The 144,179-nt window shown below is 42.1% G+C and overlaps 7 protein-coding genes and 1 pseudogene across 16 annotated transcripts; 5 read left to right on the forward strand and 3 right to left on the reverse strand.

Annotated features, from left to right (window-relative positions):
- Positions 1–1,114, reverse strand: part of LOC111979997 (melatonin receptor type 1C-like) — a 2,260-nt pseudogene extending 1,146 nt beyond the window's left edge.
- An 11,944-nt stretch (positions 1,115–13,058) lies between these two features.
- On the forward strand, positions 13,059–17,016 carry zgc:113208 (uncharacterized). Its single transcript, XM_070449456.1, has 6 exons — positions 13,059–13,455; positions 13,720–13,875; positions 13,960–14,058; positions 14,171–14,241; positions 16,184–16,314; positions 16,431–17,016. Exons 1-6 carry the CDS (start codon positions 13,326–13,328, stop codon positions 16,663–16,665), a joined length of 822 nt encoding a protein of 273 aa, XP_070305557.1. The 5' UTR covers positions 13,059–13,325; the 3' UTR covers positions 16,666–17,016.
- Positions 17,017–21,885: 4,869 nt separating this feature from the next.
- On the forward strand, positions 21,886–28,220 carry nono (non-POU domain containing, octamer-binding). 2 transcript variants are annotated; one of them, XM_024012198.1, is made up of 10 exons: positions 21,886–21,995; positions 22,675–22,801; positions 22,894–23,087; positions 25,779–26,080; positions 26,191–26,286; positions 26,444–26,640; positions 26,869–27,056; positions 27,319–27,340; positions 27,451–27,551; positions 27,723–28,220. In XM_024012198.1, exons 2-10 carry the CDS (start codon positions 22,675–22,677, stop codon positions 27,825–27,827), a joined length of 1,332 nt encoding a protein of 443 aa, XP_023867966.1. In that variant the 5' UTR covers positions 21,886–21,995; the 3' UTR covers positions 27,828–28,220. The 2 variants fall into 2 exon arrangements, with proteins under 2 accessions (XP_023867966.1, XP_023867967.1); XM_024012199.2 differs by having other exon boundaries at positions 21,908–21,989.
- A 1,976-nt stretch (positions 28,221–30,196) lies between these two features.
- On the forward strand, positions 30,197–49,963 carry aifm1 (apoptosis inducing factor mitochondrion associated 1). Of its 5 annotated transcripts, XM_024010949.2 has the most exons (21): positions 30,197–30,454; positions 31,522–31,652; positions 32,608–32,716; positions 32,827–32,853; positions 38,960–39,022; positions 39,142–39,207; positions 39,311–39,385; positions 39,655–39,720; positions 39,830–39,895; positions 40,365–40,513; positions 40,707–40,837; positions 40,924–41,014; positions 41,376–41,460; positions 41,578–41,654; positions 43,775–43,883; positions 47,387–47,494; positions 47,669–47,898; positions 48,132–48,274; positions 48,367–48,491; positions 49,100–49,293; positions 49,415–49,963. In XM_024010949.2, exons 1-21 carry the CDS (start codon positions 30,367–30,369, stop codon positions 49,484–49,486), a joined length of 2,205 nt encoding a protein of 734 aa, XP_023866717.1. In that variant the 5' UTR covers positions 30,197–30,366; the 3' UTR covers positions 49,487–49,963. The 5 variants fall into 5 exon arrangements, with proteins under 5 accessions (XP_023866717.1, XP_023866718.1, XP_023866719.1 ...); XM_024010950.2 differs by lacking the exon at positions 38,960–39,022; XM_024010951.2 differs by lacking the exons at positions 38,960–39,022; positions 39,142–39,207.
- Positions 49,964–53,430: 3,467 nt separating this feature from the next.
- On the forward strand, positions 53,431–63,402 carry glra4b (glycine receptor, alpha 4b). Its single transcript, XM_070449457.1, is given in 10 exon segments — positions 53,431–53,544; positions 59,694–59,761; positions 59,855–59,928; positions 59,930–60,076; positions 60,259–60,341; positions 60,542–60,679; positions 60,769–60,983; positions 61,189–61,292; positions 61,294–61,349; positions 62,503–63,402. Coding segments are annotated over 10 exon segments (1,236 nt in total). The 5' UTR covers positions 53,431–53,435; the 3' UTR covers positions 62,745–63,402.
- Positions 63,403–65,201: 1,799 nt separating this feature from the next.
- rpl36a (ribosomal protein L36A) lies at positions 65,202–66,601 on the reverse strand. Its single transcript, XM_024147712.2, has 5 exons — positions 66,495–66,601; positions 66,090–66,195; positions 65,792–65,859; positions 65,486–65,608; positions 65,202–65,277 (listed from the first exon to the last, which is right to left on the reverse strand). The coding sequence occupies exons 1-5, from the start codon at positions 66,495–66,497 to the stop codon at positions 65,257–65,259; spliced, it is 321 nt and encodes a 106-aa protein (XP_024003480.2). The 5' UTR covers positions 66,498–66,601; the 3' UTR covers positions 65,202–65,256.
- Positions 66,602–66,969: 368 nt separating this feature from the next.
- On the reverse strand, positions 66,970–95,760 carry LOC111981943 (dystrophin-related protein 2-like). Of its 3 annotated transcripts, none has more exons than XM_024013442.2 (24): positions 95,458–95,760; positions 95,117–95,252; positions 80,670–80,850; positions 78,833–78,989; positions 76,795–76,903; positions 76,368–76,630; positions 75,907–76,053; positions 75,619–75,697; positions 75,417–75,477; positions 74,974–75,035; positions 74,805–74,879; positions 74,477–74,696; positions 73,322–73,407; positions 73,037–73,194; positions 71,675–71,841; positions 71,474–71,579; positions 71,241–71,377; positions 71,061–71,126; positions 68,674–68,721; positions 68,419–68,550; positions 67,983–68,217; positions 67,740–67,863; positions 67,530–67,628; positions 66,970–67,324 (listed from the first exon to the last, which is right to left on the reverse strand). In XM_024013442.2, exons 1-24 carry the CDS (start codon positions 95,458–95,460, stop codon positions 67,305–67,307), a joined length of 2,871 nt encoding a protein of 956 aa, XP_023869210.1. In that variant the 5' UTR covers positions 95,461–95,760; the 3' UTR covers positions 66,970–67,304. The 3 variants fall into 3 exon arrangements, with proteins under 3 accessions (XP_023869210.1, XP_023869209.1, XP_023869211.1); XM_024013441.2 differs by having other exon boundaries at positions 71,474–71,585; positions 95,458–95,758; XM_024013443.2 differs by lacking the exons at positions 95,117–95,252; positions 95,458–95,760 and adding an exon at positions 81,850–82,164 and having other exon boundaries at positions 71,474–71,585.
- A 4,685-nt stretch (positions 95,761–100,445) lies between these two features.
- On the forward strand, positions 100,446–111,090 carry LOC111980474 (nuclear FMR1 interacting protein 2). Of its 3 annotated transcripts, none has more exons than XM_024011212.2 (4): positions 100,446–100,697; positions 102,252–103,916; positions 105,348–105,380; positions 105,537–111,090. In XM_024011212.2, exons 1-4 carry the CDS (start codon positions 100,538–100,540, stop codon positions 105,587–105,589), a joined length of 1,911 nt encoding a protein of 636 aa, XP_023866980.1. In that variant the 5' UTR covers positions 100,446–100,537; the 3' UTR covers positions 105,590–111,090. The 3 variants fall into 3 exon arrangements, with proteins under 3 accessions (XP_023866980.1, XP_070305559.1, XP_023866981.1); XM_070449458.1 differs by having other exon boundaries at positions 100,446–100,679; XM_024011213.2 differs by lacking the exon at positions 100,446–100,697 and adding an exon at positions 100,698–100,806.
- The last annotated feature ends 33,089 nt before the right edge of the window (positions 111,091–144,179 follow it).

The following is a 144,179-nucleotide window of genomic DNA, read 5'->3' on the forward strand; positions in this document are numbered from 1 at the left end:
ACAAGTCAGTTCGTCAAATTTCTGCCCTCCTAAAGCTGCCCCGGTCAACTGTAAGTCCTGTTATTGTGAAGGGGAAATGTCTATGAGCAACAACGGCTCAGCCGCGAAATGGTAGGCCACAAAATCTCACAGAACGGGACCTCCAAGTGCTGAAGCGTGTAGCTCGTAAAAATCGTCTGTCCTCGGTTGCAACACTCACTACAGAGTTCCAAACTGCCTCTGGAAGCAACTTCAGCACAATAACTGTTCGTCGGGGGCATCAGGAAATAGGTTTCCATGGCCGAGCAGCCACACACAAGCCTCAGATCACCATGTGCAATGCCAAGCATCGGCTGAAGTGATGTAAAGCTCGCTGCCATTGGACTCTGGCGTGATAAATCATGCTTCACCATCTGGTAGTCCGATGGACGAATCTGGGTTTGGCGGATGGCAGGAGAATGCTACCTGCCCCAAATCATAGTGCCAACTGTAAAGTTTGGTGGAGGAGGAATAATGGTCTGGGGTTGTTTTTCAAAGGGTCGGGCTAGGCCCCTTAGTTCCAGTGAAGGGACATCTTAACGCTACAGCATACAATGACATTCTAGACAATTCTGTGCTTCCAACTTTGTGGCAACAGTTTGAGGAAGGCCCTTTCCTGTTTCAGCATTACAATTCCCCCGTGCACAAAGTGAGGTCCATACAGAAATGGTTTGTTGAGATCGGTGGGGAAGAACTTGACTGACCTACACAGAGCCCTGACTACAACCCTAACGGACACCTTTGGGATGAATTGGATCGCCGACTGCGAGCCAGGTCTAATCACCCAACATCAGTGCCCGACCACACTAATGCTTGTGGCTGAATGGAAGCAAGTCCCCGCAGCAATGTTTCAACCTCTAGTGGAAAGCCTTCCCAGAAGAAGGCAGCAAAGGGGGGACCAACTACATATTAATGCCCATGATTTTGGAATGAGATGTTTGATAAGCAAGTGTCCACATACTTTTGATCATGTAGTGTATGTCTGAGTGTTTCAGTGCATACTAATCTCACGGCCAGACAGTTACTGCATACTATTCAGCGACGCACGGTCCAGAGTCTGTGAGCAGAGTTGAGGGGTGGAGCTGCTCACATCCATGTCCTTTCTTCTCCGCTAAAAACCGCTCCACGCTCACAGAATAACTACTGCTCCAAATTCACTCCATTCATTAAAATCACAATTAAACCAACACCCATCTATTTTTGTGACTACCTGGACCTACCATTTGGGTTTGAAGTATTGACACTTAACCATATGCTTTGAATGAAAAGTATTTTAATAAACATGAAAATATTAATGTAAGAAGCGCTCATCAGGCTACATGTCATATTAAACAGCATATAAACACTTTAAAATAGGTCAGGAACCAGACAGGGAGCCTGAGAAGGAACATAAATGAACTATTTAGGCTATATTATTTCAAGGGTATAACCTACAAAGAAATACAATGTGAAGCATTTGCGAATGCGACACACTAGGCTGGCAGTCAGGGACATTACGCCCTCAGCATTTAAACATTTAGTTGAATTAAATCATTATTCTATAAATTGCGTATATAGGCTGTGACTTACTTAGAAATAAATACAAAATAAATGAAAAATGCCTTATTAGGCTCAGTGCCTTTGAATACATTTTTTTGAAACACCAGTTTGGCCAGAGTCTGTGGCTTCAGGCTCATGCGATGGTACCTTGAGAGAGAATATCCTCTCCATGCTTGCAGAGCCACTGGGGATACTAAACACCTTTTTGGCCACTCTTGCCAGGCTGGGCAGGGATTCAGAGTATTTTTTTCCTCTATAGGTAGGCCTAAATGTTTTTAAATAACCCAATCAAAACGAAAAGCTCCTTGAAAGTTGAAATATGCCAGGTCTATTGGGCCAAAAGCAAGTTTGGGCTGTTGTATAAACAATAGAACAAAAATGTAGGAAACTTTTAAGAGATCAGATTTTTTGTTTACAAATACTTTGCTACAATGACACTTAATTAGCTACCCACCTCATTCCTTACTTTTAGCATATGCATGTATGAAGTACACCATCATGCATTCCAGATATGTGTCTTTTCAGATTCCACAATGATTCTTTCATTGTGGACATCACCACACTCCCTCTCTTGCTCTACATCTTTGTAAGTCACCTTGATTTTGCACCTGTGTTATTTATCAGTTTCTTTATAAAAATACTTAGTGACCTCCATGACAGTAGCTAAAGCAAGAGGCTATGAAGTGAGTGCTATGGAAGAGAAATTGGAGCGGGCAAGAAAGCTGATGCTCCAGCCTTTGGGAATTTTTAGCAACAAATACAATAAAATACCTTTTTTTGGAGGGGCCTTGCCTGTTTTGCATTTTATTTTGCCATTAATATGTGTCACATATCAGTTTGCAATGAGTAAGGCAGCTCCAAAATGCAGGTGTTTCAGCCTAGCTCAGTGCTTTCTGTGGTGGTGGGACAAGCCAGTAGAATATACAGAACATTGCGCCATGATTGGCTCAGTGTTCTGTCACTCATGGGGACACTACGTCACCACCAAGTCTAAGGGTAGAGCTCGAAAATTCAAGCCCCTTGGGTGCTGCAATTAGAAGTGCCCATCCAAGGCTCAAGGTCATTGGCCACAGATAAAATGACATCAAATCACGTTATATCTACAGTAGCTTTGATTGGACTGATCATGTCAACATCATACTTTCAAAATCTTAGCTAATATTCATCATGAATCAAGTCGACAATCTATTGGGAAACCCTTTATAATCCTTGTCAAATGAAAATAAATAATGAAGAGTAATTATAGATAAAGCGTATTGGTGCTCGTCGGCTATTGGACATAAACATTACCAAACAAGTTGGAAATCGCAAATTCAACAATGAGTGGTTTGGAAGGAATCAGTGGCTAACTTCAAGCAATGCAAAGCAATCACTAGCCTGCTATTCAGTGGAGTGTCTGTGTGGTCCCAAGTCTAAGATTAAAGACCTGTTTTCCTAGTTTATATTATAAACATTCAACATTGGCCATGCTGTCAATGAAGCATGATTTGTGCCGTGCTCAAAACAACTGTTAACTCGAAATTGCAAAATCTGACTAGTGAGTTCAAGAAAACTGGGAACTCTGAGCTACGACTGGGAAATTACGTTTTGAACTTTCATCCAATTGTAAATCGGGAACTCGGGCCTCTTTCTAGAGCTACGACCTGAAGATGACTGACGTCATTATGATTGAAATATATATATTTTTTAGTTCCCAGTTGTCTTGAAAGCACCATAAATCCAGAGATTGGACTTTAATGACAAAATTTGCCCACAAAGGACTGCTGCTCCACCTTTCTGTTCAAATGAGCACAGCACAGCAAGGTGAGTCCAACAATGCTGCTGCACAAATTATGTAATATTTCCCGGGGAGATATGTATACTGTAGCTAAGAAAGTAATACTAAGTGTATGTTGTGTAGTCAGCTGTTAGTAGCCCATGTGCCTCACCCTCATAACTTAGCCTACTGCTCTGACTTAGTGGTGCACATGTAGCCTATAGCTTGTTTTAGAGAAATGTCATTGAATATTGTAAGAGCTTTAATTGTTTGCTTATATGCCCCCATTTTATCCTACGGTTCTGACTTGGTGTACAGGGAGAACACTGTAAGAACGGCCCATGTTCTGAATTCTGTTGCTGTACATTTCAAAAGTGCTGTCACGCCCTGACCATAGTTTGCTTTGTATGTTTATATGTTTTGTTTGGTCAGGGTGTGATCTGAGTGGGCATTCTATGTTGTATGTCTAGTTTGTCTGTTTCTGTGTTTGGCCTGATATGGTTCTCAATCAGAGGCAGGTGTTAGTCGTTGTCTCTGATTGGGAACCATATTTAGGTAGCCTGTTTTGTCATTGTGGGGTGTGGGTGTGGGTGATTGTCTATGTGTTAGTTGCCTGTGTCTGCACATATATATATATAGCGTCACGTTCGTTTTGTATTAGTTTGGTTAGTGTTTCTTCTTAAATAAATAGAAGAATGTATTCACTTCACGCTGCGCCTTGGTCCTCCTCTCTTCCACATTACGACGAACATGACAAGTGCTGAACAAATAGTTATATTGACTACATCTGTCCTAGGTCGCTCATTAATTTATTAACCAAATTCCGGATTGCCTCTTATCCGCTTGTTGTCCCCTTATGCCATAGTTTGTACATCTCAATTGTCAGTAGAAACCACATTGGTTTAAGCAAGACAGGCACATTTTTTTTAATGCAGTAAATGAGGCTGAATGAACTGTTTCACTGCTAAACAAAGTTCCGCTGATAGCCAGGTGTAACAGTGGTATAGTGCAATTAATGTATTGTTTAGTGTTGTGTCTATGCTGGCATGCATCACACATTTCTTTTTTGCCCCACCAAGATTTAAATGCTAAAATCGCCACTTCAAGTGTCTGAGAAGCATCAGCAAAATAATTTTCTGCTCTGGACTCAATATGTCACCGTTTGATTTATGGAGCTTGATTTATGGAGCTAGACAATCTGGACCCTTTCTTTCTAAAATTATCTGCCAAAATTGTTGCAACCCCTATTACTAGCCTGTTCAACCTCTCTTTCGTGTCATCTGAGATTCCCAAAGACTGGAAAGCAGCTGCAGTCATCCCCCTCTTCAAAGGGGGGGGGACACTCTTGACCCAAACTGCTACAGACCAATATCTATCCTACCCTGCCTTTCTAAGGTCTTCAAAAGCCAAGTCAACAAACAGATTACCGACCATTTCGAATCCCACCATACCTTCTCCACTATGCAATCTGGTTTCAGAGCTGGTCATGGGTACACCTCAGCCACGCTCAAGGTCCTAAACGATATCCTAACTGCCATCGATAAGAAACAATACTGTGCAGCCGTATTCATTGACCTGGCCAAGGCTTTCGACTCTGTCAATCACCACATCCTCATCGGCAGACTCAATAGCCTTGGTTTCTCAAATGATTGCCTCGCCTGGTTCACCAACTACTTCTCTGATAGAGTTCAGTGTGTCAAATCGGAGGGCCTGGTGGTCCGGGCTCTGGCAGTCTCTATGGGGTGCCACAGGGTTAATTCTTGGACCGACTCTCTTCTCGTATACATCAATGATGTCGCTCTTGCTGCTGGTGAGTCTCTGATCCACCTCTCACGCAGACGACACCATTCTGTTATACTTCGGCCCTTCTTTAGACACTGTGTTAACAACCCTCCAGACGAGCTTCAATGCCATACAACTCTCCTTCCGTGGCCTCCAATTGCTCTTAAATGCAAGTAAAACTAAATGCATGCTCTTCAACCGATCGCTGCCTGCACCTGCCCGCCCGTCCAACATCACTACTCTGGACGGTTCTGACTTAGAATATGGGACAACTACAAATACCTAGGTGTCTGGTTAGACTGTAAACTCTCCCTCCAGACTCACATCAAACATCTCCAATCCAAAGTAAATCTAGAATTGGCTTCCTATTTCGCAACAAAGCATCCTTCACTCATGCTGCCAAACATACCCTTGTAAAACTGACCATCCTACCAATCCTCGACTTCGGCGATGTCATTTACAAAATAGCCTCCAATACCCTACTCAATAAATTGGATGCAGTCTATCACAGTGCCATCCGTTTTGTCACCAAAGCCCCATATACTACCCACCACTGCGACCTGTACGCTCTTGTTGGCTGGCCCTCGCTTCATACTCGTCGCCAAACCCACTGGCTCCAGGTCATCTACAAGACCCTGCTAGGTAAAGTCCCCCCTTATCTCAGTTCGCTGGTCACCATAGCAGCACCCACCTGTAGCACGCGCTCCAGCAGGTATATCTCTCTGGTCACCCCCAAAACCAATTCTTCCTTTGGCCGCCTCTCCTTCCAGTTCTCTGCTGCCAATGACTGGAATGAACTACAAAAATCTCTGAAACTGGAAACACTTATCTCCCTCACTAGCTTTAAGCACCAGCTGTCAGAGCAGCTCACAGATTACTGCACCTGTACATAGCCCACTATAATTTAGCCCAAACAACTACCTCTCCCCCTACTGTATTTATTTATTTATTTTGCTCCTTTGCACCCCATTATTTCTATCTCTACTTTGCACATTCTTCCACTGCAAATCTACCATTCCAGTGTTTTACTTGCTATATTGTATTTACTTCGCCACCATGGCCTTTTTTTGCCTTTACCTCCCTTATCTCACCTCATTTGCTCACATTGTATATACTTCTTTTTTTCTACTGTATTATTGACTGTATGTTTGTTTTACTCCATGTGTAACTCTGTGTTGTTGTATGTGTTAGGGTTGCTTTGCTTTATCTTGGCCAGGTCGCAATTGTAAATGAGAACTTGTTCTCAACTTGCCTACCTGGTTAAATAAAGGTTAAATTAATTAAAAATTAAAAACTCCTGAAAGGAGTAGAGTCTGTGTACAGTATCTGTCCCTCTGATGACCAATACCAAGCCAGAGAAACACACACCTCAATTATGGAATTGTCTGGACTCTGAGGAAACGATCATCCTAAAGTTAAACCAAAGGCAAAATCCTGGTATTTATTCACATGAAGTGTGAAACACTAGCTTGTGCATTCATTATGAATGATTTCACATGCAAAAATGCACCTTACTTTTGATTTATTTTTAAATTTCAAACTGACTTGTTTAGGTTCTGCACAGAGATTCAGTAGCTTGTTCATAGAATAATAGACAGATGGATTACTACAGCCTTGAACTCACATAATGTCTATATATTTGTCATTGAAGCTATATCCCACAGTCACAGGGAAACAAACAGAACATGTCATGTTCATAAATCTAACTTCTCATCGACAAGCTTGGAGTGATACTGGGTCCAAATATTCTTATCTAATCTTCACTCGAGGGTATCTTATGATAAAATGTATGGGCAAATACAGTCTTCCATCCTCATGCAATACAATTATCTTATTGATGCTAAGTTGCAGCATGTACATCTGTTTTAATTGCATACGAACATTAGTAGTGGCAACATCTATCACATCCATCTTGAAAATGTGAGATACTAAGCAAACAAACAATGAGTTCTCTATCCAGGCTGCAGATAGTGATGACATGATATACAATATGAAATAGATTGACAATGAACATTCTCCAAGGCAGGAATCCATTGAGATGTTAAGTGATCATGGAGACTAGTTCTGAAGGGGCCAACCGAAGTACAGCTTGGTCCGCTGCTGTGTTCTGGAACTTGTTTGCTGGGGCCACGGAATACATTGCACTGGGAGTGGGAACATGATGGGAGGTAGTGCAGGTACAGTATAGGGGCCACCAAGCTGGAGAAACTGGCCAAATCTGGAAAAGGCAGATTTAGCTTTTGATAGGATTCCCTGGTCCAGGGCAAGGTTTGCCCTGTGGATTTAACTGCTTGCTTGTACTTGTTTTCACTTTGTGGTTTGAACTATGAACTGCAGTACGAAAGACACTTACAGTTTAAATCTGTCAGCTGATGGCAGACCTAACCATAACCATACTGGGGGTTTCATCCCAATCACTTATCAGATAGCTGTCCCTGATATTCTCTTGCTATTCTCCACATTTACAAACTCCCTCATAGCCTTAAAAATAAATATTCTTACCACTCAGTTCCTGACATTAGGAGACTTTGAAATATAAAATATATTTGTTAAGAGCATCATAAACACTAATGAATGAGCCTCAGCTGTGCAAAGCAATAATCAATTAAATTTTTTACTTTTTATTGCAGCATGTAATACATCCAATGAATAATAAAACATGGGTTGTTCCATACTTGTATCAACAATCTCATTGCAGCTCTACCACAAAAATGGAAGTGGCAATTACTCAAAAGAGAAAGGAATGAATTGGTTTGTCTGCCTTCAATGAAAAACAATTGGCATAGTATGAATTGTAAAATGTATCAGTTTCACTTAAGGTCTAGAGGTTTGACAAGTATGCCACATAAAATTCAAGATGCACTACATAACCAAAAGTATATGGACATCTGAGCGTCGAACATCATGGGTATTAATATGGAGTTGGTCCCCCCTTTGATGCTATAACAGCCTCCACTCTTCTGTGAAGGCTTTCCACTATATGATGGAACATTGCTGTAGGGACTTGCTTCCATTCAGCCACAAGAGCATTAGTGAGGTCGGGCACTGATGTTGGGCGATTAAGACTGGCTCGCAGTCGCCGTTCCAATTCATCCCAAAGATGTTCGATGGGTTGAGGTCCGTACAGACAAACCATTTCTGTAGGGACCTCGCTTTGTGCATGGGGGTATTGTCATGCTTAAACAGGAAAGGGCCTTCCCCAAACTGTTGCTACAAAGTTGGAAGTACAGAATCATGAAAAACAGCCCCAGACTGTTTCTTCTCAACCAAACTTTACAGTTGGCAATATGCATTCGGGCAGGTAGCGTTCTCCTGGCATCCGCTAAACCCAGATTCGTCCATCGGACTGCCAGATGGTGAAGCGTGTTTCATCCAGTGGCGGTCAGTGACGTTTAAGATGGAGGACATTTTTTTTCTATTACAGCATATTGGATGATATTGGATGACTCATTCATATTCCATTCACCCAGTTCAATGTAACAGCGAGAGGTTTAGGGTACTACATGATACAAAAATGTTCCATATACCCATCATGAGGTTGCTACAACCTAGCCTATGAATTAAAGTTTACAAAGTAGGTGCACACAGGTCGGGAGAAACATTTGAGGTGAAAGACAGTGACACACGGACAGACAGTGACACATTAAATAGTTGCAAACAAGAGTTTCTATTGAACAAATTCAGGTATGTTTATTCCTGTTTTGTTCCGTTCGCTTCCGTTTAAGAAACGCTTTTCAACAGAATCGGCGGGATGAATACACCCTGACCACGCGTAAACAAAGTTAACTTTTATTGCAGAGACATTGTATTCCTTCTCTCCTCCTTTCACCTTGTCCCTTTACTCGTGGACTTCAATGCACAACACATCAGCTGTATGTGACCTGGCAAAAAAAACTTTACAAGCCAAACCATATCATAACCACTACACACAGCCTTTGTCACCATATTTGCTAAAGTACCGTCATAGTCAACATACATATAACTAACTTGTTAGTAAACTCACTAGAATCATGTAGTAACGTTACAGTGTGCAGTCATTAAGCAGTTTAGCTCTAACACCGGCAGGCTCAGGTGGCAATAAATGAGTAAAACCAAAAGCTTACCTGTTGTGTTGGATAGTCATAGCCAGCTAGCTAACATAGCATCCCTCTATTTGAGCAGGGTGTTTGAGTAGGCTAAACTAGCTAGCTGCATTTGCTAGCTAAGTAAGTGAAACTGAAAGTTTTTTAAAAATAGAAAAATAAATGCATTAAAATAAAAACTTTCTTCTCCTTCATTTTGGAAGAAATGAATTTGTTCAAAATTGTTCAACTACTGCCCTGACATACATGGCTTTGAGGTGGGCCTCCATACCCATAAGTTATCACTCTTTGTGGACTACCTTATCTTATTTCTAACAAACCCAGAACATTCCCTCTCTCACTTGCAGATCCTACTACAGTGTTATAGTTCTTTCTCTTGATATAAGATACATTTTAATCAAATCTAAATCTTATCGTTGTCTGTCTTTGACCACCATACCATCAAGCATAAGTTTCCTTTTAGATGGTCGCCTATGGGCTTCACATATTTGGGCATAATGGTGGATGGTAACCTGAACCTCTATAAACTCAATCTGGCCAGCTTGTTGCAAAAGGTGGAGGGTGACCTTTGTAAATGGATGGACTTGCCTCTCACTCTACTGGGTAGAATCAATGTAATTAAAATGAATGTCCTGCCCAGATTTCTATATTTGTTTCAATCTCTCCCTATCCCTGTGCCCGCAGCATTCTTTTCCTCTCTCGACAAGCAGACCAGACGGTTTATCTGGCACGGCAAAACCRCTAGGGTTGGCCTGGATAAATTGACCCTTGATTACGGTCAAGGGGGCTTAAACCTCCCCCATTTTAGAATGTACTACTGGGCTGCACAGTCTAGGTTCCTGGCTCAGAGGTTTGACAATGGTCCCTCTCCCTCATGGTTGAACATCGAAAAGTTTTGAGGTAAATGATGACACTGGGGCAGAATTGTTTTATAAATGGGACATAAAATCTATAAAAACCATCACAGACAACCCTTTAATCATACATTCTGTCCTGGCATGGTGCAAGCTGCATGAGCTGTACAGACGAGAGGGATTTCTTTCCCCTAAAACCCCTTTATGGAACAATAGACTGATCCCTATGTTTTTCCAGAATAGTAACTTTAGACCATGGTCTGATAAGGGTACCACTCTTCTGGAACATTGTTATGAGGAGGGAGTTCTTATGTCTTTTGATCAGCTGAAACAGAAATACCACTTGCCTAACAGGGACTTCTTTAGCTACCTACAACTACGAAACTTTATTAGGGTGACTCTCAAGGGACAATGGAACCTACCTAAGATGTCACCTATTGAACAACTCTGCCACGCAGACCAACCACTGTTCAAGACTATTTCCCGTGTTTACGATGCTCTTATGTCAGGACTAACCCTGCCTGAGCTAGATAAATCCTGACTTAGATGGGGGAAAAGATCTGGGTATTGATCTTGATGAGGGTCTATGGAGTGACCTATGCAGGAATGGTGTTACATCCACATTGAACTCCAGATACAGACTGATCCAGTTTAATTTCCTCCATCAGCTCTATATCACCCCATCTAGACTGCACAAGTTCAACCCTGATATCTCCTCCCTATGTTTTAGATGTGGCTCAGATGAAGGAACATTCCTCCATTCCACTTGGCAGTGTTCAAAACGACACAGTTTCTGGCAGGGGGTATGCGATACCATATCCTCAATTTACAGGGTTGCATTCCCTTTAGACCCGGAGGTCTGTCTACTGGGTAATTTTACTAACTCAAATCTTAGGCAATCCCATACTATAAAGCTAACAGAAATATTGCTAGCGATTTGCCAAGAAATGTATTGCCTTGAAATGGAAATTGGATTCCCCCCTGCCAGTTGCAATGTGGCTATCCCACTGGAGAAAATCACTTACTGCTTGAGGAATAAGTTAGAGACATTTTACAGAATTTGGCAACCTTTTGACTATATGGAGAATCTCCCCTCACATCACATTGATTGAATCTCTATATAATCCTCACATAATGTTTCACACGTAATGTATAATATGTAGCTTATGGCAGGTGACCATATGATCCAATGTCTCATTACTATTATTTTATTCTTTATTATGACTTATTTACTGTATGTTTGTATATATAATTATTATTTATTTCTTTGTTGTTACGCTCATCTGTTACTGTCACTTTGTCTAATATCTTTTCACTTTTGTTATGAATGTTCTTAAATCGGGAAATGCAAAAATAAAATATTCAAAATAAAAATTGTTCAACTATTGCCTTTCTGTCTCTTTGAGTCAACTACTTACCACCTTTTATGCACTGTAGTGCTAGCTAGCTGTAGCATATACTTTCAATACTAGATTAATTCTCTGATCCTTTGATTGGGTGGACAGTTCATTTCTCAGAACAAGAATAGACTGACGAGTTTCAGAAGAAAGTTCTTTGTTTCTGGCCATTTTGAGCCTGTAATCGAACCCACAAATGCTGATGCTCCAGATACTCAACTAGTCTAAAGAAGGCCAGTTTTATTGCTTCTTTAATCAGACAACAGTTTTCAGCTGTGCTAACATAATTGCAAAAGGGTTTTCTAATGATCAATTAACCTTTTAAAATGATAAACTTGGATTAGCTAACACAGGAGTGATGGTTGCTGATAATGGGCCTCTGTAAGCTTTTGTAGATATTCCATTAAAAATCTGCAATTTCCAGCTACAATAATCATTTACAACATAAACAATGTCTACACTGCATTTCTGATCAATTTTATGTTATTTTAATGGACAAAATGTGCTTTTCTTTCAAAAACAAGGACATTTCTAAGTGACCCCAAACTTTTGAACGGCAGTGTTTATATTATGACTGTCTTTTTCTCTGAAAATCATTGTAACGTGATTAACCTTAAAAATCTAAATGAAAATTATTCAAATCTAACAGTTAAAATTCAATCAGAGAGCACCCTTAGATCAGGGGAAAAGGCTGCACCTGACCGTTGCACTTGAATCATTCCCATGGTGAATGGCTATGCCCGCTATAATATGAAATCACACACTATTCCAGAGACTTTGATATGACTGGCCCAATTTATATGGTGAAAACAATGTGTGGGGAGGTAGAGGCACAGAAACTCACATCAATACCTTTGTCAGATAACACTGTGAAATTAAGAATTTATGATATAGCTAGCAATCAAGAGGAAAGTCTGACTGAACGACTCAAACACTCCCCACCTTATGCTCTCCAAATGGACGTATTTCTGTCTGTAATATAAAGCCCTTTTGTGGGGGAAAACAAATTTTGATTGGCTGGGCCTGACTCCCCAGTGGGTGGGCCTATGCCCTCCAAGGCCCACCCATGGATGCACCCCTGCCCAGTCATGTGAAATCCATAGATTTGGACCTAATTTATTTATTTTAATTAACTGATTTCCTTCTATGAACTGTAACTTAGTAAAAATCTTTGAAATTGTTGTATGTTGCATTTATATTTTTGTTCAGTATATTTAAGTATGCATTAAGGTGTCTTTAATAAAATACACATGGCAAAAACCAATGTAGACATTAATAAATGCATTTCTATAGATTCCAAAATATTTTTTACAATGATGGGGGTGCAAAGATGGAGGCATGGTGGTTTCAAAACAGCACCCACTGTCAGTTTTCTAAGGTATATATAAATCATTGGTTGGAACCAAAAAAAGATATAAAAACATTTTCCTTAAAGCATAATTTTGGAAACTTCTAATGTTACTGTCCCCACTACAACAACAAAAATATGTAAATAAACATAATTTTTGTCCTTGAAACATTCTAGAATTTCATTCATTCCTATGGAAGAATGCTTTTCTGAGGAGGCGCCTTCAAAGCCTCTCCGTGGCCAAAACATATCATCAGCAATCCAGGGTTAATATGTCATTGATTGGAACGCGTCTTCTGACTACGGCGCCTTGTTCGGGGCGCGCTGGCTTGTAAAGCAGGCGCACCCGTAGCATTACATAAACAGTGAGATGCGCAGTTACTTAACACGATTTCCCCCCTTCATATTGAGGATACAATTGAGTCACTTCTTTTTCACAACAAAACCATTGTAGCTAGGTTTGTGCAACTCCGATGCTTGGTCGTTTTCGATGTATTTCATTTGAACGTTGTCTAGGGCCTTACAGGAAGGAACATAACGAGACGAAACATGGAGAAAAGCAGCGGGACAACTTCTACAAAAAGAAAAGCTTCCTCATCTGAGACAAGTCTTCCAGACTGCAAAAAGCTGAAATCGAAGGATAGTGGCAAGACTTGCGCAAATAAAGCTCTGAACAAGGGTAAGTGAGTGAGTCACGGTTTTGAGTAGGTACAACGTGGCCCAAGGTCTGCCTAGTATGCTGCATAGAAAATGGCCGTGCTCCAGAGCATCAAAACGACTATCAACAAATCAATTTTCATCATAAATAACGTCTCATTATTAGTCAGTCAGTCACAATTTAACCAGGATACATTGCGGGTTTGATCCTCTTGAACACGGCCAATGGTAAAAAACAAACCCAAAAAATACGTTAGCCACCTAAAAATAACTTTACTTTCCACAGAAAAGACTAAAATAGAGAAGGACTCAAGCAAGAAAAAACACAAATTCTTGGGTAGCTCAGAAGTTTCTCTAAGTTCTAAAGATGCAAGCCAGAAGATGATTCGGGATGGATGCCTAGAGGTTTCAAAGAATGGCAAAGGACAACTTGTTTTTAAAGGTATGCCTACATATGCAACTGTTTTAACACATGGACATTCATTCCACAGAAGGCTCGGTGACAAGTAACGTCAATTTTTCTTAGACTTCCCACAGTTCCAACCTAACATGTCACCAAAAGACATACTTCAGGCTGGCAGCTTTGGTGGTACCTACTTCAGACCAATATACTCAAGTGTCACAAGTGAGTAGCCTATCCCACACATCTAAAATCATTACATTGGATGTTATGAGTTAATTACTAATGTAGGTTAACCACTTTACTAATCACACTTTTTTTGTTTCTTTCGTCATAGAACAAAATTGCAAAGATGAATGGAAGGAGCTCCCTGAGGATTGGCTGAAAGGTTTGAACATTCCCACACAGGTGATTATACGAAACCAAACCTACTCTACACACTGACTGTGGCCTCACACTGGCCTACCAAACTAAATTAACGATAAAACACCTATGAACACATTCATTGTAATAGAGACACCCAAACAAGACTGAACAATTAAAGCTGATTGGTATAATGCGAAAATAAAACATTATAAGACTTGTCATAAGCATGCCCACCAATGTTGCTATGATCTCATAATGATCCTGACGAAGTTAGACATTTTGAGTCATTTGGAAATTTAATGAAATATATGCACCGATATTTTCCTTGCCAAAAAAAACAGATACCGATATCCGATATTTAACATTTTAGCTGCCTTTTTAAACATTCTACTACAATTAAATAGTTAACACACACACATGGACGCAGCGCTCTAAGGCACTGTATCTCAGTGCAGGAGGCTTCACTACAGTCCCTGGTTTGAATCCAGGCTGTATCACATCCGGCCATGATTGGGAGTCCCATAGGGCGGCGCACAATTGGCCCAGCGTCGTCCGGGGTAGGTCGTCATTGTAAATAAGAATTCTTAACTGACTTGCCTAGTTAAATAAGGGTTACACGCACCACACTGACCAAAAAGTTATTTTGTTGGCATTTACCAGTAAAACATAATCAAAACCTATTTCTTTCACTTACTTGCTGTGCTGTTTCGTTGCTCATTTATTCAGTCGTTTCATTCTCAACCAGGATTTCTATGGAACGCCGTTTGGGTCTTTGTGTGTCAAAAAGATACAGGTCAAATAACACTATTTGACCAATCAGGACCTGAATATGACTGCACGTCACATAATTTAACGTGTTCATACATTTTTGACGTAGTTATTACACATTGATTACACTATCACCCGTATTTCATATGTCACAACGATTCATCGATACGTATGCTATGATGCTGGTGAAGTTGTCTTGCGCACCTACAGTGCTGGTCATATAAAAAAAGCTAGCTAGCTCATGGATGCAAGCAATGTTCTTCCCCAAAAACATAGCAAAACGACAATCTGTTAACTATATAGTTGGCTGTCATCATCTAAAATAATCCTAATTTATAAGACAGTTCTTATTTGGTTAATGGTGGTTGGACCCATCAATGTGAACCTAGCCACAATAAGGATTAGCCACAATAGTGGACTTTGCAGTTAGCCTTCAAAATAAAAGTATGTCATTGACAGATGCAAATTAATACAAATAGTAGAATTATGCCATAATTGAATAGAGCATGCTAAACGAGGTTGGAATGTTATATAAAATCAAAAATCGGTTGAAATCACACTGGATGTATTATACTTTAGAATTGTATTAAGGGCATACTTATTTCACTGTACAGCCTTACCTATGGATTGTGAATGAATGACATGGGGTATCAGTCTACTCAGTGACACCCAGAAAACATTAGCGTATTACTGTGTAACTCCGGTAGGTCAAAATCTGAAAAATAGTGCACTTGGTAGTGTGTACCGGTGCTCGACCAGTCGCGAAAAATCCAACATCACCCACGACAGAGAACGGTTGATTGTCAAGGGCAATGAATTCCATTATCTTGGCGTTAATGGATTTCGCCTTTGAGTTGTCTCGCTGAAATGTTCTTACTCTTTCAAATGACTGCTCGACTTGTTGACTGCTCGATCCACACAGCTGACATTGTGGGCTAGGTTAGAAATGCTGTGTTGCACATGTAGCGCAAAATTTTATGTGGCATCATTACGTCATGTACCTACGTTATATAGGCATGCACGTCAGCTTTGACATCGGTTTTCCACATCGGCATTACACTAGACATTGGGCCGATACCGATGTTGGCATTTTTAGCTAATATCGTCCGATTCTGATATTTTCACCGATATATCGTGAATCCCTACTAATAAGACGTTACAAAGCCAGGCTCACACTGTTTATAATAAATAATGCATTATGTGTTTCCCCATACAGGTGGCCTCATCAACATACACAGACAGTGTAAACACATACAAAGTGAAGTGTGGAGGCAGTCTAGAAATGTGGGAAAGCAGTGGATGGATTGTAACCCAGGATCCCTATGGGTGGTTTCAGTGGTACTGCAGGTATTTGCAGAATATATACAGTACATTCAGACTGGGTATAATAAGGCTCCTTTCTATTCTCCTACATTAGTGTCTTCTTCCTCAGAATCTTACTCTGAAATGTAAATTCCCTACAGGTTTTACCATGGTCGGCGTACTAAGGATGATGAGCGTCAGATCGGGCGATGGGCAAAGTGTGCTGGGGTTAAAGGCCGGTGGAGAAATAATCTTATCACCAAAATTGTCCGGTCAGGCTGTGGCTTTGACAACCCAACAATCTCTCCTGTGGTCAGACAGACATTACAGCACTGGGGGTACCGACTGACCAAGGAGGACTACAAGGAGGGTGCCAAGAGGGTTAAGCCAAAATAACCATGCACCCTGCTTGTATTCATTATACGTGTACAGTAGGGAGGCTGGTAGGTAGACGGGCTCATTGTAATGGCTGTAATGGCTGGAAGGAATTTAAATGGAACGTTAACAAACAGATCAAACATATGGAAACAACATTTGATTCCATTTCATTTATTTAATTCCAGCCATAACAATGATCCCATCCTCCTATAGCTCCTCTCACCAGCCTCCACTGGGGTACAGAAATAAGTGCATGAGTTTGACTGTTTTATTTGCAAACATGTGTTTGTGGTATTTTTGATACTGTAAATGCAATGTTTAACTTTAATGTGACTTTTAAAAATATATATAGATATCGAACTCCCTTTCTTGGAGCTTCTGTCTTGTTATTCTCATGCGTCTTTCACCTTATGAGGTGGGTATTGTGCGCTGCAAAAAGAATGAGCTACAGAGCTCACCAGCTTGTAGTCCTAAAACCCGGAAATTAGTTACCTCTGGTTTGTTCAGCCATCTCTAAGGGAAGAAAGTATAGGGTTTTGGAATAAAACCTAAAAATAAGGTCTGAGGATAACTGACTTGGGTGATGTTATATGTTTTGTTCTGTGATATAATAGCAGTTATGTAAAAAGGGCTTTATAAGTACATTTGAGTTAACATACAAATCCTTTATGAATTATGCAGAGATTTTAGTATGAAAATCTTGGTGGGGCAAACAATAAAAAATAAAAAAATGTTTTAATGCATGCCAGCAAAGCCACTACACAACATTAAACAATAGATTCATTGCACTATAATGGTGACAAACAGTCCCCACAAACTGGTAGGGCCTACTTTAAGCTGTCTCAACAACAGTCCCAACACCTTATCACTGCTACACCTGGGCCCTGTTTCAGACAGCAGGTTTAACATACTGAGTTTAAACCTGAACTCTGGGTTGACTAATTCTGAGCTTTCAAACTCTGTGTTTTTGGTTTCATTACAGGTGATAACAATTAGTTAAATCAACTCTGAGTTAAGTTAACCCAGAGTAAAGCATGTGCATGAGGAGATTAAAAGCCCTCATCAATGGAACGCAGATAACATGATTCATCATGGCAACAGGAGAAAAAAGGGCTTGAACCTCCTACTTCTCCCCAGTGGAGGTAGAAATATTAATGAATGCGTATGCAGAATATGAGTATACACTACCGTTAAAAGTTTGGGATCACTTAGAAATGTCCTTGTTTTTGAAAGATAAGCAAAAAAAAATGTCCATTAAAATAACATAAAATTGATCAGAAATAGTGTAGACATTGTTAATGTTGTAAATGACTATTGTAGCTGGAAACGGCTGATTTTTAATGGAATATCTACATAGGCGTACAGAGGCCCATTATCAGCAACCATCACTCCTGTGTTCCAATGGCATGTTGTGTTAGCTAATCCAAGTTTATCATTTTAAAGGCTAATTGATCATTAGAAAACCCTTTTGCAATTACGTTAAATGTTGTCCTGATTAAAGAAGCAATAAAACTGGCCTTCTATAGACTAGTTGAGTATCTGGAGCTTCAGCATTTGTGGGTTTGATTACAGGCTCAAAATGGCCAGAAACAAAGAACTTTCTTCTGAAACTCGTCAGTCTATTCTTGTTCCTTGAAATAAAGGCTATTCCATGTGAGAAATTGCCAAGAAACTAAAGATCTCGTACAACGCTGTGTACTACTCCCTTCACAGAACAGTGCAAATGGGCCCTAACCAGAATATAAAGAGGAGTGGGAGGGTCCGGTCCACAACTGAGCAAGAGGACAAGTACATTAGAGTGTCTAGTTTGAGAAACAGACACCTCACAAGTCCTCAACTGGCAACTTCATTTAATAGTACCCGCAAAACACCAGTCTCAGCGTCAACAGTGAAGAGGCGACTCCGGGATGCTGGCCTTCTAGGCAGAGTTGCAAAGAAAAAGCCATATCTCTGACTGGCCAATAAAAATAAAGGATTAAGATGGGCAAACACAGACATTGGACAGAGGAAATCTGCCTAGAAGGCCAGCCAGTAGCTGTGATAGGAATATGAGTGCCATCTATGCAGCTAATCACACCTGGAAACCCTAAAATATTTCAAATTAACTGATTAGTGCTTCAAGTCTCAAAGCTTCATAATAAATAAATAAATAATTGCTGAGACTGATACCTGCAATTCTGTGGAATTCTTCTTTGATTAGTCTTGTGGGTCTGTGACTTGGGAAACCACAAAAGTGCACAGTAAACTTTTCAGTGCAAGAGTCACATTTCTGGCAGCCCGACAGACGGTTGCCTTGGAAAAATGCTATATATATATATAGCATATATTGGCAAAAAAACGAAGTGCAACACAAAGAATTTGTTTCCCGAACTGAGAGCATGTCCACGATGTGTCACATGAACGATATAAGGGCTGAAAATATTGTGAAGATGAATGATCTATCTGCATTGTGTCCCACCCACCACCCCCCTCTTTTACGCTACTGCTACTCTCTGTTCATCATATATGCATAGTCACTTTAACCATATCTACATGTACATACTACCTCAATCAGCCTACTAACCGGTGTCTGTATGTAGCCTCGCTACTGTATATAGCCTGTCTTTTTACTGTTCTTTTATTTCTTTACATACCTATTGTTCACCTAATACCTTTTTTGCACTATTGGTTAGAGCCTGTAAGTAAGCATTTCACTGTAAGGTCTACTACACCTGTTGTATTCGGCGCACGTGACAAATAAACTTTGATTTGATCGATTGTGCAGAAAAACGGAAACCCTCAAACAGATAATCATCAGGGAATGATAAAACATCCAAGCGGGGTCTGATTATCCTCTCCCAACGGAGATTTCTGCTGAGTATTTGTGCTTCAATATCAACTGGCTCTTCAAGAAAAGGACACGCCATGTCTGACACCTTCAGTCTGCAGGCTTTAGCTAAAGAGGAGGAGAAACTCAGGGTTAGTTGAAGATAACCTGCCAGCGAGCAGGTTAGCTTCACGGAGTATGTTGCGATAGTAACTGACTCAGAGTTAAGCTGAACTGGCTTTGTCAAACCGAAAACCCAGAGTTTCCTTCAACTCTGGGTCAACTAACTCTGAGTCACTAAACTCGCTTTCTGAAACTGGGCCCTGGCTACCAGCAGAGCCTTGTTCGGCAGCGAAACAGTTCATTCAGCATAATTTACTGCCTTTAAAAAAAACATAGCTGATATGGCTGACTTGCTTAAACAAATTTGGTTTCTACTGACAATTGAGCTGTACAAACTATGGCATAAGGGGACAACGAGTGGATAAGAGGCAATCTGTTATTTTGATTAAGACAATAATGAGTGAGCTAGGACGGACGTAGTCAATGTAACTATTTGTTCAGCACTTTTGAAATGTACAGCGACAGAATTGAACATGGGCCGTTATTACCATATTCTCCCTGTACACCAAGTCAGAACCATATGAAAAATAAAGGGGGTATATAAGCAGACAATGAAAGCTCTTACAATATTTGATGGTGACATTTCTCTAAACAGGCTATAGGCTACATGTGCACCGCCAAGTGAGAACAGTAGGCGAAATTAAGAGGGGAAAATTTACCAAATTTTAGGGTGAGGTACAACAGCTTACTACACAACATACACTTAATATTACTTTCTTAGCTACAGTATACATATCTCCCTGGCATATTACATCATTTATGCAGCAGCATAAAGACATTTTTAGACTTGCCTTGTTGTGCTGTGCTGTGCTCACTTGAACAGGGAGGTGGTGCGGCGGTCCTTCGTGGGCAAATTTTGTCAAACTTTGTCATCAAAGTCTGGCATTCTCTTGATTTATGGTGCTTTCAAGACAACGGAAACAAGGTTGAATCATGATGATGTCAGTGATCTTCAGGTCGGAGCTCTTGAAAGAGGCCAGAATTCCCGACTTGGATGACCGTTCAAAACGTATTATCCCAGCCGGAGCTCGTTTTTTTCAGAGTTCCCAGTTGTCTTGAACTCACAGATTTCCCAGTTCCCGAGTTTCCAGTTGTTTTGAGCGTGGCAGATGTCATGCTGGATTGACAGCACGGCCAATGTTGAATGTTTATCCTTTTAAGCTTGGAAAAGAGACCTTAAACTCAGACTTGGGACCACACACCCTGAATAGCAGATCAAGTTTGTATGCGGCTTTATTAACTAAATTATTTCATTTTTCACATTGTTTGCAAACTGATATGTGGCATGTATTAAAGCCAAAATAACATGCAAAACAGGTGTGAGAGCAAAATTGCAAGATGATGTTATAATGTTGTAATTGCATCAAATGGTTGTTTTGAATAAGGGGTTGTTAGAACGCTCATCTGTGTGTGTTCTACTGAGGATGGGACTCTGGAAAATTTACGATGTCTTTGGGTGATACTGCATTCCAGAGCATGAGTTAATGTTTCTGTTCTATAAGAGACCAGGGAGAGATGACTCCAGGGCCATACCTTGGTCTCTACACAATGATAACTGTGAATTATAAGTATCTTTCATACACATCTTAACCTTGTGACCCATTCCATACATCTGTTGTTTGTCATGTAGACAGAAGGAGGATGGACTTCGCTATAAAATGCTGTGGCTCAAACCAGCTCGTTGAGTTCTCAGTGATCACCTCCAGCGGTGATTACCGACCAGCTCCATTAGTGCAGTAATGAAATAATAAAGTTTGATTGTTTTGAAGAAATCTAAAAGTCTCTCCTTTTGATTACAATTATTCCACCAGACAGGCAATCAAAAAAATATATTTTTTAAAAGGTAGGCCTCAAAACCTTCCCTGAATGACAGGTCACCACTGGAATTATGAAGCCTTTGTGTGCTTTTTCTATAACATAAATTTGTCAAAATTCACAAAAAGTGACTTTAGCTGATGAAGATGATCTCATAGGACAAAACGTATAAAATCTGCTAAGCCTGTGTTTACCACATTCCTTAAATTGGGCGTTTATCACAAAACGCCATTCATTTCCCTCAGGCTTTGTCCAACAAACCATGGCGGAGTTATTGGTGCCACCAAAAAGACACAGTTACTATTTGTCTTACCCTTTAGCGTCGTACAAACTATAAACGTCATTTCCCGACAAAAATCAAAGAACGTTCAAATAGAATATGCACCAATCAGATTGTTAGATATGTTCTTCTCTATATAATTGACAGCAATTGTTCCAATCACTGCATGTCTTCACGACATCCGCCTCCTCTCCGTCAGCAAATCTACTTTCTCATGCGTTATCAAGGTTGTTTGTGAAATCCATTCTCAGTTCTTTGTATAGAGCGATTTTCCCTGCTACGTGCGTTGGAATCGTATTGACCCAAACATTTATTTTGGTAAAGGTATGAAGTAATGGTTGGATATAAAAAAAATGGTGCTTTCATCTGAAAAGTATTTTATATTAGTTAGCAATATGTTGGATTCATTTGCTAGAAAAAAAACGAGTGTGCTAGCTAGCTATTGTTAGCTAGGAGTGGGGGTGATTAGCTTAGCTTGCTAGAGTTGTTGCTAGCCAGCTTCCCAAATGTATAAGGTAGCTAACTGCTAGCTATCGTTAGTTATCGAACGTGTGCTAATACGTTTTAGTTCGTTAACTGATTGTTTCAACATCGATGTTTGTTTGCTAGCTGCCAATCCACGCCTTGAACTAGTTAGCTAGCTAATTAGGTGGCTTTCAAATTCGGCTAGTTAGCGTTAACGCGTTAGGTAGTCGCTTTACTCTATCTTGACAATTAACTAACTAGCCAGCGATGTCGCATTTCATTACTTAGCCGATAGTAACGTTATCTCTCAAAACGCCACTCTTTACCATCTACTATTTGCTTGTTAACCAAAAATATTTTAGACTTTGTGAAATGATCAGTTAACGTTATATAACTAACTGAACACTTACAGTAGCTAACTAACGTTATATCGTTCATCTGGCTTTGGAATCTTTTTATTTTGTTTCATAACTAGCTAACCCGATTATGTTCTTTATAATTAATGTAGTGACTGTGTTAATGACTCCTTTTTTATTAGATGCAAGGAAACTGGGGCCACCGTGGTGAACAGCAGAATCATGGCCCATCTAGACACCAGATGGAAAGTCAGAAAAAACCTGGCGATAACAGCAATGGACAGCATGCAGATGAGCAGGAGAGCCCAAGTAAGATGGGATTCATCGCCTCCTGAGCCCTGTATTGGAAGGAAATGAAATCCTCCTGTATTAGATTATTATAATATTTTGCTTCTCTGTAGATGCTGGGATAACCATAGATCTACAGAACTTCAGGAAACCAGGAGAGAAGACTTACACTCAGCGTAGCCGTCTCTTTGTGGGAAATTTACCAACTGGTGTTACAGAGGCGGAGGTGGAGAAGTTGTTTTCCAAGTATGGCAAGGCAGCTGAGATTTTCATCAACAAGGACAGGGGGTTTGGATTCATTAGACTGGTAAGTTGCTAGTGTAGTGGATGACCAAGTGGATATCTACTGCCTTACTGAGATCTATAAATGCTGTCGCCCCGGATTCAGAATTGCCTTGGCATTTCCAGGTCAGTAGTATTGACAGTGCCTCGAGTGAGTTGTTATGTTGAGAAGGGTTGAAAGTTCGCACCCCGGTCAGGTGGAATTTCCACTCTGTCGCAGCAGCATATTCAAGTGATGGAAGTTATATTCCTCAATCCTAAATCATATGGAAAACAGACTGGCTGACCTCACACATGATTTGCACAACAAGGTGGCTGGAAGGTGTACGTTATGAATCTGAATGGTCAGATAGCTAGCAACAATGGGGAATCTTGGCTTCGTTTCAGCACATATCTTACTGATACAATGGCATGTTTTGACTGTCATGTCCATGCTCAAATTCGCTAGCCAACTAACAACTCTAACTAATGATGTATGTGAGACAAGCGCTCATTGTGCAAATGTTTTTGTTTTCAATTAACATTTGGAGACAAAATAGTTTACATGTTGTCAATAGTCTAAAGGCCGTCCGTGTGCTTCCCAGCCGAAACAGTTAGGAAGAGTTTGTGCATATTTTATGACAACATTTTGTGACGTTTTGGACTTCGGTGAGGGTTTTTTCAGCTGTTCGGGAGCGCACACTTTTTTTTCTGGTGGCAAGCTGAAGTCTACACCCCTTTGTTGGTGATTGGTCAGTGGTAGAGATGCTTCAATAGTCTTTGTCATTCAACCAGAGACAACTCATTTTCATGCACATTTTTTAATTGAGAAATACTGCAAACATATTAGATGTGAAATTGCGTGACTAAAATCTCATCTTAGATGCAGCGGTCTAAGGCACTGCTGTGCTAGAAGTGTCACTACAGACCCTGGTTCGATCCCGGGCTGTACAATTGGCCCAGCGTCGTCTGGGTTAGGGGAGGGTTTGTCCGGGGTAGGCCGTCATTGTAAATAAGAATTCGTTCTTAACTGACTTGCCTAGTTAAATGAAATATCTGACTTTTGAGGAAGTGTATGCTGGCTATGTCATCTCAAAATAGACAAACGGTGCTAATGTTGCTTTTTTTCTTATTTTTCAAGCCACGGTCTTTTAAGGCAGTATGCAAGCTGAGTTCGGTTGGGTGCCAGCCGAACTAATGCATACTGATGCCTTAATTCTTATGGCTGCAATCCCGTTAACGGGATGATATGACAACAGCCAGTGAAAGTGCAGGGRGCCAAATTCAATCAACAGAAATCTCATAATTAAAATTCCTCAAACATACATGTATCTTATACCATTTTAAAGGTAATCTTGTTGTTAATCCCACAAGTGTCCGATTTCAAATAGGCTTTACAGCGAAAGCACCACAAACGATTATGTTAGGTCACCGCAAAATCACAGAAAAACAGCCAATTTTCCAGCCAAAGACAGGAGTCACAAAATGCAGAAATAGAGAAAATTAATCACTAACCTTTGATCTTCATCAGATGACACACATAGGACTTCATGTTAAACAATACATATGTTTTGTTCGATAAAGTTAATATTTATATCCAAAAATCTCAGTTTACATTGGCGCCATGTTCAGAAATGCCTCAAATATCCGGAGAAATTGCAGAGAGCCACGTCAAATAACATAAATACTCATCATAAACTTTGATGAAAGGTACATGTTTTACATAGAATTAAAGATACACTTGTTCTTAATGCAACCGCTGTGTCAGATTTCAAAAGCTTTACGGCAAAAGCACAATATTCAATAATCTGAGAACAGCGTTCAGCCACAAAAGGAAGCCATACAGTTACCCGCCAAATTGTGCAGTCAACAAAACTCATAAAAAGCATTATAAATCTTCACTTACCATTGCTGATCTTTGTCGGAATGCACTCCCAGGACTCCCACTTCCACAAGAAATGTTCGTTAATGTCCATCATTTATGTCAAAATAGCTATTTTTGTTAGTGTGTTTGGTAAACAAATCAAAAGTCAGAAAGCGCGTTCACTAAAAGCAGACAATGTCAAAAAGTTCCGTGACAGTCAGTAGAAACATGTCTAACGATGTGTTGAATCAATCTTTAGAATGTTTTTAACATAAATCTTCAATAACGTTCCAACCGGAGAATTACATTAACTTCAGATATGCGATGGAACAGAACTCCCTCATGTGAACACGCATGTTCAGGTCATGGTAGACCTGACTATTTCCTGTCTCCTTCGGCCCCACTTCACAGTAGAGGCATCAGACAAGGTTCTACAGACTGTTGACATCTAGTGGAAGCCGTAGGGAGTGCAAACTCATAGATATCCCATGGTTTGTTCAATTGGAGCTGTGTTGAAAATCTACCAAGCTCAGAATTCCCACTTCCTGTTTGGATTTTTTCTCAGGTTTTTGCCTGCCATATGAGTTCTCTTATACTCAGACATCATTCAAACAGTTTTAGAAACTTCAGAGTGTTTTCTATCCAATACGAATAATAATATGCATATATTAGCGACTGAGGAGCAGGCAGTTTACTATGGGCACCTCTATGCACCTTTCATCCAAGCTACTCAATACTGCCCCTGCAGCCATAAGAAGTTAAGCCAACCCTGTCTGTTTTGCCCTAAGTGTTGGATTTGTTGCTCAATAGCCAACCTTTCTATTTATGTGATCAATTTGGAAATGTTCTAATTTTATAATTTTCTACCAACAGGAGACAAAAACAGTGGCTGAGATTGCTAAAGCTGAACTTGATGAAACCTCATTCAGAGGCAGACAGTTGCGTGTGCGGTTTGCGACACATGGTGCTGCTCTAGCTGTGAGGAATTTGCCACAGTTCATTTCCAATGAGCTCCTGGAAGAGGCTTTCTCCTTCTTTGGCCAGATTGAAAGAGCCATAGTTATAGTGGATGATAGAGGGAGACCCACAGGAAAGGGGATTGTGGAATACACAGCCAAGCCTGCAGCAAGGAAGGCTCTGGATAGGTGTGCAGATGGAGCCTTTCTATTGACTGCGTAAGTTGTTATGCTGGAAATGTATTAAAACATGTTGACGTTTCAAATGCATTTGTTGTGAGGTTTTCAAAATGGCAGAAGTCGTCATGCTGATTGTTTTCTGCTTTCAGATTCCCCAGGCCAGTAACAGTCGAACCAATGGAGCAGTTTGATGAGGATGAGGGACTGCCGGAGAGGATTGTAAACAAAAACCAAGTTTTTCACAAGTGAGTAATCATACAGAGTTGGCATACTTTCTCAGAATGCATTGGTCAGAACTGTGCGTACAACAATCTCACACTTTGCTGCTGAAAAGAGGTACAATCCATAACTTGAAAATGTTGCGTACTGAGCTGTTTCTCTTATGTAAAATCTCTCCGCCAGGGAGCGGGAGCATCCACCAAGGTTTGCTCAGCCAGGGACATTTGAGTATGAGTATGCCATGCGCTGGAAGGCCCTTTTGGAGATGGAGAAGCAGCAGTATGAGCAGGTCGACAGGAACATAAAGGAGGCTCAGGAGAAGCTGGAACAGGAGATGGAGGCAGCCAGACATGAGCACCAGGTTGTCCTGATGAGACAAGGTATGCATGTATGGTCTCGGTCCACTCTAAAGACGCATATCAATACAAAGTTTAGGATACTGATGAACACAACGTGGTGTCTTATGGGAAAAGTGTCCTACCACCATATTTAGCCCAGAGGTCAATCGCATACCACACCGCTTGAATGTAGTCCTGTTAGCAATTGATTCATATGTTTTAGGTCTTTTGACTGGGTGACTAACAAATGGGGTATTCATCTCATTATAGACCTGCTGAGGCGTCAGGAGGAGCTGAGGAGAATGGAGGAGCTCCATAACCAGGAGATGCAGAAGAGGAAGCAGATGGAATTGCGTCAGGAAGAGGAGCATCGCAGGAGGGAGGAGGAGATGAGGATGCACACTGAGGAGAGGATGAGGAGGCAGCAGGAGGGCTTCAAGGGGAACTTCCCTGGAAATGTGAGTCTTTGCTTCTTGACACTGCTTAAATGCACAGATTTATTCCTCAATACACAGAAATTAAAGTTTCCTAAAATGTTTCTAAGCATCTTTACAATTGTTTTGTTTGTGGTTACTGGTATTCAGCAATCGGAAAAAGGACAAGTATTCGCTAAAAAAAACAATTTTGGTTGGGTATTCTGAAAGCTGTATATTGTTTAATGTATCTGATTTAAGAAATACCTTTCATGTGTTTTTTATCTCTTTTTTTTTGTGGAAGCAGGAGATGCGGATGCACATGCAAGGTAAGTTTTCCATTAGCGGTCAGATCTTCACTGAGCTATCAAGGGCACCATGTTATTTAGTATATATTGCATTGGTTTGCAGATGTGCTGTCTGTCTTGGTTTGGTGTAGGTCAAGGAATGAACAGAAACACAATGGGTGGTGTTGAAGGAAAGCCCAGCGGGCCCAACCCTGGAGCTGCCAACATGCCTGCTGAGAACCCCCCTTTAATGGTAATATAAGAGACCACTTAGAATAACAAACAATATATTTACATACCAAGATTAACTAATTTATTGTGCCAAAGAGAACATAAACAAGAATGTATTTGATCATTTCACCTCTGGTGTTCTAATGGTGTCATGTAAATGTCACTCATGTTATTTATTTTCTGTTTTCTCCAGCAGGGGGCAGGAAACGACACCATGCCCGTAGGAGGCCAACCTGGCTTCGCAAGAGGCCCTGGCCAAGGCCCTGCTGACTTTGCCAACAAGCGTCGCAGATTCTAAAATGATCAATTCAACTTTTTTACTTTTCAAACTGTACTATATTTTAAGTCATACATGGATTATTACATTTTATGTACTGTGAAAAATTGTATGGGGATTTTTTTTTTAAGTGTCAACTTGGCATTTACGTATTTCAGATGAATACTGCTTCTGTATAGACTTTCTTTTTATTCCTCAAAACCAGTGGTGTAGTGGAGGGTAAACGCAAATGCATTGCAAATGTGTGGAGTGTTGCTTTTTTCACCCTGACCGGCGATCAGTTTACCCACCTATTTTTATACCACTACACCACTCCTCAAAACAATGTACTTTTATATAGCAATAGTACATTTGTCACGCTCATTCTCTCTAAGCCTTTCTGAACAGCTTTAAATAAAATCTTAATTCCATGTAGGTTTTTTTGGTACTTTGTCATGTTTTAATGTTCATGTTAACTGTGTTAGAATGTAATCCTTTCCTTCAAAAGGCTGGTTTAGCGACGGTATAGAAGACATGCATAAGAGAATAATGTAGTTACAAGTATGATTTGGTCTTTTAAAGCATTTAGATTTTTACTAAAGCACTGCTATACATATCAGAGAAAATTATATGATATAGTATAAAGGTATTTGAGTGAAGCATACCATTGTTCCTATGGTCTAATGTACAAGTTGGTGTACTGTAAAATAGGGTGTTACTCTCTTTGCCATTTAACTCAAGTGTTTGTCTAGCAGTTCAACTTTTTGCCAGTCTACAACTCACCACATTGACAAACTGCGCTTGACATTTATTTACAGATCAAAACAAAAGGGTAATTCCCTATTGATTTGACATTCTTCGGGTCTGTCAGTAATATCTTTATTTTATAGTTGCCGTTAAATGGGGGGGAAAGCAAGCTACGATGTATTCCATGTTTTTAAAGGCAGCAGGAATATGTGGCAGGACATCAGGCTTGAACCCACAGCATGCTGTTTAGTGCAGACCTTAATTTAGCCATGAGACAGTCTCTCGTTAGCTTGACGTGTAGACTTAGCCTGCACGTTAACTACAAGCAACCATCCAAGATCTCAGAAAGTAGGGATGTATCCTAATTCAAGCTTGGACCACATTGGTCTATCTGTAGAGAAATTAATAGAACACTAATATTCTGTATATTTGAGGGAACTTTAGTTAAGTGTTTCTAACCATCGATGCAATACAAGGTGGTCAATTTTGAAATGAGGTAATGCATCAGCAGTTTCTCTTGTCATTGCAGAACTTGTCAGAAATGTACAGATCAACTAACCCACGTCAGCTAATGTTTTTAGCCTGTTGATTTTGCTGTAATGTTTGAGTCATGCATTAAACATCGGCCAACAAGAGGGGACAGTGCTTGTGGCCATAGGACTGTGCCACATCTATTTCATGAGTGAAAAAGTTTGGGAAGCTCCGCAGTAAGCCACTTAAAGGACAACACTAGCTCACTGTCAAGTGTCACTTCAAAAGCACCAGTGGATAATACTAGGATGTGTAACCTTGAACTAGGCAAGAACAAATTCTTATTTTACAATGACAGACAAACCCGGACGACGCAGGGCCAATTGTGCGCCGCCCTATGGGACTCCCAATCACGGCCGGATGTGAAACAGCCTGTATTCAAACCAGGGACTGTAGTGACGCCTCTTGCACTGAGATGCGGTGCCTTAGACCGCTGCGCCACTCGGGAGCCCATCTCTAAGATGTTGCTGAATGAAAATGTCAGTATTCAGGAAAATATCAGATGTATAATTGTAAACACAAATAATCACATTTAGCCCAAAACCAATAGTCTACTTTTCATTGTTGAAGATGGAGCAAAAAGCTACCGTATTCTGTTGGCTCCATGACCATATTCCGGGAGTGTCCATTCCAAGTGCAGGGAATAGGTTTTGACCATTACCAATCGGTGATGGACATCATTTTGAAGTACAGTGACTTGTGAAAGTGTTCACCCCCTTGGCATTTCTTATTTTGTTGCCTTCCAACCTGGAATTAAAATGGATTTTGGGGGGGTTTGTATCATTTGATTTACACAACATGCCTACCACTTTGAAGATGCAAAATATTTGTGAAACAGGAAATTAGACAGAAAAACAACTTGAGCGTGTGTTTTAAACCATATTTTCTGTAATCATTATTTTGTACAATCTATTTATTAGAGCAAGCCTACTTTCTCAGTCTTGCGCACACCAACTCTCCTGAACAAGCACGACTGCATCTGCGTAAAATTGAAACCAGAGAAACTGTTGATATGCTCGAACACATGCGTGTGAGCCAATATGCATCGAAAGAACATGCACACATAAAGTCAACCACCAATGAAATGGTGAGATGGGCGGGCATTGCGTGATGACAAAAAAACGCTTTTGAAGCAGATGACCTAAAAAAAAAATCTGTCTGGCCTTGTAGCTAGTACTAGCCGTTCTAATTATACTTCAGAGGTACTAGCCATTTGAGCTAGAAGTCTCTGGCAAAAGCGTGCTAACGACATTGTTGTACAGATCTAGCTTGTAGCTAGCCGTTTCTCTATCGTGAACTCGAAATGTGGACGTGTAAAAACCTGTGGAAGAAGTTAGCCCCACTCGCCAGATCCTCTTCAACTTTGTGCCGGCAAAATGCAAGGGGAGTAGGTAAGTAACGTTAGCAGCTTGGTGAGCCCTGGATAGCCAGTGAAACTTTGAAACTGTGCAGTTGTTAGCCGGTTTCACTACACTACACCCCAAGTCAAACATGAACTACTTCAGTCTGATAACTTTGCTAGGGTAGCTAGTCAGTAACGTTAATGTGCAGTAAAATTCACTAACTACAGATTCGGCTAGTTAGCTAGCTAACGTTAGTTAAGTGTCATAGGTAGCTAGCTAACTAGACAGACAGCTAACGTTAGCTAGCTAGTTACTAACGTTAGATTAGTTAGCAGTAGTCAGCTGGCTCACTTCGCTTGGTGGGTAATAAAACACACAGGTATGTCTGCTAACTAGGATTAAATATTCTCACATTTAAACCGACGTGGCCCTGTTTTATAACTGTTGTGGCGCAACCTCCCCATGGCCATGTATTCTGCCAAGGTCGTTGCTAGAAAGCATGTCCACCGTGGTGGGCACCGTCATCTCAACTTCATTGGACCATCGTGACATATTTTCTGTAGGAAATAAGTTCAGTAAGCCAGCTGAGCTAGATGTGAACTTGAAACTTCAGTAATTTGTTTATCTCACATTTTGGGCGATATTCGAATGTTTGCAGAAATTCTATAACTTGGGGGGCTTGTAACACGGCCTCGGGTGCATATACACAACGTTTATTTCAGACTGTTTATAATGTCAAACTGTATCATCCATCAGGTGTATATGTATTTTAGGAAGTATTAGTATGATTGAGCCATGCATCATTATCAGCCAGTCAGGTTTTCTTTGCAGATAAGTTCTTATTGAGATGGTGAGACAAAGAACAGATTCAACTGATATGTTAAACGACCTTTATGAAATCACCAGAATAATTGACTAGTGTCATCACTTGTCACATGCAGGCTATTTCTGTTTACTTTATAACCATTAATCCAACGAAAAGTAATGTACTATTTGAGTTAGGCTAATGGAAAACACTACAGCAGGAGTCCTCAACTCTAGTACTGGACAGCTACTATATGTTCAGGCTTTTGCTCCAGCCCAGCTTACTTAACACACACCTTGATTCATTTCAGTGTTGAACAATGAGAGAAGACTGCCACTGGTTCCACAGGCCCACATGTCCTCAGGAACTCCAGGGAGTGGAGGGGACAACAACTTGTACTACCTCCTAGTGGGAGCAACCTGTGTAGGGGGAGGATTTTATGTAAGTAATAAGTGTCCTGCCCATTTCTTTCAGTTATGCACACTAGTTTCAGTGCATTATACTTTTGTCTAATCACAATGTGAATGCAAAGGATTTTGATTGTAATACTGTGAATCATGCTTTGTTGTGAAAGTGTACTGTCACGTGCACCTGCTTAGTGCTATAGGCTAGCTTTAAAAAATAAAAAACAGGTAGGGCAAATATATTGGACACCATAGGTCATTGACCTTTGTAGCTGATGACCGTTTTAGTTCAGTCAAAATGTCATCAGGGCTTCAAACTGGTAAGGTGCTATTTCAAGTCTGGTCAGCATTTGATGTCTTCTGGGGTTTGGCCAGAACTGTGTGGGTCACCCTATTAATGATTATGTATGGACTTTATTCAATGGAATTGAACAGTTGTTGTCATTGCCCTCTTGCCTCATTCACCCATTCATTACATGTCTTTTAACAGAGGCCTTTAAATACTGTGTTGGACCTTCTGGTTTTAAACCTGGCAAATGTAGTTATTTAAGATTCAAGTGAGTTGGGGCGTCAAAAAGGGGCCAAGGTAGTCGGGCCTGTCAGCACGGCTGAATTTTAGATAACATTTTAGAGGCCCCCATTTTGGCGACGTAGAGAATTTTTTTTAATTTGCTAGTTTCCCTGCAATTCTATGCATTTTGCTATGGCTAATGCTGTTATTTTGCCCAAACATAATAACAAAATCAATACTGCTAAATGTATGGTTTTTGGAATTTTCACTTCTCCCTGACTGTCTAGCTTTTATTTTGGTGATTTGTTAGTTCTCAATGATTATATTTAAAGAAAAAATACTGTGTGTTTTTCCATCCTGAAAGCAAATGTATTTTTACACTGTTTGGGAAAAAAACGCGAAGGCGGCCTGCCCAAGGATTTCAATGGCAGAACAATCCTTGAAAAGAGGTTTAAAGATGTAATGTTTTGTATTTTCACAGGCTTACCGCACCATCAAAGGAGACAAAGAGCGATATCAGGAACGAATTAATGAAATTGCTTCCAGACCAAATAAGGTAGTGCCAGAACAACCAATCATAGAGACCCCAGGTGAGAAGGTTCGATTCATAACACACATTGGCAGTCTGAAGTCACATCTGCATTTTTTGGTCTTTACATTTAAACAAAATTACCCTTGTGGTGTACATCTTGTCTTTCAGGCGAACAAGCTGCTGAAACTCCACAAGGTGAGAATTTTAGTTGCATGCCGATAACAATCCTGTCCCCAACCCTTATGTCATACATTAACATGTAGTCTCTCTGTTTTATGTAACAATGTGCATGATGGTTTTACATTAGTGGTCAGGTGAGAATCATAAAAGGCTAAATTATGTTGCGCAGTTCAGATTAAAACAAAATTGTTCTTCAATTTGACCCGGTGCGTTCTAGCTAGGCATTGAGTCTATTTTTGAGAAATTTTATAAACCAGTGTTCAAAACCTGGAATAAAGGATTATTTGATGACTTTTCTTAAGAGGAAAAACATGTAAGCCTAGTTATACAGTGCATTCGGAAAGTATTCAGACCCCTTCACTTTTTCCACATTTTGATACCATACAATACAGCCTTATTCTAAAATGGATTAAATAGTTCCCCCCCCCACAAGCTACACATAATACCCCATAATGACAAAGCAAAAACGGCATTTTAGAAATGTTTGCAAATGTGTGTGTATATACAGTGGGGAGAACAAGTATTTGATACACTGCCGATTTTGCAGGTTTTCCTACTTACAAAGCATGTAGAGGTCTGTAATTTTTATCATAGGTACACTTCAACTGTGAGAGACGGAATCTAAAACAAAAATCCAGAAAATCACATTGTATGATTTTTAAATAATTAATTTGCATTTTATTGCATGACATAAGTATTTGATACATCAGAAAAGCAGTACTTAATATTTGGTTACAGAAACCTTTGTTTGCAATTACAGAGATCATAGTTTCCTGTAGTTCTTGACTAGGTTGCACACACTGCAGCAGAGGATTTTGGCCCACTCCCTACAGATCTTCTCCAGATCCTTCAGGTTTCGGGGCTGTCGCTGGCAATACGGACTTTCAGCTCCCTCCAAAGATTTCTATTGGGTTCAGGTCTTGGAGACTGGCTAGGCCCTCCAGGACCTTGAGATGCTTCTTACGGAGCCACTCCTTAGTTGCCATGCTGTGTGCTTCGTGTCGTTGTCATGCTGGAAGACCCAGCCACGACCCATCTTCAATGCTCTTACTGAGGGAAGGAGGTTGTTGGCCAAGATCTCGCGATACATGGCCCCATCCATCCTCCCCTCAATACGGTGCAGTCGTCCTGTCCCCTTTGCGAAAAGCATCCCAAAGAATGATGTTTCCACTCCATGCTTCACGGTTGGGATGGTGTTCTTGGTTGTACTCATACTTCTTTTCTCCCAAACACGGCGAGTGGAGTAGACCAAAAAGCTCTATTTTGTCTCATCAGACCACATGACCTTCTCCATTCCTCTCTGGATCATCCAGATGGTCATTGGCAAACTTCAGACAGGCCTGGACATGCACTGGCTAAGCAGGGGGACCTTGCGTGCGCTGCAGGATTTTAATCCATGACGGCGTAGTGTGTTACTAATGGTTTTCTTTGAGACTGTGGTCCCAGCTCTCTTCAGGTCATTGACAGGTCCTGCCGTGTAGTTCTGGGCTGATCCTCACCTCCTCATGATCATTGATCGCTCCCGCGAGTGAATATTTCTTGCTATGGAGCCCCAGACCGAGGGTGATTGACCGTCATCTTGAACTTCTTCCATTTTCTAATAATTGCGCCAACAGTTGTTTCCTTCTCACCAAGCTGCTTGCCTATTGTCCTGTAGCCCATCCCAGCCTTGTGCAGGTCTACAATTTTATCCCTGATGTCCTTACACAGCTCTCTGGTCTTGGCCATTGTGGAGAGGTTGGAATCTGTTTGATTGAGTGTGTGGACAGGTGACTTCCATACAGGTAACGAGTTCAAACAGGTGCAGTTAATACAGGTAATGAGTGGAGAACAGGAGGGCTTCTTAAAGAAAAACTAACAGGTCTGTGAGAGCCGGAATTCTTACTGGTTGGTAGGTGATCAAATACTTATGTCATGCAATAAAATGCAAATTAATTATTTAAAAATCATACAATGTGATTTTCTGGATTTTTGTTTTAGATTCCGTCTCTCACAGTTGAAGTGTACCTATGATAAAAATTACAGACCTCTACATGCTTTGTAAGTAGGAAAACCTGCAAAATCAGCAGTGTATCAAATACTTGTTCTCCCCACTGTATATATATATATATATTTTATTTTTTACTGAATTTACATAAGTATTCAGACCCTTAATTCAGTACCTTTTGGCAGCGATTACAGCCTCAAGTCTTTGGTATAAAGCTACAAGCTTGGTACACCTGTATTTGGGGAGTTTCTCCCATTCTTCTCTGCAGATCCTCTCAAGCTCTGTCAGGTTGGATGGGGAGCGTTGCTGCACAGCTATTTTCAGGTCTCTCTAGACATGTTCGATCGCGTTCGGGCTCTGGCTGGGCCACTCAAGGACATTCAGAGACTTGTCCCAAAGCCACTCCTGAGTTGTCTTGGCTGTGTACTAAGTGTCGTTGTCCTGTTTGAAGGTGAACCTTTGCACCAGTCTGAGGTCCTTAGCGCTCTGAAGCAGGTTTTCATCAAGGATCTCTCTGTACTTTGCTCCGTTCATCTTTCCCTCGATCCTGAATATTCTCCCAGTCCCAGCCGCTGAAAAACATCCCCACATCATGATTCACCGTAGGGATGGTGCCAGGTTTCCTCCAGATGTGACGCTTGGCATTCAGGCCAAAGGGTTAAATCTTGGTTGCATCAGACCAGAGAATCTTGTTTCTCATGGTCTGAGTGTCCTTTAGGTACATTTTGGCAAACTCCGAAGTGGGCTGTCATGTGCCTTTTACTGAGGAGTGTCTTCCGTCTGGCCACTCTACCCTAAAGGCCTGATTGGTGGAGTGCTGCAGAGATTGTCATCCTTCTGGAAGGTTTTCAACTGAGGAACTCTGGAGCTCTGTCAGTGACCATCAGGTTCTTGGTCACCTCCCTGACCAAGGTCCTTCTCCCCTGATTGCTCGGTTTGGCCGGGCGGCCAGCTCTAGGAAGAGTCTTGGTGGTTCCAAACTTCTTCCATTTAAGAATGCTGGAGGACACTTTGTTCTTGGGGATCTTCAATGCTGCAGAAATGTTTTGGTACTGTCCCCAGATCTGTGCCTCGACACAATCCTGTCTCTGTCTACTGTCATTTCCTTGAACCTCATGGCTTGGTTTTCGCTCTGAGATGCACTGTCAACTGTGGGACCGTATATAGACAGGTGTGTGCCTTTTTTCCAAATCATGTTCAATCAATTGAATTTACCACACCACAGGTGGACTCCAAGTTGTAGAAACATCTTAAGGATGACACAACAGTGGCAAGCCTGATCACCGTCAACGATGAGATAGCCTATAGGGAGGAGGTCAAAGACCTATCAGTGTGGTGCCAGGCCAACAACCTCTCCCTCAATGTGAGCAAGACAAAGGAGATGATCGTGGACTACAGGAAAAGGAGTGCCAAACAGGCCCACATTTACATCGATGGGGCTGTAGTGGAGCGGGTCGAGAGTTTCAAGTTCCTTGGTGTCCACATCACCAACAAACTATCATGTTCCAAACACACCAAGACAGTTGTGAAGAGGGCACGACAACACCTTTTCCCCTCAGGAGACTGAAAAGATTTTGCATGGGTCCCCAGATCCTCAGATAGTTCTACAGCTGCACCATCGAGAGCATCCTGACCGGTTGCATCACCACCTGGTATGGCAACTGCTCGGTATCTGACCGTAAGGCGCTACAGAGGGTAGTGCGAACGGCCCAGTACAACACTGGGGTCAAGCTTCCTGCCATCCAGGACCTATATACCAGGTGGTGTCAGAGGAAGGCCCCAAAAATTGTCAGACTCCAGTCACCCAAGTCATAGACTGTTCTCTCTGCTACCGCACGGCAAGCGGTACCGGAGTGCCAAGTCTAGGTCCAAAAGGCCCCTTAACAGCTTCTACCCTCAAGCTATAAGTCTGCTGAACAGCTAATCAAATGGCCACCCGGACTATTTACATACATTGACTCCCACTCCCCTCTTTGTTTTTACACTGCTGTTACTCGCTGTTTACCATCTATGCATAGTCACTTTACCCCCACCTACATTTACAAATTACCTCGACTAACCTGTGCCCCTGCACATTTACTCGGTACCGGGCTCCCTGTATATAGCCTCGTTATTGTTACGTAGTTCTACTGTTACTTTTTATTTTATTTATTCAATATTTTCTTAACTATTTCTTGAACTTCACTGTTGGTTAAGGGCTTGTAAGTAAGCATTTCACCTGTTGTATTTGGCGCATGTGACAAATAACATTTGATTTGAGGATCAATGGCAACAGGATGCACCTGAGCTCAATTTAGAGTCTCATAGCAAAGGGTCTGAATACTTTTGTAAATAAGGAATTTCTGTTTCTTATTTTGAATACATTAGCAAACATTTCTAAAAACCTGTTATCACTTTGTCTTTATGGGTATTGTGTGTAGATTGATGAGAAAAAAATGTATTTAATCAATTTTAGATTAAGACTGTAACGTAACAAAATGTGTAAAAGTCAAGGGGACTGAATACTTTCCGAATGTACTGTATATTTCATATTTAGATGTTTATTGTCAAACTCTGGAAAAGCACCACTAGGGGGCATGGATGCTTATGTTGAATATTTTTTTTATTTACATGGTTCGGTTTTTATTTGTGACTTTTCAGATTTTAAAGTTTGGTGGGCATAGCAAGATTTCACTGAAAACATGAATACTCTATAAAGCAGTTATCCCTGGCATCACACCAATGTCACTTCTGTTTGCAACACTAATTTGGCTGTTATTAATAGTTTGTAAATTGTGTGTTCAAAGTAAAGCTAACACATGAAAACTATAGTTTTGTCTACCAACCTACCATGCTTCTGCTTTCCATTTGTACAACCTAGTCATTGTCTATCATCTTGCACTTACCAGGCTGCCTTTAGCTTTGCTGAGCTTGATCCTTTAAGTTTGGTCAATCATATGGCCCTTAGCTACTAATATGTGTTGAGTTTGCATGTGATCTCTCACCATGAAGAGACCTCTGTGCAGGGTTCGGTCTCTGAGCCTATAGCGGCTGAGAGCGAGGAGAGCTCTGAGCCTATAGCGGCTGAGAGCGAGGAGAGCTCTGAGCCTATAGCGGCTGAGAGTGAGGCGTCGCTTTCAGCTGTGTAGGAGAGCTCCCCACCTCCAGAGGAACCCGCCCCCTGTGAAACAACGGAACTATCTACAAGTTCTATAGAATATATATATAGCTATTTATATGTATATTCCTCCGTCACGTCTGGAACTTCCAAACTCATTCACACCCCATTATGTGTATAGAGATGCTTAAGTTTAGAGACTGAGAACTAGCTTATCTAGTTGCCTGTACTGGGTGTTGCATGGGGCCGGTTTCTGGTCAAACCTCCTCTTCTATCTGTGGCATGTGACTATTTCTGGTTTAACGCCCTCTTCAAGTTGCTCACCTCCCTTCAGCACATTTCCCTGTTGTCTACTTTGTTCCTATTCTGCAATTGTTTTTGTCTTCTCAAACTTGGATCAACTGTCTGGGTGCAATGTGTACTCATCCGATCTTGTTTTGTGACAGCACATGTGTTCTGGAACTCCACTCACATGCCCCACCATACCATGTCCTTGAATGTAATGTGTACTATTTCAAACGTATAGCTATGATGGGGTAATTGGATGGGACAGGTTCGTGGGGGCATAGTCATTGGAGTTTGTTGGCTATCTATGGGATGTCTGTTGGTTGACACAATACCTAGCACACAGGTCCATGATTGTGAATGGTTCTCCTCCTGTCTCACATTTTCTGTATCAATTAAACTTTTAATAAGTTTGATTTTAATAGTTTAAAATCTTGACTAACACCACAGCCTTTCCAATCTCTGCTTCTTTTCCCGTTATAACTACTAGATGTTATGGGAATGTTCTGTTTTATTACATATTGTTGAAAATGAAATTTGTGTGTGTTTTATTGCGTTATGTTTTGCCTTAATGTTCTGGTTGTGTTAATTGAGGGAGGCAGATCCCACCTTTACAGTTAACTCCTCTATGAAGTCCGTTAAGCTGCCTACGTCATATCAAATGGAGAAGAGCTAAAACCAGTGCAGCACATTTTCAAGCGTTCCATTTATGTACCACTCCCCTTAACCTTTACGGTCATGCCTACTAACAGAGATTGCACATGTTACGGAAGATGCTCCTGCGGAAACTCCGGAAGTAACCCCTATTGTCGAAGGTGAGGGGATGGCTTAAAGTTGCTAGAAGAAAACTCCCCATTTTAGTCAAATCAATGCTTGGCCTGTTAGTATCATAGACCCCCATAACTTTTTTAAAGAATGTTGGTCAAATACACAGAAGTGTCCCCTGAAGTTGCTGCAGTGGAACAAGAGGATCCACCCACCACACCAGAGCCTGAGATTGGTAAGGCATGGTTGCATGGATGAAGAAAGCAGGCCCTCCACTCCCATAGGTTTTTGATGTGGAGTTCACCCTATAATCATGGACTATGGATTACCCCCAACAGCACCTGAACCGGTGGTAGAACCAGCTCCTGAAGAATCAGTAGGGACGCCTGATGCTGGTCCAGTAGTTGAGAGTGGTAAGATCTGACTTCATGGAATAAATAATTGTTCATTTTTATTTTAGTGGAAATAGAGAGAGTTAATAATAATAATTTAGGACCCATGCTTAACAGAAGCAGCACTTGTAGCTAGATCTGTCTCAGAAGAAGCAGTGGCGCAGCCAAGTGCACCAGCTCTGATTTGGTAAGCGCTTTGGCCAATGAAGATGAAGTCTTTTTTTTTGTGAAGTCACTACTAGCATAATGAATAAGCAGTTACATTTAAAAAATGCCATTGTGCTAAACAGAACCTTCAGTGGAACCGTCCCCCGTAGAGGTTACAGAAGAGCCTCCTGCTCCAGTTGTGGAGAGTGGTAAGCACTCAGACCAGTGCATGGGAAAATGATCCCATATTTTTCAATGATCAAAATAGATTTTTCAGATTTTTTCCCCAATTGCCTAACGCTTCGGTTATACTAACAGAACCAACACCAGTAGCAGAAAGCCTTCCTGCAGAAACAGCGGAGCCGCAAACTACGACAGAGAGTGGTAAGACCTGAGTCCAACCTCTGGTGGAGTGGGAGGGGGCAGACAGACAACACAGCACTATGGTTTTTCCTGTAAACACGATATGGTTACTTCCAACACATCTCTCCTTTTTTTATTTCTTTATTCATATTCTGTTTACGGTTACGTTTATTTCATTTTCTCCTTCCCAGTTAAGGTTACTTGTTGTATATGTTTGGGTCCTGTTTATGCTAAGTGATAAAGCTCTCACATGGATGGATAACAATTTAACTTTTTTTGTTTTCCCTTAACTCCATTTGAATCTCCTTTCCTTTTTAAGGTTACTTGTGCAATGGTCATTGTACGGCTAAACGATAATCTCCTACACATGGTTCTGGTGTTTTTAGACTTGAGGTTTTCCATTGTACAGCAGGATGGAGCATGCTTGGGGTCTACCTCTGAGTCCACAGTATCAGATCAGGCAGTGATTTTTACCTATTTGCTGTCCCAGCTGCGGAACCTGCAACTGTTGCACCTGCTGAGGTCCCTGCACCTACCCCTGTAGAGTTTCCCTCACACGCCCCCTACCTCTTGATTGGCGGAGGCACGGCCTCCTTCGCTGCAGCACGCTCCATCAGGGCCAGGGACCCAGGAGCCAGGGTTAGTGGGCCTCTCTGTTGTTGATCTATGGAGTGACCAAGAACTTAGCAAGCTGTGTTATGATAGTAGGCTCATTATAGTTTGAGTTTTGCAGAATAATGCAGTCCTACCTCATGTTGATTTCTTTAGACCATAACTAATCTATTTTAGCTCCTTAACAAAAATCTATTTTTCTTTTGTTATCTGTCCACAGGTATTGATTATCACTGATGAACCAGACCTTCCATACATGAGGCCTCCTCTCTCCAAGGAGCTGTGGTTCTCTGATGACCCCAGTGTGGTTGACACCCTGCGCTTCAAACAGTGGAATGGCAAGGAGAGGAGGTGTGTGTGTGTTCTCACATGTTAACAGAACACAATCAACATGTGCAATATTCTTGTATTAATGCATGTTTATTTCTGGTTTTCAGTATCTACTTCCAGCCTCCCTCATTCTACGTCAGTCCTCAGGATTTGGAGAAAGTGGAGAATGGAGGAGTGGCTGTGCTCACTGGGAAAAAGGTTGGTGCTTTTTTGTTTTTATAGCATAGTATTCTGGTCTTGAGCTATATTCTATATAATTGAAGAATTTGCTTACATTTCATTAGTTATACTATCTTTTCCAAACTTATTCCGATTTAGTAAAAGGATTTATCAAACCTTCTTGGAGATTGCAATGGACAGCACTCCAAGGATAATCTTTAATAATTAAATTATTCGTGAATGATTTATTGGTGAATCAATTATTAAACCGTATCCTTAGAGTCACTCAATGTATTTTACTAATGAGAATCCAGCACCCAACCTCCATGAAGAATAATCTGTGAGTGATGAGCATGTCCTAATATCACATTTTTATCAAAACTTCCCCAATCTTCTTCAGGTGGTGCACATGGACGTGAGGGGCAACAAAGTGACACTGAGTGACAACACAGAGATCTCCTATGATAAGTGCTTGATTGCCACAGGTAAACCATGGTGAAAATCCAGTTTATTGAGCGCATCCTGTTTAAGCTGCTGACTTGGGTGTGACATTCACAACAGGCTAGGACTGAGCAGTAATTAATCTGAGCTTTTTTCTTAAGGTGGAGTCCCAAGGAATCTGCAAGTGATTGAGCGAGCTGGAGAAGAGGTGACAAAGCGGACTACACTGTTTAGAAAGGTAAACACATTGCCTAAAGAATAAAAATTTTAAAAGGTGTGGGCAGAAGCCACAAGACGATGATTCATTAATTTGGTGTTTGGTACCATTGACATGACAACAAAACATGCTGAAGCTAGGTCCTTTACAATGTTAGGTAGGGGCTATTATTTTAATCATCTTCAGGGACTTCCAAGTCATAACTTCGACATGTTCTATCTGTAAGGAGAGCCTTTGTGCTTGATTGATGCGATCTGGTGTTAATGCATCACAAGCCTGGGGGCTCTATTTTCGGGCTGGAGTTAAGGCGGCGCTAGTGTCAAACGCACGTTAGTTTTTCCATGACCGAATTGCAAACAGTCATGCTGGCATTTTCCAGCCCTAACGCCAGGTTTGGCAATTTACCTGTCTTCTATTAGCTCAATTGCGCTCAGTTGGGCGGGGTGAAAATATGTGCGGTGTCCTTAAGTGCTAATTTCTGGCAGTACTGATGGGGATATTTAAGACCAACCAAATGCTGGTTTTATTGATAACGCAGTTGGTTATGGCATGACTTTTGACCTCAAACGCAGCCTATCCAGCCAAGAAGCACACTGCCCATATGAACATGGAACAAGAGTAGCCTAATGTGCTTTTGGTGCCTCTGTATACTTTGTATTTAAAAAATGAATGTTTCTTCCCATTTTCGTTTATTTAATTTTTTTAACCAAGCATTGCCTTCTCAATGGCTTTTTTTGTCTGCCCAATTCAATCATGAAGTAGTCAGGACTGTTGATAAAGGGTTTGGCTTCTGAGACAGCTTGGAAATATATATTCATCATCAACGCTTTCTTAAAATATCAAGTTTGAGAGGAGTAAAACTGAGCTGACATTCCCTTTTTATCTATGCATTGTAGGCAGGCCCACATTATTTTAGTCATGTAGGTCCCGTTTTGGACGTGCGTAAAACCCCCTCCATGCTGCAGGCTACATGTCCATGCCTATCATGAAACAAGAGATGAGAACCTTGGTGAATACCGGTGAACCTCAAATTTTTAAGTTATCTGTAACCTGTAAAAATAGCTTGTTTCCCGTTTCATACGTTAAAAACCCAAGCCCTCCCTTAGGCCTACTATAACGAAGGCTGGTTCGACAGCAATGCGTGTATTTTTAACCTGTCGATTTTTATGATATCTTTACATTTATTGTTTAAAAAACAACATATTGCTTTTACATTTACTTTTATTACAACCAAACTTGTTAGAATAATTTACCTTCCTGGTTTTATGTTGACCATGTCCATAGCGCACTTGCAATGCAACTTCTGGAGATCTGACCTGTAAGATAATTTACGATTTATGTTCATAAAAAAAAAACAGGCCTATTTGGGAGCAGTATAACGACATTATCCTTTGCTATTTATATTGGATCTTTGTCCAGCTACTGTGAAAAGTTTGGATAAGTGTTAAACTCTCCATAGTCTGTCATTTTAATATTATATGCCAACAGGGAGAAATGATGGTGCCTGTAAGTGTGACAGCCTATTTAAAACTGGTTGTTTTGTTTAGAATTTGATTCAAATTATTCCTTCTCTTTTTAGGCCTTTATCAATAATTCATTTACAGTAGGCCTAGCCCCTGTATCATTGTGAATGCTATTGAAGCCAGGCAATTACTTAGAACAATGTGGACTGCAAATGGGTTCAAGTTAACCTATTTATTTTTGTTTCTGTAAGCCATTTAGCAAACCTATAACGAGCTAACATTGGAATTGGAGTTGATTCCAAGGCAATACAGAACTTAAAGCAACCACGTATCGCCACACCCACTAATTGTCTATTCATCAAAACCTAGCCCTTTCGCGCCAATGCCAGCAAGTGCACCGATAACTGTGATGGTGAAATTAGTAAAAATATTTCTGACACCGCTGAACCTATAGCGCTACCCCCTGCACTTAGATTTACCATTGCGTTAGGTTTGTTACAATGGAGCCATGAGTTATGTCATGTATTTCCTGTTTTGCATAAAACTATAGTGATGTCGATCATTCAAAATAAATTAAGGTTTAAGATAAGTGCCAGCAAGTATGTTTTTTGACAGGAAATACTTGTAGTTACTTTTCAAATCCACCTCATGAAAATGATGTTTTGCTATCATCCCTAGGTTGAAGATTTCAAAGCTTTGGATAAGGTTTCCAGAGACACCAAATCCATCACCATCATTGGAGGAGGTTTCTTGGGGAGTGAGCTGGCCTGTGCCCTGGGTAGGAGATGTAAGTTAAGTAGGGCTGACAACATTTTGTCCACTGGTCGATTGTTTGGTTGATAGGCTATTGGTCGACCAAGATTTCATAGAGTCGCACCTGTCACAGTGGACTTATCCATTGGGGAGACCGTGGAGATGGCACAGTCCATCAGTCTAATACATGTGAAACTAAAATTGTATATGGTGGTTATATTATGTGAGAATGTTGGTGCAACACAAATAAAATATTATTTTATAACAAATGCGCTTTCTCCTGCGTTGGATAGTGGTCGCTGTCCACAATTCTGAAACACATCAGTGCGCTGTTGAATTGGCGCCATTTCCTAGACCATGTTGCTATGTGCATAATAGCAAAGTTAACCAGCATATTGGTGTTGAGAACAATGCAGCAGCAGAGTTGGGAGATGAGAAAACAGCCCTTGCCTTAATTGTCTTAAGAAAACTGAGGAGAGAGGAAAACCCAATTTAGTTTTATAATCATTTGCCTAACTGTTAAATGTGCCTTGTTTTATAAATCATCTGTATATACAGTGCATTTGGAAAGTATTCCTACCCCTTTTTCCAAATTGTTACTTTACAGCCTTATTCTAAAATTGATTTAAAAAAATAAATAAATAATCTCATCACATTACCTCATAATGACAAAGCAAAAACAGGTTTTTAGAAATGTTGCAAATGTATAAAACAAAATTATTTTTTTGTATCGTATTCAGACCCCTTGCTATAAGACTCGAAATTGAGCTCAGGTGCATCCTGTTTCCATTGATCATCCTTGAAATGTTTCTACAACTTGATTGGAGTCCACCTGCAATAAATTCAATTGATTGGACATGATTTGGACAGGCACACACCTGTCCCTCAGTTGACCATGCATGTCAGAACAAAAACCAAGTCATGAGGTCGAAGGAATTGTCCGTAGAGCGCGGAGACAGGATTGTGTCGAGGCACAGATCTGGGGAAGTAACAAAAAATGTCTGCAGCGTTGAAGGTCCCAAGAACACAGTGGCCTCCTCCATTCTTAAATGGAAGAAGTTTGGAACCACCAAGACTCTTCCTATAGCTGGCCAAACTGAGCAATCGAGGGAGAAGAGCCTTGGTCAGAGAGGTGACTAAGAAGTGCCTCTGTGGAGATTGGAGAACCTTCCAGAAGGACAACCATCTCTGCAGCACTCAACCAGTTATGTCTTTATGGTAGTGGCCAGACGGAAGCCACTCCTCAGTAAAAGGTCTGATGAAACCAAGATTGAACCCTTTGGCCTGAATGCCAAGCGTTATGTCTGGAGGAAAGCTGGCACCATCCCTACGGTCAAGCATGGTGCTGTGGGGATGTTTTGCAGGGACTGGGAGACTAGTCAGGATCGAGGGAAAGATGAACGGAGTACAGAGGTCCTTGATGAAAACCTACTCAAGAGCGCTCAGGACCTCAGACTGGGGCAAAGGTTCACCTTCCACGAGGACAATGACCCTAAGCACACAGCCAAGACAACACAGGAGTGGCTTTGGGACAAGTCTGAATGTCCTTGAGTGGCCCAGCTAAGAGCCCGGACTTGAACCCGATCGAATATCTCTGGAGAGACCTGAAAATAGCTGTGCAGCAAAGCTCCCCATCCAACCTGATAGAGCTTGAGAGGATCTGCAGAGAAGAATTGGAGAACCTCCCCAAATACAGGTGTGCCAAGCTTTTGGTATTATATGGGGCGGCAGGTAGCCTAGTGGTTAGAGCGCTGTTCCACTAACCGAAAGGTTGCTAGATCGAATCCCTGAGCTGACAAGGTAAAAATCTGTCGTTCTGCTCCTGAACAAGGCAGTTAACCCACTGTTCCTAGGCCGTCATTGTAAATAAGAATTTGTTCTTAACTGACTTGCCTGGTTAAATAAAGGTACAAAAAAAAAAAAGACTTGGCTGTAATCATGGCCAAAGGTGCTTCAACAAAGTACTGACTGAAGGGTCTGAATACTTAAGGAAATGTGATATTTCAGTTTTTGTATTTTTTTAAAATAAATGTGCAAGTGTTTGTAAACCTGTTTGCTTTGTCATTATGAGGGATTGTGTGTAGATTGATGAAGGAAAAAAACGATTTAATCCATTTTAGAATAAGGCTGTAACAAAATGTCAAAAGTAAAGGGGTCTGAATACTTTCCAAATGCACTGTATCTACAGAAATATGACAGATCCTGTTTGGGTGCTTGTTTAATAGCCTACTGATTCCGTGAGCACCAAGCCTCATGCAAAAATGTCACAAATGTGGCTGTTTGTAATCTTTGCTGTGCTTTAATAAAGGCTTTATACTTTTTTTCGTTAGACCATGGTATTATTGTTATTTAGTGTTTACGCTGTTCCAAATGGTCAAATTATGTTTATTATAATAACCCTCTTTCCTTGATCTCCTTATTGTTATTATTACTATTATGATGATCAATAAGTAATGTTATTACTAGGTTTACTAGCCTTGTATTCCATCATTGAGCTATAGGCCTTAGAGCGCATCCTGCTTAGTCTTAATAGCTTAACTAACTTAGGCCTATATTTCAATACTTATATAGGCTACTGAATCAATCATTAATTTGTTCATGTCATCACACAGCATAGGAGTCAATCATGATATGAAATGCAATCAAGCATTTTGTTTTAAAATAAAATAACAAAGCAACCATTGAATAATTAGCATGAACAATAAATAGGCCTTAAACCGTTCCATTTCGGGAATTGCATTCACAGATGAATGTGACTGTTTTTAGTCTTTTCTGTAATAAAGGCTTTACAAAAGGGCAAAACAAAAATTACAACACTCAATTACACTTACAATTTTTGTGTTTGTGGTTCCAAACGGTCAGGCAAATTATATTGTAATCTAACAGCACTTGTTTGGCGCACATAATATCCACGCAGCTCTTGCTCCATACCTTTCTGTTTCTTGATTTCCAGTATTTTCCACAACCAGTCAAATTTATTCCACACATCAGACTTCCCCTTTACCTCCTGCGGAACCAGTAAACATTCCCCCGTTGCGAGTTTATTTGTCACGTACTCTGCATCCATTTTGTTGTTACGGTGTTCAGAGTTTGTTTATAATCAATTAACTGATGTGCTAATAATATTCTATAGGTCAGGCCCTATTGGTCACATGCATTCGATAGGGAATGTTTCTCAAAGACAAATGAGAGATTTCGGTAAAAACAGTACAAGGCACACAGTTGATGTTTTGTGGTGGTCGCTGCAGCAGCCAGCTGTGGTGGTCGCTACAGCCAGGCACATTCAAATCAATTGCGGTCGAACTCCCTCTATTCATTTGTGTGTCTTAATTATTACTTTAAGCAAACTGTTTGAAGAAATAATTATCAGACAAGCTCAGTGCATATAGTTGATTTGATTAAAACACTTAGGATGTGTCTATGGCCCAAATGTTCAAACATGTATTTTTCCAATTGATTTGACACTGTTACTGAACCAACATTCACCAGAGTGAAATGCCCCTTTTTGTAATGTGTCTCTGTCCATCCTTCTCCCAGCTGCTGATTCTGACCTGGAGGTAATCCAGATGTTCCCTGAGAAGGGCAACATGGGAAAGGTGCTGCCGGAGTATCTAAGCAACTGGACAACAGCCAAAGTCAAGAGCGGTAAGGAGGGGAAACCTCTTAATCTCTATTACTTGTATGTTTCACTAATGGACTGTATATGGCAGTTTCTTCTCCCCTGTGGAAATGACTGAGGTAGCCATTGCCAACCTCGCCTGGTTGATACATTTTTTAAATAAGTTATTTATACTGAAATTCATCTCTCACCTTTTACAGAGGGAGTGATGGTCATCACAGAAGCGTTAGTAAAAGCTGTGAGCTTCAAAGATGGTAAAGTGGAGATCAAACTGAAGGATGGTCGTCTGGTGAAGACGGACCATATTGTTGCAGCTGTTGGGCTGGAGCCCAGCGTAGAGCTGGCCAAGTCAGCAGGTCTGGAGGTAGACTCTGACTTTGGGGGCTTTCGGGTCAACGCAGAACTGCAGGCTAGGTCCAATATATGGGTGGTAAGTGCAAATTCAAGTGGTTGTCTTTGGCTCCTACTTCATTTTCTTCTGAAAGGTCAATTCTCAGTAAAGAAGAGCTCCCCCATTGAAAGATTGAGAACATCTCATAAGATATGCATCCTTTACTCTCACTCGCACAAGGAAACTATAAACTAAAAAGTGTTGTCATTTATTACCGATGTGTCATGACTATGTAGGCCACTGTTGTGATCCTTTGTGTCGTCTGTTTACAGGCAGGTGATGCAGCGTGCTTCTATGACATCAGACTGGGCCGCAGGCGAGTGGAGCACCATGACCATGCAGTCGTGAGTGGCCGGCTGGCCGGAGAGAACATGACGGGAGCCAATAAGCCCTACTGGCATCAGTCCATGTTCTGGTACGAGTCATATCATTCAGTTTCCTTGTCAGTAGTCGTCAGTGACTCGCTCTCCTCTAACCTTGTATCGCATGTCCTAATATGTCCCACAGGAGTGACCTGGGGCCTGATGTAGGCTATGAGGCCATTGGGATAGTAGACAGTAGCCTTCCAACGGTTGGAGTATTTGCCAAAGCCACTGCTAAGGACACCCCCAAAGCTGCCACAGAGAAGTCAGGTATTATATTATACTGATTTACAGTCAACATAATTGTCAGATTCCAGCCACCCAAGTTATAGACTGTTTTCTCTGCTACTACACTGCAAGTGGTACCGATGCACCAAGTCTGGAACAAACAGGACCCTGAATAGCTTCTACCCCCAAGCCATAAGACTGCTAAATAGTTAGTTAAATAGCTACCCGGACTATCTGCATTGACCCTTTTTGCATGAACTCTTTTGACTCATAACATACGTTGTTGCTACTGTTTATTATCTATCCTGTTGCCTAGTCACTTTACACCTACCTATATGTACATATCTACCTCTATTACCTTGCACATTGACTCGGTACTAGTACCCTGTGTATATAGCCAAGTTATCGTTGCTCATTGTGTAATTATTCCTCGCGGTACCATTTTTTATTTTTTCATCTCTGCAATGTTGGGAAGGGCCTGTAAGTAAGCATTTCACTGTTAGTCTACACCTGTTGTTTACAAAGCATGTGACGACAACTATTTGATTCTACAGAAGGACCTCTATTTTACAAATCAATTTAACGTTTAAACCCCCCTCCCAAACAATTGTTTCAAAGACATAGACTGAGCGTCTTTCCTATCCTGATAGGAACTGGAATCCGTTCGGAGAGTGAGACTGAGGGGACGGCCAGTAGCCCTGTAGCCTCCTCCACCCCTGAACCTCCTCCAGTACCCGAGCGGAAGGACAACTACGGGAAAGGAGTGATCTTCTATCTGCGAGACAAAGTGGTGGTGGGCATTATCCTGTGGAACGTGTTCAACAGAATGCCCGTTGCAAGGAAGGTGAGAACTTTCACAAATGTCAGAGGATACATATTTTCTCTGTTCTTTAACCCGCTCCATGTCACTTAAGTGATGTTGAAAACAGTTAAATATAGACTGCTTTGCATTCTTGTCTTTGCAGATCATCAAAGATGGAGAGGAACATGCCGATCTGAATGAAGTGGCTAAGCTCTTCAACATTCACGAGGACTGAGTCTCCTCTGGGGAGGCTGAGCCTATGCTGGGAGAGACGTGTGCTGTCACTACTCATAAAGGCTTTGAACTTTCACAGTCATCGCCAGGCTTTGGCAGACCCCACTATGATGATGCACTTGAAAAGGGAGAATCTCTGGACACAAATCTACTCTGTACATTTTAATGTCGCTGGAATATTGTCATGTTTGTAATTTCTATCACATGCATGTTTTTTTTCTTATTTTCTATTCAAGATAGTGAGTAGAAATATTCCCCATGTCGATCAGTCTAATCATTCTATATAGAATGAATGCCGCCCCCATATCCCCAGATCTATTCTGTTGCGTTTTGTGATCAAGGTGAAATTGTCTATCCCGGGAATACAGGTGACAGTGTACAAGCCTAACAACATACTGGTACATAGAGGTTGTTTTTCAGTGTCATCAGAGCAGCTCCTATTGTTAAAGGCTGCAATAAACATGTTTTTAAATTGAAATGATCCTACCATTTGCATTTTTATTTCCTAAGATGTTATCACTCGGTTAGGAGAACTGGTTCTGATATGGACTGTAAGCACTAAAGTCCCTTGATACATTTCCAAGAGAACTTGTATTATAACATGGTTTGACATTGTTTTAAATGTTGGTAATTAAATCACACAAGCTCAAATATGGAGTCTCTTATGCAGTGGCTTTTGCTATGGTTTACCATGTTGAGACTGTTGTTGAACAAAAGATCCATTCCCAACCATCACTGCTCACCTGCCTGCACTGCTCCCACGTAGACTGTTCCTGTCCTGGGAGTTCTCAGGTTAGTGCCATGGCTCTCCTCAGAGTGGATGGGAACAGGCAGTCCTGCTCCAAGGGTGCCTGACCTGTGTGGGCTACAGCATACAGAAACACTCACTGGGAAAGTAGGTCTGCAGTATAACTTTATACTCTACAGAAGGCTGCCACATTTAAAATTAAAGCTGGCCTACTTAACCACTATGGAGCTGGACATGCTTTTACATGCAGAAAACTTGCATGATTTTAAAGATTTTTTTTCCTCCCAATCTGCTGACACTATTTGGCTCTTAAACGCCTCCCTGTGGGAAGGCGGGAAAGTTTTTACAGATGTGAAGGAAATGTCTTAACACGTGTGAGGTACAGCTAGCATCGCTTTTGCTAAGATAGTCTGCCATAGGCGTAATTATTAAAAGTAATGTATTGCCGCTTTGTCTGACTGTTACTACCGAGTTCCTCCAAAGGTGTGATAATTTATCTAGCTGTTGAAAGAGACAAGTAATTAACCTGTGAACAGACAACGTATCCCTTCGAGGGATAGTTTAATTAACTAGTCGAGAACTTCTCATAAAGAAATATACAAAATGTCTTTCCCTTTTGTATTGTACACCTTGAAAGTACTTTCCTTTTGATAACAATGTTGTGCCCTTTATTCTTTAATTTGTCTGCTTAACTGCCTTGAGTGCCCTTCTTCATCCTTGAATAATTCAAAATCCTTTTACCAATTAATGTTTATTTAATACATTCTTGAAATTAATTATTTTAATAATGGAGGTAGACTTTGTATCTAGAAATATACTTAACAAAAATATAAATGCAATGATTTTACTGAGTTACAGTTCATGTAAGGAAATCAGTCAATTGAAATAAATTCATTAGGCCCTAATCTATGGATTTCACATGACTGGGCAGGGATGCAGCCATTGGTGGACCTTGGAGGGCATAGGCCCACCCACTAGGGAGCCAGGCACAGCCAATCAGGAGTTTTCCCCCATAAAAGGGCTTTATTACAGACAGAAATACTCCTCAGAAATACCCCCCATGTGGTCTGTGTTTGTGAGGCCGTTTGTACGTATTGCCAAATCCTCTAAAATGACGTTGGAGAGGGCTTATAGTAGAGAAATTAACATTCAATTCTCTAGCAACAGCTCTGGTGGACATTCCTGCAGTCAGCATGCCAATTGCACGCTCCCTTAACTTGAGATCTGTGGCTTTGTGTTGTGTGGCAAAACTGCACAATTTAAAGTGGTAATTTATTGTCCCCAGCACAAGGTGCACCTATGTAATGAGCATGGTGTTTAATCAGCTTCTTGATATGCCACACCTATCAAGGTCGATGGATTATCTTGGCAAAGGAGAAATGCTCACTAACAGGAATGTAAACAAATTTGTGCACAACATTTGAAAGAAATATGCTTTTTGTGCGTATGGAACATTTATTTTTTCAGCTCATGAAACATGGGACCAACACTACATGTTGCGTTTATATTTTTGTTCAGTGTATATATATTTGGGGAATGTATGTCCATGTTCTCTGTTATGATTGTGTTTTTATTTTTAGGTGAAAAAAGGTATTTAATAGAAAATGCCTTGACTTTGGATCCAAACTGTGCTCATTAAAGTCTAAAGCCATCATAAGATAAAGTCTCAAAATATTTGGAACTTTAAAGATGCACTGACAAATTATTTTTTAAAGAGGTCTCAAATGCTGCTGTCTCTTTAAATATTCCTGCTGTAATTCCTGGAGCATGCATTTGGCTTTGAAAAAGACATAAAGCTTGTGGGTCTTCAACACAAAAAATCACATGGCAAAACTTCCCCAGACCTTGAATTATAGACCAGCATCATCTTGGATGTTACACCTGAGCCGGAGGCTCAGAGGGCTCAATAAGGATTTGTCTGGGTAGAGGAGCAACACCATGTTTCTCAGCCTAGGTTCACAGACTCTTCACTGAGTTATATGCCTCTAAACATTTCTTAATCCATTTGTATTTTATTTTATACATAGAGCTGTAAGCAGAGAATGCTTTCACTAGTCCTGTGGATGGTATGGGTCTCCTCGGTCTGCTTTCTACAATGCAGGTAAGATACATAATTGTCTTGCCTTTTGGCTTAGTAAGTAATTATTGTTTTATTATAGCCTGTGGTTCTTTGAGTAAAACTAAAAGGAGACTAAGAAAAATGAAAATGTTGTTTCAATGTGCATTTGTGTAAACTGAAGAAATAGAGATCTGCTACTTTTGAAGTGAGAGAAGTTGTTCCATGGGGAATGTACAATGTTCTCCAAATTATATGAAGAAATAAAATCTGTTTTTTCACCTTGAAAGGTTCATATGTTCTACAAGATATTATGTTTTTTAATTGTGCCTAAAAATAATACATGTATAATAGATATTAAATTGATTTTGATGAGCTAATCATGTTTTACATTACATTTTGTAAAAATAATTACCAATAACTGTAGGATATTTATTTGGACTGTATACTAAAAGGTGTATGACGTAGTTATTCCTCCAAATTTTGCAGACTTTTACCCTGTATTAAATATTTATTCATACAACAACTCTACATTTACCGTAACAATTTTATACGATTCTGCTGTTAGTCTAATGCATTGGGACTAGACCGTAGACGTCCTACACTTAACAAAGTAGGATCATCTATGAAAGAAAACCGCTGATAGAGGGAGCAAGGTGATTTGGAATGTTGGGAAAGACACAGTGGAAAGATGATTTTGTCCAGGGATTAGATATACGCAGTCTACATAAAGGAGAAAGCTACATGACCTGTGTGTTTACTAAAATCAATATAAATGATCACACCAACTCAAGTACCATCTCTTCATTGTAATACATGAATATTCAAATTTTATTACAAAAAATAGTCACTACTTTACTGCTTGTGGCTGATTACAAAGAAATAGTAATTACAAAAAGCTTATATCGTCCCTACCATTCTTATTCCCGCCTTATATTTTCAGAAATATGTTTTTGCAGAAAATCACTTGGTGAGCAGAGTATGTAACTCTTCACCTTTATAAATCAAATCCTTTCTATCACATCTCTTTATCATGACCGTCTGAAACAGTAGTTGCCCATCAGTTCCAGATAATACCACTCCTGACATTCCTCTCACAGTTTGCTCCTCTTCCTCCCCTCTGGCAGGCCTGGGTCCTGTAAGGAGATGAAGCTACCTAGCAGGGTAGGGAAGGCCCCTTCCCCATCTGACTTTCTGGATAAACTCATGGGAAGGACATCTGGGTATGACGCCCGCATTAGACCCAACTTCAAAGGTATAATGCAATACACTGTAGATTATACAACAATACATATACAGTTATACACATTATGATACAGTACAGTAAAGCCTAAACAGGTGGCTGTAGTACAGTAGCTTTAAAGAATATATTTAAGATACAATTGGATATAAATCTGAAAGATTTCCACTTTCATATTATAATTATGATTTATTTTGATACTTAAAGCCGGAATTACTCAGAGCATTAGTTTTTGGTTAGAAAAGTGTAATTTTGCGTGTATGATAACCCACAGACTTTAGGCTCTATTAAATCCGCGTCACAGAAGTTCAGCCTTACAGTGTGATTGAAATGTAAAGCCAATATTCCCGCTTTAGCGGAGACTGCATTCACAGTATATGCTGCATACAGTGGGGCAAAAAAGTATTTAGTCAGCCACCAATTGTGCAAGTTCTCCCACTTAAAAAGATGAGAGAGGCCTGTAATTTTCATCATAGGTACACTTCAACTATGACAGACAAAATGAGAAAAAATCCAGAAAATCACATTGTAGGATTTTTTATGAATTTATTTGCTAATTATGGTGGAAAATAAGTATTTGGTCACCTACAAACAAGCAAGATTTCTGGCTCTCACAGACCTGTAACTTCTTCTTTAAGAGGCTCCTCTGTCTTCCACTTGTTACCTGTATTAATGGCACCTGTTTGAACTTGTTATCAGTATAAAAGACACCTGTCCACAACCTCAAACAGTCACACTCCAAACTCCACTATGGCCAAGACCAAAGAGCTGTCAAAGGACACCAGAAACAAAATTGTAGACCTGCACCAGGCTGGGAAGACTGAATCTGCAATAGGTAAGCAGCTTGGTTTGAAGAAATCAACTGTGGGAGCAATTATTAGGAAATGGAAGACATACAAGACCACTGATAATCTCCCTCGATCTGGGGCTCCACGCAAGATCTCACCCCGTGGGGTCAAAATGATCACAAGAACGGTGGGGAAAAATCCCAGAACCACACGGGGGGACCTAGTGAATGACCTGCAGAGAGCTGGGACCAAAGTAACAAAGCCTACCARCAGTAACACACTACGCCGCCAGGGACTCAAATCCTGCAGTGCCAGACGTTTCCCCCTGCTTAAGCCAGTACATGTCCAGGCCCGTCTGAAGTTTGCTAGAGAGCATTTGGATGATCCAGAAGAAGATTGGGAGAATGTCATATGGTCAGATGAAACCAAAATATAACTTTTTGGTAAAAACTCAACTTGTCGTGTTTGGAGGACAAAGAATGCTGAGTTGCATCCAAAGAACACCATACCTACTGTGAAGCATGGGGGTGGAAACATCATGCTTTGGGGCTGTTTTTCTGCAAAGGGACCAGGACGACTGATCCGTGTAAAGGAAAGAATGAATGGGGCCATGTATCGTGAGATTTTGAGTGAAAACCTCCTTCCATCAGCAAGGGCATTGAAGATGAAACGTGGCTGGGTCTTTCAGCATGACAATGATCCCAAACACACCGCCCGGGCAACGAAGGAGTGGCTTCGTAAGAAGCATTTCAAGGTCCTGGAGTGGCCTAGCCAGTCTCCAGATCTCAACCCCATAGAAAATCTTTGGAGGGAGTTGAAAGTCCGTGTTGCCCAGCAATAGCCCCAAAACATCACTGCTCTAGAGGAGATCTGCATGGAGGAATGGGCCAAAATACCAGCAACAGTGTGTGAAAACCTTGTGAAGACTTACAGAAAACGTTTGACCTCTGTCATTGCCAACAAAGGGTATATAACAAAGTATTGAGATAAACTTTTGTTATTGACCAAATACTTATTTTCCACCATAATTTGCAAATAAATTCATAAGAAATCCTACAATGTGATTTTCTGGATTTTTTTTCTTCTCATTTTGTCTGTCATAGTTGAAGTGTACCTATGATGAAAATTACAGGCCTCATCTTTTTAAGTGGGAGAACTTGCACAATTGGTGGCTGACTAAATACTTTTTTGCCCCACTGTATGTCAGCTCAATCGGAAAATACCTAAAAATGTTATCTCGGGATCAGAATGAATCAGTCAGTTCAGTCTGTTTCTCCACAGCCAGCGAAGCCAGCAGATTCCCTCTGACATAGTTCCTCTTTATTTCTCAAGGGTCAAATCTCATCATATATATTTTATACTTGCTGCACATCACTGAAATATGCCAGTGAATGCAATGCAAAGTAACTCCCTGCTGATTGTCTATAAATACACTAATTTAATTTAAGTAGAATCAATAAATTATACCCTCTTAGGAAATTAGATTATGAAATATTTATGATGTCAGTAGTTGAGAGATGCAATATACTTATGGGAGCATATTGGAAACGACAACCATTTTATCCTGTCTGTTTGTGATTACTCAATCTAATACAAGACAGCTTGCCACATTATAAACTGTGTAAACACATCCACCGCTGTGCAGTCAATCATCTCTAAAATGAAAGGCCACCACCTTCTCCCTACATCCCTACTCAAAACCTGCTCATCAAGCCTGCTTATGTTTCTCACCACCCTGATCAACAAGTCCCTGCTGACCGGAGAGATATAGTACCATCAATCTTCAAAACAGTTGTAAAAGGTTTTCCAATCTGACTTCTTGCACAGCACCAGAACAGCTCTGATTAAAGTTACCAATGACCTGCTGATGGCTGCTGATTCTGGACCTCCTAGCATCCTCCTCCTCTTAGATCTCAGTGCTGCTTTTGACTCTGTATACCACATCATCCTCCTGTGGCATCTCAGAGAACACACTGCTGTCTCTGGAACAGCTCTGAACTGGTTCTCCTCCTACCTCTTCCAATAGGTCATACCATCACTCTCCCAGCTAGATGCATAGAAATTCATCCACGCCTTCTTCTCTCAGAATGACTACGCCAATGCGCTGTTTGGGGGCCTCCCAGCTAAATCCCTACAGAGGCTCCAACTAATCCAGAACAGTGCAGCCAGGGTCCTGACCAGGACCAAGAAGTCAGACCATATCACCCCGATCCTGGTCCAACTCCACCGACTACCGGTCAACTACAGGATTGACTTCAAAATGGTCATGCTTGTATTTAAAGCCCAGCGACCTCATCTCAATCAGCGAGCCACCTTGCACTCTCTGCTCCAGCAACTCCCTACTGCTTCAAGTCCTCAAGACACGTCTCCGAACTATGGGGGACCGACCCTTCTGGTCCCTTGCCCCTCGCCTATTGAATGCTCTCCCTGGCCATCTGAGAGTTGCACCATCACTCTGAACTTTTAAAACGTGCCTTAAAACCCACTTCTACAGACTGAATTTTTTATATTCCTAATCTAAATTGTATTTAGCACCCAGCACACTATTGCTATTTTATCTGCCTTGATTCTAAATGTATGTTGTTTTTATTGTATATATACAGTATCAAAAATAACTCTGTAATGAAAAGCTTTATACAAATGTATTATTATTATACTGAACAAAAATATAAACGCAACAATTTCAACAATTTTATAGAGTTACAATTCATATAAGGAAATCAGTCAATTGAAATAAATAAATTAGCCCCTAATCGATGGATTTCACATGACTGGGCATGGGCACAGCCATAGGTGGGCCTGGGAGGGCATAGGCCCATTCACTTGGGAGCCAGGCCCACCCAATCAGAATGGGTTTTTCCCCCACAAATGGGCTTTATTAACGACAGAAATACTCCTCAGTTTCATCAGCTGTCCGAGTGGCTGGTCTCAGACGATCCCGCAGGTGAACAAGCTGGATGTAGAGGTCCTGGGCTGGCGTGGTTACACATGGTCTGCGGTTGTGAGGCCAGTTGGACGTACTGCCAAATTCTCTAAAATGACAGGCTATGGTAGAGGTATTGAACATTCAATTCTCTGGCAACAACTCTGGTGGACATTCCAACAGTCAGCATGCCAATTGCACAATCCCTTAAAACTTGATCTGTGGCATTGGGTTGTGTGACAAAACTGCAACAAAAAATATATATATATATATTTTTTTTCACCAGGTAAGCTAGTTGAGAACAAGTTTATGCATAGACTTATAGATGACCTGGGGCCAGTGGGTCTGGCCACGAATATGTAGCGAGGGCCAGCCGACTAGAGCATACAGGTCGCAGTGGTGGGTGGTATAAGGGGCTTTGGTGACAAAACGGATGGCACTGTGATAGACTGCATCCAGTTTGCTGAGTAGAGTATTGGAAGCTATTTTGCCGAAGTCGAGGATCGGTAGGATAGTCAGTTTTACGAGGCTATGTTTGGCGGCGTGAGTGAAGGAGGCTTTGTTGCGAAATAGGAAGCCGATTCTAGATTTAATTTTGGACTGGAGATGTTTACTATGAGTCTGGAAGGAGAGTTTACAGTCTAGCCAGACACCTAGGTATTTGTAGTTGTCCACATATTCTAAGTCAGAACCGTCCAGAGTAGTGATGTTGGTCGGGCGGGCAGCGAACGGTTGAAAAGCATGCATTTGGTTTTACTAGCATTTAAGAGCAGTTGGAGGCCACAGAAGGAGTGTTGTATGGTATTGAAGCTCGTTTGGAGGATAGTTAACACAATGTCCAAAGAAGGGCCAGATGTATACAGAATGGTGTCGTCTGCGTAGAGATGGATCAGGGAATCATCCGCAGCAAGAGCGACATCATTGATATATACAAAGAAGAGAGTCAGCCCGAGAATTGAACCCTGTGGTACCCCCATAGAGACTGCCAGAGGTCCGGACAACAGGCCCTCCGATTTGACACACTGAACTCTGTCTGAGAAGTAGTTGGTGAACCAGGCGAGGCAGTCATTTGAGAAAACCAAGGCTGTTGAGTCTGCGGATAAGAATACGGTGATTGACAGAGTCGAAAGCCTTGACCAGGTCAATGAAGACAGCTGCACAGTACTGTCTTTTATCGATGGCGGTCATGATTTCTTTTAGTACCTTGAGCGTGGCTGAGGTGCACTCGTGACCAGCTTGAAAACCGGATTGCACAGCGGAGAAGGTACGGTGGGATTCGAAATGGTCAGTGATCTGTTTATTAATTTGGCTTTCGAAGACTTTAGAAAGGCAGGGCAGGATGGATATAGGTCTATAACAGTTTGGGTCTTGAGTGTCACCCCCTTTGAAGAGGGGGATGACCGCGGCAGCTTTCCAATCTTTAAGGATCTCGGACGATATGAAAGAGAGGTTGAATAGATTGGTAATAGGGGTTGCAACAATGGAGGAGGATAATTTTAGAAAGAGAGGGTCCAGATTGTCTAGCCCAGCTGATTTGTACGGGTCCAGGTTTTGCAGCTCTTTCAGAACATCTTCTATCTGGATTTGGGTGAAGGAGAAGCTGGGGAGGCTTGGGCAAGTAACTGCGGGGGGTGCAGAGCTGTTTGCCGGTGTTGGGGTAGCCAGGAGGAAAGCATGGCCAGCCATAGAGAAATGCTTATTGAAATTCTGGATTATCGTGGATTTATCGGTGGTGACAGTGTTACCTAGCCTCAGTGCAGTGGGTAGCTGGGAGGAGGAGCTCTTATTCTCCATGGACTTTTTGGAGTTAGAGCTACAGGATGCAAATTTCTGTTTGAAAAAGCTAGCCTTTGCTTTCCTGACTGACTCCGTGTATTGGTTCCTGACTTCCCTGAAAAGTTGCATATCACGGGGACTATTCGATGCTAGTGCAGTCCGCCACAGGTGGCCTTTTATTGTCCCCGGGTTCTTGATATGCCACACCTGTCATGTGGATGGGTTATCTTGGCAAATGAGAAATGCTCACTAACAGGGATGTAAACAAATTTGTGCACAAAATTTGAGAGAAATAAGCTTTTTGTGCTTATGGAAAATGTCTGAGATCTTTTATTTCAGCTCATGAAACATGGGGCCGACACCTTACATGTTGCGTTTACAATGTTTGTTCAGTATATACAGTAAAATAGTTCTTATTCCATTGTGCGCTGGAATACAATATTATACCATCATTAAATAGACCTGACAATGTTTTCAGATCCGTTTTTATTTGCCACAGATATTTTCCTTGAAATATGAATACATTTGTATGAATATGTACTGTATGACTAATGCATTTTACAGTACAGGCTAAGCAATGAAAAAATGCTCTGTTTCAGAAAATAGTATAGTGAAACACATGGAAATTATAATGCAGTATATATGAGTAGCTGTGTTTCTCATGGACTATTTTTCAGGTCCTCCTGTGAATGTCACCATCAACCTGTTCATCAACAGCTTTGGGTCCATCACAGAAACCACTATGGTGAGGGCTTTTTATCCTCATCCACCTTTCCTCCAAACAGCGGCTGTTCGCTCACTTTAATAGACTGTCTCTTTTCTACTATAACTACCATAGGACTATCGGCTCAATGTGTTTCTACGGCAACAATGGAATGACCCACGACTAGCCTATAAGGAGTACCCTGACGACTCTGGACCTGGATCCTTCCATGTTGGACTCCATCTGGAAACCTGACCTTTTCTTTGCCAATGAAAAAGGGGCAAACTTTCACGAAGTCACCACAGACAACAAACTGCTGCGGATATTTCAAAATGGGAATGTCCTCTACAGTATCAGGTGGCCGATGTCTCTAAAACAGTGTCTCCTCATAATGATATATAAGAGTATTTATAACATGTGATCAGTAACAATAATTATCAACACTCAATTTGAAGCCACAAGTAAGATTAGTGTACAAAGCTCCCCATACCTGTCTTCTAGTCACCCTCTCACTATGTGCTTCTGGTTCTGTGAGTCAGGTTAACTCTGATCCTGTCCTGCCCTATGGATCTGATGAACTTCCCTATGGACATTCAGACATGCTCTATGCAGCTGGAAAGCTGTGAGTTTTACCTCTTTTTTTATGCATTCTTTGCACTTGGCTAGTTTCACTTCCTGGTGCCTCTTTTTCCCCATTCTCTACACTTGACTAGACAGGCTTTTGATGTTGACAACTTTATATATAAACTTGCCTCTCCCTCTGTAGCAGGCTAGATCATGAATAAAAGAAACCCGTGTTCTCCCTTCTCCTCTGTGCTCTAGTTGGCTACACCATGAATGACCTGTGTTTCCAGTGGCTGGACATTGGCCCTGTGCAGGTGGCTGATGACCTGATGCTTCCTCAGTTTGTGTTGAAAGAGGAGAAAGACTTGGGCTGCTGCACCAAACACTACAACACAGGTAGATTCTGGACTCTCAATGGAATGTTATTGCCACAGTTTGCTTAATGACAATGTCTTCATCTCTAACCATCTGGCATCTGCTGGCAGGTAAATTTGCCTGCATCGAGGTAAAGTTCCACCTGGAGAGACAGATGGGTTACTACCTGATCCAGATGTACATCCCCAGCCTGCTAACTGTCATCCTCTCCTGGGTCTCCTTCTGGATCAACATGGATGCTGCCCCAGCTAGAGTGGGCCTTGGTATCACCACAGTGCTCACCATGACAACACAAAGCTCTGGGTCCAGGGCATCCTTGCCTAAGGTAAGAGAGGAAATGTTTGATATTTTATTTTGCTCAGGTGTTCTAGCTGGACAACCTACATACATTCAATCAAAATTGATTTCAAAAGATTATTTCATTCAGAAAATGCCAGTTACCAGTTTTATACTTAATACCTAATCATCACAGGTTATTTCAGTTGTTTACCTGCATGTTGAGGTTCTAACACTTATTCATCTGTTTGTAGGTATCTTATGTGAAGGCCATTGATATCTGGATGGCTGTGTGTCTTCTTTTTGTGTTCGCTGCACTGCTGGAGTATGCAGCAGTAAACTTTGTCTCACGACAGCACAGAGTTCTTCAGACTGAGGAAAAAGATCAAAGAACAACAGCGGCAGAGAACTGTGAGTACAAGACCCTGTGCAGCCCACTCCCTCAGGCTGCTGTCACCTGCTATTCCCTCTAGGCCCTGTTATGCAGCAGCAACACAGTTCAGCTGGCTGTCGTATCATGCTGGGAGATCCACAGACCTGTTCTGAATTTGTCATTTTCTTCCTTCTTCTTCCTTCTTCTTGCCATAATTGCTTTGCTTTCCGTTTCACTTCGGACCTCAAAATAAACAAGTAACCCAAAAGAGTGATCAAAAAAAGAATTATCTGGAATTATTGAACTGACTTGAGGTAGTAGTTTGTCTGTAGCTCCACAGTTACCCTTCCACTATATTATGAAAATGTCCAATACTTTTCCCTGACACCTCCATCTAGATCAGTTCCAGGGACCAGGTAGCCTACTGTTTTACCTAAGTCTCATCTTATTTTGAGACCTTTACACATTCAGTTGGTATTTCTCAGACTCTGTTAACATACTTGAATGTCAGTAATGTGTCACAGCATGTTGTTTAGATTGAATCACAGTATTCCCGTATGCCTGCTAAACCTCCATGTTGCTCTGGCTCTATCAGCAGGGAAGTGGAAGTGGTGAGAGCAGCAAAGTGAAAGGTAACAGCGTGCCAGGGGACCTTGTCTGGCCCTCAGCAGTGCAGTGTCTGTGCCAGGGTAAAAACGCCTATTTTTCTCACATTGACTGGAGTCTATGTAACGGATGTGAAATGGCTAGCTAGTTAGCGGGTACGCGCTACTAGCATTTCAATCAGTTACGTCACTTGCTCTGAGACTTAAGTAGGGTTTCCCCTTGCTCTGCAAGAGCCGCGGCCTTTGTGGAGCGATGGGTAACGACGCTTCGTGGGTGACTGTTGTTGATGTGTGCAGAAGGTCCCTGGTTTGCGCCCGTGTCGGGGCGAGGGGACGGTTTAAAGTTATACTGTTACATCTAGTTTAATGGGGATATTCCACTGTTTGTTAACTTAGAAAAACAAAATGGTACATCTCAGTGATACAGTTGTCATCGCTATCTGTTTAATCTCTCTCGTGAAATGTATTCATCACAAAATCCAAGTCCGTTGCCACATAATACTGTATGTGGAGAAAATGTTGCAGGTTGAGGGTGACAGACATATTTGACCCTTTTCCTTTTGCTCTTTCCTAGGAGCAGGCACTGGCAGAGCAGAGTCAGGCCTATTTTCTCCATAGTTATGGAGTAGCAGAAGATGCACCACCAGAGATGGATGCCCCAATCTTTCAGGCCTTACCTACTGGGTTTCCACTGTATGACATCCGCAGGCCATTTGTAGATCGGGCAAAAAGGATTGACACTATATCCAGGGCTGTGTTCCCTCTGAGTTTCCTTTGCTTCAATGTTTTCTATTGGCTCACCTACAAAGTGCTACGGAATGAAGCCATCTGAGCTACTCTGTGACAAACCAACATCTGAGGACTGAATTATAGCACTAGAAACCAATACCGAGTTGAATCTTCCACAGAACACTTTGAGACAATGTTAAAATCCATCAGCTGTGCCAATGGATAAATAACTGACTGCATGTCCAGTTCCATTCATTTTTTTATGAAAGTAAGCAAACTTGATGTCTCTTCGAAGTGTCATCCGTAAGTTTTTTTTACAATTGCAATGGAACGCACTAATGGCATATAGGCCCTCTTGCACTATGGATACTTTTAATGTCACCCCCATGGAGGGCACAAGTCCAGATATTGAAGCAGGACTGCATGGATATTTTTTTGTTTGTTGGTATTTCAGAATTGTATTTATTTTGTACTCTTGTGGATTGCCACATTAGCAAATCATAAACCCCTACAAATATATTGATTTCAACATATGGTACACTTTATGTAATTGTACATTATTGGTACAGAAGTGAATGCTGGACATATTGAATTGTCTAGTTAGGCAATGTCCTTGATTATCATACTGTGTCAAGTATTGACTTTGTCAACCTCAATTAAACAAATCAAAAAGGTGAGATCAAAGCTGGGACAGAGAGACTGAAAAACAGCTTCTATCTCAAGGCCATCAGACTGATAAACAGCCAACATACTGACTCAAATCTCTAGCCCCTTTAATAATAAAAAATTGGATGTAATGTGTCACTTTATCTTTTTTGCCTTTCTGTGACATCGGGTGGTGTAAGTGTCCTGGAGGGCAGGTAGTTTCCCTCCGGTGATGCGTTGTGCAGACCTCACTACCCTCTGGAGAGCCTTACGGTTGTGGGCGGAGCAGTTGCCGTACCAGGCGATGATACAGCCCGACAGGATGCTCTCGATTGTGCATCTGTAAAAGTTTGTGAGTGTTTTTGGTGACAAGCCAAATTTCTTCAGCCGCCTGAGGTTGAAGAGGCGCTGTTGTGCCTTCACCACGCTATGTGTGGGTGGACCATTTGTTTGTCCGTGATGTGTACGCCGAGGAACTTAAAACGTTCCACCTTCACTACTGTCCCGTCGATGTGCATAGGGGCGTGCTCCTGCTGTTTCCTGAAGTCCACGATCATCTCCTTTGTTTTGTTGACGTTGAGTGTGAGGTTATTTTCCTAACACCACACTCCGAGGGCCCTCACCTCCTCCCTGTAGGCCGTCTTGTCGGTAATCAAGCCTACAACTGTAGTGTCGTCTGCAAACTTGATTTGAGTTGTGGGTGAACAGGGAGTACAGGAAAGGGCTGAGAGCGCACCCTTGTGGGGCCCCAGTGTTGAGGATCAGCGGGGTGATGTTTCCTACCCTCACCAACTGGGGGCGGCCCATCAGGAAGTCCAGAACCCAGTTGCACAGGGCGGGGTCGAGACCCAGGGTCTCAAGCTTAATGACGAGTTTGGAGGGTACTATTGTGTTAAATGCTGAGCTGTAGTCGATGTACAGCATTCTTACATAGGTATTCCTCTTGTCCAGATGGGTTAGGGCAGTGTGATTGCGTCGTGGCCCTATTGGGGCGGTAAGCAAATTGGAGTGGGTCTAGGGTGTCAGGTAGGGTGGAGGTGATCCTTGATTAATCTCGCAAAGCACTTCATGATGACGGAAGTGAGTGCTACGGGGCGATAGTTGTTTAGCTTAGTTACCGTAGCTTTCTTGGGAACAGGAACAATTGTGGAACAGCAGACTGGGATAGGGATTGATTGAATAGGTCTGTAAAGTCACCAGCGAGCTGGTCTGCACATGCTCTGAGGACGCGGCTAGGGATGCCGTCTGGGCCGGCAGCTTTGCAAGGGTTAACAAGTTTAAATGTTTTACTCACGTTGGCTGCGGTGAAGGAGAGCCCGCAGGTTTTGGTAGCGGGCTGTGTTGGTGGCACTGTATTGTCCTCAAAGCGAGTGAAGAAGTTTAGTTTGTCTGGGAGCAAGACATCAGGGTCTGCGACAGGGCTGGTTTTCTTTTGTAGTTCGTGATTGACTGTAGACACTGCCACGTGTCTGAGCCGTTGAATTGCGACTACTTTGTCTCTATACTGATGCTTAGCTTGTTCCCTCGCCTTTCCCTGATTAAAAGCAGTGGTTCGCGCGAATGCTGCCATCAAACCACAGTTTCTGGTTTTAATAGTAGCAGTGGGTACAACATCACTGATGCACTTGCTAATAAACTCGCTCACCGAATACATCAATGTTGTTCGACGCTATCCCGGAACACATCCCAGTCTACGTGATCGAAGCGTGGAATCAGATTGAACAGACCTGAGCACGGGCATTTCCTGTTATAGTTTCTGTCTATAGGCTGGGAGCAACAAAATGGAGCCGTGGTCAGAATTGCATTATCATGTGTAACTGCATGTCAGACAATTCAAGATCACTTGTCTGACTGGATCCAATGTTTCAACGTATACTAGAGGTTTATTATAAAGTGACAACAGTACAAGTTCAGGTACAGTTAGAATACATATTTTATTGATAAAAGTGGCCCAAGAAAAGAGAAACAGTTTAAAACTGGATGACCTGGCCCTGAAAGAGTAAGAAAAAGGATAGCGATTAGGTAAAAAAATATAACATTTCACAGATTGCTGCAAATAGATTCAAATCACCATCTATAAGAAGCTAAATTGTCTTAGTGTCCATCTCATTAACACCACCATCTGCTTCGTGCCTACCTTTCACAATTAGGCACAAAGGATTGCTGGCTCTCAAAACTGAGGAGAACCAGTACTATTACCTTCCTCTTCTTGTCTCCTCCCAGTTCAAAGTGTTTGCATCGCTTGATGGGAACCATTCTCTTTTGCCGACAGTTGGGCTCCACACACTCCAGCCTCAACACAATCTTCTTTGTAGTTTTAGCCTGCAGGACAAATCACAAGGGTTCAAGCATGCAACATAAAAATATGGAAATCATTCATGTGCCGACTAGGGTAGACATGGTAACTAAAACAGAGGCAATTTGCAAACAAGTCCCATCTTTAGAAGGGAAGACTAGGGTAACAGTGCATTTGTAAAATATTTCCCCATTGTGATTCTTGCATACCTTCTTCCTGAAAATAGGCTTTGTCTGGCCACCATAACCAGATTGCTTTCGGTCGTATCTCCTTTTGCCTAAAATACATTGTTACCTGATTAATGCATGCTGAGGTAGACACCACGCATAAATGCATGTCAATGTTCAAGCAGACAGAGACTGGGAAGTAACGACACATGGCAGCTCTGCTTCTATCTCCTAAGTTTAAAAAGTTAAACATTTCGCTACAACCGCAATAACTTCTGCTAAATATGTGTATGTGACCAATACAATTTGATTTGCACGTTAAACACCGTAGCAAACTTACCCTGTGCATACAGAGAATCCTTGCCCTTCTTGTACTGGGTAACTTTGTGAGTTTGATGTTTTTTACATTTCTTGCAGTAAGTCCTGCGGGTCTTCGGTACGTTTACCTAGATACAACATAAACACTAGTAAACTACTGAACCAAAGATATAGTTAAGACTTCGCTCCACTGAAGCCTGTATCACATTGCTTGCTAGCAATTTCAATAACGTTAGCTAGCGATTTTGCTAAGTACACATTGGAAGTGTTCGCTTAGCTACCGTTAGCTACGTGGCTGGCTAGCTAACACCTCTGCGAATACGTTAGCTAGGGCCGCAAACAAATGGCTTGTATGTATGTCTGTACATTAGCTAATATACATATTAGAAAAAGTTATGAATTAGAAATGCGTGGAGAATAAACATACCATGACTGCACACTCCTGGGGCAGGTGCTCAAATGAAGAAAAATGTAAGGGACCACATGTAAATGACGTACACCGGTAGTAAACCGGAAATTCGTGGGTCGGCTGGAGAGCGTTCTCTAAACCTAACCATTTCCTAACCTTAACCTCAGTCTCCTAACCAGCTACGTTAATTATCTTAACCTGCTATGTAAATTCTCCTAACCTGCTACGAAAAAGTCACTTCGGTATGGTGGCGTGAAAATTGTGCCGTTCTGTCGATAAAGTCCATTTAACAGAAGAGAATATCCTTGCATGGAAAGTACTGATAAGTGATTTGTATGGCTGTTCCCTCTGTGGGCCTACATTGTGACAATGAAATATAACTTTTTCATATATTTAAACTATTACTGAGAGACAGAATATTGAATACTGACATGAATAACTGCATGTGGAAATGTACATTTGTGCAAAATAATTAAACGGTTAGAGAGAAACATTGAATTTTGAATTGATTAATTCTTGAAAATGTAAAAATATCAACATCATGAAATATTACACATTGACAAAGATGGACCTGACACCATAAAACAACACATCATATTTCCATCCAGTAGTACATTTGGCCACTGGACATCCATAATGTACACTTATTTTGTAAAACGTATTCATTATCAGCCTGTTTGTTCATTTCAATGTGTATTAAGCTGGATAAAACAAACATGGATCTCAGTAGTGATATGTGCTTGATCATAGTGAGAGGTATCTTGAAGGCTATCCGTTAACGATAGGTGTTGTTAGGTTCACAGTCTGGTCTCTGGAATGGCAAACAAGTCAAAAAGGTGATGCAACACCTATGGGGCCAAAAAGAAAAAGAACAGACATTTAAATGTACTAAGTACACACTATTAGAGAATATCCAGAGACGGTCAAAGAAGTCTGGCATACTTTTCAGACATATTTTTCTGATGTAATAAGGATTATGCAGTGGAGATATCCCATTGATCATTATCAGAAGAATGCAGCCTTTGTGCCAGGTTATCACCCCTTTGAACTTACCGTTCTCTCTGGTCTCTAAGGGGAAGACGTTCTTCAGTTGCTCTATGACCTGTTGAAGGTGATAGGCTGTAACACCCTGCTCTGGCTCCAAGGCCGGCCCTGATTACACATAAGGGAAAAAAAGGCATGAGGGCTCCCTTTTAGACAAGCCCCTAATGGCAACATGTCTTTGATAGTTAATCCTCATATCAAACTAGCATAGTATGTTACCTGGGGGTTCTGTGTTGGAGGCTCCTGAGCTTAGCTGTCTCCCCAGCTGGTCTCTTCGTGACACAGGAGAGTACACAGATGACGGTGTTCCAGTCGATACATTGTCCTCTGAACCCTCTCTGTTCTGTTGGACTCACAAAACATATTCTAATATCACAAGGAAATAAAAGGATGCACTTTCATGTGGACAGGACTGTGCATTTGAGGCATCCCCCTATTTGCTAACCTCTGGCTGAGACTCACCTGTTGTAGAATCTCCCTGAGCCGGTGAAGCTGGGACTCTAGCTCCTTGTTGTGGTCCTCCAGGATCTGCATGCGGGTTTCCAGCCTGCCCTTATGGTGCCTCAGGTCTTTGGCCTCAGCCAGCAAGGCCTGGTCCTGGTAGTCCTCCTGGTCCACAGAGCCCTCCCTCAGGTGTGGACATGCCTGGGCCTCAGCGTGCTGCCACTTCAGACGTCGGTACTCCCCCTGGAGCACCCTGGGGGAAATTACACCTTTGTGACCCCAGGCACTCATTTGTGTTTTTATGTTTTCATCTATGCTCTTATGGCAGATCAGAGGTAAACAAATGATGATTGGATTCGATACCCTGATGGCAGAAATATTTTGATTTGTACGTGATTGGACTGACCTCACCACTCATGAAATGATAAGGACATGAGCGTTAGTGACCTCTCACCTGTTCTCGTTCTCCAGCATGGCCAGAGTCCTCTGCAGCTCATCCTGGGTCTCACAGCCTGTATAACCCAGGTAATGATGACAGGAGGCCAGGGAGTCCTGCTCCAGGCGGTCAAGATACTGATCCTCATCCCTGGCCATTAACAGAGGGAAGGACAGAATGAACTATGCGGACATGTAAGAAAGATAATGTAATGTTAATCTTGGACAGTCTCATTTTGTATCATTAAGTAAGAGCTTTTTATGATGAACTTACAAGCTCTCATTGAAGAAGGAGCAGTTCTGGTCCTCCATGTCAGCGAGTCTTGAACATAAGCAGACAGTAAAAACATACAGTACCAGTCAAAAGTTTGGACACACCTACTCATTCAAAGTTTTTTCTTTATTTGGACTATTATCTACATTGTAGAATAATAGTGAATACAACAAAACTATGAAATAACACATATGGAATCATGTAGTAACCAAACAAGTGTTAAATCAATATATATTTTATATTTGAGATTCTTCAAAGTAGCCACCCTTTGCCTTGATGACAGCTTTGCACACTCTTGGCATTCTCTCAACCAGATTCATGAGGTAGTCTCCTGTAATGCATTTCAATTAACAGGTGTGCCTTGTTAAAAGTTAATTTGTGGAATTTGTTTCCTTCTTATTGAGTTTGAGCCAATCAGTTGTGTTGTGACAAGGTAGGGGTGGTATACAGAAGAGAGCCCTATTTGGTAAAAGACCAATTTCATATTATGGCAAGAACAGCTCAAATAGGCAAAGAGAAATGACAGTCCATCATTACTTTAAGACATGAAGGTCAGTCAATCCAGAAAATGTCAAGAACTTTGAAAGTTCTTCAAGTGCAGTCGCAAAAACCATCAAGCGATATGATGAAACTGACTCTCATGAGGACCGCCACAGGAAAGGAAGACCCAGAGTTACCTCTGCTGCAGAGGATAAGTTCATTAGAGTTAACTGCACCTCAGATTGCAGCCAAAATAAATGCTTCACAGAGTTCAAGTAGCAGACAAATCTCAACATCAACTGTTCAGAGGACACTGCGTGAATCAGGCCTTCATGCTCGAATTGCTGCAAAGAAACCACTACTAAAAGGACACCAATAATAAGAAGAGACTTGCTTAGGCCAAGAAACACGAGCAATGGACATTAGACCGGTGGAAATCCATTCTTTGGTCCGATGAGTCAAAATGTGAGATTTTTGGTTCCAACCGCCGTGTCTTTGTGAGATGCGGAGTAGGTGAATGGATGATCTCCGCATGTGTGGTTCCCACTGTGAAGCATGGAGGAGGAGGTGTGATGGTGCTTTGCTGGTGACACTGTCAGTGATTTATTTAGAATTCAAGGCACACTTAACCAGCATGACTACCACAGCACAGATACACCATCCCATCTGATTGCGCTTAGTGGGACTATCATTTGTTTTTCCACAGGACAATGACACAAAACACACCTCCAGGCTGTGTAAGGGCTATTTGACCAAGGAGAGTGGTGGAGTGCTGCATCAGATGACCTGGCCTCCACAATCGCCCGATCTCAACCCAATTGAGATGGTTTAGGATGAGCTGGACCGCAGAGTGAAGGAAAAGCAGCCAACGAGTGCGGAAACTCCTTCAAGACTGTTGGAAAAGCATTCCAGGTGAAGCTGGTTGAGATAATGCCAGAGTGTGCAAAGCTGTCATCAAGGCAAAGGGTGGCTACTTTGAAGAATCTCAAATATAAAATATATTTGGATTTGTTTAACACTTTTTTTGTTACTACATGATTCCATATGTGATATTTCATAGTTTTGATGTCTCACTATTATTCTACAATGTAGAAAATAGTAAAAATAAAGAAAAACCCTTGAATGAGTAGGTGTTTCCAAACGTTTGACTGGTACTGTAGTTCACTGCGAGGTAAATGGAATATGTATCATGGGAGGGAATTCCAAGAAGTACAAATGCAGCAGTCTAAACATTACAAGGGGGAACAACTGTTGCTCCTTCTGTTGCTCCTAAATCAGGCTTCTGTGCTTTTCTGTAGACACTTTCCTTGGCAGAATTACATTTGTGTTTTCTTCACTTTTTGCTTAATTTCTTATAAACATGATCTTGCAGAGAAAGAGGACACGCCAGACTAAATGTTTTAATATGATTAAGCCAAAATAAGGAAGTCACGCCACTCCACCATACTCATTAGTGGCATCATGTTCATCTGTGTGGAGAAGATTATTTCAGAGAAAAGGCACATCGTGAGCAGTGCTGCTGAGGGCCGAATGTAGGGACAGATAAAGACTGCATGCATTGATAGTGAACAGATGAAAATTAAGAAGTTACTAGAGAAGTTTTTCGATATTTCTTCACTGACATTGAAGTAAAGAAACTGACAAATGTGTGGCAGTGTTCAGCAGGCTGCTGATCTCAGCCCAGCTGTTCCAAATATAGGCTGCAGGAGTTATTGCCTGAGAAACTGGATTATAGGGTTCTGTGGACACTGCTAACCTTCAGCGTGCTTTCCTCCTGGCCCTAGCGCTGGTAGGCTTCAGGCTCACTTTTCTGACTCAGCCTGACCCAACACCCCCAGGGTGAAGTCCACCCAGCTAATGGGCAGCAGCAGGTGGCTGATGCTATATTAGGATTTCTTGACTCATACCTGCAGGCATAGTGCTCAATCCTGGAGTGTGTGTCCGAGTGGGGAAGCCTCGGGGACGAGCTGGGCCTAAAGGAAGCACAGAGATGTCAATCAAAGTCAGGAGTCAATCTGTGCTGACAGTCTCCGGATGTGCCATCACATAAGACCTCCCAGGCTTTAGACCTAATTCTGTGGACTCACGTCTCCTCACTCCCTGACCTCAAGACAGACTGTACAGGCAGGTAGCCCCTCTGGGGATGCTTGCTGAAGTACTGCTTTGATCTGAACTTGTTCTTCAGTGTTTTGGCAAAATCACGCATCCTCTCCCCTGAAGTGGTCTGCCAGAGATCAGAAAATAATGTACATTTCAATTCCATGGGAATATTCTTGTAGCCATGCTTGGGTGTAGTATAGCATAATAAAATGAGTCTTACTGGGGTGTAATACTCCATGATGGGGTAAATTAAAGCTTTGGCCTTGGTAGTACGTCCGGACAGGAAGCAGCTCTGACAAATGTCCACATTGAACTGCTTGAGGCTTCTGTATCTGGGGGAAAAGGAGTTAAAAGCCTAAATATTATTGACATTCTCTATATGGTTAAAATGGTGTTCCCCTGTCGAGGCCCTGTGGTTCACCTGAAGCCTTTGATGGGACACTGTTTGCAGATGGAGCACTTGGCCTGGTGTTGGGCGTTCTCTGCCTGGACCACTCGCTGCAGCACGGGCAGCCACACAATGGACTGGGGCTCCAGGCTCATCCACTCCAGGAAGTTGGACAGCTGGATGGAGGTCTTCCCAGGAGCCTGCAGCCACACGGTGGGGAGGAGAAGAGGACCATGAGACCACCAGAGATCCCGAAGGCAGGGCCTGTGCTATCTGGCACCCTGAGGGCAGCTGGTCCCCTTCAGAGACTGACTAAGTAGAGCTGTAGTAAATTACTAGCGCTTCACAGTCATTCATTGCCAGAAATGATTCATGACATTGATGATAAGAAATGTTAAAGAAAAGCCTCATGAGTCACTAATGTTCATTACTGGACTAAATTCTCATTAAAAGGGTTTGAAAGGCACTCCATGTTAAATTTCTTGAGGGCCTTGATGAGAGAAATTGCATAATTAAGTTGTCATTCCCGTTTGGGTTCCAGTGGTGTGCTCTAATCCAGCTGTGGAGCCTGATAAAGCCTGTCTACTATAGTAGCATCCCGATGCCACTGGAGTGAAGGACTGCTGAGTATCTATCATGGGGACATACCAGAGGACAAATCACATGTTTACTACACAAAACAGACATGCATGTGGACATGCAAATATACACAACGTACACAAATACACCAATGTACACATATGTACCTCCGTAAAGCACACACAAACAAGCTGACAGACAGCAAAAGGTCAGAGCGACAGAGCCTGTGGTAATTAGCCCTTTCAGATAAGTTAACACAGCCTATTAAAATGCCATGACCCCTTTGACATAGTTGACTGTTTACTAATCTCACTCAGATATGTCAAGATGAAGAGGCAGCAGACATATGACTGGCTGATCTAAAAGAGTCTATCAGAGGCGTTGATGTCTCAGTATTTATCATGAATGTTTGACATTAGCTTTTAACATTATACAGTTTGAGTTAGCATAACTGTCATCATAGATGGTTAGTTGAATAGGGCTCACAGTGTTTAATCAGGCATATGCATCTCTCCACCATGGTCTCAGAGCTACTCAGACTTATAAACAGCCTCAAATCCTCTGTGACATTAGTCTGCTGCTCACATTATTTGTTATAGATTACACCTTACAAATGCATAAAGAATGTTCAAAATCCACTTTGATAATCAACATCACATATCAAGATTGGAGATAATCTAATGACAAGTATCAGTTTTTAACACAGATTGGATTTTACTTATTGTAATCTCACACAATAACAGGGAATTAGATGGGGAAAACCTTAGCTATACTTAACAGTAGTAGCTAGTTTGACCAATGTAAATCCTAGCTCACCATGCGAAAGCAGCTGGCCACGCTTGGCTCCACATTGCTCCCTCCAAAGGCAGCCACCTCTCCTAGCTGCCATGGGATCTGGATTATCTCCTGAAGCAGGGCATTGAGGTGCTGCTGGTCAGCACATCCACCAGGCCCAGACACCTGCCAGAACAGATCTGACATACCCTCTCCTCAGACAGGACACAACCTATACTTCTCTGTACTCTTGAACTTGCTTGTAGTGATTATGTGAGTTACGGTTGATTGGAAATGCATCATATACAGTAACAAAGCACATCTTACATTTGCATTTCTCCTGAATGTCAGCATTGCATAGACACACCAGTCCTGTCTTGAAGGATAGGATTCTCACCTGCCCATTACGGCCACTAGAGGGTGCAGAGAGAGAAAAAGAGGAAGTCTCAGTGTTTGACTGCCACACAGTATGGAGTGAGGTGGATGTTTTTTCACAGTGGAAAACATTCTTACTCAACAGCGTCAACTGCCATCTAAGCATGAGATAATGCAGTAATACACCCTCACTATCCTTCTCACACACAAATGCACATGGTTCATTACCCACACGCATTCATAAGATATCCAGGTGTTAGCCCCAGAGCGCTAAACTCACTGTTTTGGCCTTCAGCCGCTCAGCTGAAGTGCATATGAATGCATCTATAGCCACACACACACGTTTACAGCTAACCTTGTGGGGGGACACAATTCAGTCCCAGTCAAAATCCTATTTTCCCTAACCCGTACTCTTACCTTAACCTTAACCCTAACCTCAAAACCAAACCTTAACCCTAAATCTAACCCTAATCTTAAAACCAACCCTAGCTCCTAACCCTAATTCTAAGCTTAACACTAACTCTACCCTTAACCCGCTACAAATAGCATTTGACCTCGTGGGGACTAACAAAATGTTCCCAGTTGGTCAAATGTTTGTTTGTTTACTACTCTTGTGGGGACTTCTGATCCCCACAAGAAGTTAAACACGTCCACACAGTCTTCACACACACACACACATACATACAATCGCCCAGGGACAAATGCACGCTATCCAAAGAGCGTAAATGCCGCAGTATAAAACACACACAAACTGAGCGCTGTCACGCATCATTGGATATTTATTTGATACTTGGTTGGTGATGTTGCCCTGGGGAATATTGTTCACTAAACTGAATGGCTAATCCAAGGAGCCCTGCTAAGAGTGATGTACTGTAGCTAAATTATCTAAGAGATAGAGAGAGCAACCCCTGATGTGGGACTGACCTAGGATGTCTCTTAGAGGAAGAGAGGAAGATGCAGAGAGAGATGGGGGGAAAATATTTAAGGGAAAGAGTGGAGAGAGTGACGTGTTACGGAATAGATAGTGATTGGGAATAGAAAGGCTAAAGGATAGACAAAAAGGGGAATAAACTGTAGAAAATTAAGAAGATGTTCCATTAGACAGACCTGTCGTATACGTTGAGCAGCCAGTTGAGACACATGTCCACACAGAGCGGGATGTTGAGCAAGACGCCATGTTTCTCCTTCAGCTGCTCGTACAGGCTGGTCAGAGCATGGATGACCTCCAGCACATCCATAACCTCAACAGCTTCCACCACGGGGTCATCGTACCCCGACCCCAGGCACTGGAAAACCGCTGCCACACAGCCAAGGCTCAGCTTGTCCACTTTGGGTAGAGGGGAAAGGGAGAAGGTCGCTAGCTGTGACACTACTGCTGCGGTGATTGAGTGGGGCAATTAATATGACAGGCCACTGGACACAGTAACACACTCACATCTCAAGGCCTGTTGTACACGTCGCAGCTTCATGGCTGTTCGGTAGGCAGAGAACCTGATATTGTTCAGATCAGCTGGGGAAAGATGGTAAATAATGGCATCTTTAGATCAACACCATAATCGGAAGCATCCTTGCAATCATATGGCGATCCTTTTCTTCAGTCTTACCAAGTGCCTGGTAGAGCTCTTTCATTTGTGGATGATCCCAACAAGTGGTCTGGGTTTGATGGCTGTAGCAAGAGAGAGTAACATGTGGAGACGTAGAGGGACAGAGGTCATAGTAAATATTGAGGTCACAGTAAACAAACTGGGACACGGGTCACAAAAAGAGGGAAACTGTTGTGACATGCTAGTGGTTCTTCCCTTAAAAGTTGCGGCCTTATTGCAGCACAGCTTGCAGAGTGCCGCATAATTATATGGCACGTTATTTAAGTGTCAGCTATTGTGCCAGAATGACACAATTTACCCCAATCTGCCACCATCTACCACAAACGGTCGCGGCATAAGCTCTAAACTTTTAAAGGAAGAACCACTGTATGCTGCTAGACTTGTATTTGTGCTGGAAGGCTGATGTTTTTTCACACTGGTTTTGTGTTTTTATTTATGCTTACTTAATGTAGTATGGCACTTTGTTGGGCGATATGGCACGTTCCCATGGAATCTGCACTGAACCTAAAATGAAACAATGTAAATCAAGCAAGCACAACAATGTAGCATGGAAAATGTAAACAGAAGAGCAAGGGCACACAGCATGGCAAATGTAACCAGTGTTCTGAGGGGGTTCTCCAGCAGAGAGAGAGAGACACAGCTTACCAGAGAGGAAATGCTGGGACCTGGGCCCAAAGTCTCTGTGGGCATCCTGCAGATGCCTCAGCCTCTTCTCAGTGGACTCCTGCAACAGGGAAACACACACACTACAGCACACACATCTCTAAGCCTGCTACAGCACATTCCCAGGGACAGAGTAACATACTACACGGGATCTGACAAGAGGCTTTAGAAAAGTGATGGGAAAAATTAGACTGCTGGAGAACATTGTTGCAGGGGAAGATCAGGATTGTAAAATCTCATATAGGATTTTAGCCTCTCCCTTTTTTGTACCTCCAGCAGTTTCCACCTGGTGTTGAGTTGCTGCAGACCCTGGGTGTTGTCCTCTGATAGGGGGACACTGGAGATGGTCAGCTGGTGGACTAGCTGGTTGACATGCTTCATGCCCTCCTGACCCTGAGTCAGCTCCTCTTGGAACAACTACAACATAGAGGCCATGCCAGTCACTAACATGGTAACCATTTGCCAATCATAACACAACATCCTGGTATGTAGGGTCTTTGACCAAATATGCTGTATCTGCTGGTAAAGCAATCTAGAATAAATCAAACTTTATAATGTGCAGAGAATAGCTGCTAATTTAGTTATTCTATTCCCATGCACACACATTAAGCATTTGGAGCATATCAGCTCATTTTCAATGTCAGTCTAAGTAGTCATTATATAATGGAACATAAAAATGGACCTTGGTAGTGGAAAACAAAAATGGTTGTATGTTGTTGATTCCTGCATACCTTGGTGGCGTCGATGTGGTCCTGCAGTGAGTCAATGAGGAGGTCTCCTATGGGCCCCCAGGCCTCCTGCACCCCCTCAGCCTGCTCTATGTCCAGGCACAGCTCCTCCACAGCCCCCTGTAGCTCTGTGAGGCGCTCCAGAGTACACTGCATGTGTTTGTGGCACTGAACACTGCGTGACATCACACTCTCCCACAGGTCTCCGGCCACTGCGGCCTGCCTCAACACCCAGCGACTGACACTCTGCTGCCGAGTACTCACGTCTACAGACAGGAGATGCAGAGGAACATAAAGGGCAGATCTCACTGGAGAGACAATGACAAATCAGGATTCAGCTTATTATGAAATAAGCATTTTCTTCCTAACCAGGAACACATAACTTCTTAGTCTGATAATTGGGTTTGCCATATCTTGTTGACTTCCCCACCTTTGCTGTCATCTGGATCCACAGTGGCCCATTGTGACAGAAAGGCCTGAGCGGACTCCAACACCGAGTAAATAAAGGGTCCCCGAGACTTTAACTCCTCAATGAAAACCTAAAGAAGAGAACAGAACAGACATCCGTTTTATCGTCATTCTATCTGCTCTGGGTTAAGTGCTGCACATAGCAGCATAACAAGACTTAACGTTAATAAACTAGAAAACTGGAGTATGCACAAGACACTGGATATCTTGTTTTTTTCATCCTTGTAACTGAATTAGATAACAGACCTCTGTGGACTTGCAAATATAGCCAGGAGCAAACAAGAGAAGAAATATTCACACGCTCAGGCTCCAGACTGAATCTGTGTTGATTTCCAATGACAATACATTCAGACTACATCATAATGTGGGTTGACGTACTCTCTCTCTATTTAGAATTTCACTTGGACTACATTTCATACATTGGGAATTTGCGATTCAGTACAACCGACAGACGTCAAAGACTGTAGAGATGATTTTTCACAGGCATATAAAGATCATCAAAACCATTCTTGCCAACCGCCCCATAAACAATGGCTTAATGTGAAATAACTGTACAAGGCCATTTTTATGCTAATATTTTATTTATATACGGCACATGTATATTGTGTACATATCCTGCAAAAAAAATTGACAATAAAAGTCAAACATAAAATGTTCACCACTGTTCAAAAGTTTGGGGTCACTTAGAAATGCCCTTGTTTTTTAAAGAAAAGCAATTTTTTTGTCTATTAAAATAACATACATTTGATCAGAAATACAGTGTAGACATTTTTAATGTTGTAAATGACTATTGTAGCAGGAAACAGCTTATTTTTTATGGAATATCTACATAGACGTACAGAGGCCCATTATCAGCAACCATCACTCCTGTGTTCCAATGGCACGTTGTGTTAGCTAATCCAAGTGTATCATTTTAAAAGGCTAATTGATCATTAGAAAACCATTTTGCAATTATGTTAGCATAGCTGAAAACTGTTGTCTGATTGAAGAAGCAATAAAACTGGCCTTAGACTAGTTGAGTATCTGGAGCATCAGCATTTGTGGGCTCGATTACAGGCTCAAAATGGCCAGAAACAAATAACTTTCTTCTGAAACTCGTCAGTCTATTCTTGTTCTGAGAAATGAAGGCTATTCCATGCGAGAAATTGCCAAGAAACTGAAGATCTCGTACAACGCAGTGTACTACTCGCTTCACAGAACAGCGCAAACTGGCTCTAACCAGAATAGAAAGAGGAGTGGGAGGCCCCGGTGCACAACTGAGCAAGAGGACAAGCACATTAGAGTGTCTAGTTTGAGAAACAGATGCCTCACAAGTCCTCAACTGGCAGCTTCATTAAATAGTACCCGCAAAACACCAGTCTCAATGTCAACAGTGAAGAGGCGACTCTGGGATGCTAGCCTTCTAGGCAGAATTGCAAAGAAAAAGCCATATCTCTGTCCTGTGTCTGTGTACTTTTGCCCATCTTAATCTTTTATTTTTATTGGCCAGTCTGAGATATGGCTTTTTCTTTGCAACTCTGCCTAGAAGGCCAGCATCCCGGAGTCGCCTCTTCACTCAACTGACGTTGAGACTGGTGTTTTGCGGGTACTGACGCTCCAGATACTCAACTAGTCTATAGAAGGACAGTTTTATTGCTTCTTTAATCAGAACAACAGTTTTCAGCTGTGCTAACATAATTGCAAAATGGTTTTCTAAGGATCAATTAGCCTTTTAAAATGATAAACTTGGATTAGCTAACACAACGTGCCATTGGAACACAGGAGTGATGGTTGCTGATAATGGGCCACTGTACACCTATGTAGATATTACATTTTAAAAAATCTGCCGTTTCCAGGTACAATAGTCATTTACAACATTAACAATGTCTACACTGTATTTCTGATCAAATGTATGTTATTTTAATGGACAAAAAATGTTTTTATTTCAAAAACAAGGACATTTCTAAGTGACCCCAAACTTTTGAACAATAGTGTATATCTCATAGATTGTTTTGGCCTACCTGATGTACCTCACTCTGATGCTTGTAGCTTGTTATATCGCCATGTAAAGGCAAACTGTCAGATAGCTCCTCATCCTTCACAGATAGCCAATCAATGATGCCCTGTAGCGAACGCTGAAGCCTCTCATTAATGTCTGAGAGAGTCTCCAGTCCTACACTGTGTGGATTGGAAATACATTGAAACACAGACAAGCACGAATCGTACATACATTGTTAAATGTTGAGTAAATACAGCAATTTTCTCACAAATCATTCCAAAATATGTGAAAAGTTTGAAAGTGGGTAATCTTTATGTGTGGGTGGTTAAGAATTTCAAACACATGAATGGATGTATTTGAAATGTACTGTAATGACTTCCTCAGAAAACCGCGCCAGACCATGCTCTCCATCTAGGCCTATCAGCACAGTGCGAGAATCTCAATTGCATAAACCTCACATCCTCTCTCCTCGCCTCCTTCTCAAAACCTATTGGATGAGAAAGCCAGAGGTGAACTTCTCCAATGGGTTTTGAGAAGGAGGCGAGGGGAGACGACGTGAGGAGTATGCAATTGAGATTCTTCCAAAGATGCCCTAGAGTTCAACAGTGACCCCTGACCTGACCTAAACTTCAAGAGTCAATCAATGTCCTGCCAGAGGCCACTTCTGAGCCCAGCAGTCTGAATGAGGGAACCCTCAAACGCACAATCCAACATGGTACTGACAAGTAACATTCTTGCAGGGCATGTTCCCCTCTGTGTTATCTATGATTCAGAGCAACGTCTACTTTCTGTCAGTTCAATGTCAACACCAGCAATTAAAATGCTACATCCAGCCTGTCTATTAAGTGCTATGAGAGTCAGTGGGGGTCCCTTCATGGTTTATGTGCTAATTAAAGCCTGGGCGATAAGCTCTGGGTTAGCACTAATTTACCCCGCTCTCCATAGAATTCTCCCTGGTTCAATAAGTTCCACTTTCCTCGGCAGTGACAAAAACAACACGGCACACAAGTAGCAATTTACCAAAACTGTAAACGGTAATCAAACAGGAAAATATAGAATTGACAAAACAGAGCCACAGACACTGGTCCAGAAAGTCAGGGGCTAAATTAACAGATGGCAGATGATAAGTAGCGTGATATAAATACATCTAGGAGGGCACATCACAACATATTTGGTAAAGAAAACACACCACAGTTAAGAATATTGTGGAATAAATATCTATTATAATAATGATAATAATTTATTTTACTTTTATAGAGCTTTTCATTACAGACAGAATCTCCAACCGCTTGTTATTAAGCAAAATAAACAAGCAATTTAAAAATGATTATGTGATTTTACCATCACACAAATGCATGCTTCAAACTACCAGGGTTGTGTTTGACTTCTACTGGCATCACAGTAAAAATAAAATGGGTTGTTCTGTATGGAAGCTGAAAGCTAATGCCCGGGGAAATGCAGGGTTGCATCTCTCTTCTTTCGCTTGACTGGTTTACCTTGTGTAATAATTAACCCAGAAACATCAGTCCTCACATCAGCGTACACAAGACATACACACATGGACAGGCATAACACACACCCCTACTGTACACACACACTGCACAAATAAACATGCTCTTCGTAGACTCATGCTCATATTAAGACTCAACTTATACATAATATTATGAAAACACATTCATGCACATTACATACAAAGTTCATACTAAGTATGTGTGGTTTCTGCAAATCCAAGGCTAACGATAACATTTCAGACATGGCCCGTCAACAGAAATACATACTTTCTGCCCAGTGCTATACACTTCTCTCTAAGCATTAGGAATAATGCATTATAAACAAATCCTGCCTCTGCAGAGTCCTACCTGGTGTTATGAGGACTGTGTTGGACTCCCCTACACCACAGACACATCTCACAGTCTTCACACTGCCCTCCCTGTTGGCTGGCTGGTCCTCTGCCATCTCTGGCCCAATCCTGGTCCCTCGGAACCCCAGGGTGTGGCTGTGGCTCACACTGACACTGTGGCATGGAGAGGCGTCCCCGAGCTAGATGAGACACAAGCAGGTACACATGACAGATGGCCATTACAATACAAACAAATAAACAGCAAACGTAGACAAGAATCGGACTAAATCTTTAAGTGATTTATTCCTGCAAACTATATACTGTATCTGTTCTCATCTTTAAGCATGGTTGTGATCCTGACTGAGCCACTGTACACACTACAGTAAAATGTGTCACTGCAAATAAGGCAACCATTCTGTGTCTTGTGCCTAATCTATGAGACTAAGCATTACTGCATACTGGGAGTCATGCTGTCTAGCACTACATATGTAGGATCTTAATTTGACCTATATTATCATATCAAAATAGTCCTGCAGCAACAGGATTTGAACGGTTAGTCCATAATGTTGTTGATCGATGGTTAGGCTATTAGATGGCCAAACGTCAACTACATGAAAAGTGCAATACTGTTAATATGTGTGTTAGTGTGGGCTTTCAGTTAATTTATGCAAATCACAAAACTCATCTGCATTTACTAGGGAGCAGGAAGATTCTCAGCAACGAAAGAGTGCTCAATTTAAGATCCTACACACACATCATTGCCAGGAAAAACATAAAATGCTTGTGACAGACATAACTTGCAGGGCAGAGTCATTTGGCAAAAGAGCCCAATATCACACATAATACAGTTATTGTATGTCACAATATCTCAGTAAAACAGGACTAAACAGAAATGGTTTCCTTATCATTTAGGGCCCTCTCACTATCTTAAAAATATAATTTTGGTGAGAAGTGAGAACCTTGCCTATGTTTGCGATTAGAGTGATGTTTCCAAAGGAACTTGGGTATTAGCAGTGCAGTGCAGTTCGCAGGCCCCCGAAAGGTTAGAGTAAGCCCCTCACCCCCCTTTCACTTCAGAATTAATTTTTTCTTCCATGGCGCAGAAAGAAAAACGTGCAGTATTTATAGCGAATCTCATACGGTTTTACACATTTTGCCATGAGGCTGAGAGAAAATGTTGCTGTTTTAGAGTTCAGTACCTTGACACAAGGCGAGACCCAGATGCAGACACAGAAGGCAGATGGTTGGAGTCCTACAATATTTATTAATCCAATAGGTAAGGCAATGGAATGGTCGTGGACAGGCAAAAGGGTCAAAACCAGTTCAGAGTCCAAAAGGTACCGGAGGGCAGGCCTTTTTTTTTGACGTTGATAAGTTCAAGGTCAGGGCAGGCAGGATGATCAGGCAGGTGGTAAAGTAGTCCAGAGTCAGGCAGGTGTCAAAACCAGGAAGACTAACAAAATGATAATAGCAAAAGGAGTACAGGAAAAATACACTGGTTGACTTAACTAACATACAAGGCAAACTGGCAAAGACAAAGAGGAAACACAGGGATAAATACACTGGGGAGAATAAGTGACACCTGGAGGGGGTGGAGACAATCACAAGGACAGGTGAAACAGATCAGGGTGTGACATTCAGAGATTTTTGAAAGACGGGACAATCTAAATATATATATATATATATATATATATTTATATTTATCTTAATATTAACAACATTTTAAAATATACACTGAACAAAAATATAAACACAACATCAAGTTTCAAGTTTCAATGTCACAAGTGCAGTGAAATGCCTTTCTTCCAAACGCAAAACAAGATTTTAAAGTTACAGTTCATAAGGAAATCAGTCAGTTGAAATAAATAAAGGCCTTAATCTATGTCACATGACTGGGAATACAGATATGCATCTGTTGGTCACATATACCTTAAAAAAAGGTACAGTTGAAGTCGGAAGTTTACATACACTTAGGTTGGAGTCATTAAAACTCGTTTTTCAACCACCACAAATTTCTTGTTAACAACCTATAGTTTTGGCAAGTCGGTTAGGACATCTACTGTGTGCATGACACAAGTAATTTTTCCAACAATTGTTTACAGACAGATTATTTCACTTATAATACACTGTATCACAATTCCAGTGGGTCAGAAGTTTACATACGCTAAGTTGACTGTGCTTTTAAACAGCTTGGAAAATTCCAGAAAATGATGTCATGGCTTTAGAAGCTTCTGATAGGCTAAATGACATCATTTGAGTCAATTAGAGGTCTACCTGTGGATGTATTTCAGGCCTACCTTCAAACTCAGTGCCTCTTTGCTTGACATCATGGGAAAATCAAAAGAAATCAGCCAAGACCTCAGAAAAAAAGATTGTAGACCTTCACAAGTCTGGTTTCTTTCTTGGAAGCGATTTCCAAATGTCTGAAGGTACCACGTTCGTCTGTACAAACAATAGTACTATTGCAAGAAACTACATTTATTTTGTTAATATCCATTATTGGAAGTTTTTAGATTTTTTAAAAAACTTTTTGGAAGAGTTTATAATTGTGATCCTTTGCTCCAAACAAGGGAATTTCCAAGCATAGAGCCGACATGGAAATTAATAATATTGAAAGTATTTTGAAAAATCCCCAAACAAATCTTTTCCCTTATAAAATTCCACTAAATGTCAATTTTAAGCAAAAAGATTATGCAACAAAATCCTTATATATTTTTTTACTATAAAAATAAAGTTGTTGTCCCGACTTTCAAGAATCTCTGAGCTAATTTCCTGCTATTCTACACATTTTGCCATGAGGTTGAGAGAAAATGTTGCAGTTTTAAAGCTATTTTCCTGTAATTCTAAAAATGTCTTTCATATGCTATGCTATCTGGCGGGCCCGACCCCCTGGGCTCGGGGGTTTGTGCTACGCCAGTGCTGGCGCGGGAATTCAACTCTGTTGCCTGACAAGAAGCAAGTTTGTCTCACACTGTCTGCTCTTTGATACGTGATCTGATATAAGCCTTTTAGATTCAATTTCTGGCTTAGCACCAGAGCTTGTGAGTTAGTGAAGTGCACTTAAAAAAGAATGAACTGAAAAAACATGTTGACACTTACAACTGTGGCCTAAGGAATTACATTACAGAAAAAAGTGTCTGCATTTATGCATATATGCATATCCGCTGCTGTAAAGAAGTACTCATCATTATTTGTTGATGAGCACACAACTCAATACATCAAATTCCCTAAGTGAGATCTGATCTTCTCTGATTGAAAGGGTTTTTACAGTGGTGGTGTTCAACTAGTCTTTTTTCTACCTCCCAGCAGGCTCAACAGCCTGGTCTCATAGGCTAAACGTTATATAGTAAATGTGGTGGTGTGTGTGTCTATTTGTCAATAACAGCTTGTGCGTGATGTCTAATATTAAGGAAGTCTCGAGGTATTGCTCACCTGAGGTAGAGTACCTCATGATAAGCTGTAGACCACACTAACTACCAAGAGCTTTTTCAAACAGAAATTTGCATCCTGTAGTACTAACTCAAAAAAGTTCTGGAACACTGTAAAGTCCATGGAGAATTAGAGCACCTCCTCCCAGCTGCCCACTGCTCTGAGGCTAGGAAACACTGTCACCACTGATAAATCCACTATAATTGAGAATTTCAATAAGTATTTCTCTACGGCTGGCCATGCTTTCCACCTGGCTACCCCTACCCCGGTCAACTGCACGGCACCCTCCACAGCAACCCGCCAAAGACCCCACCATTTCTCCTTCACCCAAATCCAGATAGCTGATGTTATGAAAGAGCTGCAAAATCTGGACCCCTACAAATCAGCCGGGCTAGACAATCTGGACCCTCTCTTTCTAAAATGATCTGCCGAAATTGTTGCAACCCCTATTACTAGCCTGTTCCTAGCCTCTTTCGTATCGTCTGAGATTCCCAAAGATTGGAAAGCTGCCGCCGTCATCCCCCTCTTCAAAGGGGGAGACACTCTAGACCCAAACTGCTACAGACCTATATCTATCCTACCCTGTCTTTCTAAGTACTTCGAAAGCCAAGTTAACAAACAGATCACCGACCATTTCGAATCCCACCGTACCTTCTCCGCTATGCAATCTGGTTTCAGAGCTGGTCATGGGTGCACCTCAGCCACGCTCAAGGTCCTAAACGACATCATAACCGCCATCAATAAGAGACATTACTGTGCAGCCGTATTCATCGACCTAGCCAAGGCATTCGACTCTGTCAATCACCACATTCTTATTGGCAGACTCGACAGCCTTGGTTTCTCAAATGACTGCCTCGCCTTGTTCACCAACTACTTCTCAGACAGAGTTCAGTGTGTCAAATCAGAGGGCCTGTTGTCCGGACCTCTGGCAGTCTCTATGAGGGTGCCACAGGGTTCAATCCTCGGGCCGACTCTCTTCTCTGTATACATCAATGATGTTGCTCTTGCTGCTGGTGATTCTCTGATACACCTCTACGCAGACGACACCATTCTGTATACTTCTGGCCCTTCTTTGGACACTGTGTTAACTAACATTCAGACGAGCTTCAATACCATACAACTCTCCTTCCGTGGCCTCCAACTGCTCTTAAACACAAGTAAAACTAAATGCATGCTATTCAACCGATCACTGCCCACACCTGCTCGCCCGTCCAGCATCACTATTCTGGACGGCTCTGACTTAGAATACGTGGACAACTACAAATACCTAGGTGTCTGGTTAGACTGTAAACTCTCCTTCCAGACTCACATTAAGCATCTCCAATCCAAAATTAAATCTAGAATTGGCTTCCTATATCGCAACAAAGCATCCTTCACTCATGCTGCCAAACATACCCTCGTAAAACTGACCATCCTACCGATCCTCAACTTCGGTGATGTCATCTATAAAATTGCCTCCAACACTCTACTCAACAAACTGGATGCAGTCTATCACAGTGCCACCCGTTCTGTRACCAAAGCCCCATACACTACCCACCATTGCGACCTGCACTCCCTCGTTGGTTGGCCCTCGCTTCATACTCATCGCCAAACCCACTGGTTACAGGTTATCTACAAGTCTCTGCTAGGTAAAGCCCCACCTTATCTCAGCTCACTGGTCACCATAGCAGCACCCACTCGTAGCACGCACTCCAGCAGGTATATCTCACTGGTCAGCCCCAAAGCCAATTCCTCCTTTGGTCATCTTTCCTTCCAGTTCTCTGCTGCCAATGACTGGAACGAACTGCAAAAATCTCTGAAGCTGGAGACTCACATCTCCCTCACTAGCTTTAAGCACCAGCTGTCAGAGCAGCTCACAGATCACTGCACCTGTYCATAGCCCATCTGTAAACAGCCCATCTATCTACCTACATCATCCCCATACTGTATTTATTTATTTATTTATCTTGCTCCTTTGCACCCCAGTATCTCTACTTGCCCATTCATCTTCTGCACATCTACCATTCCAGTGTTTTAATTGCTATATTGTAATTACTTCGCCACCATGGCCTATTCATTGCCTTAACTCCCTTATCTTACCTCGTTTGCACTCACTGTATATAGACTTTTTGTTTTCTTTTGTTCTACTGTATTATTGACTATGTTTTGTTTATTCCATGTGTAACTCTGTGTTGTTGTATGTGTCGAATTGCTATGCTTTATCTTGGCCAGGTCGCAGTTGCAAATTAGAACTTGTTCTCAACTAGTCTACCTGGTTAAATAAAGGTGAAAAAAAAAGAGTTTGCATCTATATTTTCCATAGCAGTCTATTTACCATCACAAACTGATGCTGGCACTAAGACCATACTCAACAAGCTGTATAAAGCCATAAGCAAACAATAAAGTGCTCATCCAGAAGCAGCACTCCAGTGGCTGGGGAAACTTAAATCCATTTTACCTCATTTCTACAAGCATGTCACATGTGCAACCAAAAGAAACCAACGTGGCAGGGCCGTGACCGGGAAACCAACGTGGCGGGGCACAATTGGCCCCAGCATCGTCCGGGTTAGGGGAGGGTTTGGTTGGCCGGGTTGTCCTTGTCCAATTGCGCTCTAGAGACTCCTGTGGCGGGCCGGGCGCAGTGCACACTGACATGGATGCCAGGTGTAAGGTGTTTCCTCTGACACATTGGTGCGGCTGGCTTCCGGGTTAAGCGGGCACTTTGTCAAGAAGCAGTGCAGCCTGGCGGGTTCGTGTTTCAGAGGAAGCACGGCTCTCGACCTTCGCCTCTCCCGAGTCCGTACGGGAGTTGCAGCGACGGGACAAAACTGTAAATACCAATTGGGGAGAAAAAAAACAATTTAAAATAAAAAGCTCTCCATTGCCCTCCATTTGGCAAATCTGACCAGGAAGTACCAGTGACGCGGATGCTACGCTACAGGACTGTTTTGCTAGCACAGACTGGAATATGTTCTGGGATTCATCCAATGGCATTGAGTAGTATACCACCTCAGTCACTGGCTTCATCAATAAGTGCATCGACAACATCGTCCCCACAGTGACCGAGCTAAAGGCTAGAGCTGCCGCTTTCAAGGAGTGGGACACTAATCCGGACACTTATAAGAAAGCCCACTATGGCCTCAGACGAACCATCAAACAGGCAAAGTGTCAATACAGGACTAAGATTGAATCCTACTACACCGGCTCTGACGCTTGTCGGATGTGGCAGGGCTTGCAAACTACTACGGACTACAAAGGGAAATCCAGCCGCAAGCTTCCCAGTGACTTGAGTCTACCAGACGGGCTAAATACTTTTTATGCTCGCTTCGAGGCAAGCAAAACTGAAGAATGCACAGAGCACCAGCTGTTCCGAACAACTATGTGATCACGCTCTCCATAGCAGGTATGAGCAAGACCTTTAAACAGGTCAACATTCAGGCCGCGGGGCCAGACAGATAACCAGGACGTGTATTCAGAGCATGCGCAGACCAACTGACAAGTGTCTTCACTGACATTTCAGCCTCTCCCTGATTGAGTATGTAATACCTACATGTTTCAAGCAGACCACCTTATTCCCTGTGCCCAAGAACGCGAGAGTAACCTGCCTAAATGACTACCGCCCCGTAGCACTGCCGTCAGTAGCCATGAAGTGCTTTGAAAGGCTGGTCATGGCTCACATCAACACCATCATCCTGGAAACCCTAGACCCACTCCAATTCGCATACTGCCCCAACAGATCCACAGATGAAGCAATCTCAATTGCACTCCACACTGCCCAGAGGGTAGTGCGTACAACCCAGTACATCACTGGGGCCAAGCTTCCTGCCATCCAGGACTTCTATACTAGGCGGTGCCAGAGGAAGGCCCAAAAAATTGTTGTCAAAGACTCCAGTCACCCAAGTCACAGACCGTTCTCTCTGCTACCGCTACCACAATCTGTCGTTCTGCCCCTGAACATTCATTTGTTGTGTAGTAAATATTTCAACTATTATTTTCATTGTTTTTTCATTGTTTTTTTTCTGTAAGCGGTACTGGAGCACCAAGTCTAGGTCCAAAAGGCTCCTCAACAGCTTCTACCCCCAAGCCATAAGACACATTGCACATTGATTCAGTACCAGTACCTCCTGTATATAGCCTCGTTATTGTTATTTTATTGTGTTACTTTTTTAAACTTTAGTTTATTTAGTAAATGTTTTCTTAACTCTATTTTCTTAAAACTGCATTGTTTATTAAGGGCTTGTAAGTAAGCATTTTCCAGTAAGGTCTACTACACCTGTTGTATTCGGCGCATGTGACAAATATATATATATATTTTTTTATTTAAATCCGGGACACTCAAATTAGTAAGACATTAAGTTTGGTATAACGTGAATGTCTAGCAACTCAAAGGTTACGAGTTCTAATCTCTTCACGGACAACTTTAGCATTTTAGCTCATTTGCAACTTTTCAGCTACTTACTACTTTTTAGCTACTTTGTAACTACTTAGCATGTTAGCTAACCCTTCCCCTAACCCTATACCTTAACCCTTTAACCTAATTCCTAAACTTAACCCTAACACCTAACACTAATACCTAGCCTAGCTAACGTTAGCCACCTAGCCACCTAGCTAGAATTCGCAACATATTGTACGTTTTGCAAATTCATAACATATAATACGAAATGTAATTCATAACATATCATACGAAATGTATGATGGACATCCACAAATTAATACATACCACACGAAATGTAACATATCATACTAAATGGAATGTCTTGGAGAATACGAATAATACAAAAATTCCTGAGATAGGTTTGGCTCAACAACTCAATCAACTGTTGCACTTATTTTACTTTTAGCCCCACCACTAGAAAGCTTCAGACAGCCTCACTACAGCCCCAGACAGTCTGCAGTCTGTATCAGACCTGTTGACCTGTAGCCCTATTACATTGGCTGTGTATAACTGGAGTTAGAGGCCTTTTTAAATCAAACTAAGATCCTACATCTGTAGTACCATAAGGCATGGATTGCCAAGAAAAACATATGGTGCATATGACAGACATAACTTGCAGGGCAGAGTCGGGGCGGCAGGTAGCCTAGTGGTTAGAGCGAAAGATTGCAAGATCGAATCCCCGAGCTGACAAGGTTATAATCTGTTGTTCTGCACCTGAACAAGGCAGTTAACCCATTGTTCCTAGGCCATCATTGAAAATAAGATTTTGTTTTTAACTGACTTGCCTAGTTAAATAAAGGTTAAAAAAATCTTATATCTGTACGCTAGACAGACCTTTTCATTAGGCCACTCCAAGACATTTAAATGTTTCCCCTTATTAAACCACTCGAGTGTTGCTTTAGCAGTATGCTTAGGGTCATTGTCCTGCTGGAAGGTGAACCTCCGTCCCATTCAATCTCTGGAAGACTGAAACAGGTTTCCTTCAAGAATTTCCCTGTATTAAGCGCCATCCATCATTCCTTCAATTCTGACCAGTTTCCCAGTCCCTGCCGATGAAAAACATCCCCACAGCATGATGCTGCCACCACCATGGTTCACTATGGGGATGAGGTTCTCGGGGTGATGAAGAAGTGTTGGGTTTGCACCAGACATAGCGTTTTCCGGATGCCAAAAGGCTCAATTTTAGTCTCATCTGACCAGAGTACCTTCTTCCATATGTTTGGGGAGTCCTCCACATCCCTTTTGGCGAACACCAAACGTGTTTGCTTATTTATTTATTTAAGCAATGGCTTTTTTCTGGCTACTCTTCTGTAAAGCCCAGCTTTGTGGAGTGTACGGCTTAAAGTGGTCCTATGGACAGATACAGATCCAATCTCCGCTGTGGAGCTTTGCAGCTCCTTCAGGGTTATCTTTGGTCTCTTTGTTGCCTCTCTGATTAATGCCCTCCTTGCCTGGTCCATGAGTTTTGGCGGGCGGCTCTCTCTTGGCAGGTTTGTTGTGGTGCCATTTCTTTAAAAAAAATTATATGGATTTAATGGTGCCCGTGGAATGTTCAAAGTTTTGGATATTTTTTATAACCCAACCCTGATCTGTACTTCTCCACAACTTTGTCCCTGACCTGTTTGGAAAGCTCATTGGTCTTCATAGTGCTGCTTGGTTGGTGTTGCAGACTCTGGGCCTTTCAGAACAGGTGTATATATACTGAGATCATGTGACAGGTCATGTGACACTAGATTGTACACAGGTAGACTTTATAACTAATTATGTGACTTCTGAATGTAATTGGTGCACCAGATCTTATTTAGCGCTTCATAGGGAGGGGGGGCTGGCACCCACCCCTTGGGTTGTGCCGTGGCGGAGATCTTTGTGGGCTATACCCGGCCTTGTCTCAGGATGGTAAGTTGGTGGTTGAAGATATCCCTCTAGTGGTGTGGGGCTTGTGTTTGGCAAAGTGGGTGGGGTTATATCCTGCCTGTTTGGCCCTGTCCGGGGGTATCATCGGATGGGGCCACAGTGTCTCCTGACCCCTCCTGTCTCAGCCTCCAGTATTTATGCTGCAGTAGTTTATGTGTCGGGGGCTAGGGTCAGTTTGTTTATCTGGAGTACTTCTCCTGTCTTATCCGGTGTCCTGTGTGATTTAAGTATGCTCTCTCTAATTCTCTCTTTCTTTCTCTCTCTCGGAGGACCTGAGCCCTAGGATCATGCCTCAGGACTACCTGGCATGATGACTATTTGCTGTCCCCAGTCCACCTGGCCGTGCTGCTGCTCCAGTTTCAACTGTTCTACCTGCGGCTATGGAACCCTGACCTGTTCACCGGACGTGCTACCTGTCCCAGACCTGCTGTTTTCAACTCTCTAGAGACTGCAGGAGCGGTAGAGATACTCTTAATGATCGGCTATGAAAAGCCAACTGACATTTACTCCTGAGGTGCTGACTTGCTGCACCCTCGACAACTACTTGGATTATTATTATTTGAACATGCTGGTAATTTATGAACATTTGAACATCTTGGCCATGTTCTGTTATAATCTCCACCCGCACAGCCAGAAGAGGACTGGCCACCCCTCATAGCCTGGTTCCTCTCTAGGTTTCTTCCAAGGTTTTGGCTTTCTAGGGAGTTTTTCCTAGCCACCGTGCTTCTACACCTGCATTGTTTACTGTTTGGGGTTTATGCTGGGTTTCTGTACAGCACTTTGAGATATCAGGTGTGTAAGAAGGGCTATATAAATTGATTTGATTTGATAGCAAGGGGAGTGACAACAATGCACGCACAATGCATAGATAACTATTTTGTGTATGTCCATTGCATGAAATCCAAATAAAAATCCATTTAAATTACAGGTTGTAATGCAACAAATTAAAAAACGCCAAGGGGGGTGTACAGCTGTCGTCTTCCTCCTCGTCTGAGGAGGAGAAGTTTGAAGGATCAGAGGACCAATGCGCAGCGTGGTAATTGTTCATCTTATTTAATGAAAGTGAACAACTCAAAATACAAAAACAACAAAGTGAAAACCGAAACGTTCTATCTGGTGCAGACACACAAAGACTGAAAACAACCACCCACAAAACCCAACAGAAACAGGCTACCTAAATATGGTTCCCAATCAGGGACAACGATTGACAGCTGCCTCTGATTGAGAACCATATCAGGCCAAACACAGAAAACCAAACAGAAATAGAAAACATAGATTACCCACCCACTCACGCCCTGACCACACTAAAACAAAGAAAAATACAAAAGAACTATGGTCAGAACGTGACAGTACCCCCCCCCCAAGGTGCGGACTCCAGCCGCAAAACCTGAACCTATAGGGGAGGGTCTGGGTGGGCATCTGTCCGCGGTGGAGGCTCTGGCACTGGACGTGGACCCCACTCCACCATTGTCATTACCCGCTTCCGTGGCCTCCTAGGAACGGCGACCCTCACCGCCGACCTAGGATTGGCAACCCTACTAAATGGCCCCACTGGATTGAGGGCGCCTCTGGACTGAGGGGAGCTCCGGACTGAGGGGCAGCTCCGGACTGAGGGGCAGCTCCGTACTGAGGGCAGCTCCGGACTGAGGGGCAGCTCCGGACTGAGGGGCAGCTCCGGACTGAAGGGCAGCACAGGACTGGCGGGCGGCTCTGGCGGCTCCTGACGCTGCGGCGGCTCTGGGGCTCCTGACTGGCGGGCGGCTCTGGCGGCTCCTGACTGACGGGCGGCTCTGGCGCGCTCCTGACTGACGGCGGCTCTGGCGGCTCCTGACTGACGGGCGGCTCTGGCGGCTCCTGACTGACGGGCGGCTCTGGCGGCGCTGGACAGACGGGCGGCTCAGGCGGCGCTGGACAGACGGGCGCTCAGGCGGCGCTGGACAGACGGGCGGCTCAGGTGGCGCTGGACAAGACGGGCGGCTTCAGGCGGGCTGGACATTACAGGCGGCTCAGGCGGCGCTGGACATACGGGCGGCTCAGGCGGCGCTGGACAGACGAGCGGCTCAGGCGGCGCTGGACAGACGGGCGGCTCAGGCGGCGCTGGACAGACGAGCGGCCCAGGCGGCGCTGTACAGACGGGCGGCTCAGGCGGCGCTGGACAGACGGGAGACTCTGGCCTGCTGAGGCGCACAGTAGGCCTGGTGCGTGGTGCCGGAACTGGTGGTACCGGACTGGGGACACGCACCACTGGGCGAGTGCGGGGAGGAGGAACAGGGCGTACTGGACTCTGGAGACGCACAGGAAACCTGGTGCGTGGTGTTGGCACTGGTGGTACTGGGCTGGTGCGAGGGGCTGCCACAGGCGGACTGGTGCGTGGAGAAGGTACCGGATAGACCGGACCGTGGAGGCGCACTACAGGTCTCGAGCACCGAGCCTGCCCAACCCTACCTGGCTGAATGCTCCCCGTAGCCAGGGCTGTGCTGGCGAACCGGGGACACCATGCGTAGGGCTGGTGCCATGTACACCGGCCAGAGGAGACGCACTGGAGACCAGATGCGTAGAGCCGGCTTCATGGCACCTGGCTCGATGCCCACTCTAGCCCGGCTGATACGAGGTGCTGCTATGTACCGCACCGGGCTATGCCTGCTTACCGGGGACACCATGCGCATCTCTGCATAACACGGTGCCTGCCCAGCCGCTCTCTCTCCACGGTAAGCACGGGGAGTTGGCTCAGGTCTCCTACCTGGCTTAGCCACACTCCTCGTGTGCCCCCCCCCCCAAGAAATTTTTGGGGCTGCCTCTCTGGCTTCCAGCCGTGCTTTCGTGCAGCCTCCTCATACCACCGCCTCTCCGCTTTCGCTGCCTCCAGCTCAGCTTTGGGGCGGCAATACTCACCAGCCTGTACCCAGGGTCCCTTGCCGTCCAGAATCTCCTCCCAAGTCCATTTCTCCAGATATCGCTGGTTCTCCTGTTGCTGCCCGCTACCACGCTGCTTGGTCCTATTTTGGTGGGTGGTTCTGTAACGGCTGTCGTCTTCCTCCTCGTCTGAGGAGGAGAAGTTTGAAGGATCAGAGGACCAATGCGCAGCGTGGTAATTGTTCATCTTATTTAATGAAAGTGAACAACTCAAAATACAAAAACAACAAAGTGAAAACCGAAACAGTTCTATCTGGTGCAGACACACAAAGACTGAAAACAACCACCCACAAAACCCAACAGAAAACAGGCTACCTAAATATGGTTCCCAATCAGGGACAACGATTGACAGCTGCCTCTGATTGAGAACCATATCAGGCCAAACACAGAAAACCAACACAGAAATAGAAAACATAGATTACCCACCCAACTCACGACCTGACCACACTAAAACAAAGACAATACAAAAGAACTATGGTCAGAACGTGACATGGGGTGAATACTTTTGCAAGGCACTGTATAACAGTAAAAGTAACTATTATTTTCAACCCAGCAAGCCTTGGAAATCCATGTTAAAGGTTTAGACATTCTCATCCTACCACAGAGAAAATCCTTTAAATAAACAGTTAAATTAATTCACTCCTCAGGCCTTCAAATTATTTAATGAGCACTCTTTCTGAAGACAAGTCTCTGAAATAATGAACTGTACAATGCAGAGAAATAAAATGGTTAATACGCTTAGCTGAGCAGAAAATCTAATTAATCGGGTGTTTTCAGCCAGAGAGGGAAACAAGTCAACACCTCTGTCTCTGCAAACTAACACGGACACACATACGGGATAAACGAACAAAGCAAACATTCAAAGTAAATCAACGTCATACGTAAATATCAATATTTGTCTATTGTGCAAAGACATGGCTTTTCCCCACAATAGCATTCAAGCTGTGGCAATTTGGTATCAGCATAAACAAAGCACTTTGGAATAAAACAAAGAAACAAACCCCTGCTTTGAACCCATTTTAAGCAGACCTCAGGGTTCCAGCAGCACTATATTAGTATGGTTACTGCCTTTTATTTTATTTAACCTTTATTTAACTAGGCAAGTCAGTTAAGAACTAATTCTTATTTACAATGACGGCCTACCAAAACTCAAAAGGCCTCATGCGGGGACGGGGGCCTGGGATTCAAAATAAAAAATAAATACAATATAAATATAGGACAGATCACAACAAGAGAGACAACGCAACACTACATAAAGAGAGACCTAAGACAACAACATACTGTAACAAGGCAACACATGACAACACAGCATTGTAGCAACACAACATGGTAGCAGCACAAAACATGGTACAAACATTATTGGGCACAAACAACAGCACAAAGGGCAAGAAGGTATAGACAACAATACATCACACAAAGCAGCCACAACTGTCAGTAAGAGTGTCCATGATTGAGTCTTTGAATGAAGAGATTGAGATAAAACTGTCCAGTTTGAGTGTTTGTTGCAGCTCGTTCCAGTCGCTAGCTGCAGCGAACTGAAAAGAGGAGCGACCCAGGGATATGTGTGCTTTGGGGACCTTTAACAGAATGTGACTGACAGAACGGGTGTTGTATGTGGAGGATGAGGGCTGCCTTAAGTGTCTGGCACATGCACTTTAGTACAGACACTTTAGTAAAGAAGGCAAGTGCCTTCACAGCCCTCTATGTTGCCTGAGTGACTGAAAACCAAAGACACTTTATTAAAAGATTACAGTTTCAGAGTAATGCACATGCTTGACTGTTGTATTTCTACTTACGGTCAATGTCCCTGGTCAGGTTGGTGGTCATCCTGTCACGGAGCCCTGATTCCATTCCATTGGAGTGACTGTGGTCTGGAGGACATAGCATAATGTGCTGCTGTTTCACATGGATCCCCTCATGCAGTCTGTGAGTCTTTAACATACAATGACAGCATAACAATCTCAGACTGCTTAAGACTTCACATTAGTTAATTGCACTTCTGGGCAAATTGTGTAATACAACTCTTGATTGGTATGATGGAAAATACATAACTTACAAACTATTATCAACTACATAGAAATGAATGACTCGAGATATCATCACACACAGACAAAAGTGATTCACAGCTGAATCTTACCATTGTGCTCAATCGTTCCACAGACTGGACAATGTTCCGAGGACCACCAAAAGTCTCTGTGGCTCCTGAGAGAGAGGACGTCCACAATCTGCTCACTGCCACACCCGTCCTGCTGCATCACCCACAGCGCCAAAAGGAGGAGAGAAATTGAAAAGCAAATGAAAGCGAGCAGCCAGCAGCAACGGAGCCGATGAGGATAATGCCACATTAACTCATCCTCATCTTCACTGCACTCAAGTAGACTTCCAGAGGACAACACATGCACAGGGACCTCCAGCGCCTCAGAGAGCAGGCTGAAGGGGGAAGGGAAGGGTGAGGAGGGGAGGGGGTGGCTGAATCACTGGAACTGGCAATGTCTAGGTTCTCTATGGGGAAGGATTCTCTTGTGATGTCCAATATTACATATCTTCTGTGATGAGATGTTGTTAGGAGAATTAAGTTCTCATGTTCTTTAACCAATTAAATTAAATTACTCAGTCTGCTATATCAGGATTTGTAGGATACTGATAGAAGAAAAAAAAACAGACAGAGGCCCAGTCTACAATAGTCAAATGTTTATTTACGGGAACGTTCTGCCTATCATTTCCTGTACATTGGTCTATATACCTCACATTTCGTCATAAATGTCCCTCCTCCTCTCAGAAACAATGACAATATAGTTCACAAGTCTTCCTGTCATACATTGTCTGCCACCTGTTATACAATCTACTACAAGCCCAAGGTCTCTTCCCTCCCTGGGTGGGGACAGAATGTCCTGTAAGGAACACAGTAGTAGAGCTTGTCTGTCGATAGCTCCTCTTATCTCATACATTGTCTCACACTTGCACCCTGCTTACATACTAAAAAGGAACAAAAAGTCCTTGTCCTAATTCTGACTAAAACTACACACATCAGATTTATAGATGTATGATTCTAAAAAATTTCATACAATCATACAATGACAGGGTAGTTTTAGTTATAGCTCTACGTTAAATGTATACATAATTTAGTCATTATTCATAAAAATCCCATAACAGATGTCTAGTGGTGCCTTATGGTATTCAATAAGTAAATGGGAAATAGCGGGGTTATCTTCATGCTATAATGAAAGCTATTCACAGTTCAAGGTAATTTCTTATTATGGCATGGTAGTACCCTGAGGACATATGTCTATACAAGGATTAATATCAGTATGTGCTTATAAAACCCAAATTCAGGGTCGCTCTCAGTGGTCAAACATTCGTTGACTACCAGCATTTAAAGTTTATGAAATCTATGGGATGAAATCTATAAACTATGAAATGGCACCACCTGGTGCCTGGATAGCAATTTACAGTAGATCTAACAGGGGAAGAGCTGTCCACCAGTGGTGTAAACTACTTAAGTAAAAATACAACTTTTAATTTTACATCACTAAATTCCTAAAGAAAATATTATACTTTTTAATCCATACATTTCCCTGACAACCCAAAGTACTAGTTACATGTTGAATGCTTAGCAGAACAGGAAAATTGTGAAATTCACACATTTATCAAGATAACACATGGTCATCCCTACTGCCTATGTTCTGGGGGACTCACTAAACACACATGCATCTTTTGTAAATGATGTGTGTGTTGGTGTGTACCCTTGGCTATCCGGAAATTTTAAAAACAAGACAATGGTGCCGTCTGCTTTGCTTAATATAAGGAATATGAAATTATTTATACTTTTACTTTTGATACTTAAGTATATTTTAGCAATTTAATTTACTTTTACTCAACGATGACAATTAGGTTATTTTTCCACCACTGCTGTCCACCACACACCACACCCCACTCAATAAATGTCAGATGGCTACAACAACACATATTTGAAAATTCTACATTTTGTTCATCAATATTATCTAATTGGTATGCTTTTCACACAGACAGTTTAGTATGTTGATTATGATATCCTGTGTGAGTTGAATACCAGCTAGAATGAAGCACATTTCAGAATTACAAATTGTAAAAACCATTCTGCTGTGCAGCTAGTACCCCACAATGTGTGTCAGCCATAGAGATAGATAGAGGACTCTAGATGGATATAACCAACGATGTATATACACTAAATGACTGACAATGGGCACTGTTTTGAAATCACCGCACCTCCATCTTAGCACTCCCCCACCAGTCTAAAAAATATTTTATTATAGAAAAGTCAGCTAAAAAAATTCCTGTCGTCATTATTGGGTATTAAGTTTTTCTGGACCCCGCAATGTTGAAGTTCACCCCTCCCCCTCTTAAAAATAATGTAATTGAATGTGTCAGCCAGACAGCCACTTACAAAGAATAGACCACCGATCACTGTGCATGGTGGTGAAATTGCGACATGTCTATGCGGCTGCATAAGAATCAATTATAGGCTCTCTGTGGAGCCAGGGCATGTATAGCTTTGCTTTAGCTAATGGATAAATGTTTATTGGTAGGTGTATTTGGTTGTCATCTCTCATGTTAAGCCTAACATTTCAAGAAGCTATACACGGTGTTGCAATGCTATCAGTTTATGACTTCTAGCTGGTGGCAATAAATACATTACTTGTTCAGTAATTAAAGTTGGAAATTCAAACATTGCCTATTGTAAAATATATATATTTTGAATATACAACTGTCCTGTATAGGATACCTGAATGACATGAGCCGTACTCGCGCTCTCTCCCAGCTTGGATAGAAAGTTGTTGTGCATAAATGTCACGAGAATTTTCAATCCCAATGATGATAACTCAACTATTTTATAACTTTGACCAATTCCCAGAGATTTGTAAGACCCTAATAATTAGGCAAAGTCTCAGATTCCGCAAAAAGTTAATTCTTTATTCAGAGAGTACTCTGAAGTCAAAAATGCAAACACAGTCATTTTATAACTCCCACCCCCACCTACATACACACACACACACACACACACACACACACACACACACACACACACACACACACACACACACATACACACACACACACACACACACACACACACACACACACACACACAGTTTTATCACTTTTCTACCAGCCTTGGCAGTTTCTCGCCGTTCCTCTCCTCCCTAGATTAGAGGGGCCTTGGAAGGGCCCTCTTTCCTGTTGTCAGTTTTCAGAGTTATAACCAGGTCATGTGTAGTTCAGTTGTCCTTTGTATTCTCAACTCTACCCAGCTCATATTGTGAAATAGTAACACAATGGTCTAATCACACACATTATTAAATTATGACTCTAACACATTTCATACAATTATATGATTTCAGGGTGGAATACTTTAATCATTACTTTAAACATATAAATTCCTTTATCAATAAAACCAGTCTATTAATGTCAAATAATACAGTCAGTTCAACCTCAAAACACTTGCCTACTAGGGATTGTTTCATTATGCAGTGTACTATCTATAGCTTATACCGTATTTAGCAGCTATTTAACTGCTATTTAAAAATGTTTTATTAAAATGACATCAAATATCCTAACAATTACAAAAGAAGTAGTCAGCTTGAGGATAAGTTCAGCTAATAGCCTACACAAATGGGCTGCAATATTCTAAGTAGATTAAATCAAATCCAACTTGAGAGACTCCCCTGGTCTCCTGAAGTCCTCTTTCTTTTGTGTGCAAATGTTTTCACTACGGCCTTTAGGTCCAGGTTGCGGGCCAGACTATTTCTATACTGATTATTGCCAACCCAGACTTTCCTGAGAAATAGTGGATTATATGTCCATTGCGCTACACACAATTTGAATTTATTGGCTGTCCAGTATTCAGACAACCTGTCCACAGAGCTTCCTATACAGTTACTATCTTTCCGTAACATGTTAAGGCCGGCAACTGAGGAGAATGAGAGGGTAAATTAAAGATGTTGCAGAACTGCTGTATTTGAAGCACCACTCCCTTTTGCCCAGTTTCCCTGTTGTTGCTACGGCAATCAAGCTGTTTTTACCATCCCTGTAACTGTTGCTTCTGTGGAGAGATCGTTTTATAAGCTAAAACTCATAAAGAACTACCTAAGAAGCATTAGGCTCTCGGTCTGAAATGCACTTTTGAACACCTGAGTAAACGCCACTCAATGCACCGGCACCGTCGTAGCCTTGACCACACTCATTGCACTGGCACCGTCGTAGCCTTGACCACGCATTTGTTCACCAATATCCGCTTATACTTTCAATCGGTTTAAAAAAAAATTAATAATTGCGGAGGCTGCTGGGGTGTCCGGTACGCCAGTGTGATGTCATCGCTGCTTGCACTGCTCCCTGTGCGCACTGAGTGCTAGTGTGCATGTGAAATTGGTCTGTATAAACCGGATGCAACTCGGATATAGACAGTCCATGAATCGGACATCTTGGATATTTCAGTGGTAGGGAGCTATCAGCCAATTGTCAGAGCATTGTCTTCTTCAAATTTGAATGCCTTTGGTTTGTAAATAGATTTTAGCTATATCACCACCATGTAGTGGCCACAATAAATGAATGACATGCAGGATTTGGTTCAGTACACCAGCACTGCAGGTGGCGGGTGGGTAAATCATCATGAATATAGCCTCAATGGCGCTGCCCATGCTGTCACAGATGCCATAATAGCCCAGATACGAAGATGAGTCCTCTATCTAGCTCTATGGTCTCAGCAGATCTCAGAGGTCGTGAAGACCACTTGTGGCATCTCACATTTGCTTGAATTCTATATAATCTCGCATAAACTATTATTTTGTTCAACCTGTATATGTATGTACTTACAATACCTCTGTTTGCAATGATGGTGGGGAACCACCAAAAATAGTAGACTTTGATACTTTTTAGACATACTGCTGACGTTTACAGAGACCTCGAATAGCTTCCGTTTGTCAGTCGCGTTGATTGGACAGTAGACTGTGGGAAGATCTTAATTTGAATTCTCCTCGCGTCCTCTCTCCTTCTCAAAACCCATTGTATGAGAAAGCCAGAGGTACCGCCCCTCTGATCTTCTCCTCCAATGGGTTTTGAGAAGGAGACGAGGAGAAAGGACGCGAGGTGACATAATTGAGATGGTCCCTGTTTCTGCTTCACTTGCCCAGTGAGCTACGGCGCACACTGGTAGAAGGACTCGGATATTCTATAACACTTCAATGGAGGAACAGCCCAAAGATCGGGCACAAGATAGACGATATCACCACTATGGAGAAGAAAGAAATCATATTCAATACAAATCATCTCTAAAAAATGATCAGATCTACTTCCAGTACCAGGAAACGCAGACGAAGAAAACAGGTCGGGCCATCCGGAAAAGTTAGCCAGCTAATACAAATTACTTAACTAGCTAGATAGCCACATTATTACCGACGTCAATGTAGCGTGCTAGCTCGCAGGACAGTCATAGCAGGATGGTAGCGAGCTGGTAAATATACATTTAACCTATTAGTTAGCTGTGACTAGAGTTGGGTATGGCTAGTTTAGGGATAGTTAAACGTCGCGTGACAGCTGTCGCTGGTGGTTTGACAGAGGGGATTGACCTTGTGCGCCGGTTTTACCACCCATTTCTACATTTATGGTACTCTGACAATTCCCCTGTGTGACTAATTAGTCATTTTGTAGTTAAATTATTTTGTGACTTGAATACGTTGAGTTTACCCCACAAAGTAAGGGCCAATTTGGTATCAATTCCGTGAAATATTTTGTTAACAAAAACAAGCCGGCTCCACTGGAATGTTCTGAATTGCCATTTCCTGTCGGCCATGTTAGAAAATGCAAGCGGGGAAGCTAACGAGCTAGCTGGCTAATCCTAATAACGAGAGCGAGCATAAAATAAGTTTCAATGTTATTTTGTTTACAAATTACCACTTGGCTACAGTCAGGGCTACAAAAGCAAGATGACTAGTTACTTAACTTAATTTTGAGACTTTCCAGTGATTTAAATAACTACTGGAGCTAGTGCCAGACATTTTACACTTACGCAGCTGCGGCTTGGTCGGGCCTGTTGCGTCTAACTAGCCATGAAGCCACGCAAACATGTTAGCCTGGGTAGATGACCTGAGGAGTGTTAACACAGAATTGTCTTTCTAGTTAGCTGAATGATGCATAGGATTTAGATTTTTAATAAAAAATTCTGAAACAATTGCTTACTGATGTTTTAGCTACATGATTTGAAATGTAATTGTACCAGTTTCTTTAGACTAGTTTAGACTTGATGGTATGCATGCAAACAATTGTGCATACATTGAACCCTCGCTTCAGTTCAGATAAGGAGAATAAAACGCTTAACACAATTTGTTATTCTATAACATTACTTAAGATGTTATTTTTTCAGTCATATTGTAAACAGATATCTTAGGAGCAAGATGGCAAATCATTAATTTAGTTGAAAGCTTTGTCTTTAGACGCTAGTGTGGTAAATACTGTTCAATTAGCTAGCAAAGTCATGCTCAGTCACACTGACAACCACCTTCCAGTTACCAAAAGTTATAGGACTGTAGGTAATGGCTATTTCTACATACAGCACACGTTTTCCTGAAGTGATTTAAGTATGGTATCTGTTAACAAGTAGGCTATGGGACTACTATGTTCAAGGGAATCTGATCTGGGTACTGGCATGGTTGCTTGCTACCAGCTGACCTATTCAGTCTAAATTGCCATGATACAGCATCGTCTTATAACGACCGTACCATATTTCCTGCAAAAGGAGCTTCGAGGTTGCATAGGTCTTGTAAACAGATTAGGGCTGTTAGTCCCTTTTGATATAGAGAGGTGGTAGGGAATTATGGAATTTCCTTGGGCTTATATGTTTGTGTGTCCACATGTTATTGTATCACTGGCAGTGCAATTTTCTTTTGTTTCCGTTTACAGGCAATGGGAAAATAAACACCAGTGACGTGGAGGGGGAGAAGATACTGTCTGCAAATATTTTTTTTTGTATCCCTCGTCCCACCAACAGCAATGGTAACAGACATTTGATAAACACTAATGTAAAACAGAAGTCAACACGAAAGGTTTATACCACTCTTTCAAAAATGGACAACAAAGGTTTTGATCACAAGAAGAATATGGACAGCGACAAGGACTTGGATTTCACTAATGACTATGAGGGAAAGCTGTTGGACAAGGAGTCAGCATTGCTTCTGAATGGGGTGGTAAACTCTGCTCATATTACCAATGGTTACTCCAGCAAGTCACCCCCTGACAACGATGGCAGTGGCTCAGAAAGTGGATATACTACTCCTAAGAAACGCAAGGCAAGACGCAACAGCATCAAGAACACAGAGCATGTGACAAGCGAAAAGGAGAGAGCCATGCAGCAGGGTAATGCTACACAGGAGCCAGAGGCTTCTGGACTTGAACCAATGGAGAAAGCGGTGAACTCGAGACTTGTCCATAAAGCAGATGCCCAGACAGCAGTCAGGCAGATGGGGGCTCCAGAAGTGGCTATGGGTGAGTTGCAGAGGAATAACTCAGACAGTAAAACTGCTGCAGTTGCCTTTGGTAAAAAGTTTGAGGATAGGCCCAAAGCCAAGCTCTCAACCTCTACAAAAGAGGACTCTTGGACTTTATTCAAGCCCCCTCCAGTATTTCCTGTGGACAACAGTAGTGCTAAAATTGTGCCCAAGATCAGTTATGCAAGTAAAGTTAAGGAGAACCTCAACAAAGCAGCCCAAGCTGGAGGAGAGGTACATCCTCAGGTGCCTGGTAGATTATCACAGGTCCCCATGTCTGCTATGAAAACCATCACCTCAGCTAGCATTACTAATGGTCCTGTTTCTGGAGATGGAAATGGTTATCCCTCTGTCGGTACCTTCTTCACTCCTGCTGCTAGTAGTATTCCACCAGCCCCCTCTCTCCCATGCGGGGAGAACGTAGCATCCTTTTTGGACAATGACTGTAGTTCTTCAACCAACCTTACAGCAGATCTGAGAAAGTGTACTCTTTTCATTTACCCCCTAAACCCTTTAAATATGCAACCTGTGCTCCCGAGTGCTCGCCAAGTGGACACCCCGGCTGCTCAGACAAATCAGAAAGCCTTGGGGGACATCTTCCAGAATCAGTGGGGGCTGTCCTTCATCAATGAGCCAAATGTGGGGTCAGAAGGAGGAAGCGGACCGGTGGCTGCTGTGGAGGGAAAGGCTACGGTGGTCACATTTCAAGGGGAGCCATGCCCTGCGGTTGCAGCTGAGCCAGGCCTTGACGCTAGCCTATCAATCCCAGAGCCTTTGCTTCTCACTTTGGCTCAAGACTCAGAGAAAAGGACTAGTGCCCCAGCTTGCCTCCCTGCTACAATAAAGGGTGAGGATGGGGCAAAGGCTCAGCTGTCTGGACCGGATGAGACAAAGGGCGAGGCGAAGGGTCTAGGTGCAGTTGTGTTGGCCTCTGGTAAAGACATTAGTGATGAGCCTGCACAGGCCCCCCTGACCAACCTGGTGTTGGGTCCATCTAAAGAGCAGGCCCACTCTAAGAGCCTGGACAGAGGTAGCTGGGGGTTGTTTGATCTGAAAGCTGCTGTTACTTATCACACTAAAGGTAAGTCCTCTTGCTCTGCTGTGTCATTTCTATAAATGCATAACACATGGTAGTACCAGTGCTTGACTTGGGATGAAAGCAGTGCAGGTCCATTAGACCATGTTCACAAATGTACATTATGCTATAGCTAGATCTGATTATTCACTGTTAAGAGTTAATACACATTTTGACTGATGGAATTTCATGACTTCTAACCAAATTTCCATGACCAATATTTAGTGGTGTCTCCTACATGAAAAAGTCTGCATAAATGTGGTATTGACACTAGAAGGCTGCTGGTCTGTTTTCTATATGAGCAGCTGATGTTTAGGCTACAATGTTGTGTTTTAGAGCGGGGCTTGAACAAAAGCCTGCACACCCAGTAGCTCTCCTATAGGATGGTTGGCCACCCTTGATATAGAATATTACAACCAAATACTTTTGTATTTCAGTTATTCCCTCATTCAGTGAATCAGAAATAACATTGTTAAGTTAGCTACCTTGCTTTGAAGTAGCCTAACTAAGACATGTTTATCTATAACCTTATAAGGTTAAATATCTATGCACAGCATAGAAGTTGTTTGTCGATTAGGCTATTAGAATATTTTTAATGTCGGAATTACATGGCTAGCCTACTGTTTCAATAGAGGAATCCCAGCTTTCCAATAACGGTATCAGATTTATTTCTCAACAGTGCTGGTGGAAAGGCATCAACAACATTAATGCTTATAGCTAAATGGTTAAGTAGCGAGAGAGCTTGTAGTATGACTAGTTATGTTTTGAATTGGCTATATAGTTAGTCTATCATTATTTTATAGGCTACCTCCTCAGGCAACGGCCCACTGGCACACACGCAAATGATGCACAACACACACAGAGACACGCTGAATGTTTGGCCTAATTCTGATCATGGCTGATAGATTGATAATATACTGTATTTACGAAAACGCAATATTAAAATTCCATGACTTTCCCTTATTTGACAACTTGGAACAGCGCATCCTGCGCCTTCAGGCATGGCGCATTCTTAATCTCAAATTCAGTCTACTGGCACGCATATACCGGATTCACAGACTAGTGGCAAATAAACCTGAACAAATTAGAATCAGGATATGAATGCCCACTCTCCATTGCTATTCGATGCATGTCCCACCATCATTCCGCTTTGATCAACCTTTTTTTGACGCTGTGTGTGAATCCGGGCCGGCGATAGGCAACTTTGTTTCATAGAGGAGCCGGTATGCAGTTCTCAAAAAATTGGAGGTGCCGGTACAGCACTCCAAACAGCTCTGGCCCAAGTCGAGCACTGGTTATCACACATTGGTAGCTTTAACCTACTATTTCACTTGCACCAAAAGCTTTTAATCCTTTAGCATCACATAATTGTGTGTCTAATAATAAAATATATTATGCACCTGGAGGTATTAATCGATTTTTGCTTTTTCTATACAGAAATGGAATACGTTTTCAATTTGCAAAAACAAGGTAAAGGTCTCTTCTGTATAGTGTTTTCAAAGTTGTGAAATTGGGTTTTCTATTTGATGTTCAAAAGGTATACAGCTGAAGTTTGAATAACATACATTATGAATTGCTAACTAAGGGCCTACACACTGAAACATTTCTGTCCTTTCCTTCCCCCAGATCCAAAAAGAGTAGTCTTCTATGACAAGACCAAGGATGGACCTGATCAGTGAGGTAGTGAATGTCTGTCAACACTAACCTTCTCCCTACCTGGGTGCTGCAGTTATCTTTTTTTGGCGGTTATAATCCCCTTGGAAAAACAAAATCGAGACAACTGTGATATTGGGACTGACGGATGAGTGTCCTGTGACAGACTTTCATTGGAAATATAGAATGGCATAATGGGGACACATTTTTTTGCCGGGGGGTGGGGGGCATCGCCGCAGAGGAAGGGGAGGGGTAATGTGAGGACATATAAATCCAAGTATTGGATTTAATTTGAGCGCAGAAGCTTCTGCTGACGCTCTGGACTACACAAAGACGCAAACACTTGAAAGAGATGTTGGGTGCCTCAGTCTCCCATGTGAACGGACACTTGTGACACTTTCTGCTGTGTTAGACATTGGTCTCATAGAGCCTTCCTCTGGGTGTTGAGGAGAAATAAGATGAAGGCCCAAACTGCACCTCCCAAGCCTTTATCCTGTTGCCCATTGAACTATATGGCGAGTATCGGTCTGACAGTAAGATGCCTCAATCATTTTATGTCCTCATGCATTCAAATTATTCCAATATGTAGATCTGTGCTATGATTTATACATGCACATCAGTATATGTGCAAATTTGAATTCATTTTGAAATAAAATGAACTATAAGCTCAGATAAGAATGCCTTGAAACTGAAAGATTACGAGAAGACTGTTAGGCTGCAGGTTAAATGATGAATACATTTGAGGGAAAGCATTTGTCTTAATTACTTTAGTGAAATAACTATGCCCAGCAAAGAACTGACTGCTGGGTATCTCTTGACACCTATTTTGTTTTGTATGGTTTAGCGATTTCAGATGTGATCTACAGTAGGAACAAACTCCCAGAGCACAGATAGTTTCATTCTAATTGGACACTTCTCTAAAGACAGGTCCTAATCTTGTGGTTCGGTTCTCACTTTTTGGTAGGCATGCTAATCAGTTGAAAAAACTGTTTTATTATATAATTGTCTTCATCTGTGTTTTGCTTTTATGTTTATTATTTTGACTCTTAAGCCCTTGCAGTTGTCAGTCCACATATTTAATTTCAAATTAAGATGGATGTAGGCTATTCCTTAATTTGTAGCTTCTCTTGAGCTATTCACCTGATTGTGGGAGTTTTCTGAAAGATGAGAAGTGACTTTATTGTGGCACAAGGGCTATGTATGTGATATATATATATATATTTTTTGGTTTGGTGTATTTGATCCGTAAGAGGCTCAAGATGTCAGTAATTAATTAGACCTACCTAGGCCATATTTGCTGATACTACATGGAGAAATGGCTCATTTCCTTATTTTCTTGCTCAAGCAATTTGCTTTTCATTTGCAAGCCAACTTATCCAGCCTAGGATACTTTGTGCTTTTTCAGCATTTGGTCTTTTAATTTCTCTAGTTATGACAATGTATTTCTTGCACAAAGTATTGGTGTGGATGAGACGTGAGAAGTCGCAGTTTAATATAACCAAGAAAAGATGACAGAACCATCGCAATACTCATTATTTCATGTCGCAGACCAGCCACTCTTTGTTATACTGTTTGTAGAGATGTGGTGATCATTTCATAATACAGTATCATCCAGTCAGTGTCTTTGATCAAAGTGGTTGTGTCAAGAGGCCTATACATGGCAAGGCAGGCCACATTTGGTAATACAATGAGTGGATAGCCACAATGTCATTGGAACTACAATCTCTCTTTTTGTTTTCTTTTTTTTGAGCTAAGGGAGGAAGTGTCTTAGTTTATTTTCTCTAGCATAAGTGATTTGGTTATTGTGTGGATTAATAGCACTTTATGTAACACTTTTTTTAAATATATATTTTAATTACTACAGATACACATACTATATATATAATGACATGAAATACTAACTTCTTTTAAGAATGGCTTTGGACTGTTGTTCTTTTTAAGACAAATAAATGAATAAATACCGAAATACAAAATGTCACTCAGGTAGTATTGGTAAAGCCATGACAAAGTTGGATAATATTGTGTTCTGACAAATGGTTCAGAACAAGATCCTCGTATTGTGCTCAAATATGAATTGGAGTGATATTTAATAATGAACTACAGAGCTGTGATTTAAAATACCAAAACATTTTGCTTGCAGAAAACACTGACATGGCTTGCAATCAGCTGTCATAGATATGTAGGCTTCGAACCTTTAAGTTCTCTGTTCAGGCAATTTCACTTTAATAAGCACACTGATATCCACCGGTTTCCACCTGTAATAGGACAGTGTGATCTTACTGTCCTTGGTTTAAGTTTTATTTTTCTACTTTTTACCTCGTCATTCATGGGCTGAAGCATTTCTGAGTGTACCCACTGCTAATTCCCAGTCCAGGTTATATGCAAAGGCAGGAATCTATGCCTGAGATTCCTAGTCCAGCCCTCTCTTGGGGTTCCTGGTAACCTCTTGGCTTATTCTTGCAGACAGAGGGAACTACAAGAAGGTCAAACACACCCCCTGTTGTGTACAAAACTGTGTCTCACACACACTTAAGTTACTTCACTGTGGAATTCTAAGCAAAGGATAGACCTCTGGGACGTGGTATTTAAAACCTTTTGTTTTGCTTCCATTGTATGCTGTGTGTTGAAGTATTATTAGATCAGCTTCAATCAAGAGCACAATATCTTATTTTGCTAATGCTGCACAATAGCGAAAATATCACTTATTTTGACTTGATTGGCAGCGGAAATTATCTTTGTGCGATGGACAACCCAGTTTGCAATGGTGGACATTAGCGGCTAAAACTGTTTTGGGTTTTTGTGCTTTGATTGTTTATGCACAGTTGATGATGTAACTTTACTGGGTTCCCTAAATATTGGAATAGGAAACACCAGATCATACCATGAGGTAAAAAAGCCAAAACAAGTTGTCTTTTTCATAACTCTAACCCCTTTTTTACTTTTGATCCTGAGTGGAAGAACAAGAAGCCCTATGCTTCTTTGTAAAACAGGGGGAGCAGTCTCTTGCGTGGGTGTGTAGAAGTGCGCTAACAGTCCAAAGTACTTCATCTGTTCATTGTTTTGATTCAGACATGTCCCCTTATGTTGAATTTGATTCTTAAAGGCCCTGTGCAGTCAAATGTAATTTCCCATGTTTTATATATTTCCACACTGAGGTTGTAAATGATGATAATGACCAGAAATTTCAGCCTGTGTTGGTGGGATGGAGTTTTGGCCTGCCTGGTGACATCACTACGCTGTAAATTAGTTAATAGACCAATAAGAAAGAGTTCCAAACCTCTCTGCCAGTAACAGCTAGGCAAGTTGTCAGTTTTCCCACTCAGGCCACTCCCAGACAGTCCTAGCAATTATTTTGTTGAGAAATTGTTCTTTGCTAAAAAGCTATTTTCATTCTTTTTTTCTTTTCAATTAAAACAGTCAAAAAGAATCACACTAAGGTACCTAATTGTTCCCAGAAATGATTTGATAATAGGTAACAGCTGCATTGGACCTTTTTTAAGAGGGATCAGTGATCTCCAGGGAAATATTGCAAAAGTCTTCAAGCACTTAAGCAAAATGTGTGTTTTTTTGTTGTTTTTTTTGTATATGCATTTCAGAAAAACATATAGCTATATTACTTAACGATAGTGTTGTAGCCTGTAAACCAAAAACTGGTTCTTAATGGAGATTGTTTTATGGGCACACTGCTGGGCAAGTGAACGAGTTGGTGTGATGAAAGAAAAGCATGAAAGTGATGAGTCTCTGTATTTTCAACCCCCTTAGGAGGTGCAAGCACCTCAAGGATACTCACACGGGCCTCTGAGTTCCGAATGATTGGTTAGGCCACTTTGCCTAGCTGTTTGGTGTGCGTGTGAAAGTGAGTTCTTCCAATTATATGCAAGTGTCCCTTTTTTTTTAATTTTTTTAATTTTTCAAGACCATGTTCAGGTGCCTGTGAAAAGTATGCTTTTACAGTAATTTTAAGATTTTTTTTGTGTTTTGAAAATTGTTACTAAAATGATGTGCCATTTTCTTTGTCCAATATTTCTTTCTACAACATTTTGTAGAAATGCTGTTGAACATTTCTTACAGCTTCCTTTGTTGCTTCCTTTCACTGACATGGAAGAAGCTGAAAGCAATGTGCGTTTTAGCTGTTTTGAATGAATTTCACAGCTCTCAATCATATGACCTGCAAATAATTGTTCAGTGGGCTTGCGTTTGAATAAACTGCTTGCTGGTATATTCTAGTCAGTCCGTCGTTATGGTCTGAAGTAGAGCAATGTTGACTTTCACTTTTCAATTGATCTAACACGCGTTTAAGCTGTTTTATTTTTGAATTGTCACATTTACTTGTAGTTGCACAACCAGAGCGAAACTACTTTGCTTCAAAGGAAAATGGGGAGAATTAGGTTGTCTCATTTGATCATAACACGTACCTACTTTTTTAAAGACAATTTTCGTTACTGTACATTGAAGCTGAATTCTCAATTTTATATAAAGCCCCAATGTTCAGATCCTTGTGGCTGAAAACAATGTTAAGCCTACTCCTTGCTTAGTTTTGCTATTTTTCAGAGTACACATGATTTATGTTCAATGGATTTCCTCAAATAGTAATGGTGGCGATGTGAGCACTGAACACCAAGTGTTCCTGATAAGAATTTCTCCCTGATGTTCATCACGTGTTAAAGGGGTGCGACGTAAAGGAGATGGTTGTCAAACAGTACATCTATCTTATTTCAAGTTTGCCAAAGGTACAGTACACAACTCAGATATTCAGCTACTGTATGGTCCATGCACTTAGATTGGGAAGACTTTGATGGTTTAAGCAACCCGTTGTTTGAGCCAGTCAGGTTTGGGTGGGACCACAGCAGCTGGATGCCATTGTGGGAGTCTGTTGTATTTGTTAGGACAACCCCCCCCCCCCCCCCCCCKAKACCCAGAAATAATAACAAATACCAAAAGTGCTGCTTCTTCCAGTTATTGATTGTCTGTAATGGGAAATGCTGGACTTAATGTTTTGTGCTCCATTTTCATCCTGTCCCCCACTTCTTGCTGTCCATGCCTGCTGTTATAACGTTTTCATATGGGGGGAGTGGGCGGGCGCATGCATGTTTACTCTCTTTGGCACCTGAGATATTTGTAGACGCATCACTATGTTAACGACAAGGAAGAAGTGTTTTATTTCTGGGACTCCACAGTGCTACTGCTTCTTTTGAAAGGTGGTGTGGTCATACGGAATATGTGTCTGAAGATTACAGTTGTGTGGTGCCAAGTTCATCTCTGTACCAGTTCTCACTGTCATATCTTGTTGTGCCTGTTGATGAGTTATCAATCTGCTCCAAGTAAATTGACCCCTCAGAATTTGAGGCAACAGCAGAAAGTGTATTTGTTTTATAATTTGACATTTAAGTGTTAATGTGACATCTGAAATGGTTTAACAAATGCATCACATTATGAGTACCTAAATGTATTTTTTATTTTTAAAGCATGATAATATCCCTTAAATTCCAAACCAATGTAATAAATTAAAGAAATTCAGTGTTCACAATTTCAGTTTCCATTAGTGTTACATTTCCTTTCAAAATCCTTACCGGTTTCAGTTTTGTTCTCCCTTACCCTAACATTTGGAAATAATGTTATTTCAGACCTACTGTGAAATAAAGGATTTCACAGTAGGTCTGGGACAGGACTTGGAAAATTGAAGAAGTGCACCTGATTCTACAGGAGGCTGCTGAGGGGAGGATGGCTCAAAGTAATGGCTCAACCGGAAACCATGTATTTGAGTTGGATTCCATTTATTGCGTTCCAGCCATTACCATGACACTGTCCTCATCAATTAAGGTGCTACCAACCTCCTGTGCCTGAATCGACAATAGAGGCCCACAGTAGAGGTGTTATAATACCCATAAACTCCAGCGGTGCTTCCAATTGTTTTTCCACCATTCGTTTTTACCATAAGTTTTTATTTTTTAGAAACCCTTAAAATAAAGGGCTGTGTTTCTCATCGGCTTACCTGGCGTGATGTTTAAATAACCATAAATCTCTCCGGGACAAGGTGACTTACCAATATATTTGGCTCTTTTTACTCTGATTTTAAAATGCTAATTACCATCAAAGTAGACATGCAAGACTACAAATCCCTGCAAGCTCCTGCATGTCATCTCTAGCTGACACCTTTGCTAACAGGTATTGTGTCGATTTAAAACTTGCACAAGACAGTTCACAGAATTGTCCATTTAAAGAAATGTAGCCAATTTATTCATTACTAACATAGTTAATCCTGAGATTCTTATCTTTGCCTCGATTCGGCAGTCTCGTCCAGATTACGGCATTTGTTTATTTTATTTTTTATAATAGCCACATTCACAGCTAGTTAGCATTTCATTTTTGAGGGGTAAATAAAGATGACTATATTGATAAGTCACCTTGTCCCAGAGAGATTTACACGGTTATCAAAACGTCACGCCAGGGTAAGTCTACATGAAACACAGCACATTTTAAGTTTCTAAAAATGAATGGTGGGAAAACGATTGGAACCATTAGCCTGTTTGACTGCTAGGTTTTATGGGTATTATGACTCATACTGTGGTACTCCATTGCTGAATTGCTATGAAAATGGAAGGTTGCTGCAGCACCTGACCTTGTGCTATAGACGGCTATGTTGGTGAGCATTGAAAGTTGAGTAATACCATGTTTTATTTGTGGCGCCATTCTTCCATTTATATCAGTATTTTGGGATGAACAAATGTTGAAACCAGATGGAAAGGGGGTATACATTGGTCTGGAAACCAAAAAAGGTTGAGTTTGTAATTCTAAACACAGTTCCTTCTATGCTACAGGTAGAGAACAAAACACGGAAACGCTCAGTGGTGGAAAAAGTACCCAATTGTCATACTTGATTTAAAGTAAAGATAACTTAATAGAAAATGGCTCTAGTGAAAGGCACCCAGTAAAATACTACTTGAGTAAAAGTCTAAAAGTATTTGGTTTTAAATATACTTAAGTATCAAAAGTAAATGAAATTGCTAAAATATACTTTATCAAAAGTTAAAGTATAAATAATTTCAAATTCCTTATATTAAGCAAACCAGACGGCACCATTCTCTTGTTTTTTCAATTTACGGATAGGCAGGTCCCCATCCCAACCCTCAGACCTAATTTACAAACGAAGCATTTGTGTTTAGTGGGTCCGCCAGATCAGAAGCAGTAGAGGGAACCAAGGATGCTCTCTTGATAAGTGTGTGAATTGGACCATTTTTCTGTCCTGCTAAGCATTCAAAATGTAACTTTTGGGTGTTAGGGAAAATGTATGGAGTAAAAAGTATATTTTATTTAGGAATGTAGGTAACCAATATATAAATAGCAAAGTACAGAGACCCCCAAAAAACGACTTAAGTAGTACTTTAAAATATTTTTACTGAAGTACTTTACACCACTGGAAACCCTGTGGGCAAATGAGGAACAACAAGTACTCAATGCATAGGCTACATTAGGTAACCCATTCATAAAAATTTGAGGCTACTTTAGATAGCAGAAAAACATTAATTTGTCTATGTCTGAAAATAAACATGAGTGGTAAAGTGCTGTCCCAGTTACCCTGACAACACCCCCATCTCCTGGTGGTCCTGAAACACTGCAGTATAGCTATTCATATTGTGGCAAGCAGCACTTCTTGGGTTTGCTCTTAGCTGGAATGAAGCTGTGTAAAGCTGATGGCTGTGTGTCTTTGTTTCTGTGTGTCTGGACTTTCTGCTTCTCTCAGGTCTCAGGTGCAGAGTAGCAGATCTAAATAGTTTTCTGATCTAGTTTGACTGATCTGCCTCGCTCAGTGGCGTCCATCTGCAAAGCCCAGCTGGAGTGTAACGCACAGGAAGAGTGGATTTGAACCACCATTCCTGAAGCCAGAAAATCAACCCACTTGTTCAAAATTGTTCTTCTCTCTTGGTTTCATCCATTTCCTCTCCTAACCTTAGTGTTCTACTATTTATGCATGTGTATCATATGTTTGTAGCTAGTTAAGGTTCACAAATCGCTTATCTGATTAATCCTCTTCCAGGCTCACAGCCCCAACCAACAAGTATGGCTGTTAAAACAAAAAATCAGTGTAGACTTGATATTTATCTAAGAAGCATAAGGCAATGTATGAATAAATCAGTATACACATCACTTTTCAGTAGTGTATGAACTATGTACTGTATGAATACTTTCCAGTAATAGCCGTGTTATTTTATATTAGTGCTGAAGTTTGATTTGAGAAAACCTTTGATTCTAATAATATCCTGTGTAGTTCTGGCTGCGCCTTGCTTTCCCTCTCCCATCCTTTCACTGCCACTGAACCTGCCTCAGCTGTTTTTCTTTTTTTTGCTTCCTCTGTCATGAGGTGTTTTTACCGACACAACTTGCTTGTTTAACCCATTGTGTTATACATGTACTCTTTACTGATATCCTTTTTGTGCTTAGTGACAAAAGGTCTTCGAATATTGTTGTTGATTTCTGTCTGCAGGAAGTTGCCCCGCTATGTAGGGCTGCTGGCAAACGCATTTTCCCCAGCACTTTTCAATTTTGATGCATTTATATGTTGATGTTGCATTTATATTTTTGTTCAGTATATAGTATGTGAGCTAAAAACATCTTAAAGTATTCTTTTTAGAAAGTTCCAATGTTAGTCGCCACTACAACTACCCAATACTGTAACACTTCACAATAAGGTTCCATTTGTAAGGGGTTTATAAAAGGGTTATAATTGTTAACGATTATTTAATTATTTGTAAATGCATTAAACCATTAATAAATGGTTATTTCATTGGTCAAAATAGTGCAATAACTGGTCAGTGTTTGCCAAGTAGTGAGCCAATATTTACCTCCAGTTATTAACAATTTATAAATGCACTTACAAATGCTTATAATATTGAACCCTTATGTATCATCATGCAACCTTATTTTCAAAACTTTGTTCTGGTCTTTTGTGGGAGTTAAATCTGCGTTTAAGTGAATAGTTATTTTCTCACTTTTGGGTGTGATGCATTGGTGCTCTGTCCCAGGACTTGGCCCATCTTTGACCAGCCCCAGAACATTATTCCTCCTCCACCAAACTTTACAGTTGGCACTATGTATTCGGGCAGATAGCCTTCTCCTGGCATCTGCCAAAGCCAGATTTGTCCGTCGGACTGCCAGATGGTGAAGCGTGATTCATCACTCCAGAGAACACGTTTTCACTGCTCCAGAGTCCAATGGCGGTGAGCTTTACACCACTCCAGCTGACGCTTGGCATTGAGTATGGTAAGCTTAGGCTTGTGTGCGGCTGCTTGGCCATGGAAACCCATTTCATGAAGCTCCCGACGAACAGTTATTGTGCAGAAGTTGCTTCCAGAGGCAGTTTGGAGCTCGGTAGGTAATGATGCAACCTAGGACAGATGATTTTTACGTGCTTCAGCACTTGGCGGTCCCGTTCTGTGAGTTTGTGTGGCCTACCACTCTGCGGCTGAACCGTTGTTGCTCCTAGATGTTTAAACTTCACAATAACTGCACTTACAGTTGACCGGGGCGGCTCTAGCAGTGCAGAAATGTGACAAACTGACTTGTTGGAAAGGTGGCATCCTGTGACGGTGCCACGTTGAAAGTCATTGAGCTCTTCAGTAAGGATATTCCACTGCCAATGTTTGTGTATGGAGATTGAATGGCTGTGTGCTTGATTTTATACACCTGTCAGCAACGGGTATGGCTGAAATAGCCAAATTCACTAATTTGAAGGGGTGTCCATATACTTTTGTATATATAGTGTATGTGGAGATATGGGATTAGAGCATGACAATGTTCTATTTCCCACGAGGCTTGGTGGTTATCGAGGGGAGTGTTGTAAATATTTTTTTGAAATGTCATTCGCAATGGATGTAAAAAACAGACTTGACTTTCTGTGTAATGAAAAGAAAATGTGCCTCCTTGCATATGTAACAGACACAGTATTTGGGGAAACTGAACGCGAGCATGCAGGGGAAATACAAAAAATATTATTTGACTGTAATCCTGGCTCAGTTGACATGCCGGTATGTGAAATCGAACAGCTGATCGAGTGGTCATGTGACCGAATGCTGCAGACAACGCATTTCCAGGTCACTATGGAGGAGTTTTGGTTCCTGACTTTACTTGGCTCATCGCGCTCTAGCGACTCCTTATGGCGGCCCGGGCGCCTACAGGCTGACTTCAGTTGAACGGTGTTTCATCAGACACATTGGTGCAGCTGGCTTCTGGGTTAAGCAAGCGGGTGTTAAGAAGCGCGGTTTGGCGGGTTTCACTCGACCTTCGCCTCTCCGAAGCCTGTTGGGGAGTTGCAACGATAAGGGGGTAAAAATTACAACAACTAGGTGAGTTGAGAATACAATTAGAAACACTGTTTGAATGTTTTGCAAATGACTATCATAATTATTGACCCAATTATTAAAGTAAACATGTATTTTTTTTCACATGGTTGAGTTCGTGAGAATTTTCAGATATCAAAATGGGCCAAACAGTCATAGGCCAAACATTTTTGGGAGCCCCTGTACTAAATGGAGTGTCTCAGATTTAAGTAAATGCTCTGAGATCTGGTTGTTAACATTGTAACCACTAGTGTGCTGACAAAGGATGCTAGCTAGCCTACTAACCAGTTACCTAGCTAGAGACAGTACCTGAGTTCAAAGGTTAGGTAACTAGCTAGCTGGCATGCTAATCCAAAAAAGCGAGCTAAACAAATTGCATGAAAATTCTGTTATGTTGACGTTAGCTAGCTAGCTGGCAGCAAACGTTTAGCCAGCAAACGTGAGCTAGTTCACTATATCATGCCAAAGATTGTTATCTTGTGAACATTGTTTCTTTCACGCACTCTTCTGTCTTGTTCTTTAAAGATGAACTGAAAAGCTAAAACAAAGCATGATATCATGTTCTCATATGTATTTAATAATATACCGTGAAATGAAACTTTAAAAAAAGAAGCTAAATATTAGACTTCATAGGTACTTGGAAAAATGTAGGTCACCGGCATGTTGGACTGACATCGGAATGGTAGCGTGATATTCTTCTTCTATGGTATATTTGTGATTGCCCAATTTAATGTGTATTCCACCACCTACTGTGCGGGATGGAAACAGGATTACCAAAAATGTAACTAAATACCAAAACAACTACCAAATTACCCCAATTTTTAAAAATAAACTAAACAACTTTTCTTTAAAAAATAAAACAGATGTGATACCTACACAGGCTCAAGGGGAACCTGGAAGGGTGGGTCTTCTGGTACCAGTACCCCTTGCAAGTCTTCAGATGTAAAATCCTTAAGTCCCAAAAACCTTCCTGCTGCAGCCACAATAATGTCCTCAATCGCCTTCACCCTTACAGGGCACTCCAGGAACTCAGGATCATGATCCCCACCACAATTGCAACACCGTAGTCCTTCTACACACCGTTCTTCAATATACTCTGTCCGTCTGCACACACTTGAAAAATTGCCAAATCCTTTACAATTCTTACACTGCAATGGTTTGGGAACGAAAGCTCTTACAGCGTATCTTACATAACCAAAGAATCCAGACAACAGAAGTTTTGATCTTTGGAGTAGAGAACCAGTCAAAGGAGTCATCTCAGGTGTGACAACGGATGTTCAGGTTGAATCCCTGAAGAGAATTCCTGGTGTGGTTGGTGCCCAGCGTCTGACTCGCTGGGTGAATGGAGAAAAATAAGAAAGTCTGTCAGTCCTGTTGTTTTTTTGATAAAGAGCAAATACCTACGCATGTGAAGCTTGGTTATTTAAGATACGTTGTAAGAGCTTTTGTTCCCAAACCATTGCAGTTTAAGAATTGTAAAGGATTTGGCCATTTTTCAAGTATGTGCAGACAGACAGAGTATATTGAAGAACGGTGTGTGGAAGAGGCTCACTGCAATCTTCCTCTGTTCTGCAGAATTACAATTAAATCAAAATAAGACCACTCCTGGTCACTCTGACAGAATCCACTTTTCCCAGCGCATACTTCACCATTTCCACACCTCAGGGGCTCCCACATATGCGTCCTTACTCAAACGCATCCCAACACAAAGTGATTCATTATCATTCATACAAGTATCCTCCATTCCAATTTTAGACCATTTCCTTTTTCTTACAGTTTTCGATACTACTGTTTATGGTGAAGACTAATGTCCATTCAGAACATTGGTCTTCACCAACTTTGCTCGACGCTCTACTTGATTCAAACTGTTCATCCACTTCCGCCATCTTTTGTAGCGTGAGATTGCGTCTTAGCCACGCACATTAACACACTGGTAAATTAAAAAATGGTGGAAGACCGACCCATCCAAGCGATACACAGGGAGAGAGAAGTTGGGGAAGGTGCACGGAAGGGGAGATGGCGGAAGCAGGAGTGTCATTTGAAGCTGAAAGCACGTCGAGTACGGTTAGCAAGAAAGACGAGTGGACAACAGTGAAGTTCAACAATGGAACAAAAAGGGCAAAAATTGTTGTGGAAAATGAGTCTGATGAATCGTTGTTTGTTGGAGTACATTTTTTGGATAAGGATGTTTGTTTGGGAAACCCTTTTGAAGTCACGAGGATGGTGAAGAAGGCGTTGGGAAAAGTGGATGCAGTCAAAGTGTCCAAGACTGGTATGGTGTTGATATCGTCTGTATCTAAAGAGCAAAAGGAGCATGCATTGTGGCTTGCATAATTATCTACGCATGAAGTGAACACCTTTGATTATCAGAGCAGTGCACATTAAAAATCAATATCTTGTGCAATAACTACTCCTGGAATTTTTTGCCTGTCACTTGACCCGTCTGGAGAATGGGAATAGGAGCATCTTTTATCTGTATTACTGATGTTTGATGAGTATTTACCACCCTATGTAAAGTCGGGATATATAAGATATGCCGTAAGATCGTTCATGCAAAACATGATGGAATGCAAGAAGTGTAAAAAGTTTGGCCATGTGTCAAGTGTTTGCAGACAGAAGGAATATGTTATTTAAGAGTCAATGTAAAATGTTGCAACTGTGGTGGGGGATCATATTTCTGAATTCCCTGAGTGCCCTGTTAGGGTGAAAGAGGTTGAGTTATCAATGATCAGGGCTGTACAGCAAATCTTCTATGTGGAGGCGGTGAAGAGTGTTGAAGGGGAAATAGGCCACAGTTCTGAAGAAGATATGGCGGTGGATGCACCACAACCAGTTGCAAATCTTATACGTCAATCAAGTGATTTGGATACTCTTATTGTAAAGAAGGTGGATTTTGTAGCATTTATAGCCACAGTTATTAATTGTACTGCACAAGTGTCCAAGAAGCTGGACATCATTATATCTGCAGCCGATATGTTTTTGGGCCTTAAAAAACTTAACAGCAGAAGCAATGCAAGGACTACTGTCGCCAGGAAATGTTCCACCATCACAGGATCCTTCTGAGCCTGTGTAGGAACCTGATTAAAACAGAAAAGCAGGCAATTTTAGTTTAATTAACATTTTGTTACAGATTGTTTGTATGGATTTTTAATTTATTTTTACTCTGCATTTTTTCCTTTTTGGATCCTTATTATCCACCAGTACAGTAGGTGGCGGAATGTACAAATAGTTGTTGCGAACGCCATTAAACCAAAGAAGAAGACTCATCCAAACTGTCCCTCTTCATCCCCTGGCATATGCTTTTGAACCTGTTCGTCGTTGTTCCCTAGTAGTACCTTCAAGTCATTTTGAGCAAGATAATGTAGTTGTAGACCGATTACACCACAGGCTGAACAATTGTGAGTAGTGCGCTTGTGGCACAACTGTACTACGATGCCCACAGTCACAGGACAACTACATTGTATTGTAATGACTTGGCTAGATCATAAATGAACAAAATGTCCAGACAAGAGGATTGCATTTACGAATTCCTGGTTTATTAACCAAATTTAACACATGCTACTGTTTGGTCAAAGCCTACGCCAAATAAACCAAGGAAAACAGTATCAAACAACGGTGACCCATCTCTTGTTAAGACCAGACATAAAGAGAGAGAACAATGGCTAAGCATGGTCTTCCATTTGCGGTGCTGCACCCCCCTGCCAAAACCCCCGCCCCTCCACCAACCACAAGGATGCAGTGTTGCCAACTCCTCAGTAAGGAAAGTAGCTATTGGCTGTCCTAAAAGTCGCTAGAAGTCGCTAAATGATGTCATCACCTTATTTGCATAATTGGCCATTGTGGTGGCATATTTCTGCTTTACCTAATGAGGAGAGTTACAAACTTCACACACCAGTCAGAGTTATAGTTAAACTACATCTTTAATAATAAGAGCTTTGCAATAGCCTTTGACTTTCAATGATGCACCATCTCTAACAAACCATTGAAAGTGACAACAGAAAAGTACAAAGATCTTTTATAGCCAAGATACACCCCTCTCAACCTACATGACGAACCACAGATACTTAGAATGGTCAGAAAGGAAGACTTTATAATGAGAAAGGAGTATCCCTTAGCCAGATAGCATTCACTATAAATTATCGTTCAGTTTGGTCCCTAAAACGAGGTTCTAATCTCGTTCCTGGTACTTCAAAGCACAAAAACATTACCTCATGTTATCTGGAATGCTCTTTAGGTTTTATCACCCAAAGACATCGTAAATCTCCTCTGTCAGTGCTATCTCATAGAGGCCCATCCTCAGTGGAACACACACACAATAGTTAACAGAATACTCTATTCTGTCGAATAAAACAACCATTATAATGCAATACAAGCATTATAACATAATCTTGCAATTTTCCACGACACCATGTGCATGTAATTGTGATGGACACTGTAGGAGAGAGGAATAACGTCGTGGGAGAGACAAAAAGTGTCACGCCCTGACCATAGAGAGCTTTTTATTCTCTATGTTGGTTAGGTCCGGGTGTGACTAGGGTGGGTCATCTAGGGGATTATGTTTCTATGTTGGCCAGGTATGGTTCCCAATCAGAGGCAGCTGTTTGTCGTTGTCTCTGATTGGGGATCATATTTAGGCAGCATTTTCCCCTTTGTGCTTTGTGGGATCTTGACTATGGATAGTTGCCTGTTAGCACTATTGTTAGCTTCACTTTTCGTTTGAGATTTATTGTTTTGTTTTGCTGCGAGTTTCACTTAGTAATTAAAAGATGTGGAACCCAGATCACGCTGTGCTTTGGTCCACTTATTATAACGATCGTGACAGAAGATCCCACCTGTGGGTTATGGATATTGTTTATGTTTAGTTGCCTGTTCACACTGAATTGTCGTTACGGTTCGTTTATTTTTTATTTGTTTTTTGTATTTACTTAAGTTTCACTTTCAATAAAATATGTGGAACTCAACATACGCTGCGACTTGGTCCGACCTTCATTATTACGAACGACGTGACAGAATATCCCATCTACAAAGGACCAAGCAGCGTGCACGGGAGCTAATGGCATCCTGGTCTTTGGAGGAGATTAGGGAGAGAACATCCTGGACTTGGGACGACATAATGGCAGGAGAGAAGAGCCTGCCATGGAAGCAGGCGGAAGCAGCGAAGGAGGGATAGCGACGAAGTCGGGGAGGAAGGCCACAGAAACCCCAATTTAAAAAAAATGGGAGGGGGACATGGAGCAGTCGGCGGAGCCGACGAGTGAACCAGAGCCAGTATGGGAGAAGGAGATTTTGGAGGAGAGAGAAATGGGAGAGTTGTTGAGTTGGTGGAGGATGCACGGATTTGGACTAAAGGAACGTGCTGTCAGTTTGGTGCAACCTGAGTCAGCTCCCCGTACTCGTCCTGAGAAGTGTGTTAAAGTTCCGTAACAATTGATGCCGGCTATACGCACCAGGTCTCCAGTACGTCTCCACAGCCCGGTACGTCCTGTGCCTGCTCCTCGCACTCTCCCTCAAGTGCGCTTTCCCAGTCAGGTGTGTGCTGTTCCTGCTCCTCGCACTCTCCCATCAAGTGCGTGTCCCAGTCCGGTACGTCCTGTGCCTGTGCCTGCTCTTGCACTCTCCCTCAAGTGTGCCTCCCAGTCAGGTGCGTCCTGTTCCTGCTCCTCACACTCTCCCTCAAGTGCGTGTCCCCAGTCCGGTACGTCCTGTGCCTGCTCCTCGCACTCTCCTCAAGTGCGCTTTCCCAGTCAGGTGCGTCCTGTTCCTGCTCCTCACACTCTCCCTCAAGTGCGTGTCCCCAGTCAGTACGTCCTGTACCTGCTCCCCGCACTCGCCCTAAAGTGCGTGTCACTAGTCCGGTGTCACTGTACCGGCCCCACGCATCAGGCTCCAGTGCGCTCCCCAGTCCAGTACGTCCTGTGCCTGCTCCTTGCGCTCGCCCTGAGGTGCGTGTCACCAGCCCGGTATCACCAGTACGGCCCCACGCACCAGGCTGCCTGCGACGAGCCCAGTCCAGAGCTTCCTGCGACGGTTCCCAGTCCGGAGCTTCGCGGCGACGGTCCACAGTCCGGCGCTTCCGGCGACGGTCCACAGTCCGGAGCTTCCGGCGACGGTCCACAGTCCGGAACCTCCTGAGACGGTCACAGTCGGGACCTCTGAGACGGTCCACAGTCCGGGACCTCCTGAGACGGTCCACAGTCCGGGACCTCCTGAGACGGTCCACAGTCCGGGACCTCCTGAGACGGTCCAGAGTCCGGAGACCTCCTGAGACGGTCCACAGTCCGGGACTCCCTGAGACGGTCCAGTCCGGCCTCCTGAGACGGTCCACAGTTCGGGACTCCTGAGACGGTCCACAGTTCAAAACCTCCAGCTCCATGCCGGAGCCTTCCTGCGCGATGCCCAGTCCAGGCACAGCGTCCAGTCCCGCTCCATGGCGGGAGCCTTCCCTGCGCGATGACCAGTCAGACAAAGTGTTCAGCCTGGGTCCATTGCTGGATCCGCAGGATGAGCGGGTACTTCGTCCCGCACCAGAGCCACCCCCGATGCTGGCGGATGAGCGGGTCCTTCGCCCCGCACCAGAGCCGACACTAGACACCCCCTAACCCTCCCTTTTTGTTTAAGGTTTGGGGGGGGGGGGGGGTAAACTGTCACGTCCTGACCATAGAAAGCCTGTATTTTCTACGGTAGAGTAGGTCAGGGCGTGACTAGGGGTGTTTAGTCTAGTTTATTATTTCTATGTGGGGTTCTAGGTTTATTTTTCTATGTTGGTGTTTGTGTATGATTCCCAATTAGAGGTAGCTGGTAATCGTTGTCTCTAATTGGGGATCATACTTAAGTTGCATTTTTTCCACCTGTGGGTTATGGGATATTGTTTATGTTTAGTTGCCTGTTCGCACTGAATTGTCGTCACGGTTCGTTTATTCTTTATTTGTTTTTTGTATTCACTTTCATTCAAATATGTGGAACTCAACATACGCTGCGCCTTGGTCCGACCTTCATTATTACGAACGACGTGACAAAAAGTGAGTAAAAAACACCCTAAATATGTTTAAAACTACAAATGAGCAAGCTACAGAGAGTGGCACACACAGCGAATAAGAACCAGATATTTGAGGCCATACTCCTCCTTCAGCACTTTATGGACCCCATTGTTAATCCCCGTCATAACAGAGGCATTGTCAGTCCCTATCCCCAGGAGTTTCTCTTTTTTAAGACAACACTTCTGGAGGAAAGCCACAACAGCATGGGCTGTAGTTTTGGCATCTCCTCCCTCAAACTCAACAAGCCCCAGAAATGTTGATACAATTGTCTGCTTGGTGTCACTAAAGTACCTTATCACAACCCCCAGGTACTTAGAAACACTTACATCTGTGTACTCATCGAGGAGGAGGCTGAAACGCTGGTCACCCACATCTGCGACCAACCTTTTCAGAGTATGTTGCTAGAACACCATTAATCATTTCTGTGCACTTTGTCCTGTGCAGTTTGAAGTGGGTAGCAGCAGTGGAGTCTGAGAAAGCAGCTCTACATGCTTCTCCAATGTGATCACATGCCAGCATGGAACAGTGTTCAGCGATAGCTAATGCTCAGCCTTTTTTGCAGTCAATTTTTTTAACCATAAATGACAGCTTGTTTTGGATGGAACTCTTATAAGGCTTTGCCTTTTGAGTATGTTTTTGAGTTGTCATGTGTTTTTTTTTACATCACTAAGTTTGGCATAGAAATCAGCCTTACAATACAGGCAGTATGCCCATGTATCATCTCCAATAAACGGCTTCAACCAGCCTTTGAATTCAGGGTTTGATTCCCACTCCTTTCTGTATTTTTGAGTGTACAGCTTAGACTGAGACATGATGAGCTAGCCAGCTAGATGTTTAGCTTATGTCACAGAGAGGCACACACAGTGGACAAGGTGAGTAAGTGACTGAGGCTGTGTGAGTCAAATGCAGTGATTTATTTTTGTGCAGTGATTTATTTTAGACAAAGAACACTTTACATTTACATCACGCCCTGAATGTAAGCCAGGGCGGGATCAGCCAGCGGCGGCTTCCCGCATGCGCGATTCATTTGCAGTTTGAACGCGGATTGGTGAACATCTCCTGCTTTGACTGCAGCTGGGAGGTACTGCTGCACGAGGACTGGGACGGGGGTGGGGCCCACCGCAGCATCCGCTGCTCGTTGAGAAGAGTAAGAACGATACGTGCTTTCACATCAGTCTCCAAAAGTCTCCAATAACAGGAACTAGCTAGCTAGCTATTTACAGATTATCCTGTGTCACTGCGCTGTTTGATCATATTGATGTGTATTGATTGGGTGAAAGTGGAGATGTCATCAATGTCAATGAATGTAAACAAAACCTAATCAGAGGCAGTACGTTTGTTTGCTAGGAAAGCTAGCTATCAAAATAACTAAGTGAAGTCTGGTGAATTGTGTCGCCCCACAAGTTGCCAAGATAGTTAGCTAGTTGTTTACAACCACTTTTAGCTGGCTACTGTAATGACAGGTGCGTTTGTTGACATTTTACAGATAGTAACGCAATCCACTTTCAATGCCTATTATTTGTTTGCTCCCTTGAATCCATTCCAAAATCGCGCACAATCTATAATTATATATTTTCTTATTACCATACTTCTGATTACTGTTACAATCATAAGCATTCTATTTTTTAAGGACCTCATTTATTTCTTACAATAAGGGCGCACTTAATAATTAGTGTGCATCTTTCAGTCTTTACAGATTGACTGCCTATAGGCAATTCACCCTGAGGGCACTTGGGGAAGAGGAACTGAATGCCTATACCTGCCTGTGTGGTCCATGCAATATGATCGCAATTACTACGAATTTGAAAATGCTTTTTATGATGGGAACATTAGACCTCCTCATGCAGTCTATTTTACATGTTGTTTATCCTTCATATATTTGATGCTGCCTACTGTAGGAAATGGTGTAATGAATAACAAAATGGCAATTACATATTAATTTCTCCATGCCAAATGTCTTTATGCAATTTAATTTATTCCACCACCAAATTGTTCCCTATAGAGTATATATACGAAAGACAGCGTCTCGAGCTCTTCTCGTTCTAGGTATGTTGTCTCTCCCTGCACAATGCGCATGTGAGAACCTTCTATTCACACTCCTGGTGCATGCCAGGGCAAGTTCAGTTATTGAAAATAACTAATGGCTTTTCAACTGAGAACTCAGATAAAAAAAAGAGTTCAGATCATGACGTCAGTGATCTTTAGGTCGGAAAGTCTAGAAAGATGCCAAAGTTTCCAACTTCGAATTCCGAGTTGGATGACCTTTCAAAACGATTTTTTTCCCGAGTTTCCAGTTGTCTTGAACGCACTGAAGTCAGAGATTTCAGAGTTCCCAGTTTTGCGAGACATGAACACACTATCACTGCTAGCTGTCAGTGAGAGGTGACCATGCAGATGACGTTACCGACTTGACGTTTTCAAGATGGCCGTGCCCTGTGGGTCAGTGAGAACGTTTACAAAGGTTTTACTTACATATGCACATTATTGCAATTTTAGGGGTTGAGACATGCTTTGTGATCGTATTAGGTAATTGAAACGACGCTTCATAAATCGTTTCAGTTCTACTGTACACCTATTGGTGTATTGCTGCCACCTACAGTACGGGGTATTGAAACAAAACAAAAATAATATATTCCATTGTGGGTAGGGGGGTGCCCGAGATAATACAAAAATAAATCAAAGCAACCATCCCTCTCCTTCAGTCACATTCAAATCACATCCCTACACAGGCTTAGATGCCTCTGAGGATGGAGCATTCATCAACAGGATTCCTTGAAATGCCTCTGCAGAAAAGTTCCCCAAAAACGCTCAGCCGCACTCACAATGCCTATTTTCTCAGATTTCCTCTGTTTGCACTGTGAAGTTGATAATCAAAGTAATAAACGCTACAGATTGTTAGATTACTTGTTAGATATTGCTGCACTGTCGGAACTAGAAGCACAAACATTTTACTACACTCACAGTAACATCTGCTAACCATGTGTATGTGACCAATAAAATTTGATTTGAATGGAACTGCAGTAGAAATAGTGGGAGTATTAGTTGGTTAGATAGTCGTGTTCGATGGATTATGAGTTTTGTGAAGCATGGATATGATATTCCTTTTTCCTGGATTTTTGTGAACTACGTAATGGTGCTTTTTCACTTAACTGCAAACAACTAGCATGTTGTTATCTTGTTCTGAATCAGCTAGGCATGTTCTTTCATTCCAAAGCTTTTTTGTGCATCCCCTCAAGTCTGGAATGGCTTGAAGGCAGATAAGCATCAGAAAAGCCTAACTCTGTTTTGTTGTGGTTCCTTAAGCATCCTCAGGTCTGAGAGAAAGTCTGACAGCTGCAGGGTAGACAGGATGTGTGGAGGAGAGGACTAAGATGAAAGGAAAGTCAACTACTTTAGGTCCCACACTGCCTGCCTGTGTCTGGGTCTCTTTCTATGTCTGTCATTCAAAGTGTTGCTATCATTTCTCTTCAGCTCTCTCACTCTTCTCTCACCCTTTTTACGTTTCTGAAGTTGGCGGGGTAAAGGGGGCCAACAGATGAGAAGGAAAGTGAGAGAGAAGATGAATCAAAGAAAAAAAAAATCTAATCGAATCAAATTTAGTTAGTTTTCCCCCAGTGATGCGTTGTGCAGACCGCACCACCCTCTGGAGAGCCTTGCAGTTGCCGTACCAGTCAGTGATCCAGCCTGACAGGATGCTCTCAATTGTGCATCTGTAAAAGTTTGTGAGGGTTTTAGGTGACAAATTTCTTCAGCCTCCTGTTGTCTCGTCGTTGTTGGTAATCAAGCCTACTACTGTTGTCGTCTGCAAACTTGATGATTGAGTTGGAGGCGTGCATAACCACGCGGTCATGGGGGAACAGGGAGTACAGGAGGGGGCTGAGCACGCACCCTTGTGGGGCCCCAGTGTTGATGATCAGCGAAGTGGAGATGTTGTTTCCTACCTTCACCACCTGGGGGCGGCCCGTCAGGAAGTCCACAACCCAATTGCACAGGGCGGGGTTGAGACCTAGGGCCTCAAGCTTAATGATGAGCTTGGAGAATACTATGGTGTTGAATGCTGAGCTATGGTCAATGAACAGCATTCTTACATAGGTATTGTCCAGATGGGATAGGGCAGTGTGATGGCGATTGCATTGTCTGTGAACCTATTGGGGCGGTAAGCAAATTGAAGTGTGTCTAGGGTGACATATGATCCTTGACTAATCTCTCAAAGCACTTTATGATGACGAAGTGAGTTCTACGGGGTGGTTAGTCATTTAGTTCAGTTACCTTTGCCTTCTTGGATACAGGAACAATGGTGGCTATCTTGAAGCATGTGGGGACAGCAGACTGGGATAGGGAGAGATTGAATATGTTTGTAAACACACCAGCCAGCTGGTTAGCGCATGCTCTGAAGACGCGGCTAGGGATGCTGTCTGGCCGGCAGCCTTGCGAGGGTTAACATGTTTAAATGTCTTACGCATATCGGCCCCGGAGAAGGAGAGCCCACAGTCCTTGGTAGCGGGCCACGTCGGTGGCACTGTATTATCCTCAAAGCGGGCAAAGAGGTGTTTAGTTTGTCTGAAAGCAAGACATCGGTGTCCGTGACGTGACTGGTTTTCCTTTTGTAATCCGTGATTGTCTGTAGACCCTGGCACATACGTCTCGTGTCTGAGCCGTTAAATTGCGACTCCACTTTGTCTCTACACTGATATTTCGCTTGTTTGATTGCCTTGCGGAGGGAATAACTACACTGTTTGTATTCTGCCATATTCCCAGTCACCTTTCCATGGTTAAATGCGGTGGTTCGCGCTTTCAGTTTTGCGTGAATTCCGCCATCTATCCATAGTTTCTGTTTAGGGTAGGTTTTAATAGTCACATAAGGTAGATCTCCTATACACTTCCTTTTAAACTCACTCACCGAATCAGCGTATACGTCGATATTATTCTGAGGCTACCCGGAACATGTCCCAGTCCGCGTGATAAAAACAATCTTGAAGCATGGATTCCCGATTTGTCAGACCAGCGTTGAATAGTCCTTAGCACGGGTACTGTTTGAGTTTTTGCCTATAGGACGGGAGGAGCAAAATGGAGTCGTGGTCAGATTTGCCGAAAGAATGGCGGGGGAGGGCCTTGTATGCATCGGGGAAGTTAGAGTAACAGTGATCCAGTTTTTTTCCAGCGCGAGTGCTACAGTCAATATGCTGATAGAATTTAGGTAGCCTTGTTCTCAAATTTGCTTTGTTAAAATCCCCACCTACAATACAATGCAGCCTCAGGATATATGGTTTCCAGTTTGCATAGTCCAGTGAAGTTCCTTGAGGGCCATTGTGGTACCGGCTTGAGGGGGGATATACACGGCTGTGACAATAACCGAGGAGAATTCTCTTGGGAGATAATACGGTCAGCATTTTATTGTGAGGAATTCTAGGTCAGGTGAACAAAAGGACTTGAGTTTCTGTATGCTGTTACAATTACACAATGAGTTGTTAATCATGAAACATACACCCCCGCCCTCCTTCTGCCCGGAGAGATATTTATTCCTGTCTGCACGACGCACAAAGAATCAAGGTGGCTGTATCAACTCCGACAGCATATCCCGAGAGAGCCATATTTCCGCGAAACAGAGTATGTTACAATCCCTGATGTCTCTCTGGCAAGCAACCATTGCCCTAATTTAATCTACCTTGTTATCTAGAGACTGGACATTAGCGAGTAATATAGTCTAAAGCGGTGGGTGGTGTGCACGCCTCCAAAGTCTGACCAGAAGACCGCTCCGTCTACCTCTTCTCCGGCGGCGTTGTTTTGGGTCAGCCTCTGGAATCAGTTCAAATGCCCTGGGTGGTTCGGACAAAGGATCCGCTTCGGGAAGGTCATATTCTTGGTCATGTCGTTCTGATATCGAATAGTTCTTCCCGGCTGTATATAATAATAACACTTAAGATTTTCTGGGCTAACAATTTAAGAAATAATACATAAAAAACAAAATACTGCAAAGTTTCCTAAGGACTAGAAGCGAGGCAGCCCTCTCTGTCAGTGCCATCTTGGGGGTACCCTTCTTGAAGGGTCACAGGAGAGGTGCAGTGTGAAGATTTGTTGAGAGCTGGGGTGAGGCTCGAAGGAGACATTGGCGGTACAGATGAGGCCTCTCAAGATGTAGTCTCAGAAGTTCAAGAGACTTCAAGAGGCTTCTTGACTGTACAGTTCACACAGTGCTGAAACGTACCCAGCCCACTTGGGGGACAACAATTACGTACCCAGTCCATTCGGGGGACAACAATTATGGCGGATGTCATTCAAGGGTCTGGCTCATTTTGACTTGCTGCGGCTGTAAGCCGCCTTTCTCATGAACAGCCGCTGTCAGTCCAAAACCTTTTCAGTGCATTCCTCTTGTCAGTGGGTGGATGAGTTGGTAGAGCAGAGCTACTGTACCTATGTGGGTCTGTTTTGATTAAGTGGCTTTGGAAGGAAAGCAAGCCATCACCTCACGAGTGCAGCCTGGACTTTACTGTACATCTGGCTGCTCATGAAAAAACAATCAAAGGGGAGAAATTATAATTGAAGCTCATTTTCAAACCCCACTTGGAGGATGTGTGGAGAGAAATGGGAAGGATTGAAATGGCCATGCAGTGCATTATACAACAACTCATGTGGGAAGTCATTCGATATGTATTTGAGTGAATGGTTGATGAAAAATTATGATAAGGTGAATGCACCAATTTGTAAGTCGCTCTGGATAAGAGCGTCTGCTAAATGACTTAAATGTAAATGTAAATAAGGTTGATGTTTCTTTGGCTGGCTCAATAGTGGGGTTTTCCCCATCATAGATATCACATTATATCCTCTTCTGCTTCTCCAACTAGGCCTCTCATGAGGGCTGGTCACCTGTGTTGGATATTTTGGCTTGGCCTCTACCAGCTAGGTCTACACCTGCCTCTGAGCTTGTCACTGCTTATAAGTTATTTGATGGCATGATAATTACCTGTCTGCTGTCCTGCAGGTCAAAGGTCATCCACAACCTAACATGTTCAATGTGACTCTCTTGCTCTCCTACCCCTTCCTGGTTAGTGGTTCAAACTGCTGTTGGGCCCTGCTCTGAGCCCTCCGGTGCCTCACCTCCCATGTGAGCTTATGGCGGCGCATCAGTCAGTGTTTATGACACTGATCCATTCCTGAGGCTATTACTCTGCTGATAGTAATAATTCTTCCATCATGGCCTGGTGAAATCCCCCAACGGACGTGTGCTCCTGTAATGGACTGTCATCCTGTGCCATGGCCTTGAATCTGTGTAGGCCTAGTCTGTCAGCAGATATTAGAAAGGCTGTCGGCTTAAAGCAGACCTTCTCCCAAAATAAACTGGGCTTCCTTCCTCTATTTCCCTGGGCGTTATCTCCACCAGGGTATTAGCTTGGGTTCTGGTAGCCAACTGTTTGCTAACATAAATCCCTGGTATAGTGCATATCATAAGTATTCACCCTCCTTGGATTTCGTCAAATTTGACTGTGTTACAAAGTGCTATTAAAATGGATTTGTCATTTTTTTTGTCAACGATCTACACAAAACTCTAATGTAAACGTGGAAGAAAAATTCATAAAAATATATATATTACAGAAAAGGAATACACTTATCTTGATTAGATAAGTATTCACCCGAGTCAATACAGTACATGTTAGAAACACCTTTGGCAGCGATTACAGCTGTGAGTCTTTTTGGGTAAAACGGTCCGATTTCAACTTAGAAAAAGTTGAAAAGACTCACAGCTGTAATTACACCTTTCTTACTCACTTCTCAGTAGTTGGTATTGACGACCCTTACCGCCCCCGCTTTAAATGACGTTCAGCTTATAAAGCCTTCATAAGCAATACATGAATGTGTTAAAGCATAACCATATGTCATGCTTTATAAAGGGTTCATTAATGTGGCATAACTGTGTGACAATCACCAATGTCAAATGTGGCATAAACCACTATGTCAAATATGATATAAACGTGTTTTATGAAGGGTGACCTGTCTGCTGAAGAATGGCACAAGCTCTAAAGTGAAGTCATGTTTGTCACATTACACCTCATCTGGTTCCCAGACACTTCCGTGCGTCTGGTGGACCAATGCATAAAACTTGGCCTTCATTAGTTAGGGCTAAAATACAATTTTAAGAGTATAAATTATGGAAACGAAAAGGGTTTAGCCATAATTATGACTTTGTGGCTGTGTTAACTAGTGACGACCAGGGGGAATGTTTTTGCTAGTAAAGGACATAGCCTGATGACAAATATTTTACTCAGTAAGGTCAATCCCATAGAATTCTATGGTCACTCCCACTAAGGCCAACTTTGAATGGTCGATATCTCAGGCTTATATGTGCTGTGTGCACAATAGCCTGGGGACAACGTTACAACACTTAATGAAAGCCCCCAACATAAGGACACTTTAAAGTGGCTTTCTTCTGGAACCAAGTTACATGTTCCTCAGTACACAAACATGCACACAACACTTTAACAGGCAATACCGCCCAGTCAGGTCTTTGACACATTCACCCACTCCCCTGCTGAAAGATCAGCCACAACATGTTGGCACCATTGTAACAGGTTGTAATCAAGCCCTGGTCTCCAGCATGGGAACAGAAGAGGAATAACTGGTGGGGTAGTCTCAGGTTGGACAGAGTTTGGTAGGTCCATCAACCCATTTAGACACCGCTCACACCCTACAGTAACCTGTGGATCAGGAGAGAATTTTCATAAATCAGCAGAACGTTAATAACCTATTTATTAACCCTTTGTGAAGTGTCCTGTAATACTTTGAAGTGAGACACCGTCGGTCAATCATAACACATCCGTAAAGACTCTATCGCATGACACTGTACTTTAAAGTCAGACCCCTTTGGTCATGTATAACACATACAGAAATGCCTTGTATCATATGACGCTATAATTACTATGAAGTCAGACACCTTTGGTCATTCATAACGCATAAAGTGCCTTCGGAAAGTATTCAGACGCCTACACTTTTCCACATTTTGTTACTTTACAGCTTTATTCTAAAATGGATTAAATAAATACAAATCCTCAATCTACACACAATATCCCATAATGACAAATCAAAAACAGGTTTTTAGAAATGTTTGCAAAAATATAAAATATTAAAAACATACCTTATTTACATAAGTATTCAGACCCTTTGCTATGAGACTCGAAAATGAGCTCCGGTGCATTCTGTTTCCATTGATCATCCTTGAGATGTTTCTACAACTTGGAGTCCACCTGTGGTAAATTCAATTGATTGGACATGATTTGGAAGGCACACACCTGCCTATAAATGGTCCCACAGTTGACAGTGCATGTCAACGCAAAAACCAAGCTATGAGGTCGAAGGAATTGTTCGTAGATTTCCAAGACCGGATTGTGTCGAGGCACGAAAGAGTATGAAAACATTTCTGCGGCATTGAAGGTCCCCAAGACCACAGTGGCCTCCATAATTCTTAAATGGAAGAAGTTTGGAACGACCAAGACTCTTCCTAGAGCTGGCCGCCCGGCCAAACTGAGCAATCGGGGGTGTAGGGCCTTGGTCAGGGAGGTCACCAAGAACCGAATGGTCTAGAGTTCCTCTGTAGAGATGGGAGAACCTTCCAGAAGGACATCTATCTCTACAGCACTCCACCAATCAGGCCTTTTATGGTAGAGTTGCCAGACGGAAGCCACTCCTCAGTAAAAGGCACATGACAGCCTGCTTAGAGTTTGCTAAAAGGCACCAAAAGACTCTCAGACCATGAGAAACCAAGATTCCCTGTTCTGATGAAACCAAGATTGAACTCTTGCCACTCTTGTTTCTTTGCAGCAATTCGACCATGAAGGCCTGATTCACGCAGTCTCCTCTGAACAGTTGATGTTGAGATGTGTCTACTTGAACTCTGTGAATCATTTATTTAGGCTGCAATTTTTGAGTCTGGTAACTCTAATGAACTTATCCTCTTATCCTCAGAGGTAACTCTGGGTCATCCATTCCTGTGGTGGTTCTCATGAGAGCCAGTTTTATCATAGCGCTTGATGGTTTTTGCGACTGCACTTGAAGAAACTTAAGGTTATTGAAATGTTCCATGTTGACTGACCAAATAGGGCTATCTTCTGTGTACCCCCCTACTTTGTCACAACACAACTGATTGGCTCAAACGCATTAAGAATGAAAGAAATTCCACAAATGAACTTTTAAGAAGGCACACCTGTTAATTGAAATGCATTCCAGGTGACTACCTCATGAAGCTGGTTGAGAGAATGCCAAGAGTGTGCAAAGCTGTCATAAAGGCAAAGGGTGGCTATTTGAAGAATCTCAAATCTCAAATATATTTTGATTTGTTTAAAAAAAAATTGGTTACTACATGATTCCATATGTGTTATTTCATAGTTTGTCTTCACTATTATTCTACAATGTAGAAAATAGTAAAAATAAAGAAAAACCCTTTAATGAGTAGGTGTTCTAAAACTTTTGACCAGTAGCGTATGTCTTCTGTAGCTGTGTTGGAATGGACCTATCAGGGCCAGTCTTTAACACACATGTCCTTCTACTGAGGAGCTGAAGCTATGTGTGCTTTTCACTAGAGACCAACAGGAACAAAGTGTATGCCATGAATACTCTAAATAACACTTGCTATGGGATGCTGGAATGTTATGTACATGAGTATGAACAGATGAGATGATTGTGGACTACAGGAAAAGGTGGGCCGAACAGGCCCATTAACATCGACGGGGCTGTAGTGGAGCAGGTCGAGAGTTTCAAGTTCCTTGGTGTCCACATCACTAACGAACTATCATGATCCAAACACACCAAGATAGTCGTGAAGAGGGCACGACAAAACCTTTCCCCCTCAGGAGACTGAAAAGATTTTGCATGGGCCCCCAGATCCTCAAAAGGTTCTACAGCTGCACCATCGAGAGCATCCTGACCGGTTGAATCACCACCTGGTATGGCAACTGCTGGGCATCTGACCGTAAGGCGCTACAGAGGGTAGTGCGTACGGCCCAGTACAACACTGGGGCCAAGCTTCCTGCCATCCAGGACCTATATAATAGGCGGTGTCAGAGGAAAGCCCCAAAAATTGTCAGAGACTCCAGTCACCCAAGTCGTAGACTGTTTTCTCTGCGACCGCACGGCAAGCGGTACCGGAGCGCCAAGTCTAGGACCAAAAGGCTCCTTAACAGCTTCTACCCCCAAGCCATAAGACTGCTGAACAATTAATCAAATGGCCACCGGACTATTTACATTGACACCCCCCTCCATTTGTTTTGTACACTGCAGCTACTCACTGTTTATTATCTATGCATAGTCACTTCACCCCACCTACATGTACAAATTACCTCAACTAACCTGTGCCCCCGCACACTGACTCGGTACCGGTGACCCCTGTATATAGCCTCATTTTTTACATTTTATTGTGTTACTTTTTAAAACTTTTTTAAAACTTTAGTTAATTTGGTAAATATTTTCTTAACTCTTCTTGAACTGCACTGTTGGTTAAGGGCTTGTAAGTAAGCATTTCACAGTAAGGTCTACACTTGTTGTATTCAGCGCATGTGACAAATAAAGTTTGATTGATTTTGATTACTGGGGGCGGCAGGGAGTTTAGTGGTTAGAGCGTTGGGCCAGTAACCGAAAAGCTGCTAGATCGAAACCCCGAGCTGACAAGGTAAAAATCTGTCAGTCTGCCCCTGAACAAGGCAGTTACCTGTTCCTGTTCCTAGGCCGTCATTGTAAATAAGAATTTGTTCTTAACTGACTTGCCTAGTTAAATAAAGGTTAAATATTTTTTTTAAACAACTAAATACTCCACCAGCCCTTGAGAATATTCTCCACTTGAGACATGGCCTCTAGTGGACTCGGAATGGATCTTGTTTCTTGGGTCACTTCCCTGTGCTGTGGTTTAGTTGTCATCCATTCACCTGGCTAAACATTGGCAATATTGTAGCATGTGTCATCCCATTCTGTTCGATTTATGAATCATATGAACAGACAATGTTGTTTTCTTGCAGTGTTTGTTGTTATTATCTGTGAATTTTCCTTGTAAATGCTAATAAGTAGATGAGAAGAAATTCACAGCACTGGGAGGTGACATTATTAATTGAAAATGTTTATGTAACATTATAGGTGTTAAAAAAAGATTGAGCCCCCTAATCTTATTTGACTTTCACTGCAGTGGTACTACCAATGGCTACCATATTGAACCCTGTAGATGGTGCTGTGGGCCCATGACGATTCATAAGTAAAGGGAAAGGAGGAGCCCCTTCAACATGCTTCTGAGGCTGCGTTTACACAGACAGCCCCATTCTGGTATTTTTTCCCCCACTAATTGGTATTTTTTACCAATCACATCAGATCTTTTTCAGAGCTGATCTGATTGGTCAAAAGTGAACAAAAATATCTGAATTCGGTTGCCTGACCAATTTAACCTTAGAAGCTTTTCAATTCAAACATGTTCTCTAATACAACTTTGATATGACTGGCTGTCAAGTGCTTCAAGTTCTTTGGTTCCCACATCACTGAGGATTTATCATGGTCCTTTCACACAAGCACAGTCGTGAAGAAGGCACAGCCTCTTCCACCTCATGCCAGGCAGTGTCTGAGAATGTAAATTTTTCAGGCCTAAGACCCCAACCACCCAATACATGGACTGTTCTACATGCTCCTGTCTGGCAGACAGTACCCTAAACACCTTCTATCCCCTGGCCATAAATGGCTAACCATTACTGCTCCCCCTCACACCTACACTGCTGCTACAATGATAATTGATTAGATGTATTATTAACACTATGCTGCGTTTCATTGATTTTTGATTGCCATAACCATTATTATCTATTTATCCTGCTACTGGTCACTGTTACTCCTGTGTACATGTATATATTTCCATTAGAATATTACCAGAAGTACACTACATGGCTAAAACTATTTGGACAACTGCTCGTCGAACATCTCATTCCAAAATCATGGGCATTCATATGGAGTTGGTCCCCCCTTTGTTGCTCTAACATCCTCCACTCTGCTGGGAAGGCTTTCTACTAGATGTTGGAACATTGCTGCGGGGACTTGCTTCCATTCAGCCACAAGAGCATTAGTGAGGTCGGGCACTGATGTTGAATGATTAGGCCTGGCTCGCAGTCAGGGTTCTAATTTTGGGAAAGGACCTTCCCAAAACTTGCCACAAGGTTGGAAGCACAGAATCTTCTAGAATGTAATTGTATGCTGTAGCGATAAGATTTTCCTTCATTGGAACTAAGCTCTAACCATGAAAACGGCCCCAGAACATTATTCCTACTCCACCAAACTTTACAGTTGGCACTACGCATTTGGGAAGGTAGTGTTCTCCTGGCATCCGCCAAATCCAGATTCATCCGTCAGACTGCCAGATGGTGACGCGTGATTCATCACTCCAGAGAACGCGTTTCCGCTTTCCAAATTCCAATGGCGGCGAGCTTTACACCACCCCAGACGACGCTTAACATTGTGCATGGGGATCTGAGGCTTGTGTGCGACTGCTCTGTCATGGAAACCCATTTCATGAAGCTCCCGGCGAACAGTTGTGTTGACGTTGCTTCCAGACGCAATTTGGAACTTGGTAGAGTGTTGCAACTGAGGACAGACGATTTTTACGAGCTTCAGCACTCGGCGGTCCCATTCTGTGAGCTTGTGTGGCCTACCACTTAACGGCTGAGCCGATGTTGATCCTAGACATTTCTACTTCACAATAACAGCACTTACAGTTGACCGGGGCAGCTCTAGAAGGGCAGAAATTTGACGAACTGACTTGTTGGAAAGGTGGCATCCTGTGACGGTGCCACGTTGAAAGTGACTGAGCTCTTCAGTAAGGTCATTCTACTGCCAATGTTTGTCTATGGAGATTGCATGTCGGTGTGCTCGATTTTTACTCTATATAGCTTCCTCTTATTTATTGTATTTTCTTTATTGTATATATAAATATTTGTTATATGAATTATACTATTTTGATATTGATTACTACACGGTTGGGTAGAGCTTACAAGTTAAGCATTCCACTGTACTTGTGCATGTGACAACATTTGAACTTGAACTGTAGACATAGTAGATGTGGATGGGTTTAAATGTACTTTTTATTACAATATTTCCTTATATTATCTGCGTTTGATTAGGATGTAGTTGTCTGCAATGCATCGATGCTCCTAACAAGGCTTAACCACAGTAGAGGGTACTGTATGTTGGCCATCTAACAATATGTCTGTTGACATACACAGTACCAGTCAAAAGTTGACACACCTACTTATTTTGACTATTTTCTACATTGTAGAATATTAGTGAAGACATCAAACTATGAAATGACATATGGAATCATGTAGTAACCAAACAAGTGTTAAATCAATATATATTTTATATTTGAGATTCTTCAAAGTAGCCACCCTTTGCCTGGATGACAGCTTTGCACACTCTTGGCATTCTCTCAACCAGCTTCACCTGGAATGCTTTTCCAACAGTCTTGAAGTTCCCACATATGCTGAGCACTTGTTGGCTGCTTTTCCATCATTCTGCGGTCCAACTCATCCCAAATGGGTTGAGGTCGGGGGATTGTGGAGGCCAGGTCATTTGATGCAGCACTCCATCACTCTACTTCTTGGTCAAATAGCCCTTATACAGCCTGGAGGTGTGTTGGTTCATTGTCCTGTTGAAAAACAAATGATAGTCCCACTAAGCCTAAACCAGATGGGATGGCATATCGCTGCAGAATGCTGTGGTAGCCATGCTGGTTAAGTGTGCCTTGAATTCTTCTAAATAAATCACTGACAGTGTCACTAGCAAAGCACCTCCACCACATCACACCTCCTCCTCCATGCTTCACGGTGGGAACCACACATGCAGAGATAATCCGTTCACCTACTCTGCTTCTCACAAAGACATGGCGGTTGGAACCAAAAATCTCAAATTTGGACTCATCAGACCAAAGGACAGATTTGCACCGGTCTAATGTCCATTGCTCATATTTCTTGGCCCAAGCAAGTCTCTTCTTCTTATTGGTGTCCTTTAGTAGTTGTTTCTTTGCAGCAATTCGACCATGAAGGCCTGATTCACGCAGTCTCCTCTGAACAGTTGACATTGAAATGTGTCTGTTACTTGAACTCTGTGAAGCATTTATTTGGGCTACAATTTCTGAGGTTGCTAACTCTAATGAACTTATCCTCTGCAGCAGAGGTAACTCTGGGTCTTCCTTTCTTGTTGCTGTCCTCATTAGAGACAGTTTCGTCATAGCGCTAGATGGTTTTTGCGACTGCACTTGAAGAAACTTTCGAAGCTGTTGACATTTTCCGGATTGACTGACAATGTCTTAAAGTAATGATGGACTGTCGTTTCTCTTTGCTTTTTTGAGCTGTTCTTGCCATAATATGGACTTGGTCTTTTACCAAATAGGGCCATCTTCTTTATACCAACCCTTCCTTGTCACAACACAACTGATTGGCTCGAACGCATTAAGGAAAGAAATTCCATAAATTCACTTTTAACAAGGCACACCTGTTAATTGAAATCCTGGTGACTATTTTATGAAGCTGGTTGAGAGAATGCCAAGAGTGTGCAAAGCTGTCATCAAGGCGAAGGGTGTCTACTTTGAAGAATCTCATATCAAATATGTGTTATTTCATAGTTATGTCTTCACTATTATTCTACAATGTAGAAATTAGTAAAAATAAAGAATCTTTGAATGAGTAGGTATGTTCAAACTTTTGACTTATACTGTACATGGTGCTGAATCCTTCACCTCAGAAACAAGCTTGTGATGAGAATAAAAAAACAGGTCAACTAAGATAGCACCACAGATACGCTGTGCATGTTTGCACAGGCGGTCAGTGAACTGTTCAAATCAAAGGTGAAAACAGATGTTCTATGAAATAAGACTTGGCAAAATGCGACTTTCGCAAAGTTAAGCAAGTATTTGTTATTCATTGTATCTTTGAAAGAATGCACAGGTACAGGGGGTTTGATGGCCTCCAGATCTCTCTGCTTTGAATGGAAGATAGTGTTGTTGTTGTCTGTCCCTCTCGCCCTTCCCATTCTCTCAAATCCCTCACTTTAGCTTTATGTTGACAGTATCTGTGGTCCCACACGGGTCCTCTCTGTTCACAGTCCCTGTCTGCTTTTGTCAGCCCAGGCAAAAGTCATGATGCCTCTCATTGTGGTGGCCAATATGACAAACAGGGAACAAGATTACCCTTGACATGGGGGCAGGAAGGATGGGACTGAGGCTTTGTCTCAGAGAGTGTCCTTGTCTGTGACACGGCTCTTTCTTATTGCATGTTGGAGGCAGTGAGGGCTTGTTCCAGCCCACTGATTGATCTGATCCTGCTGGATTTGGACAATACAAATACAGAAAGTGTGTTTTTAGTGCTGTGATCTGTCTCTTTCTACCCCCCCTCTCTGTGTCATATAACGAGAGGCCCAGCGGGTGTCAGCTCCAGTCCAGGTCTCAGTGTAATGGATGGGATACTGTGAATGGAGGAGGTTGATAACAGCCGTTAAATACAGCCATTCACACACTGCCCCTGTGCCATTATTTCATTTGTCCCAAAAGTGCAGCAAGAAAAATAGCACAGTAAGTAAAATAATGATAGTATTGTGTCAACATATGGCTGAGAAAAATGAGAGCTTTTTACATTGTTTTGCATACTATTCTGGCTGTGTGTATTCAGTATTCATTAGGGGGGTTTGTGTGATACTGTTTTAGAATAGCAGTATTAAAAATAGACGAGAGAAAGAGATCCTCACAACATACTGTAAGTAATACAATTAAAGCTGACACGTTACCTTCTAACAAATGTAATTTTCAAATAACCCTAAAAAGATATCCTTACAATATTTCCAGTTCAAATACCATGAGAATCTACCAGTCTGATATAACTGAAGTCCTGTATAAAACCTATAGTTGTCATTAGGATTGGCAGAGTGCATGAATGGCCTCTCTACTTGTTCCTGACCAGAGGAGAATTCCTTTCCATGTCCCAGCACCAGAAGGTAGATAGATCCTATTCCTTTGTGGTCTCTACACCCAGGTTTCCATTCAAAGGAACCCAGCTAGTCAGGGCTTACAAAGCCAAGGGGTTAAATGAAAGGAGCTCATGAAAGCTTGAGATTTCCCACCACCACAATTTGTCCAGTCCCTGTAGCTGACAAAAGAGATATTTCAGATCAGGCTAAGCATCATTTGAAGGCAATGACCTTGCCTCTGTCTCTTATTATTAACCTTATTTTTGCTGTTAAAAAAGACAGTGGAGCTTGATGCGCAAATCTTACCCTGTTGTACCTGGAGAAATGCCTGAATGATAATAGAACCTGTGACTTCGCACAATCATCTGGAAAGCAATCCTGATGGTTAACGGCCTGGCTTTGGTGTGGAGATGAGTTATAAACACAGAAATGAAAATGATAGATATGAGATTGTAAAAAAACAGTCCCATACGTGTGACATGAATTCCAGAGTGAATGTGGACAATGACAACCTGGATCATCAGAAGATCTCATTGAGAGTTAAGCTCAAAATGAAGTGAAAAGCGCCCTGGTTCTCGTTCCTATAAATACACCTTTAAACATACAGACTGGGTTGTATTCAACGTCAATTGTGATCCATCATGATCAGTATTGCAAATAAGTCCTCAATGCAATAGTCTACCTGCCATTGATGTAGCAGTGGTGTAAGCCAACCTAATATGAAGAAAGTGAGAGGCTCTCATCATGCCTTGCTCTTCAGAGCAAAAGCGTAAGCTTTGTGGACCGCATGCCAGATCCATACACTGTGTTATTACAATACCTGCATGCTGTGTTTGAATGAATATTGACTTCTAAAAGTGTGCTGGGTGTTGTCAGTGTGTGTGAGGTTGATGCTGCAGAGAGCGCAAAAGCTCAGCTGCATTTCCTCCTGCTGGCTCCAGTCCAAGCTTTCCCTAATATTTCCTTTAAAAGTCTTTCCAGGCATGTAATTATTTTTTTCTGGTTAGATTCCTGGCAAGGATCTGTAGTGTAGGTAGAAATGATTCCAATGGAGCATGGACTGGAATTGAATTGATCAGAATGCCTTCGACTCTTCCACTCAAGTGGACTGAGCGTAATAAATGCATAAAACTAGAAAAGTTTAGGACGGCGTCTGGCAGGCTATCTGAGGAGGCAGGGCCAAGCAGCAGCTGGGGCTGTGCCAAACACACCAATTAATATCAGAAGCCACGTTGAGTGCTGAGCGTGGCCCATCAACAGAGCTGTCACGTCAAGAGGGCCCATTCGTTGTGCAGGTGATGCAGCAACACTGGCTCCCATTTGATTACCGCCCATCCGACCCCACTGCCAGCCCACACAGCCGCCCTCCAACCAAGATCAATGGAAAGATGGCGAACCCAGTGATGGGAGGCCCATTACCCAGACATCACTCCACCTCCGTGGGGCAGGAGGCAAGCCTACAGTCAGACTGTATTGATGAGCCAGGCCCTGGAGAGACATACTAGCCAACCAGCAGTAAGGTTTTCCTCATTCCTTCATAAGGCCCAGTCAAATACTTTCCACTGTCTGTACATCTATGGGAAGTGTTTACTATAGAGCTTATATTATGGACTTCTCTGACGTTCAGTGATGAATGCATTCAGATTCAGGTTATAACTCCTAAGGCTGGGATTCCTTCAAACCAGAAATACAAATGTTTACGCAGTCTTTATTTACAATATACAGTACATCCCGTGCCCACACATTTTAATTCTGAAAAGTGAAACATACCTGTGAGAGGGGTCTCCCTGGTAATAGTTTTTATACCGTACTAAAGACCAGTCTGTGTTCATTTGACCATTGGCAAAATAGTTAGTGTAAATATTGCAATGTGGGTTTGATTGAATTGAGCCCTAAATGTAATAACATTTCAGTTTGTCATTAAAATGTGTCCCCAAAAACAACAATGAAATAGAAAACAGGATATTATTCTATATTGAAAGCACAGTCAGGTTTTTAAATGTTATCGCTGAAGAGGAACTGGCTGCCAGTCACTTTGACGGACAGCTCTAAATGTAACTATATCGCAGTGTGTGAAATGGAGAGGAAATGGCTTTGAGTGACTTATTTTATCTGTTGACTTATATCCTGCTCATATTTACCATAAAAGCCCCTATCATCGCACCTCACTCCATCATCCGCCTCTTCAACTGCTTTGTCTTCCACAAGAAAAGAAATGGAATCTCATGGGGCCTCAAAGCTTATTAGCTTATGAACTATGACTGACATTTCACCATTGAGCCTGTGTGTTTTGTTTTGTGGTGTTTGTGTTTCTTTGATGATTTGCATAAAGAGAGAAAAAAAAGGATAAGAGAACATTCTCTCACCTCATTGTCATGTATGAGAAGATTAGATGTCTAGGAAATGTTATCTAATAATGTCTGTCACACATTTATCAATTAATTGATGTTGCTTAAGTATTCTTAATGAAATAGTGGCTGTGAGATGTGACAACTGGCAAATGCGCACACACACGCACGCACACACGCACACAAAAACTGGTATCTGTACGCTTAGAACCCCAGCTATTTCCAGGGACTGGGATCAGGCTGTGTTGACTGCCAATGATGAGATATTGATTAGCTGGGAAATGTCATTGTTGAATAATAGCCTGAAGCCATGAGAGTTTCTCTGAAAGGAGGGGAGAGTGTTCCTCTGCTGCCACTGGGTGAAGCTGTTATCGCTCGGTTCCATCTGCACTTGGACAGAAAGGCCTCTGTCTATAGTGTGTGCAACACAGTTCACTGAGTAGTTGTCATCTGTAGCAAATAGAAGGGCAGATGCTTGGTGCATGTGTACTTCCTACTGAAACGATGCGGATGTTTGGAAGGTCTTTGATTTTGGCTTCCCTTTTTGCTCCTTATTTTTGAATCTGTAGTTAAGTATAGTGTAAGAAAGAAACTAGGCTGCCGTGAAATCGAACTGAAGGCTGAAAACATAGAGATACGCCTCTGTCAGTCATCTCAGTAAAGGGTCCAGAGTGAGGTAAATGATGAGACAGAAGCTTTCTGAAATTGCCTTCACAATTGCTGTCCATACTACTGTATATGATAGAAAGAGTAATAGTCTGCTTTTGAGAGAATTCTCTCATATGAGATATAGAATAGCATTCCCACATGTGCACATTGGGGGATTGTTGACATACAGTATATTTGACATTTGTGTCTTAAAGCATAATTGAGAGAGTCCAGCGGTGACGCAACTTAGGAAATGGCTGCCTAGTTTTTCTTACTGCACATCGGTTGGGTATTTCCCCCCCTAAATTCAAGTATTTACTCCGAGCATTATAATAACTTGCGCAAAATGGAAAAGGGGAAAATAGGAAAAGGTCGCGGAGCTACAACAACAGCCCGTAACAAGACAGCAGAAGATATAATCGTCGATAAACCCGAAATGGCTACTGCTAGTGCAAATAAGATAGCAGCAGCAAAAGAACCCTCATTTCGCGAGGTGATGAAGGAGGAATTGCGCGAGGCGCTCACGAGAGGAACTTCAGGAAGATGTAAGAAAATAACTAAATGAGTTCAAGAAGGACATTAACTCGAAAATGGACGAAAACAAATTAGAACTTCACAGCATATCTACAAGCATGGGGGACGCAGAACAGCGCATTGGGGAAACGGACACATGGAACTTCGCTGTCAAGGAAATACTTGAACAGTCACTGAAAAGCCAACACGCACTACAGGCAAAAGTGACAGAACTCGAAGGTTTCTCACGTCGAAACAACATTAGACTTTATAACGTAGTAGAGGGCGCAGAAAAAGACTCTATGCCCAACTTCGTGGAGGGTCTATTCAAGGACATACTTGACGACGACACTGACCTGTGAATCGAGAGAGCACACCGAGCTCTGGCCTCAAAACCCCCCAGCGGCGCCCCACCAAGATCCATAGTAGTACGGTTCCTAAAATTCTCAGTCAAAGAGAAAGTCTTACATGCAACCTGGAAAAAGCCTGTTAACTTCCAAGGCCAACGAGTGTTCTTTGATCATGACTACGCAGGACAGATACTGAAAAGAAGGAAAGAATACACCCCCATTAAGAAAGCACTGAAAGAGAAGGGTATTCGCTTCCAAACACCATACCCGGCAAAAATGCGGGTATTTCTGGAAAATGGCCCGGTTACATACAAGCATGCAGACGAGGCGGCTGAGGACCTGAAGTCAAGGGGCTTCCCAGTGGAGTATACCGTCAGGAGAAAGGCGACATCACCAGCGGAAAGACTCGAGCAAACCCCAGAGG

Source organism: Salvelinus sp. IW2-2015, linkage group LG20 (genome assembly GCF_002910315.2).
Source record: "Salvelinus sp. IW2-2015 linkage group LG20, ASM291031v2, whole genome shotgun sequence".
NCBI lineage: Eukaryota > Metazoa > Chordata > Actinopteri > Salmoniformes > Salmonidae > Salvelinus > Salvelinus sp. IW2-2015.

Excerpts from the sequence above, each read along its gene's own strand:
- LOC111981943 (XM_024013441.2), bottom strand. Across the intron at positions 75,036-75,416 it reads AAAGTGCCATACTACATTAA|CCATCAAACCCAGACCACTT; the intron begins GTAAGCATAAAT and ends CTCTTGCTACAG. Across the intron at positions 71,586-71,674 it reads TGTCCCATCAAAGGCTTCAG|ATACAGAAGCCTCAAGCAGT; the intron begins GTGAACCACAGG and ends CTTTTCCCCCAG.
- zgc:113208 (XM_070449456.1), top strand. The coding sequence starts at position 13,326 with ATGGAGAAAAGCAGCGGGACAACTTCTACAAAAAGAAAAGCTTCCTCA. Across the intron at positions 13,876-13,959 it reads AGGACAACTTGTTTTTAAAG|ACTTCCCACAGTTCCAACCT; the intron begins GTATGCCTACAT and ends AATTTTTCTTAG. Across the intron at positions 14,059-14,170 it reads AATATACTCAAGTGTCACAA|AACAAAATTGCAAAGATGAA; the intron begins GTGAGTAGCCTA and ends CTTTCGTCATAG.
- nono (XM_024012198.1), top strand. The coding sequence starts at position 22,675 with ATGCAAGGAAACTGGGGCCACCGTGGTGAACAGCAGAATCATGGCCCA. Across the intron at positions 23,088-25,778 it reads GGTTTGGATTCATTAGACTG|GAGACAAAAACAGTGGCTGA; the intron begins GTAAGTTGCTAG and ends TTCTACCAACAG. Across the intron at positions 27,552-27,722 it reads CTGAGAACCCCCCTTTAATG|CAGGGGGCAGGAAACGACAC; the intron begins GTAATATAAGAG and ends TGTTTTCTCCAG.
- aifm1 (XM_024010949.2), top strand. The coding sequence starts at position 30,367 with ATGTGGACGTGTAAAAACCTGTGGAAGAAGTTAGCCCCACTCGCCAGA. Across the intron at positions 31,653-32,607 it reads GTGTAGGGGGAGGATTTTAT|GCTTACCGCACCATCAAAGG; the intron begins GTAAGTAATAAG and ends GTATTTTCACAG. Across the intron at positions 41,655-43,774 it reads GGACTACACTGTTTAGAAAG|GTTGAAGATTTCAAAGCTTT; the intron begins GTAAACACATTG and ends TATCATCCCTAG.
- LOC111980474 (XM_024011212.2), top strand. The coding sequence starts at position 100,538 with ATGGAGGAACAGCCCAAAGATCGGGCACAAGATAGACGATATCACCAC. Across the intron at positions 100,698-102,251 it reads AGGTCGGGCCATCCGGAAAA|GCAATGGGAAAATAAACACC; the intron begins GTTAGCCAGCTA and ends TTCCGTTTACAG. Across the intron at positions 103,917-105,347 it reads TGTTACTTATCACACTAAAG|AAATGGAATACGTTTTCAAT; the intron begins GTAAGTCCTCTT and ends TTTTCTATACAG.
- rpl36a (XM_024147712.2), bottom strand. Across the intron at positions 65,860-66,089 it reads GGATTCTCTGTATGCACAGG|GCAAAAGGAGATACGACCGA; the intron begins GTAAGTTTGCTA and ends AATGTATTTTAG. Across the intron at positions 65,278-65,485 it reads GAGGAGACAAGAAGAGGAAG|GGCCAGGTCATCCAGTTTTA; the intron begins GTAATAGTACTG and ends TTACTCTTTCAG.